Below are 115074 nucleotides of genomic sequence, written 5' to 3' on the forward strand. Positions count from 1 at the left end.
AGTTTTGCTAACTTCTCAGTATTTTCTTGTGACGATGCAGAAGAGCACAAGTTGCAATGGTTTTATTCAATCTACAAGCAAACACAAGATATCAACTCTTCTGTAATTCTTTGCTCTTATGCTCTAAGAATATGCAGACACAGTAACTACTACTATTTATCCTTAAATAACAGTTATGTTGTGGGAAACCTTCCATCAGTGGCCTGTCTGCATGGGAAAAGATAATAGAATATGTTCTAAATATCAACTAAAATAGTGCACGGAGTTAAAAACGCCAAGAATACATTCAAATGGGTGTTACAGATTGCACGTGGAGACTTGTTCAGGTTCCAGCAAACACAGCTTAGATCCCGCAGCCGGCATCATGCGGGACGTCAGACCGTAGGTAAAATTGAACCAAGCAGGGTGATGTCCAGTTTCCGCTTTTTTTAAGATTTTCAGCTTTTTTAAGATTGTAAAAGCAAGGTCAGTATCTAACCACAGAAGACGTAGTTCCGTATTTCGTTGTGTTTGGCTCAGGCTTACTGATGTTCTTTCTCATTCAGGAGTGAAGAAGGGGAGCAGTACTGTGCCTTAATGTGCTCACAGATTCAACAACCGAGTTGTGAAAAACTAAGTCTTAAGAAATTAACAACTTGGCTGAGACATCTGAACGATGACAGGTGATTGACAAGGGATGGGGATGTCAAACCAAGTCTGTCCTTATGTACACTGTATCTAAAAGCAGCGGTAGGTGCACGGGTGAGAGCCCGCCTGGGGGGCTGCGCCTCCAGTGCCAGTGGTCCGTAGCTGTGGCTGAAGGTAATGCACTTGGCTGCTGTTTTTAATGCTTCGAAGTTGCCTCTTCACATTTCACCTTGCTGGAGATCTAGAGAACATCTTGTGAAGTCTGAAAGTTTGGCAAGTTTGGGCAGCTATCAATTGATTCGATCCTCTCAGGGAAATGCTTTCCTGGCCCCTTAAAAGGCTGGTGGCCAGTACCTCCGTAGAGTCTCTCTAATTTATTGTTCTGTTTGCGAGTCGCTCTCTGCTGGATGAAAGCAGCTAGACCCCAGATGCTTATAAGCACCGTTTTCCCTGTGGAACATGCTTTCTGCTTGACCAGTGACTCACTTCTGACTGCTCCAGCTTAATCCTGGGCCTCTTGAAAGTCCCTATCTTATGCCGAAAGCCACAACATTCTCTTAGGAAAGAAATAAGCAGCTGTGACCCTGAAGTAGTACCCCATGCTCAATTTTTGTGTTCCTAACAACAGGGACCTCAAAGCTCAGTTCTAACACTGAACTTGACAGCCCATTCAAAACCCATTTTTTCAAGGTGTCTCATCATCTTAATACTGGAACTTTCAAGACCGAAGTTTTACAGCTTTTAGCCCTTTGCTAGTAATGAGTTCTACACCTTAATAAAAGCTCCAGCAAAGTAGGATCCACCTGCAATTTCTTTCAAGTCACCGAAGAGTCACTGATTTCATTCAGGCATTGTCAGCGGTACAAAAGCAGCTTCTCAACACTCTTTTATAAATGAACTGTTACCTTAAGAAACGGCTTCCCATTACTTGTTCTTACATAGTTACTTTTTCTATCCATATCACAGAGTTTGAGTTCAACTGAAATCTTGGTCACTGTGTTATAAAAAGCTTTCAATACCATTTCTATTGCCTAGACAGAAATTAGCAGTGGGGAGGTTTCGCAGAACCTCCCTGAAAATGCATGATCTTTGCAGAATGGACTGCTTGTAGAAAGCCTTCCAAGTCCTCCTGGTGCTCCTACCACAGAGGCCAGGACTCTGAATGACCTGCCAGTAAACAGAAATGACATGTCAGTCACAGTTGCTTTTCTCCACCTTCTTAGAGGGCTATTTCAGCGTTCAGCGCGTCGCTGAACTCTCTGAAAAGCATTCCAGATGATCACTCATTGTGTCAAATAACGCTGCATTATGTAGATAGGTGGCTATTTGCTGGTGTGCGGCTGTAATTTGAGTTACACGTGTGGGTTTATTAGGCGTGACTTCAGATGATGGCAGGAAAAGAGGGAAGTATTCCACACTTTAACAGCCAAAGCGGTATGAAAATAGCGGCTAAGAAGCGCCAGCTGGGGACGGGGCCGCTGGCCGCACTGCCGCGGGGCTGGGGCGGAGAGGACACGGTGCGGTGCTGTCCCGCTGGCAAGGTGCACTGTACGAGATCTTGCCTTCTGCGAGCTACGCTCCTCCAGCGCGTCTGCTGGTTCACGCCGGCGCTGAGCTCTTGCATGACTGATGGGACTAATAGCTTCGCCACCGTGTTTGAGAAAGCAGTGCTGCCAACCGAGAGGTTCGGGAGACTTTAATTCTCATAAGAAGGGAGGGAGAGGTAAGGGTTAAAGCTTAAAATACTTAAGCCTCGTTCAAATGTGTGACTGTAACCACAGCACAACTCCGGGAGACCTCTTTTTATGAAGAAAATGAAACACTGTCATTGCGATATAAAAATGTTCCTTTCAAAAAAGTCAGCGGCCTGTAAATGGAGAGGAAGTCAGCCCCACGAGCAGCAAATCAAACTGCGTGGTTTTTATTCTGCCAACTGTTGATGTCGTGAAATAACAAAGAAAAATGCTCTAAACAGTGTTGTGCTGAAACAGTGTCACCCAATCTAACTTTTAATTGGACTGTCTGGAGGATGAGCCTTTGCAGTGTCTAGAAGTACCCATGAAAACTCAAAAGGGAGAAAAGGAATATAGCAAAGCAGCTAATTTGTAGCATGGTGCCAGTCTGCCCTTTCTGTTCTTATCAACAGAAATCATAACAGGCTAATTCCTCGCTGTCAAATGCTCTTTGTTATTGGTACAGCTGCAGGTAATGGCGTGCTGCACCGAGTGGGAAACGGGGAGAGGGGCTGGTGCTGTCAGAGAAAATCCTCTCATCCCCTTGGAGCAGCACTGAAAGGTGTTCTGCGAAAACGCTCACCCTCACCAAAGGGAGGGGCAGAGCTCTCTGCTGCCACATAGAAAGCAGAGGAATTTGCCTTTTTAATATTTTAAATTACATCGCTTAGAGCTTTAGAAACAAAATTTGGTGAGTAGGAGGAGCTCTAAATTTCAGAATCTCCTGTTATCTTTATCAACCCATGTCCATAGCAAAAATGCCGGAGCTTTATCTGGGGGGACCCCCGGGCGATGGAGTTGGTGCTCGCGCCTGCGGGCTCGCGGCAGTCGCTGCTGCCCGAGGACTGGAGGCCCGGGAGCGCTTCCCCTTGCTCCCGGTCGGGCTGTAGCCTGCGTTGTTGGCTGCGGTGAGAGGTGTTCAGCTACCTGTGTCCTTCAGCCTACGTCCCGCAACCCCGTTGATGAAGGAGGACCGCTGAAGGTGCGGCAGTCGGTGTGTCCTCGGAGGAGCGCTGCTCCTGGCGGGAAGGTGTTTGCGTCGAGGCCATAGGCAGCGGCAGGGGTGCACTAATTACAAGTAAAGGCACCAAGAAGGGATGTTAGGCGGTGTTCTGTTGCTCCTGTGTTGGCTGCTACAAAATTTAGAAGTGTTTCTGGGTTTAAGTTAAGAAAAAGAAGTAACAAAATCTTCCCACAACCAAAATATAACCTGAGCCCCCGGCAGCACACAGCTCTGCTGTCCCCAAATACTGCTGGTCAGGGAGATCTGCAGGAAGTGCCTTTAAGAACCTGCGTAATAGCTTCAGTTTTAATTTATATTCATTACAATTTTTATCTGTGCACAGTTTAGCCTAGGATTGTGGATGTTATTAGCTGCTGGCTTTAATTGTCAGGATTTGTACAAAAATGTTGCTATTTGACTAATTAAAGTCTGGCCAAGTGCACAACATCAGGCCTTGGGCTCTTCTGCTGATCGCACTGAGCTTTTTACCTGTTAATTTATTGGGATAAATATTATCAAAAGGCTTTGATAATTAACAGCTATTCATGAATCGCGCCTATCGCCTGTCACCATCCTCTCAGACGGCGTGTTTCCAGGCCGGGCGGCTAAAGCGTTATCCCCTGTAGCACTGTATGAACGTGCCAAGCAGGGCATCTGGGAGAGGAGGAAATGAAGCTGAAAACTGTGGCTCTCTGGAAGTAAGGCAGAGCCGAGGTGCGGTCAGAGCACCAGGCTGGCACTTGGTGGGAGCGCGTTCAGATCCCAGCTCTCCAACCGCCTCCTTACGTGATCTCCCATAGATCACTTCAGTTCTACGTAGGAAACATGGAGGAAACCTTACTTTCTTTGGTCAGTGGTGCGTAACCCTGGGCTTAAGGGCGGTGTGTTGTTTCTAAGACCTTAGAGCATAGCTCAGAGGGGACAAGAAAGAAAAGCTTAAACCGAGCCCAAGAGGGAGAACAGAGCATGGTGCTGCGGTTGTAATGTATGGTTGAAGACTGCTCTCAACTGTGAGCCCTGTATATTTGTTGTTCTGTGCAATGAGGCTAAAATCTTCTGGAGGCGGCACGGTAACGCAGGTAGCAATCTCATACCGAGCTACCTGCACCCCTCTTCTGCGAGCACGACGTCCTCCTGCGTACGCAGGCGCGTGGTAAGAGATGCGCTTCCAGCAGCGTGGAGATGGACTGAGATTTCCTGGTGCCAGAGTTGCTGCTCCAACTTTTGAAACTGCATTTTTTTCCCCTGTTCCGGAGCTTAGAGCTTCCTCGATTTTCAGCTGCACCAAGGCATTAAAATTGGCTTGGGAGTTAATTTTGAATAGATTAAATTCTTGACTATTAGAATCTTACAGTGCGCATAATCTAGCATAGCAATTTTATTTCGTTTTGCATCCTAAATCCCTTCACATAGATAAGGCAATAGTTTGTGCTTTTGTTTAAGAAAACAAGCTCGGTGATGATGTATGAAGAAACTTTTCTTGCCTGGTTCCCTCTGATGCGTGTGCTTTTTCTTCTTTCCAGCAGCAAGAGCAGACTTCCTTGACTGATGGGTTTATCCGGGACTCCTCGGAGGTAGGTAGGGAAGATAACTATTGACTTAATGGATGATGGTGGTTGATGTGAACCAAAAAGATGAATGCATAGCTAAAAATGACATCCCAGATCTTGAAACATGGAGTTTTCTGGGCTGTAAATAGTCTCTATTTAATACAAAAAGTGAAGCTGAACCTTAGTAATAATTCTTTCTTCAGCAGCAATCGGTCTGTGCTGGGATATTTTTATAATCCTAGCTATTGATCTTGTGAAGAGCTGTTGTGTTTGAAATAATTATTTCGAAGAAAGATTGAAGAAAACAGCAAGATCATCTTTGCACAAGAGGTGTGGGGGTTTTTTTCATCACTTGAATATATTCAGTGTAGAAATATCTCCCTCAGAAGAGGTGAAGATGGTTCCCAGCATCATCCAGGGCTGCTTTTTTCCTGCTCCATCTGCCAGAAGTTTTGCAGCTGGCACAATTCATTGATTCTGTTCCATCTCTGTTTTCTTAAACCAGCAATGAACTTGATAATCAGCATGCTGAGTTTTGAACATACGGTTTTCTTTTTACTTTGAGCTACTAGTTGAGTATTACCATGCGACATAACAGCTTTTTCCAGTGCTTTCTGCGGAGGGGCAGAGCGGAAGCAGCAGCATATGGATGGTGTGGTGGGATCTCCGTCTCCTCGGCAGGAAACCAGTTAGTGCCGGTGGAGCTCGTTGGAATCTGGCACCGCGTTTAGCCCTTATTACTGACACCAGCACAGAATCCCTGCGTTGTTCTCCAAGCTGCAAGCCCACCAGGTAAGGCAGCACGAGCAAGGATGGTCTGTTTTTGCAGAGTCTTGAGTCACGAGAAGCCCGTTAGCACCCAGAAAGCCGACCTCGGGGGGTACTGGCCCTAAGTGGTGATAAAAGGAGATGGTGCTACGCCTGAGACACTTGTCGAGCAATGGATTTGAGAGACTCAGCTCTGTTCCTGGCTGATGGGTTTGGCTTTTACTGATCAAGTAGCCCTAGCGAGGGACCAGTCCTATCGCCTGTCTGAATGGAAAATCCTAGGCTTGCCAAGACAGTCCGGGGCATCAGAGCAGACTGGGAAAGAGATTGAAAGGAGGGAAGAATTTGTAACAGGACAGCTGTGGGGGGTATCCCAAGGAACATGGGCTGGGGTGCAGGGATGAGGAAGGGATACAGGAGCAGTGGGAATGGGCAAGAATAGGGAAAATTGAGAAGTCCAAGGAGAGAAAAGTGCATAATAGGGAGAGGCCTGTGTGAACTTGCATAGGTGCAAGTGTGGATAGATATAAGCAGGGAAATACAGTCATTTATGACCATCTCCGTAACACATTATACCATGGTTTACAACCTTCAGAAGCATACTGCCTACCTCTCCTTATTCTTCCGAAAATTATTGTTTCATGACAAAGCCCCAGTCCTACAAAAGCTCCTGATGCATAATTCATATAAGTACAGGATTCTGTGCCTTTTTATCCCTTGCAGATCTTCTGGAGTTCTCCAGGGAGATCCATTTATCAGGTGCAAAGCAAAGCTTTGTTTTTCCCTCTCCTCCTCAGCAAAAAGCTATCACGAGGTGCGGGTGTTCAGAGCAGCGTTACAGTCTGAACGTGCGCAGGACCCCGTTGTACTGACATATTCCTGTCAGCTTTCCTGTGAGTGACAAACTGCTGCCGCCTTCATCTCTACATGTGTGTAATATTAACAGCCCATTTGTTGACCCTCGCATTTTCTTTAACTGCCTCTCGGTAGAATTGAAGCAATGCACGCAATTTTTCCAGGAGAAATAACAGAGGGGTGACTTAATGGAGAAATCCACCCACTCCTTTGACTGCCCTGTACAAATATTTCTATAGCTGCTGGCGAATTCACGTACGCTAATGAACCGAGAGCAGGTTGCCAGGACGGGAGCCTGATCCTGAAACCTCCGGTAAGCCAGGTCTTCCCACGGGGCAGCGTGTCTGGGTGCGCGATGGGGACTGCAAAGACGGAGATACCGGTGCACGGCCGTGCTTGCTGCCTCTGTGTCATCCTTCCACCCTCCTCTGGCCTGTCCTTGCTTGCCCACAACGCGTGCGCTCCCCAGTGAGGCAGATTTGAGTGCAGTCAAAAGGAGGTGAAATCCTTGCCTCAAATCACTGCAGACGTCTCCGTGATCCTTGCCTTACACAGAAAGCCAAGAGGACTTATCCACGCTGCCCCATGCAACTCTGATCCCGCCTGCGTGCTGTGTCCTCCAGTACTGCAGAAAGAGCTTTAAATGCATTTATTGCATTTGTTTTCCCTGTGTCCTCTTCACATATCCACATTATTTTGTACACAGCACAGAAAAACAGAGAGGTTCCTTTAAATAATTATATTCTTTCCTCTGCTAAGTGTAGATTAGCTTTTTATGATGGTTTTTATTAAAAATCAAACTGAATTAGATGGCAAATGACAGATTTACGAGCATTCATGCGACTCGTACTGTCAATATAGTTAAAAGATGACGGTACGTGTGTTATTTCAGAAGCCAGCCCTACCAAGGTCAGTCTGCAGCCAGTGGGTCCTGTTCTGTTGCCTTCATTGGCATTTCAGCTGCTCTTCAGCCGGTTAAACCCATGTGCTGTTGGTGGTCTTGTTGCTACAGAACCGGGGCGGGGGTGGGTTCAGGAAATCTGAATTCAGTTCTGAGGATCAACCGCAATAAATTTCCTAAGTAACTTGGGGCAAAGCAACCTCTTTGCCCGGTCCCTGTTTGCAAATAGGAACGTAGGCAATAGGGCCTCGTGTCCCGTGGCCTCAGCTCAAAGGACTGCGGTGGGTTGACCTTGGCCGGCAGCTAAGCACCCACCAGCCCCTTTTTTTTCCTTTTTGTGGGTTGGTTTGGGGTTTGGGGGGCTTTGGGGTTTTTTGTTTTGTTTTGTTTTGTTTTAGCATGCACAAAGCTACATTGATCAATTCTTCATTATTTAAATCCTTCTGATCAAGAGGCATTACCAGCGGGGCAGGACTCAGAGCGCATCCTTCTTGTTGCTGGCTGTTGAAAAATGTGTTATGTTTGCACTTTAAAATCCCAGATGATTAGCTAAATGTACCCAAGGAAACCCAAATTTACACAAGGTTACTGAATTGTTACATGCATTTAAAATTGGCTAGATCAGAGCATTTTCTGTTCTCTAGAAATGGTGGGGATCTGGCTGTTTGCTGAAGACAAGGAACTGTGAGACAGGTAAAACATGACCTTTATGCCGCTGGGGCATGTCCTCCCATCTCAACGCACTGGTAATATCTGCACAGGAGGGAAGGGAGCTGGGGATGGAATATGGAAAGTTTTTGATCATATAATTCACTTCATCCTTCCCCCCCTCCCCCTGCGTGCTGAAACACCTGTAAAAGTGTCTTACCTTCTGCTAAAAATAAATAAGGGCAGCAGTCTCTAACACCCAATTATCTCAGACTGGGAGAAACAGTTGTGATTAAGGTTTTAAGGCAGCCTTCAAACAGGCATCTGAAAATATGTCTGTACCGCAAGCGCCGGCAGATGTAGGGTCGAAGGGAATGTGGATAGCAGTCATTGACTTGAGAGGTGCATGGGATAAAGTGCTGTGAGCGAATGGGAGGTAAAACGAGGGATGTGGGAAGAGCAAAGCCTGTGAAGTAGCTGTTGGTGGAAGAGTGGGAAACTGCTTCAATGGAGATGTTTGGGGGAGCGATCCAAGACCACCAGCTTTTGAGCAGGAGAACTGGCATGGCTGGCTGCGGGAGCGGGTTTGCCTTCTCTTGGGGAGGGGGAGAAGGAAACAGAGTGGCTGAAAAGCTGTTTTATGGAGAAAATCCAGAGTTTTCCAAACGTGTTTTTGTTTTCCTCTAGGGCAAAACCAAAACCTTTCTTGCAGCCCCTGTGCCGTGCTATCATAGAGGCGGCCCCGCACGTTGCTGCTCCAGGGCCGGGCTGGGCTCCGTCCTGGGACAGAGGGCTGTGCTCTGCCAGCTGGAGCCCAGTCCCGTGGCAAAGCCCTGGGGCTTCAGCTGCTCCGTGTAATTAATATGCATTTGATCAGGGAAAGGCTGACGATGCCCCGGTGGTAAAGCTGTTCATCTGATGGGCAGTAAACCTACCCTGAGCAGAGCTGGGGGCCTTGAACCTCCACCGCCTCCCTTACTGACATCCCTCCCTGCAGCAACCCCCCATGGACAGTCTGCCAAGGCAGAATGGTTTAATTTTGTCAAAAACATCTCAGGCGACCCTTGCTGTGCTGCAGCAGAAGTGTCTTTGGTGCGTCCACGTGTGTGCTGAGATCCAAACCCAAACCTGGGTCTTTCCTTACCTACTCTGCCTGTTACGCAACTCCAAAGCACGCCCGGAGCTGGAGTGGAGGGGCCGAGATGGCTGTCCCCAGCCTGGGTCTGCCAGGGCTCACCCCTGAGCGTCCCCGAGCCATCCAGCACAGGGACGGTGGCTGCTGGTGCTGCCATTTCCCTGCAGGGATGTGCACCGATCTTGGCCAAAGCCACGGGCTCAGGCCTGGTGAGAAACACCCGCTGCGGACGTAGTCTCAAGAGGTAACAGCGTACCCCTCTCATGGCCACTTTTTAACAGTCCTTTCCACAAAGTGCCCTGAAACCCTGAGTTCTGTCTAATCCAAGAGCTGAGAATGAATTTATTATTCCCCCCACACACACCCCCCAGAAATCCCACTGCTGTCTCAGTGCCAATTTGCACTGGTTTAAGCCTTCTCCAAATGACTCACAGCCTCTCAGAGGCTGAGCAGGTAGAAAGACAAAATCCGTGCCCCTCTCGGTGCTTGTTGTGACCTGACATACCTGATACTTTCCCGGCTGCTGGAGGCAACCAGAGCAGCTCAAGTGCCTTTTTTTATGACACTTGCTTTTCTTGCAAAGGAAATGACATCTGACTCCTCCTCAGTAACAAACCCCCCCCCAGAACTTAAGGGATTAGCTGAAATTGCCAACACGCTTTCGTCAAGCGCCAAAACGCTCCGAGGGTGGAAGCCAGGTAGCGGCGCAGCCGCGGTCGCCGCCGGGCTCGGAGTTGTTGCTCCCTGCTAACATCCATCACGACACACGCGTCAAGCCCCAGAGGCAGCCGCTGAGCAAGGGCAGGGAGGGAGCGAAGATCCCGGCTTGTTTTCTGCAGGTATTTTGCAGCCAGAACAGCAAGGGTTTCTCTTTGTATTATCAGATTCCCGATGTGTAGGAGAGACCTCGGCAAGGAGCGGTGGTGCTTGCAGAGGACTCTGCTGTTTGTGCCAGCGATCGGAGCCGAGTTAAGGGACTTGACGCAGAGAGGGGACGAGGACACCGGGTCGGTGTGCAGTCTAACCCAATATGTCGAAGGCAGAGAGGGGGGCTTTGGTGGTGCTTAATGGACTGTCCTTCAGAAATGCAGTATTTGCCTCTGGGAATGGCGAGGCAGGAGTGTTTGAAGTGAATTAGGCTGTATAATTTCAGGTTGCCTTTGAGTCAGAGAAAGTTTTTGGAGTTCATTCTTTATTTATTAACATGTTTTCTTTTGCTTCAGAGAAAGAAAAGGAAATTTACTGCAAGATGAAAAAAAAAATAAACCACTTTCCATCTTGCCTGTAAAAAGTGCCTGAGGATTTTTATGAATTCCTTGCTACAAATTGCCAGAAAAGTTAATCGGAAGACTGGACAAAAACCCAGATTTTTTTTTATTTATTTATTTTTTTGCTTTACATGAATTCTTGCCTTTGCTTTGCCTAAGTGCACTCAGTGCCTGCGATATTGAATGTGTCCATGTGCAGAATAAAAATGGATTGCTTCTGGAAAGTTTTAAAAAAAAAAAAATAAGGGCAACAACAACAACCAACCCTGAATTGCTGAAAATAATTCTTGCATTTATATCTCCTTGGCTTATGGCTGACAGTACCTCAGAGGTACAAAAAAGGCGAAGCAGCCCTCCTTTCTCTAATAAAGCAAATCGGAGCAATAAGCAAAGACAAGCTTTTGTTGTGCCCTCGGCCCCGGCTGCTGGCTGGGACTGAAAGCGCCCAATGTTTCGTGCTTCCCTTTTGCTAATGAGGGTGGCCATTTCCAGGTGCCGGGGATCTGTCCCGTGCCAGCACCGGGAAGCCCTGGTGCCTTTCAGAGCTTCCCCCGCCTGTTGGTATCAGCATCTCCTCACTGATGTGTGGCAAATTTATTAAACACCTCTGCTGGGAGACCACTGGTTTTTCTTTTGGTCTGGCTCTCACAGTGGTGGAAGAAGCAATGATCCATGCTGAGAACAAACAGGAGGTAACGGGTTTCAACATGCTTTACTGCGCAGGAATTACAATGGCATGGCAGCTATTATCATTCATTTAGGGGCATGGAGGCTGACTCGATGGAAGTAAGCCACTAGGTGAAATCTGCTCCGTTATTTTCAATAAGAGACGTGCAGGGCATAAGCAGGTCGGTATCTTCAACGCGATCAGCAAAAAAAGCGCTGGATTAACTACTGCGTAATGCCCTGCCTTATTTACAACGGCTCTGGATGTGCACTCGTAAAACACACGTCCCCACGTTCAACAAGCGTCCCCGCCTGCGGCGAGGCTGGCGGCCCCGGGCTGCTCACGCCGCGGCTCGAGGGCTGCAGGTAGGGCAGTAAATCGGCGTCATTCCTCGGGCTTCTTTCTTGGCTCAGCCCAAGGTTTGTGCAATTTATGTCATCCTTTTGGCAAACAGCTTCCACAGTAATAAACCAGAGTAAAAATAATTCCTGTCTCCTTCCTGCAGCCTCATTAAGGTTTTTGGGGTCAGGATTCTCTCTTAGTACCTCTGTCCTGTACCGGCTACGCTACGGCCAGGTCTCAGTCAAGCCCTTTCAGGGCTGTTCTCGTACTGATTAATACAACCATATGCGGGTTGGCTTGGGGCTGGATGGTACCATTATATCCCAGTTGTATTCCTGAATGGCAGCCAAGGTTCCCTGCCTGGTAAAGAAAATATATAGCGACAAGTTTTATGACTTCCTGAGAGTACGGCAAAGGATGCAAGGTGGAAAGTCTTTCTTAGGGCACGTTCGTTTTCACGTGAGTGCACTGCATTTTAAAATAAAGAGGTTATCCATTTTCCTTATGTGCTGGAAAGCGTATAGGGTGTGTTTTCTAGCACGAGGGACTCTCTCTCATCTGCTGCTACGAACTTCACTGCCTGGGCTGACAGCTCACTGACTTGGATCTGCAGCTCAGCAATCAGCCCCTGCTAATGCGCCCAGCTCGCCCCGAGGCGCTCCTCGCTCGCCTCCGCAGCAGTGATGCCGGTGGCAGGTCCCAGATGGGACCACCCCCGTGGAGAAATGAATTCGGAGCGAGAGGGAAAAGAGCAGGAGGAGGCATGGGGGTGGCAGGGGGAGGCGGAGGGCTGGGTACCACAGTCCAGCGGCTGCAGGATTAATGCTCAGCTGGTTTTTGTCTTGCATGAAATACCCAAGGGATGAGGAGTTAAAGGAACCGAGCGGTGGCTGTACAAGTACGTAGTACTGGCGTAGCGAAGTCAATTGTGTCAGTGGTTTTTGACTGAGCGGGACCGGAGCCGTCAGCCAGGCGCCGGCGAAGGGGGAAGAAATGTGGGTCTGGTTCTGCCCCTCGAGGTGCTGCCCTGAGCCCTGCGCCGACGTCTGTGGGGAGAGGGAGCGGAGCATTGGCACCGCCGCAGGACCCGCTGGGACTGGCGCAGCCCGCCGGCACGGGCGGCTCCAGAGAGCGCGGGCACACGACTGCCCGATGGCTGAAAACCTCGTGGCAGGGAGCGAAGCAACCCGGCTCCTGCGCGGTCTCGGGGAGAGCAGATACCACCCGCCTTTGCCCGCCTCGGGGCTGCGGATCTGAGTGGAGCGGGGCTGCTGGGCACCATCACCCTCTCCCCCCACTCTTTATTATTTGGTTAAACAAAACCGTGTAGTACAATCTTCCATCTTTAAAAATTCGCTGCCTTCCGCTGCTCTTTGGCATGGTGGGGAAGGAGAAATAGCAACACCCAACTTCTCCCCTCTGCCATCCACTAGATTGGGCAGCTCTGTTGCAGCTCCTGCTGCAGCTCCCGCTGCACGCGCGCGCTGGAAGGGAAATGGTCCATCTTCTCTCATCGCACACAGCGTTGATGTGTCTCGTTATGGATCTGCTCCTTTACCTCTGGGCTCATGTTTCTGAGACAGCTTGGCCTGAACTGGACACACCACGTTAGCCAAAAGAGCCGCCTTTGACATTAGCACAGTCGGCTCTTGGTATAACTTCTGCCAGGCCTTTATCATCTGCCTGCTGATTACTGATACTCACCTTCCTTATACCTAGGCGAGGTGCAAGAGCCCTGTAATCCTTTTCTCTCCACACATTAGTGTAAAGCCTCATGAATCTCTATTAAATTTGAGAGAGAACATGAAGATAGTTTGCAGCTGCCTTGTTGATTTTATACTTCCTCTCATTGTAGTGCCTTGCCATGAAGCTGAGAATTAAATGGCTAATAAGGCATCTGCTCCAAGCAGGAGACTCAAGGTTGTGACAAAAACAGCTTACATCAGGGTTTGGGTTATTGGTTTTTCTTGCCATCATATAATCATGTTATTAAAATCTTTAGGGACACCTGATTAGAGGCAGTGACTGTCAAAGCCAGCTTAGCTGGCAGAGCACGCGAGTAGGCAGCGCTTGGGACATTGGAGGTATCTCCACGGCTTGGCTGGGTGCTGCAGCTCTGCCTGCGGGGTGGCTGGGGCCGTGGGACTGGGCAGCACCTGCTGGCGGAGGACGGCAGAGGTGCGGCTACCCGGCTGGCTGTGGCTCTCTGCATCGCTTGTGATCGATAAGCTGAAATCCTGGAAGAAATGGGCACTGAAAGAAACATGAGAGCGCTCCACTTTGGGGTGACAGCTGGAAAAAGCTTTAAAACACCTAGCAGCGGTCCGGAAGAGCAGTGCCCAAAGGGAAAGGAACCGTCTCTGGAAGTAGCAGCGAGGCAATGGCTGGCCCAAGGTCAGGCTTCTTCACCATCAAACGATGAGTTAGCTGTGGGCCTGGGGGTGACGGCGGTCCTCGCGCTCGGGTAGGAGCATCCAGCAAGGACCCCACAGCTCTGCGCACGCGTGAGCCCGTCTGCTCGTGAGGGGAGGAGGGTGGGGGTCAGTGAGCTGAGCTGGGGGCAGAGAGGCTCCTTGGCAAAACGGAGGTGACGGGGTTGTTCTGAGCCCCGAGTGCCTCGGCTGCACGTAGGGGCATCAGCGGGAGCAGGACGGGTCTGTCTCAGTGGGGAAGCTCAACGGGCATCTTGGAGAGCAGAAGATGGACTGTCTCATTTTCACTTGGGTGAAGATAATGGGTACTTTTTTTTTAAATCATTTTTAAAAAAAAACATTTAAAAATACAGTGTCAGACCTGTCATTTTCATGTTAATTTGAACTCCAAGTTGATACTAATTCAGATAATTGAAGCTATAGCTTGATAGAATGGGTCGTAGCCATTGTGACTCTGGCATTCGTTGCAGTGATTAGCAATGCCTTGAAGATAAATTATTTTTTCAGATGCACTAGGCATTGCTTCTGTTGTTTCCAGTTAGAAAGTGTTCCTTATTGCAGGGGTCACTAAGTCACTGTGGCTGCTACAGCGATGTGCCTAGGAAAAAGCAAATATTTTTCTTATTAATGAAATTGCATCCATTTTCATTAAAATAGCTCTGTCCCACTTTGTTAGGGCGTTTTCATAATTTTTTTTTTTCTTAATGGGAATTTGCTGTAGGCCGGTAACACGCGTTTTTAGAGAGGAGGTGTAGGTACTAATGCACCGAACTGCCATTACAGGCAAACCGGAGCTCGGCTCATCGCTTCCAGAAATGAGGCCACTTTGGCTTTCCAAGTTTTAAAAAAATATTGGCAGCAGAGTAACGATCATCCCATGTGTGGAGCAGAGTCTGTTTCCATTCTGCATTGTTGGCGGCTTTGTCCAAAAACCTTGTCCGCTGGGGCCTTCTGAACTTGGGGTTTCCTTGTGGTGTTCGACTGTTTCTTCCTGATGCGCCGGGAGCGGTACCCAGAGCGGAGATGCCGCCGCAGCGCCGTGCTGCCGCAGAGGGCAGGCGAACCAAAGTACTTCATGGTCGTTTTAGTGATTAAGCCTTCATTAAATTTCACCTTTACCATCTTCAGCCCCTAAGTTTTTCAGTACAGTTCTAATTAACTTTTAAATGAAGACTAATCTCTAATAAGCAACCGTGTTTGCTCGGTCTTTGCCTGCACTGAAATCAAATTGAAGCATATGTATATTTTTATTCTTCTCCTTCCCACCTCCTCAGGCTTAGCGGGCAGACTCACCCCAAGTGTAACGTCACCGATTTCAGGGATTAATTAGACCCACATTTTGTAGGATAGTTAAACACCGTCCATAGAACTCTGCAAGAGATTTTCTGCTCTGCCCTAAACCTCTAGCACTGTGTGAATGAGAAAGACACACGTTTGTACCAGCAAAGACAGTTTTGACAGCTCCTGATGGATTGGTGAGATTTGGCACTTCCTTCGGGTTTTTTGTGTTGGTTTTTTTTCCCCCCTGCAGATGAAATTCACTGTTAAAATTGGAATTTGCTGTATTAAAAATCATTCCAATGCATAAGCTTAGCTCCTGCTTTTGAATTTCTCACATAAACACTGAGCAGAGGAGGCTGGTGGGGACCGATTTTGGGGAGGAGACTTGCCTGCTGTCCTGCAGAAGGGGTCACTCCTCTCGGCTCTGTAGCTCCCTACTCCTCCCTCTCCCCTCCAGTAGCTGCCACAGGTGCTTTCAGACTGATTTAAGTGCTGTCAAGCCTTGGGTGGATTACACAGGTACATTTTACTCCTATAAAACTCTCAGGATGGAAAGAACGGTACGCTTGTCCTCTCTGCTAGTCAAACATTCCCATCTCTGCTTGCTGCATGCTAAAACTCTTCCTCTATAGACTTTTCTTTCCCCTCTCCTTGGAAAGGGAGAGCTACTAAAGCTTGTAGGATCGTTCCCAGCCCACTGCAGAGAGTGGGCTCCGGGTGAGTTTGTTTTGCCAAGGACCATCGACACTGGCAGCAGGGTATGATCTGAACGCAGGGCTGGTCCTCCCTCCGTCTTCGCATGAGACAGTCCTGCTACGTGCTGACCCTCGAATGCTGTTTATGCAAAGTATTTGCATAACTAATTGCAGATTATTGCTTATTAAAAATGCATTTTGTCCCCCGACCTTGAAATTACACAAAGGTCTGACTTAGAAGGATGTTAGAGGGTCTCAGTCTCTGTTGTCTTGGCTCACGGTTTTCAAAGGGGCTACAAAATGTTTTCCCGGTGACCCGACAGCAGCGCGCGCTGCAAACGCTGTGCAGCCGGCTTTTGCTGGTTTCTTATTCTGGATCTCCCACAGTTTCATACATGCAAGCACGTATCCATGTTTCTCATGCTGCTTTTAACTCCACAGACCATTGGTTCTTTGTCTTTTCTCAGTGAAGAGTCCTTGTGCCACAGCCATGGTCCCTGAGACAGAGGCAGGTACCGCAAGTCCAGGACGGATAGTCAGTTCACTTCCCTTTTAAACATCCAGTTCTGCCTTCAACAAGATCAGTCTTCACCCCATCACCTTTGCTCCAAACACGTTAGCGTTAACCACCTTCCACATCTTGTCCCTTTTGGTTTTAACATGCTCAGATTAACAATGACTATGTTCAGTGAATGGGAAAGAATGTACGTATTCCACTTGACTTTGCTAGTGCTGTTCAGGTCAATGGGAAGACATTTTTCTGGTGATAAAGGGAAAGGCCATTTAAAAATAAAGCTGTGACAGCCCATGCTGCTGGCACATGAACTGAAAGGGTGAGTTCATCTGGGGAGTGTTGACTCCCCTCCTAAAATACTTCGCTATCTATTTCTAGTCACAGCAGGTACGTGTCTGGCCCCAGCAGCTCTCAAAGAGCAGGGTGATGTTGGTGACCAAAATGAAGAGCGATGGAGAGGCTGAGGGCTAAGTTGGGCTTTAACGCTCAGGAGAACCCAGTTTCCAGCTCTGCTACTGAACCCTGGGCTGATACCTCAGTTTGGGCAAGTCTTTCCCTGTGATAGAGCCAAACCCAGTTCTGATCTTAGTGATGCCCTATTCCAGCAGCAAGAAGAAAATATCACAAAATTAAGTATTTTAAATGGATAGTAAATATAAAATAATGAGCGGATGACCAAACAGACTCGCCTGCGCTAAGTGCAATGTGGACAGTCCCACCTACCTTGGTGGGGGAGTCACAGGCTAGTTAATAGGGCACGGACTGTGAGACGAGAGTCCTGACTTGGAAGGGATCTTGGAGGAAGATTAGAATTTGCAGTGAGTCACAGAATTAAAAATTCAGCCTTGTTGCAATATAAATGAGGCCTATAGAGAAGAAACAGCTGTGGGGCCCCCAGGAGATGCACAAACTCTGGCCAAGGGTTGGTGAGGTCCTAACAGCAGGAGTGCTGGAGAAGAGTAATATGGCTGTGTGAGAGCTCTCAGTGGGGAAAGGTAGTTCTGGAAAGAACTATTAATTTCTGGATGAGAATACAAGCAGGAACAGAGAGAGAAGTCTTGCTTCAAGGAAGGCAGCCATCCTGTGTTGGGGGGTGCAGAGTTAGAGGTCTTCCCCATCTTTCCTTGAAGCCAGAAAATAGGTGATGCTGGTGTGGGTCATGGCCAGGCAGGGAGACTGTAGCATTTGGTGTGTGAGAGTTGTCTCCGACTTGGGCTGGGTGCTGCTGCTCACTTTGACCATGGATTAGACCACCTGGATCACATCATTCCATTGGTCTTCCACCTTCACCTGCCTTCAAGGTCATTAATCCTGTCAGATCAAGCCTCCAGCACTGATTTTGAAGTCATTTAAGGAGCAGGAACAGCTACCTTGTCTCCTAGGAGAAGCCATGGGAGCTGCCCAGAATGCACAATCTAGAGGTACGGCAGTGTTATTCAGGGAACCCAGCTGTGGAGTTAATCTGGGAGGCTGCTGACCTTCATGCAGCTCATGCTGAGGGGATCCATCAAACCTCACTTCCCTTGGTGAGGATCTATCAGCCCTACTTCGCAGGTGGAAAGCCAAGAGGGCAGACCCCCTCGCCTCTTTGCTTTGGCAATGGCCTCTGTCTTTTTGGGGGGCTCCCTAAAGCCAAGCTGATTTTAAAACTCCGCTTACTTACTGCTCTTGTTCAATTTTTCATTACTAAACAGGTTTTTTTACAGCCTGTGAAACACCTGATGGGGCAGGAGTATGCCCAGGATAAGGTTTATGTTTCCTGCAAGGCAGGTAACCTTTCTTCTTAACCCTTGTGGTCTGCAGGCAACAGCCTAGGCTTCCTTGCTGCTCACCTTCCCATACACTTGCAGACATTTCTCCTTCCTCTTCCCCTCCCCACGCTTATGTTATGATTTTATGGCACAATATGTTAAATTATGCAGTAGGAAATCATGAGCTGGCTGGACCAGGGGCAGTGACTCTAGGACAACGCTCCCATGAAGGGCTGAAACTCATGCAACGCTGCCCACCAGCCCGATGAGGACATCCCAATAGTGTCAGATGAGGGGGAAAATGGAGTGGGGCGTGAAATCTATGTCAGGCACAGCCTAGAGCCAGCAATGGGGCTGGCTGGAGATGGGGCAGAATGCTCCGTGACTGTCCACGGAGTAATCAGGAGGCCTCTGCTCAGCACTGGGGAAAACCAGCCACGTAGCCCAGCTGCATCTCTGCGATGTCCAGGTGCACCATCAGGTGTGCTGGGAAAGGGAGGGGAGAAAAAGGCACAATTCAACCCTCCTTCGTAGAGCAGGAACAATTATTAAATGCAAATGTTAGGAGCGCGTCTCTGCACCGCCAGGCTCGGGAGAGCAGTTGAGTGCTGCAGTCTGCTGTCATGCTCGGGTACTGACCGAGTCACTTCTCCCTGCTGAATCGGCAGTTTGTTTGCTCAGGCTCTGCAAGGCGGCGGTTGCTGGAGCTCTGGGGTGTTGCTGCAGCTAGTAAAGGTCAAGGCAAAACCTTTTAGCTCAGTGTCTGGTTTGTTTGTCACGACCTGGGCTGACAGGGCTGTTGTGTAGCGCGGGGGCCACTTTGTCTCTCCCAGGGCGATGTCCTGGCTGTGTGTGGGGGTGGCATTGCCTTTTGGCAATGTGGGCACCAAGACGCTTCTTTAAGAGCCACAAAACACAGCCCTTAAAAAATACACACCCCCTAAATCCCTACAAAGCCCATAGAGCAAGGGATTAGAAGAACCTCCAACACAGCTGACCTGTAGCGTTAAACTCCACTTTGGCCTCGCTACCAGTGCTCAGATTTATCAGTCATAGACTCATAGCACGGTTTGGGTTGGAAGGGACCTTCACAGGCCATCGAGTCCAACCCCCCTGCAGTGAGCAGGGACATCTTCAGCTAGATCAGGTTGCTCAGAGCCCCATCCAGCCTCACCTCAAATGGTTCCAGAGATGGGGCATCGACCACCTCTCTGGGCAACCTGGGCCAGCGTTTCACCTCCCTCATCATAAAAAATTTTTTCCTTATATCCAGTCTAAATCTCCCCTCCGTTAGCTTAAAACCACCACCCCTTGTCCTGTCACAACAGGCCTTGCTGAAGAGCTCGCCCCCATCCTTCCTACAGCCCCCCTTTAAGCACTGGATGGCCACAATAAGGTCTCCCCGCAGCCTTCTCTTCCCCAGGCTGAACAACCCCAACTCTCCCAGCCCGGCCTCGCAGCAGAGGGGCTCCAGCCCCCGGAGCATTTCTGTGGTCATTTCCCCCAGCTCCCCACTGGTTGCTCACAGTGGGGGCAGATGCCATGACACCCAGAGGATGCTCAGGATGACTGAGGATCCAAGAAGATACTTCAGTCTATGGCCAGCTAAGAGTCCTCAAGTGGTCACACAAATAAAAGAGACTTGTACCTTAAGTACCCGAAAGTCTCTTCAAACAGAACCTGTTCATGCAGGATTTGCAATTTATGTTACAGTCTCTGAATTTAGCCCTTAAACTTTTGGGTATCAGACTGATGTGCCCACTCTGAGGATGCCTCAATGACACGTTACATACCAGCTTGTCTCTTGCTGCTTTACAATAGCATTCAACGGGATTTAAATTAGCTTCAGCACTCTAATCGTGTTGCCTTTATAAGAACAGCGAGATAACTCCCAGGCGTTAGTTATGTAGCCTCTGAGGGAAAGAGATTTCAGATGTCTTCAGCAGAAATGCACTGTGTGAGCCATGGTTATAATTTCATTAACAGGATGCTACTCAGCTCCTACTGGGAGTCGGAGGGACACCACGTCACTCTCTGTAGGAGATTAGCATTATAATGGGGATCAAGCGCCTTTCCTTGTGTTCACACCAGCTCTCCAGCCTGCAGGAGGATGAGCTGTTAGAAGACATGATTTTCAGACCTCTAGCCCAGGATTTGACCCATACATGAGGCTTCCCCGAAAAGGCCGAGTGTTGCACAGCCCCTGCATGGGGGATGCAGTGCTGCCCTCAGCCAGGGGTTGGGACGTTCCCTGGCATCCTCTGCAGTGAGACCCACCGGGCTCCGGCACCCTGCGATGCGTAGGGTTGCTCCTGTGCTGACGAGCCTCCGGCAGCGAGGCCAGACCCACAGTGATGGTCAGACTGGGCTCTCTGGGAGCTTTGTTCAGTGGGGCATCAGTGGGACACTGCGTGGGAGGTGAGGAGCCAAATACTGACATGGTGTGCCTGCCACCCCTTGCTGCGGGGGGCACACGAGCTTTCCTGAAACGGGCTGTCCCACGGCAGGAGTTTGCTCTGCAATGCCCGAGGCATGGCCCTTGCGGAACAGGCCCTCGCTGGGCACTCAGACACGCTCCGGCTGGGGTAAGGGCTGTTCATGGAGCCAAGAAGCCTAGATTTAAGGTCCAGGCTCCTCCAGCGTCCCCTCCAGCCACCTCCTCCCCATCCACAAGGACTGGCTGTGGTGTCTGGCTCTTGGGGCTGGCAGGTGGGGGAAAAGGGAAGCAGGGTGGGAATCCATGTGGTGAAAGCCCTGGATGCTTGCCAGCGGAGACTCACCAGTATTGACATTTAACTCCCTGCCTGCTCTGCGGATGGGGAAATGCTGCCCCAGCACTCTGGAGCCGCACAAGGCTGACATTTCCAAGAGCTCTGGACAACTCTTGCTCAAATTATTCTGTTGTCCCTGGCCATGGACTGCATGCTGAGCACTCGCAGCGTGCATCCTGTGGGAAACCCTAAACTTTGCATTAGCATCACTGACTATGCATATGGGAAAGATGCGCAGAGCTCGTGCTCAGCAGGCAGGAGAGGTGGTTCGGCCCAGCCGCGGCGGCCCCTTCCCACAGCCACCGGACCAGCAGCTTCCCGCAGCCCTGCCACCAGCCTGGGGGTGCTGAGGACAGCAGTGGGAAGAACAGGCGTTGATGTGTTTTCCAGCAGAACTGCACCAAAACTGGCACACACCCATCAAGTGGCACCCACGTGTGTGCTTAACCTACGCGTCACACAAGCGACGGGCACCAACCGCGCCGCTGCAGTGCAGGTGGGAGGCAGGAGATTTCCTGTGACTTTGAGCAAAAACTGAGCAGTTTTCGAGGCGATCGCAGCAGCCTGGTCCTGGCACAGGCTGTGCACACGTTTGCATACACATAATCCCCGTGGGAGCGGCAGGACCCCGGGAGGGGAGGGGGACACACACGGGCGGCAGCAGGCCCTGGGCACAAAGCTTTCTGTATCAATTTTCCCATTGCTCTTTCAAGTACTCCAAGTTTAAACAAAGTTTCTCTGGGTTTTCTCCTGGAACTCCACCATTTCTCCATCACCACAGCACCATTTCGAGTCCTTTCATGTGCAGGAGGCACAAGGCAGTTGGTTTTACTAAGCAGATTTCTCACCTTATCGTTTACTCCCATGATTCATTTTCTCCAGCTCATTTTATGCATTTCAGCTCAAAAGACAAGATTTAACTAAACCTGTCAGTGCCAGGCTCTGACCCAGCAGGTTCACCCCAGCCCAGGACTCTCACTGGGGACCGTTTCCCTGGGAAGAAGCCAGTCCCGGCCCTGCCCAGGCTGCAAAACCAGGGCTGTCCCTGGGGGCACTTCCTATCTTCCAGCGGTGCTGGGCATGACGTGGTGGATGAAATGGTCTTTGCCTTTGGGATATCTGACTTGTTTTCACAACTGCCTCTGCCACCAGCTGCTCTGCACCTGATGGATGGGACCGCATCAAGGCTGGATGCCCCAGCTACTGACCTCCCCAGCTTTCCCTGGCTTTGGAGGCATTTCTTTCCTCTCCCAGTATGAAAATGTTTGGAAACCCAAACCGTTGAAGGAGAGCTATAGAGTTTGACTCAACCCTCTTATTTCTGCAGAAAAAATAATATCTTGAAATATGAACGTGCCCAACCTCTCAGAGTTTGCTTGCACTTGCCCTACCTGTGCCCATGGAGCTGCTGCTGCCCGGAGCGTGCTGTAGCTCCCAGGCAGCACCGGCCCCAGCTCCAGCAGGACCTTCCCCTGTGGGAGCCTGTGGGCGTGCTGGGATTTCGCTCTCCAGCCCTGGTCCCACCAGGTTGCCCAACGTGGCTGAATTTCTCCATCCATAAACCACAGCAACCATCCCTGATCCTCCCATCCACTGCAGAGTCCTGATCTCTGTGCAGGGAGGGCACATCCCAGAAAGGATCGAGTTTTAGCCCCACGTGTGCAAGGTTAGCTACTGAACAAGCAGGAGCCTTGCTCATATTTTTAAGCAATAAAGACACATATTTTGGGGGGAAAACTCCAACTAGTTTAAAACATTTTTTTTTTTTACCTCTATATAAAGTCTTCAGCAATTTTGCTTGAGTACAGCATCAGTCTCCTAACACTCTGCAGGTGGGGGCCTCTGCCCCACAGTAAGGTTTTTCTTAAGCCACATCTGCTGGTTTGCATAGCTGGGGGATGCAGATGTGTAAGGTCTGGCACATCTGATTGCTTAATGCAGAGGAGCTGGGAGGCAGCTCAGGGTGAGTGATGGGGCCCAGCTGCTCGGGGGCAGAGGGAGAGGCCCCTGAGAGTTTGCAGTAAATGGTTCACAGCAGGGTGGGTGGTTGGTGCTCTTGCACCACCTCGCCTGGACTGGCCGGGTCCTGCGGAGCAGAGGAGGGGCAGCACGGAGCAAGGCATGGCTCGGAGATGCGGGAGAGCGTGTCTGAGGGGAAATGGCACAGGTAAAGCTAAACATGTGTATTGTATAATTTCTGTAGGTATATAAGTGTGGGGGTAGGGGTGAGAAGGAGATAGGAAAGGGGAAAAGTGATCTGGAGTGCAGTTAGTAAGGCAGCAGAAAGTGGAGTGGTTCTGCTTTTTCAGGATGAAATATTTTTTTTCTAGAAGAGTGGGGTCTTCCTTTAAAGAAAATGATGACTGTTTTAAAATAAACCTATATCTGTTTGCAAAAGAGGTTCCTCAAGCATGTAACTCTTTCAGATAAGAGAAAACCTTTAATAACTGGTTTCTTAGTGCTTCAGGTATTTGTTTTCTGTAAACTCCATGCTGTGTTTCAGTGATTTTTCTTGTATTTATTGCTGCTCAGTTCTTGCTGGGGTTCAGTCACTGGCTGCTGTCACGGTGAGAGATCTGACCGCTGCTCCATCTGTTGAGTGCTCCAGAGCAGTAGAGCTTTTTCCAGCTCCTGGTGCTTCAAACCAGATGGATTTTGATTGCAACCAGGGTATAAACATGCCCTGGGCCGGGGCCATGAGGCTCTGGCCCTGCCCAAGAAAAAGGGGTGCCTGTGTGCAAAGAAGCTGTAGAAATACACAGGTTTTACTGCCACCTCCTTGTTCAGTTCAGGTAAACTAGAAAAACCTTAACAGGGCAGCTTTTCTTCTGGTTCGCTCTGCCGCTGGGTGCCCGGGGCACGGCTGCCGTGGGGCGACCCTGGGTTGTGCTGCACGTTTCCTCCCTTAAACCGCTCCGGAGCAGCGAGTGCCGTGTCCCATTTACCAGCCTGGAGTAATTGCTACTTCTTTTGCCTTAGGGTAGCAAAGCTCTCTGACTGCTGAGAAATGCCACGGAGGGCAAGTCTGGGGCTGGGCTGAGTGCTGTGGGCTCCGGGAGAGCCCGCCTGGAAGCTGAGGAGCAGAGCGGGAAGGCTCTTTGGGCTGCTCCCTGTGTGGAGAGCAAGGGTTGAGTGAGGCTTCTGATGTGTTTGTGTGCAATTTGTGTACATAAATCTATAAAGCTTTGGGTCTGTTTCCCTTCTCTCTGTTATTGGTGTCAATAAAAGGTGATTTCTCTCTGCTGCTTTTGAAAGAATTTCCAGCTCTTACAAGATGGCAGAATTTTTCTGCCCCCTTGATTGCAGCCGTAAAGGTGATGGGCTGTAAGGAAAAGCTTGGTGGGGGGATGAAAACAGAGGGAAAAAACCCAGCAATAGTAGCAGTGAAAAGTGCAAAGCAGGACCTTGGCAGGGATGGGGGATGCTCCCGTGCCCCTGGCTAGGCAGCTCCAGCCACGGTGGGGGTGAGGAGGCTGATGGGGGGTGCTGCCCTGATGCATCCCGAAGTGGCTTTCTGGGTGGGGTGGTGGAAGGTGGTCTAAGTCTGCAGCACTATAAATCTGTGAGTAAGGAGCTGCTGTTTGGCTCCTGGCTCTCATAAAGTGCACGTGGCTGACTTGGAGCATCACTTACTGAGTTTAAACGCTGCCAGGCTCGCAAGGGGCACTGCGGCAAGCTAGTTCGGAGAGTCTCTCCTCTTTATGGCTTGCATGAGAGCTGGGGCTGTCTCTCCTGCTCTGGTCGCTGCCTGGGAAGAGGCTCTGGTTTTCCTCTGGCTCCATCTCCCCTGCGTGAACAGCCCCTCTCATGGGCGTCCCCACAGCTATGAACAAAAACCCTCCGTGTGCTCAGTCTTTCCTACCTCTCCAGCAATGCCTGCCTGTGCTGCCGCTTGCTCCTCTGGGACACTGCCACCTCCACATCCTGCCTCCATCCCTCCTTCCCACCTGCACGGGTTTCTTGGGGCCCGAGTACCCAGTGACAGGGATGACCTGGATTTGAGAGAGTTCAGGGGAGAAACCTGAGTTCCAGAAACTGCTGAGCATCTGACAAAGCCTGGCACCAATGAAATGTACTTTTCACTTGGGCTAAGCTTGGGGAGAGCTGGTGTGTGGCCATGTCAAACATGGGGGCATCTGCCTGCCTCTGAAATGGTTTATTAATGCTGCAAATATAATCAACTGGTCTTTTTATTTGGATTTCTTTTGGGGGCATAAATCTGTTATGTGAAGCCCCAGAACTGCTCTCACCACCTTATTCTTTAGTCCACACAGCGTGTCTTCCTCCCTGGAAGTAACTGGGAAGAGCAGCAGCCCCTCTCTGGCAGGGTGGTGGGCACCCATGGCGTTGTGTTTTCTGCCTTATGCTGCCAAAGAAGCCCACCCAGCTGGGTCTGTTGTGTGTGCCTCTCTCTCCTTGGTGCAATGGTTTCAGAAGAGGCAAATTCTTGTGCTCGATGGGCACTTGGTGTCGGGTCTAACACCAGGAGCCCAGGCTGCCTCCAAGCGGATCGGAGGTGTGCAGGGAGTTGTTCCCCATCCCCGCAGCACTGGAGCCACGGGGTGGTCGCAGGTGCATCATCTGACGAACTTCAGCCCCGTGGTGTTTTGGAAGGTGCAAAACCTCTCCTCAAAGCGCCTGTGAGTGCCTGGCTGTAACCCAACCCCACTTCCATCGCCAAGCCCAGCCGCTGGGACAGGCTGTCCCTTTCCTTTCCTCCTCAGTGCCCACCCATCCTGCCTCCTCGTCGTCCCTTTGGTGTGCGGTGGCTAATGGCACAATACTAATGCTAGGGTGCGACAATGCCTCTGCTCGTGGCTACTTGATGTAGGCTCTTTCCAAGTGTTTTACCTGCTGTCCAGCTGGGAACAAGGCTGCTGAGACTAAGCCAGGTCCCTGGGAGATCATGGGCTTAGGTGGGCACCAGTAACCTGCAAATCAGCTGGTCTGGTGCATCCAGTCACCCCATGTTTGCCACTGAGTGATTTAAGGACCGGGGAAATGACTGTCAATAGCTAATAGATGGGCAAACTGCAGGGTTTTTGGTGTCAGAGATCTCAATTTACCAACACAGCACTACCTAAGGAGGCCAACGCTCGCGCTGGTGTTCAGCTCTGGGACAGGGCTAATCGCTTTGACTGTGGTGGTTGATAATTGCATTGCTCCCTGTATAAAACAGCACTTCGTGTCAGATGCTCCACTAAAGCATCCTCGGGGCTCCAGCAAGCCTCCTGACTGTTATTTTGATACACAATGGAAATATCCTTGCTTTTTACTTGGCTGCAGTTAGTCATTCGAGTTTATGGCCCATTCAGGAAGGTGAATGTCTTCTCCCAGCTCTCCTCTTTAACCTTTCTTCAGCCTCTCTGCTGATGGCACACTCAGCAGCTCTCTTCCCGCTGCCCACAGGCAACTGCTGCTAAAATTATATATCTTTTACTACAACCTTTTGAAATAAATGGTTCTATTTTAACTCTTAGATCTTCATGGCGGTCCTTTAAGCATCAGAATGAAGAAGTGCTTTGTTTTGGCGAGATTAGTTTAAAGGGGGGATAACAGGAAATTCTCTTAATTTCTCTGGTTATCATGAACGGTGAGTTGTTTGGGGATTTATTGCTAGTTTCTACAAATAAAACACTTTATCTGTCAAACTCCCTATTGATACAGTGCAGTGCCTTTCTCCCTTTACGGGACTGCTTGCCTCTCTTGGCACCAAAGGGGTCTTTTCTACCTTTAAAGTCTTTGCAGCATCCCCTGTGATGCTTTTTTTTCTTGAAGCAAATATCAGAGCAAAACAGGCAGGCAGGACATGTCTTAGTTTGAAAATAGTTTTATATGTTCTGAAGTATCTGTCCTTAGGCATGTCTCTGGAGCAGGAGGTGTGATGGTGTGATGAATTTCAAATCAGACCTCTGCAGGTCTTTTATTTTCCAAATATGTCGTCTCTTTTAATGTTATAATTTATTTTTTTTTTGTAGGGAAAAACTTGACAGAGGGATACAATAGCTTTCCCACATCTAGTATGTGTGCAGAGCAAAGGATGTGAAAGATAGATGTCAGGAGATCTACTTATTTAGTCAAGAACTCTTATCCTCCCACAGTACCTAAGATGTTCCTGATCCCACAAGAAATATATAAAGATCAGTGAAACAACACAGGCACCAGCAAATACTGATTTGCTTTAATCGTATTCTAATTCCTGCTTCTTGGGTGTTTTCCCTCCTCCTTTCCATAACTTAAGTACAGCATCGTCTAGGCTTGGCTGGTGGTCTCAGTGAAGCATGTGCCCTTTTGGGGTCACTGCAGTCCCGTGGGCCAGCAAACCTCATGGGAAGGGGGCCCTTGGCTGATTGCCACGGTGTGGTATATGTCAGGCTTTCTTCAGCAGTTTTGTTGGGGGTTTGTGGGTTGGGTGGTTTTTTTTTTTCCCCTTCCTTGTACTTTTTTCCTGTTTCTGTTGCCACCCACCTCTACTTGCCCCTTACCTCCAGCTGTCCTCGGTACAAGAGGGCTCCTGGCTGGGACCTCCGCCGCCATGTGGGGTCATGGCAGGGTTGGCTCATCCCAAATGTCCTGCCCCGTTGCCCTGAGTGGGTCCCCCCCAAGGGCATGGCTGGGCGTGTCGTGCCCCAGTCCCACCAGTCGTGCACCTTTCGCCCTCTGAGCATCGCTCCAGGAGGGACGAGACAAAGCCCTATGGCAGCCGTTGTCTGAGCGACTACCAAGTGCCGCTAATTGAAGGAGCCACAAATGCATGCAAACTCCTGTGCTGAACTAGCATTCTCGCACAAATTAAATTACAAGTAGGAATAAGCCTAATGGTACCAGACAGCAATTAGTATGGCTTTACCGTCAGGAGACAGCTGCCTTGTGCTGGGCAGGGGAAAGTTGCTTCTGTCCCCTGGGAGGGGACTTGTGTGCCCTGAGAGCTGCTGGGGGATGGCTCTGGCAGGATTGGGTGGGGGTGTTCGGGACTGTGTGCGTCGCTCTGAGGCAGGAGGTGGGTATTTAAGGTGCTCTGATGCAGTACGCCCATCACAGAGCCTCCACGCCCCTGCCCGTGCACACTTCTGACTGCTCCCACACGCGGTGCAGCAGAGAAGGCCATGATCAGCCACTGGGGTTGGTCAGGACCAGGCTATTTCTTGGAGGCTGGTGGATCTGGGACCCCAGACCACTGTTGCAGCAGCCTAATTTCCTTCCACGGGCACATTACCACATGAAATGAACATCTCGTGCTCTGTCCTGTATCTTCAGAAAGCCTCTGAGAAACATGATGCTGCTGGCAGATTCAGGTGACTGGGGGCTGCTGGTTGTGCCCAGTCCCATGCGGCATCTCCAGGCCAAAGCATCACCTGCTTGCCTGCCTTCTCCGTCCTGCTCCCAAGCAATGTAGCTGCCCGTTCTCAGGACAAAACAGGGACAATAATAAGGGAGAGGGACAGTATTGAGCTGCCTGTCCACTGACAGGCGCCTTCTGACGGTTCAGATACAATGAGTTCAGGTCTGAATCACTCAGCACTGAGGCTTTAGAAACCCCAAACTCAATTGACTGAGGATTTGCAAGAGCTAGACCCTAGCCTCCTTGCTCAAGCTTTAATAACGTAGGGAATTAGTGGTAAAGTATTGGGCGACTTAAAAATAATAAAACATTTCTCTAGTGAAGCTTAAAAAAAAAAAAGGCGTTTGATTGTACTTTGATTAAGCACAGAGAGAGGCTGTATATAAAGCATACCTTTGGACATCTTGCTGCTATAACCACCATAATAAAAGTTTGGTTTATGTAACAGCTTGCAATCTATGTAATGCACTTTAGTCTGCAGTGTGGACATAGAGCTGAGCTGTGCTGTGATTGCCAGGAGCTGTGGTAATCTGTTATTCTGAGGACACAAGGGGTAAATAAGAGCTTTTCTGTAAAGCAGGGAGACTTTTCAGTAAGACCTTTAATAGAGCAGTGAGGTTTTTTGCCATATATACCTGGGCATCATTGCAAACAGGAAGATTTACTGGTAGCTTCAAGCCAGAGGGTTCATGAGCAATTTATTTCCAAAGCACTGTGCTACTGCATGTGTTTGTTCTTGGTGAAGGAAAACTATTCAGGGGATTTTTTTTCCCCCCCCGCCCCAGGTCTGGTGGTGTTCTGTCTGCTGCAGCTTCAGCTTCTAATGCAACATGACATAACTAGCTGCTTAGGATCCAGGGAGTAGAAAGGAGTCATTAAATTTGAATCCTGAGAAATAATTAAGTTCCCCAAGTTGCTCCACAAATTACACTACTGTTAATTTAACATGCCTCTGACATACAGAGGTATAATCCTTCCAGCCTGAATGGGGCTTTTGTTCTTCACCCTTCTTCAGTACGGGGGAGAGTGGAGTAAGAGAAGGATTTTCCTCCTGGGTCGGTGCCTTGTGTTTCCAGCAGCAAAGCCTTCCTCTTCCAACAGAGGCCACTTAATTTGACCTTAGCAGAAACTCTTCCACAGGCAAGAATAGCCCAAAGACTCAAAAAAATGAGTTTTGCCACCATCAGGTTTCATAGTAAGCATTTTCCTTATTTAACTGCCACAGTCCCTTCAGGCTTCAAGCAGGGAGGACTGATCGAGCAGGTTAAACTTCCCTTTGGTCATGGTTTTGCTGAGAAGGTCTAGAGGAGGCTGTGGAGAAAGAAGCCTTGCAAGCATTGATTTGTCTGGATCTGATGCACTGGAATAGCTTTGCTTGAGGGTTGCAGGGTTTTCCCGTTAGGGCATTAACAGGGAAGCTGAGCAGCACTGGCAGCTCAGCTTAGGTTGTGCTTAGCTCTGCTAAGGGCCATGTTAGCTCTGTGGGCAATGTATTTCCAAGATGAATTGGTTATAGCAAGAAAAAGCCCTGCATTTGCAACACTGGCTCCAAAATACCCTTGGGTTTTGCTGACACTTCAAAACAGGTTCCACAATTGCCACCTGGGCTTTGTAACCAGCTGGGCCAGGGAAAAATCTGGATGTGCAGTTTGGTAGGTGTCCAGCTCTGAAGCCAAACATGTGGCTCAAACGCATCTTAAATGTTCTTTGCTTAATGAAGAAAAAGTTATATTTGAATATTCAGGCTCCTAAATACCATTATAAAGGGTAAGCAGCTGGGACTGCATCTGTATGAATGCAACGATGGCCTTAGGCTAATGGTTGATTTTCCTTGGCTCTTGAAGCTCGCAAAGTTCTTAAAGGAAAGAAGACCCAGGTCAGATGAGGAGCAGAAGAAATAAAATATAGAACAAGATTAGGAAGACCATCAGGAGACTGTTGTCCATCCTTCTGCACCAAGGTGTCCAGCCATGCCCGAGTTGATCTCGAGAGCCTCTTGGTCTGATGGTGGGGATCCCACAGCCTTTGCAGGCAATGGGGTTAGATACTTCACTATTCTTACAGCTTTCCATAACCTCTATCTTGCACCTTCTGTTTTAATCTCCTTTCTGCTTGTCCCATCCTCATGAACGGTTTCTTTCCTGCCTCTTCTTTTCTGGTAACATTTTCCCTTGGAAAAGATGGGTATGGTCGGTCTTTAGACCTTTCCGAGAAAACTTCTGAATGCTTTTTGTTGCCTTCTGTTGAACACCAAGTAATCCCCGTGTCTCTAGAAGTGACCTTCCTGGAACTAGAAGGTGAAGGACAGCAGAATTTATCCAGAGTTCAAACCCAGGACTCTCAGCACCTTGAATAACTGCTGCCCTCCAAGAGAAGCAGCCGGGCAGAGAGGAGAAGAGCAGGCTCTATGGGGAGCGCTGCGGTCAAACCCCATTTATTAGGGACTTCAGAGGAGGGAAGGGGAAGGAAGCGGCAGGATGTATTAGGGCTGGGCAGAGGAAGAATTCTGGGGTAAACTGGGAATAGGACCTGAAATCGGGGCGAGCATCCTGGATGCAGCACGTGCTGTTCGCGGGCGGGGGTACCGCCGCATGCGGCTGAGGGCTGTCAACGCGTCACCCGTGACGCCATGGTGGAGAGCATTGCTTTAGAAGCTTTGCTGACCTTGCCAGAAAAATCCCCCAGATGTCTGAGCCAGGTCTCTAGAAAGGTTGTCAATCAACATGTCGTATGTTGAAAGAAGATATATGGCAAAACTTAATTGATGAGATGTTCTGCCATTACTAAAGAGCCTATCTGCCTCTGTAGGGCACAGGGTATGTGTGCATATAATGGATTGCTGGCTTCTGATGTATGCCACATAATTTGCTGTCTTTCTGACTGACAGAAAGCACAAACAGTTATTAAAGCATTATAAAAGCAGGTCAAAAGTTTCATGATTTTTCCTAAGCCAAAGGGAAGTCTGTTGTGTTTAAATAATGTTAAAATTAGTACTTTTTTCCACTGGAAAACTCCATCAAATGCTCATTTGTAGCTTTTAATGTGTTTTTTTCTTGTAGTTTTTTGTTGGGGTTTTTTTGAGTAAAGTGACTGTGTTCTCATTAATTAACCTCTAGACTTCTCTTCATTGGTTAAACAAGACAGTGCGTGAAAGGATGTTGATATTATTAAAGAGCAATGGGAACAAGGATGGGAATGCTGCTAGTGAAGACACAATTACACTTCAGTTTGCTTTAACGTGGCAATCTGGCCTGTCCTTCTGCCTGGCTCATCGTTACAAGGTCTTGATAGAGGCTTTGCTGTATTGGGGGTGTTTTCAGCAAAGATAAGCCTGGAAAACATGTGCCTCTTTTGTACCGTTTTATAATTAATGCCTTAACCACTATTCTGTGAGAAGTATTCAATGCAGGAGGGAGGCAGAAGTGGCCGGCGTTGTGTGATACGGTGTGTGCTTGCATCTGCTTGGTGGCAACGTGGCTGGGAGCTGAGTAATTGGATGTTGCAGCCGTCACTGATGTCACCACTGTGCCAAGGGACTCCAGCAGTAGATTAAGACGACCTCGCATTAGGTGCCTCACAAACTTGGAAAAGAGAGCTCTCTTGCCCAGGAGAAGACGCAAACCAAGCCATGAGTGCAAGCAAGGGAAATGAAGGAAACTACAGAATAATATTTATCAACGTCTTGGAGCATAGTTGTATTGGAAATAACACACCAAGGAGGATCCTAATGTTATAGAGCATGTTCATAGGCAAAGGGAGGCTAGCACAGCTGACTTGGGTTTGCTTAGAAGGAAAAACCCCCATGCAGAAGGTGCAGCATTGAAGAAACTGTGAGTGTGACTGAGAGCCTAGCAAAGGAAGAGAAGCTGGTTTCACGGCCAGCTGGAGGAGGAAGCTGGTTTCTTGGTGCTAAATGAGTAATAAAAGACAAAGCGGGGTTGTCTGTGAAAGCCTTTGAAATAGAGACAAGCAGTTTATGTTTGATCTGATATAGAGAATTCAGCAGAGAGGAGCGCAGGGAGATGGTCAAAGTGATAGGCTTGGGAAAAGACCTCTGAAACAGCATTTGATACAGGTACCTGCAGGAGCGTGATTGGCGGGGGGGGCGGATAAAAGGGCTTTACAGCACAGGGGAAGTAAGCTGGGGTGAGCTGCAGCTGGTGGGAAGCCAGGGAAGGCTGCATTTCTTCAGGTGTTATGTGGGAGAAATCTGCAAGGTTTAGACCTTAGGGTGAGGTAGGTCTAAGCAGCGTTGTTAGTGGGCTTAAGTGGGACGAGCTCCGAGGGGAGATGGTTAGTGCTGTCTTGGCCTGTTGAGCTGGCAGACGACATCCATGAGATGCTGGAGGTCCTTTGTGCCACCGTGTGATTACGCAGAGAATAAGATTCCTGTGGCCAAGAGCACTGAGAGCGTTTCTGCAGCACCCCTCTGCTCCAGAGCCCTGGCCTGCAGGAAAATACAGGTTTCCCCACTCCTTCTAACTTTAACTTCCCTATTTTCACATAAGGTATTGAAGAAATGTCAACAGGTTGGTTTTTCAATCGGAAAACAAGGAAGGAAAAAGGAAAAAAGCTGTATACTCTCAAGCTATGTGTAAATGCCCTGTTCTGTTTCATTTTTACTTGTGGAAAAGAAAGATTTCAAAACTTCCCATGAGTAGTACTCAATATATGTGAAACTATATGTCTACTACTGGTCTCAGAAAAATCACTGGGGTTTTATATTTTCACTGGTCAGCCGTTAGTCCTGAAAGTAGGCAAGCAAGTAAGTAACTTCTGGGTGATATTAATTACAAGCAAGCAAATTAGATTTCAGTAACTGAATTTTCCCATGGCTACCAAAGCTTCTAGGAGAACAGCAGGATAATATCACAAATGTCCTCATTCTCACACTTCACAGCATAAACTGATTCACCACTTGGGCTCAGCAAGAAGCCCGTGCTACGTGGCTGCCCCGCGGGAACGCCGCGTGCGCCGTCGGAGCGGCCGCTCCCGCGGAGGGGGCACCGCGTCAGCCCGGGCGCCCGCTCCGCTGCGGCGCGGCAAGTCCTGCCTCCCTGCTTGGGAGGCCAGAAAACTATCATTTCTCAACTTGCCAGAACAGGAGCATCTGCAGCGATATAACAGGGCAGGAGGAGTTGTAGAGCATCTACTGATAAGAACTGCTGCATAATGAATGCAAAGGGTATTTTCAGTATAGCTGCGTAATTGGGAAATTAAATCGTCTGAATGTTGTCATACATGCTAACTATTCTAAAGACACCGAGAGGAAAATCTTCATCTTGCACGTAGCATGTGTAGTTAGAAGATAATGACATTTTAAACTCATATTTTAAGTATGTGCATTTTGGTTGGAATGTGTGTGGAAAGAGCCCAAATATAGTGTACTTGTTTACAGGTTTTTTTTCCAGATGCTGACAGCACCAGGCAGACCAGGGAAATGCAAACTTGCAAATCAGCTGTTTATTCTGATACCCGTAGTCTTTTTTAGCACAACACTTCTACGCAGACCAAGAAATGCCAGTAAAGCGATCTGCTGTGTTTGTCAATTTGCTTGCTCTTACTTACAGATGATTGCGGTTATCTGTATTTTGTTGTGCAAAGCAAATATTTTGGCTAAAATATGTTGAAATGCTCTTTTAACTGAGTCATTCATTTGCAACAAATGAAGCATAAAGAATGCACTCTGGAAGCTACACTTAACAGGATTAAAATCATCGTGCTGTTCTTTCCTTAAATAAATTCTATCCAGCAACTCACCTGTGTAACAAGTGGCATGAAAACTCTGTCCCGTATTGTTCTTACGACACGAGCGTGGAGTTAAACCTGTGCCATCGAGGTGTGGGGTTTTTATTGACTGAAGAGGAAAGAGAGAAAAATAATATTCGCAGTTCAGTTTGTTCTAACTAGGTTCTGCATGTTGCCTGACTCTGCTCTCTGTAGCTGCAAGGAGCTGATGGCATCCATACGATCTGCCTCGTTATATTGTGCACGGCTTCCCCCTTCCCAGGAAGAGACGTACTTTTATTACATTCATTTGGTTAGAGTGATGTCAGCGTGATTACTCATACGCTTAAAGTTAAGTATATATCCTACAGCAGTCTGAGGGTTTAGATCTTCTCTGAGAAATCTCTTGGCCTTGATGATCAAGTAGTGTTCTGTGGGAGGAGGAAGTCTCATGCAATAAAATTAATCTATTAAAGAATCTCTCCCTACTCTTTGTACATGATATAGTTGGAGACTTTTTCAGTATCGTAACTCATGACATAGCTTTTGATTAACGTGTAGAATCTGCCATCTTGTCTTTTATAGGTGCTTGCTAAAGGTGTTTATAAATACATTGAGAATTACTTTGAATAGCTTTAGGGTACTGATAAAATATCTGCTCGTCCAGCATATATAATTATTCACGTTGCAGGTTCTTGTGGTGCAAGACTGGCTCTGAGGTGCTGTCACAACCCAGGTGCTAATAGCTAATACCCGGGCAGATGAGGAAACGGAGCCGGTATCGGCAGCTGCAGAAGTCAGGGGCTGGAAAATTCAGTGGGACTTGGCCACCTAGAATCTCTGAGGATTTTGTGGGGCTGGTTTTTTTTTTCCTTTGAAAATCTCAGCCAGATCTGCAAAACTGTTCAACTCCTACCCCGCATGTGGCTCTGCTCCAGTCCCAGTCAGGGGAGAGCACGTGGATCACAGCCCTGGACCCGAGCCCACACCAAAGCGGTTGGGATGTGAGCGCAGATCCTGAGCCATGACCTGAAGTGCTTCACTGAGCAGGACCAAGGATGCTGCCCATCCCACCTCGCTGCCGCCAGCTGAAACTTTGATCCCCTGAAGCTCATTGCTCAAGGCCCTGTATTACCGGGGGAGAGCAATGGGTGCTCTCCTTTTGCTGCACGTACAGGGGGCCAAGGCAGCACTTGGGCATTCAGAGTTACAGACAAAACTGCCCTGACTACCCAGGAATTGAAAATTCCCCAGTGCAGGCGAGCAAACCTGCATTCAAGAAAGCAGGGAGTCCACCAAGCCCTCGCTAACAGCGCTCAGCATTAAAAGCCCATCCCCTGGAGTCCTGTTCCCATCTGCCACAGAGCAACTGGTGCTAAAGGAGATTCAAAATCTCAGTTTGGGTAGTGCTGTTTGTGAGTCCTGCGAGTATAATATCTGCAGCTACCTTAATGTTACAGTCTTCCCCAACAAGGGTGGTTACCAGGAATAGATACAAGACATTAATTTTTTGTTTTTAGGACGTTGCTTGGGGCCATCTGACCATCTGCTCCACCGAAAACCGATCCATCCCAGTCAGGGTGCACTGGGGGCAGGAGGTTGTGCAAAGGAGAGCTGGTGGGAAGCTGGGCTTCTGTTCAGTGCTCCTCGGTGGGAGGGTGGAGCTGGCAGCCTGGGTTAAGTGTGCTGCAGCGGAACATTCTGCAAGCAACCAGAACTCTGCAATTCCAGCCTGTGTCTGTACGTAATACGTGTATGTGAGAAACAACGGTGGGAAAAGTATTCCCTTGCAATAGCCAAGTTTTAATATATTCTAGGTTTGGTAGAAAGAGGTATGCTCTTACATTTAGCGTCACAGGAAAGAATCTGAAAGGATTAAACCATATTTGACGTGGAGCAGCATCTTCCATTCACCCTGCTGTCAATCTGCTTAAAATACCTGGTCTGATGGAAACCATGAAGGTTTTGCCCCTAATGTGCTGCTCTAAGAAAAGATGACCTGGGAGGTGAAGATTAAAATGGTAGCGTGCGCCCTGAAACCTTGACCCCTTGAAGTTAAGAGCAAAACTCTTCCAGCTGGCGTGGGCTCAGCCTTTATCTTTGGTCCAACAGCTCCCAGGCTGCCCACGATGAACCTTTATCCTTTGTTGCCCTCATGTGCAAAACGGGATTAAAAGTTGTGCTGGACTGTGCAGCATCTTCCAGAGAATGAGGAGGGGCACTGAGGTAGCCTTGCTGCTATGGGATGATGCAGCCAGGGCAGGAGAGGCGGCACCATGGATATGGCATAGGATCGAGCCCTAGAGCTGCAGCTGCCCAACTTGGGGGCCAGCCTAGCATGCAAATCATGCCATGTAGAGGGACAGAGTTTGTGCTGAGCAGTTGTAAGAGCCCAGAGCCCCTAGAAGGTACTGCTGGTGTCTTTGTCAGTCATAACCCCAAACCTAGCTTGTACCTTTACTGAGGTCAGTGGACTTGTGCTGGCAGTTTCTGCCCTGAGGAGTCCATCACAGCAGGAGCCGCTCACCCTGAGGTCTGCGGGCTTGTCCTGAACACCGGGATTTTGAGTCACTGCTGCGCGTTCCTCCCAGCCCCGCGTGGCTGTGCTGCCTCTGCCTTCCTCCCAAGGACCACTTTGATCTGCCCACAGTCATGTCAACTGCCAAGAGAAATGACCCCTAGTAAGAAGAGATTCTGGAGCTGCTTAGCAGGAAATTACTACGTGTGATGTTGCTAAGCAATGTCAGGCTGGCCTGACTGCCCGGGATAAGGCTTCTCTGCTGGAAAACCCCGAAGACATCGAGGGGTGTTGGGTCGCTGCTGCTTTCTGCTCAGAGTAGAGGATTCTGGAATAGAGCAAATAATAATCCTCGTCTCATCAGGGCTGGTGTGACAATTTTTGGAGGTGAGAAAGAGATCTCTGAGAGCAGCAGCAGCTGCGGGATGGACAGGACGAGGTTGGGGCAGCAGGAGATGTGCAAAGGAGAAGGGAATCCTGCGAAGGGGAGAGGGATGTATGGAGAGGGGGCAGCACTCCCGGGGGGATGAGCTTTGTGGGAAGATGACTGTGGGCATCTTTCCAAAGTGCAATTAAATGGTGAGTGGGACCTGCCAACCCCATTGCCCGGCACTGGGATGTGGGGGGCTCCTGCCCTTTGGATCCCCCCCACCTCGCACCTGTGGAACCAGAAGATGGGCTTTGCTGGTCTTTTTAAGAAGCTGAACTTTGCTTTAGTGAGGAGCAAAGCTCTCGAGGTAACAGCTCTTGAGCTACAACAGGTAGCTCTAGTTGGTGAGGCTCTGAGCCCTGTAATCTGGGGATTTTCCTCCGAAGTCTCCGGCGCTGGAGCAGTAGTTTCAGCCCGGCTCACGGGGACGCAGGGTAGTGTGAGCTCGCCCATGGGAAGCGAGGTCTCCCTGTCAATTCTCCTTAACTAGTTTCTTCTGGACAAAGATATCTTCTTTCCTCCTCTGCTGCTTTGCTCTAGTCCTGTCTGATATTAAATATCTCCAGAAGCAGCTACGGTTCATTGCTGAATTAATCTATTTGTGCAGAAGGTCTCATATCAATGTCCATTACAATTTTGCCCCAGCAGCACCTAGAAGCAATTTTTCCTCCGCCAATTCTTCATTATTTCCATTTCCTATTTATCTTTTTTTTTTTTAAAGAGTATTTTTACAGTTTCCATTTTAAAACAGCTTTAAAGATAATTTCCAACGCTGTTGAGTGTATTAATGTGCTAATAGGAAGTGGGGAATGCAGATGCTAAGTATGAAGTACATTTTCATCCTGAACTGACAGGAGCTGGAGATGTCAGGGTGTCCCCTACCATCTGGTCTGTCGGAGCATGTGGCAGATTCACCGCTCTCAGGGGAGGGCACGCTGCAGAGGCCATAGGATCCCATTATGCTGTTTATGGGGACGAGCCAGACGTTTGTCTCGCTGAGACTGGATCTCAGTCGGAGATGCACCCACCACCCAGTCCTTTCCACAGCATCTTTAAGAAAAAACTCGGAGGATGGGGCTAGTGCTTAAAGAAATTTTGCTGCTTAGGGAGAGGGGTGGGGGAAACCCGAGGCGTTTCGGCCAGACGCAGAAGGGGAGCCGAGAGGGGACAGAAGCCGCCGTCAGGGGCTGAGCTCCCCCTCCCCGAGCTGCCGGTGCTCGGCGCTGCGCAGCGCCGCGGCCGGACCGCGCTGAGCCGCCCCCTCCCCGCCGGAGCCCTGGCACCGCCTCCCTCATTAGCATCCCTTCCTCCTCCTCCTCCTCCTCCTCCCCCCCCCGCCGCTGGCCGGGGCGCTCGGCCGGCCGGGCGCAGAGGGGTGCATGGCCGGGGCGGCGGCAGCCGGAGCAGCCGGAGCAGGGGTGGCCGAGCCGCGCTCCGCTCCGCGGCAGCCCCCCGAGCAACTTTCCGGCGCGGCGCGGTGCGGGAGCGGGGCGATGTGACCCTCCCCGGCAGCAGCTCGGAGCGGAGCCCCCCGCCGCCGCCTCCATCCTCCCTCTCTCCCTCCCCGGCGGGGCCCGCAGCCCGGGGCGGGAGCGCGGATGCGGCGCGGAGCCCCGCGGAGCCCAGCGCGGGGCCGGGGCCGGGCCCTGGCGGGGCGGGCGGCGGGAGGAGGCGCGGGGGGATGCTGAGCCCCGCAGCCCGGCACCGCGCCCGCCGCCGGGAGATGCTCCTCGTGGTCGCCCTGTGGCTGGCGTGGCAAGAAGCACCCGCGGCGCCGACCCCCGCGGCGGACGACATCACCCGGGGAGTTGTGAGTTACCCGCGACCCCCCAGCCTCCCCCCCCCCCCCCCCCAATCCCACTTGTCTCGGCTCCCACCCGACACCCGTCTTCCTGGGTCCCCCCACCTCCGGGCATCGCCGGCCCCCGCGGCGCTGGAAATGCTCCCCGGAGCGTCCCGCTGCCCCTTTACACCCGCTGTTCCCTCCCCAGCACCCTCTGTGTGCTGCCTCCCATTGTGCCTGGTGCCACCCCCCCCCACTGGAGGTCCAGCTCTCCCCCTGCACCCAGTGCCCCCCACCCCATACCCGCTGCAGGGAGCTGTTTTGAAGCCAGTGTCGTCCCCCCCCTCCTTGCACCCGGTGTCCGGTGCACCCCTTGCAAGCATTGCACGCCCCCATGCACCCAGTGCGTGGTGCCTCCCCCGCACTCTGTGCCCCCCACCCTGCACCCCGGCACGGTGGCCCAACTTCCCCCCAGCCCAGCGTCTGCGGGGTGATGGGGTGACGGCCCCACCAGCGTTCACACACGGATGGTGCATTTCTCAGGCGCTGAGAAAGGGCTGGCCTCTCTCAAGGGCTCTCCGCCTGCAGCGGAGCCACCCAAACTCCTGCCAGCAAGCGGGATAAAATGGCACATTTGGAGTCGGAGCGATCCCTGGGGATTTGGGACACGGTCGGGGATCTGTGGCGGGCGGAGGGTTGACTTGATGGCGGTGGTCTGCACAGCGTGGGCATCCTTGTGGTCCTGCTTCCCCGCTCACAGGTGGCTGCTCGGTTTGCAGGGAGATGACAGGTTTTAACAGGCAGCGAGGGCTTAGGTCGCGTCCCTGCCAGGTCATGGTGCCAGCAGGTCCGTACAGCTCCACACCGCCTCCTCGGAGAGGGGAGAGATGGAGGAGGCTTTTCTCCTGGATCACGAAAAGTTTCTTGTATCTGATACCAGCTGTAGCTCGGAGAGGAGAAGCCCCACGACTACACCAAACCCGGGTGTCGGAAAGCTGCCTGTGGCTCGGCATGGACGAGCAGTTCTGGGGCTGGACCCGCCAGTTTGGAGAAATTCCCTGAAATTTCAGCGAATTTCAAAACGCCCCCTGTGCGCTGCTGTGGAGGAGGAAGGGAGGATTTGCAGCACGGCAGGGTTATCTAACGAGCGGGGCTCACACGGAGCGGTGCGCCAGGACGCTGCCGCCACCAAGGCTTGGCCACCGAGCGCCTGCTCCGGCTCTGCTCAAACACCTGCCGGGAAGGACAGAGCGTGTCGTTCCCCGTCGGTTCCTAGTAGAATAGAAAATGTGGGGAAAATAAGGCACATCTGCATTATTACGGTGCTTTTGCTTCCCTCTATAACCAAATGCTAAAGCTGGAATTAATATTTCATACAAACAGCACACGAATCGGTGTATTCTGCCCCAATCAATTTGACTCAAACTTCGTCGTTTGACCTGCTTTTGCCCTTGCTACCATACGCGGTGCGCTCAGCTTTTACAGGTTAAATGTTAATAATCAAGGGGGCTTATTAGTTACAGCTGACAGCTTTCAGGCATTAAGGTACCTGTTTTTTTTTGTCCTGGACTGGATTTGAGCAGTAGCTCAAAACCGTGCTGATGAGCTGTGGCAGTCTTGCAAAGCAAAAGGTGCTGGGATGGTGATAACTGTGCCGAAGTGAACTGCAGGAGAAGGGGATTACAGAGCCCTACGTTAAAAGGCTGGGGAGGGCAGAGTAGGTGATGTCAGATGGGTGTCTTGGTGATTTCTTGCTGTGGCAAATGCATCTCTGGCTGGAGACGGTGCTGGTGGGATTAGTAAGGGGTTGATTGTGAAGCAGGTTTGTGCTTATGCCCTCTAATGAGCAGCAGGGAGCAGAAAATGCCAGGTATTTTCAGAGGTGTTTGTCAGGAAAATACCACTGTGTGGGAAGTGAGAGCTTTAAGAAGAATTATTTGACATCCACTTTATGAAGCAACTAAGAAATTAAAGATCTGTGATGCATTTCAACCAAATATTTGAAAACTAGGAAGCATGAAACCATGGCAATAGAAAGCTCCGCTAACCTTTGAAAATTATATCCAGCAATTCTCTGCAGTAAATAGAGCACAATGTCAACAGAGCTTTTACATCCCAAATATGCCCCCCCCCTGCAGCCGAGAGGCTTTCAGTGCCGAGCAGGACTGCGCCTCCGAGCTGCGTCCTCCGCTCCAGTCCTGCCATGGGTTTGTTTTAAATGAAACAGAGATGCTGGGCCAAATTAAAGTTCAGCAAAACGAGAGAGGGCTGTAATTCAAAGGCAGCTCTTGTTAGAGTGCTGCCCAAAGCAATATAATATTGAATGATTCTCCAGATTTCATTACTAGTGGAATATCCTGCCCAGTTTATAAATCTAGCTTGATTATTAATGTTTTTATTGTTCTCCATTAGCTGCTCTAACAAAGAGAGCATAAAATAGCAGATGGAACGGGGCGCGACTTGAGTGTTTTCCTTGAATTTTAGTACGTTGCTTTTGAGATTTACTACTTTGCATTTTGCGCTGCCGCCTTTACAGTAAGCCCCCCAACCCCTCCTCACCGCAGTGCCCAGCGTTCGCAAATCGCATCTTTTTATGGCTGTTTGGGCTTGACAGTCTCAGGGGTGTGAGCAGGAAAAAACTTTATATACGTTAGTAGTAACCAAGTAATAACAGCTCTCGCTTTGCTGGGCTCTGAACCAGGTCTAAAGGGAGGTCTACCTTCAAGTTTTATTTTTCAGAAGAGCCGGTGCAGTGGGGTCTGTACAGTGAAGGTGCTGATCTGGAGACCTGCGGGTTTGTAAAGGAGCTGGCTGTTGGACGGGGGCTCCTGCTCGCTGCGGGTACGGCGGCTGCGCGGTGGGACGCTGGGCGCCGGGCAGGAGCTGTGGCTTGGGCAGTGACCGATGGCCAAAGCTGAGCAAGCTTGGCCCCGAGGGAGGTGCTTTGCCCCAGGGAGGCGCTTGGCCCCGGCGCTGGGATTGCAGGGTGGGAACTGGCGGTGGGGTGGTGGCGTTGGCATTGCCAACGTCGTCCCTCGTGGACACGAGGTCTGGAGTCAGCGGCCAAGGGCTGCAGGAGTGCCAGGAAAGTTCTAGTTTGGTTGCAAGAGCGTGGGTGCAAAAAAAAAGACTGTGAGCTGCTTTTTCTTGACTGTGTGGTCAGGGGTGACGGGGAAGGTCTGTGTGTGCCCCCCAGGCGTTTCTCCAGCTGGGGTTTGCAGGGCATTCTTGGGGGCTTGCGTATGAACGATGCCTCCCGCTCACAAAGCCCGTCTGTGTTGTTCCCAAAGAAGTTGCTCCCAGGGGATGGAGGCATTTGCATTCATCGGTGGAGGCTGGGACCCGCACCCCCCTCTGCCGCCATCCCAAGCGGCTCTTTGTTCGGGGCAGGGTCCTCGCCTTTGTGGCAGCTTCTCATTTGAATGACAAGGATGCGCTTGTGGGGAGAGCGGGGTGGCCCAGAGCCTTGTGATGCTGTGTCACACACACACCCACCCCCCTCGGCTGGCTGTGGTGGGCCGGGGGCACAGACAGAGGTTCCTCTGTGTCCCTACATCAGGGAGCGGAGGGGCAGGAGGAGCAGCAGTTTCCTACAAGTCTGTGCCCTGTGTCTCCCAGGTGCCAAATTTCAAAGCAGAAGCCGGCCCACGCCTGGGGACCTGGCTCCTGCTTGCTGTTTCTGGGGTGATTTTCCTGCTTGCAGGAGGGCACGAGCATCCTGCTGCTGTCACTGCCAGATGCCCACGTGCCGCTGCGCATCCCGGTCCAGCCGACCTCCCGCTCCCACCTGCCCCAGGATCAGCCAGGACCTCTCCTAAATTGCTGCATGTGAGCACCTGGGGTTGGGCAGGGTGTCCCTGAGACATGGCTTGCCTCCCGGTTCAAGGCTTGGGATAATTAGCCCTCTTAAAGTAAAATCCTTTTATGGAAATAGGCTGTTCCCTTTATCAGGAGAAACTACCAGACTCGTAACCTTCTGTTTCTGCTAATGGGGAAATTAAAAATTGATAATCCCAGTTGGACCTTCATTCAGCCTTCTAAAATGGCAAGTCTTTCAGGAGAAAATGCTCAATAGATTCCCTAAACAATAATGCATTCAGGCCAACAGCATTGGAGAGAGGAGCTTTGCTTGCCCCCTCTGCCATTAAAGCACTTCATCCCTTCCAGTACGGAGCAGTGGCCATCCCATATCTATGAATTCCCTCCAAGAAAGTTAAACTAACATGTTAAAAAAAAAAAAAGAAGTGCTGCTGGTTACATTTTAAGGTACCTTTTGAAGCTAAAGTACAATGCAAACTAAATTGGCTTGACAAAAGGCTGGCTGGAAGCCTTCAAATAGACAGGCTCCTGTGAAAGCATTTAATCTGGTATTAAAGCCCTGGCTGGTTTGAATCGCTACTTCCCTTTCAGATTTGAGCACCCCAGACATCCAGATACAGCAATACAATTTCCTCCTGTGCTTGGCTGCTATTTCTCGCCCAGCCGGGTGAATTACCCAGGGTAGTTAAGCTAAATTACCTGCTTTAATGAGACTCTGCCTTCAGGGAGGGTTCAGAGCAGGTGGGTGAAACCCTGCTGTCCCTGGGGACATCCCCATGGTCGGCGCTGGGGATGGAGCGGGTGAGCTCCCACCTTGGCCTCGCTTTTCGCCCTTGGGCGCTGCAGCGAAGCGTTGTGGGGTGGAAGAAGCTCCTGGCTGGGGGGGTCCCACTCCCTGGTGGCAGCGTGCGGTGGAGCTGTGCCTCTGTACCCTCCTTTTGTCCCTAAAAACTCCTGGGACTCTCACAAGGGAGGTCGCTGCCTGCCTGCGCCTACCTAACTCAACCCGTGATGTTTCGTTATTCTCCCTCGTTAAATTAAACTTGCAAAGAGGCAATGCGAAAGGCAGCGCGTTCCCATCCCTGCCTGGCACCGGATGGGGCTCCCCCGGTTGGGGGTGCGGGTGTGACTCACCGGCAGGACCACGCGCGTCAGCCCCACCAAGAACACGGCGACGACACGGGTGTGACACAGGTGACGTCGTCACTGAACCAGGGGGCTTGGATGTCTCCGACAGCCTGCCTTGTCCCCGCAGGTTCATTAGTGCCAGCGGCGGCTCGCTCTGACTCATCGCTGGGGCCGCACACTAATTCCTCATTATTTACTCATTGGCAAAACTGCTGCAGGAATGGGCTGTGCGGCTCCGGGAAAGGTCACGCTGCGGCTGAGGGAACCTTTATTTCTGGGTGCTGTGGGACCAGGCGTGCACCCTGCGTGGGGCTCGGGGCCCAGCCGGCCTCGTGAAGGTGACGGCGTGGGAGGGAAAAGCCCTCGCGTCTCAGGCGCAAATCGCCGGCTGACGGCAAACCTGGGCCGCTGCGTCGTCGCTCTTTAAAGTGTCTCGTTCAGAGTAGAGCTGCACTTGAAAGCCAAGGATTTGCTTTCAAAATAACCTGAGATCTGACATCAACAGTTCTCAAAATGTTTTCTTTAATCAAAATCGCTTTAAATGGGTAGATTTGGGAGTTTCGGAAGCTCTTGCTGCTGCGCACGTGCAGCTGCGTGTGTCGTCTTTGTCCCAGATTTTTATGAGGATTGTCTCTGATTTCTGGGTCAGAGAATTAAGAGATTTGATGTTATATTAAAAAAACCCACACCAAACCACATATGCAAAGTTAAATCCAGTGCAAAACAAAGCAGATGTGCGGGGGCGAGGGGAAGAAACTGCTGAAGGACCGGAGAGTTTTAGATAAGTGTAATGAGAAACTGCCTTTGACAACAGGTTTGTTCAGAGGAAAGTCCTGCCGTGACTGACATGGAGCAAATGCCGACGCCCACCGAGGATTGTGGTCTTCAGATGGGACTCTGGCAGTTTGATTAGCCTTGATGATTTAATAGAAAAGAGCCCAATTAAATCTGAGGAATTTCCTGAATCAGAATAAACTATGTGCACAGAAAATTGTTCTTCCAAGAAATCTGGAGAAGATCTTGCTCCTGGCGAGAAGGGTCCGCATACGGTGATTTGGAAAGTGGCAGTATATTCAGGATTTTTTTAATATTATTTTTTCAAGAGGGAGTTTCTGCCTGTTGACTGTCGGTGGTCAGGCAGAGTTCTTCACACTGGCTGACATATTATTTCATCCTGACAATATTGATCTTTTGGGTGAACAAAAGCAATTTTACTTGTGTCACAGGGTCCTTGCTTGAAGGTGATGGACATGTTTGGATTATATCATCTTGTCATTTAACAAACCTCAACTGGCATCTCCTGTGGTTCAGCTCCTGGCTGCTGAAGATCGCCCGACAGCCTGAGCGCTGCCGTGACGTCCTGGGTTTGCTCTGCAATTCGACTGTCCTACGTACCCACTACACATGTCCTTCTTTAAGGATGCGGGACAAAAGGTCCTGTCATCTACTGTGCACGTAGGAGATAAGAGGTCTAGGCTGCTTCATCCACAGGTCTGTCTTGATTTGCGGATGTTGCCTGTCCTCCACCATGGCAGAGGCATTTAATCCCCAGGGCCTCCATCCCAAACCACCCGGCTCTGGATTTTTCTGCTTCCCACCAAATGCCAGTAGCTGGAGATGGCAGATACCAAAAGATCAAAAGGAAATGTCACGGGCTGTTGCCAGACTTTGGGGATCTCGCTGTCCAAGGCTTTTTTGACGTTGAGAAGGCAGATCTGAGTTGGGACCAAGACAGCAGCTGAACCCTGGAGAGGTCCTGAATGGGATAAAAGGATAGAAGAGACTGGTGCATGAGGAAGGGGTTCCCATGAGATCCCTTTTGAGAGGGGAGCCTGCTCATCTGAGGAAGCGTGTGCTTGATTGGAAGCTGCAGACTTTCAAAAATACTGCGAGTTACGGCCACACTGCTTGTTCCCAGGCTTTGACTGTCTACGTACCAATCAACCCTTCATGAAGATTTGCTTTTCTCAGTGAGGTGTTGTCACATGCAGAAGCATTACTGCTGGTGTTGTGGCTGAATCCATCTCAGGAGATGGATTGTCATGTTTCCCTCGAAGTCGAAGCTGTGACTCCGGGTGCCCTGAGCGGCTGGGTGGCTCTGCTGGGCTCCTCCGCAGCCGCCCTGGGCACGGTGCCTTCTCAAAGGCCTGTAATCACCAAAAACCATGGAGGCCTGCTTGGGTAAAGGGTGTAACGCACGCAAATGCTCCTTTTGTCCTGCTGTAGCTCCTGAGAAGTTTGTCTATAGGATCCCAAAAAGATACCATAACTGCTAGAGCCAATCCCACCACGACTCCAGATTTAATTACATGTAAGCTCTGGAGTTGATGAATTCAGCCTTTGGGAAAGGGTGTCAGGTCTCATTTATCACTGAGCAAGAGAGAAACAAAGCAGTCTCTCCTGTTTTTCTTGAGCCGACCATGTGGGATCTCCTTCGGAGATATTGCATCCACTCAGCATTAGTTATGTCTTAGCTGGTGCTCGGCCGAGGCTGCGCCTTTGACAAGGCACCTGGTGGGGAGCGTGGGGAGCTCCCGCCAGCCCGTAGGCTTGTTCCCACCTTGGTACTTGTGTTTTCTTTGTCGTTGCCGTTCCTTCTTCATGCTCATAGCGTCCCTCCAACACGTCCGCCAACAGAAGGGCAGTCAGTGATGCTGCTCAAGAAGCATCTTTGCTCCTTTGATAAATTCTCTGCATTAAATTGGCTTTTATTTTTCTTCTTTGTTCTCCATTTTTTGCTGCACAGCGAGTTGCCCGTTGCTGTGTACCAAGCCGTGCTGTCTCTACCTTTGCATCCTTCATGTCAGAGACTTATTTTTGCTCAAAAGCAAGGGGAAATTGGGTTCACAAAAGGGAAATCCCTCATAGACGCGCCTGTGAAATGGCAACGTGTTTTATATAAAGGCGCAGCTAAAGAGAGGTAGGTGGTTTGGGCCTTTTGCCACATTTTGTTTATGCTGCAGAAATGTATCCTCCAGGTCTGATCAATGAGACTCTGAAATGAGGAATAATCTTGCATGGCCTCAGCCGGCACTAAAGTGTACAGCAATCCAGTTCTTCCTCCCGGGCTGGATGCATGTCATATTTCATGACAGAATGACAGCCCCGCCAGACAATCTGTTGCTGTTTTGGCATTTCTAATACACCTCGTGCTTTGGTACACACTCACTCAGTGTCCAGCGAGATCAAGATAATCTAGAGGAAATCAGCTGTCGTGCTCCGGGGTCCCATATGGGCGGTGAACGGGGCAACAGTGATTTGAGTAGTCTTCTACAAGTTTGCCTGGGTTAAAAAACTTCCCCAAGGAGATACTAAAATTCTCTTCTCCTGCCTGAAACCCAGAGCACCAAGTGCCTGATCTGTCAGGCTCTGAGGCACAAGACGTAGCTGTTTACCAAGTAAATGCATCGCACGCTGGAAGGTAACCTGAGCTCTGGGCACCGTGTCTCTAATAGTCAAAGGCTTCCCTTTGTGAAGAGTATCCAGTCTGCTCTGGTGTTGGGTGGCTTTCGTGGGGTCTCCTCCTTCAGCCATCGCTGCAGCTCCCTGGGGTTCAGCTCAGGGGGCTCCACGTGAGAGGCGGCTGCTGGGTCAGCGCTTGGCAGCGTTACGTATTTTGGCTCTTAAGAGCTGCTTTGTTCCCCATCAAACCGTGGCAGCGCAGGGGGTTGCGTAGTGGAGGAAGGAGGACTTGATGTATTTGCTCAGAGCTGCGGCGTGAATGCGAATGTTGCTGCGTAGGCTCCGGTGACGGTGCGTGGCTGGGCTGCACCTCGGCAGGGTCCCGGCGGCGCCGAGTCCTGTCGCTGCTGGGAGCCAGAGGCATTAAAGAAGTGGAGTATTTCTGGGAGCTGGGCGTGCTCTGGCTGCAGCTGCGGGATGCAGCTCTCCAGGTGATGCCCTGGAGTGACTTCTCCTTCCCGGACACTTTAAAGCCTGCTGGCTGACCCCTGGCTTGGGATGGGTGTGTGGCCCGGGGATCTGCTCTGCAAAGCCCATCTGCTGAGCTGGGCCAGCAATTTTCATCTATGCTTCTGTAACTGGGGGGTTTACTTTCACTGGTCTATCTCTTTCCAGCTAGGTCTTTCCTTGCATCAGGGTTTGCCAGGAGCCCAGCAGTGCCCTGCAGATGAAGCTGTTTCCCCAGAGGGAACCCTCTTTCCCCTGAGGGTTCGTGGGCCCTGCCTGGGCTGTGCATGTGATGCAGAGGTTGGAGGAGATGGGTGATGGTGGGTGCCCCTCCGCACTCAGCAGGGAAGGCCCGTTCCCTTCCCTGCAGCCCCTCGGTGTTAGCAGAGCTATTCCAGAAAATCACCTTTTTCAGCAAAAGGGGTTTCTTTCTGCGATAACAAATACCTTGGTGAGCCAGGGCTCCAGAACTGAGATCTGCCCGCTCCCAGCCTTTGCAGGCAGCTCTCAGGGGAGATGTACATCAAATGTTTTTATTCTGCAGACAAATCCCCAGGGCAAGATCCCGTCCCTGAGCCTCTGGCGCGTCCTGGCTGCTGCTGCTGTAGGGCGGTGGGTGCTGGGAAGGGCCCGGCTCAGCCCCGGGCGGGTGGGCGCTGCTCAGGGACACCCATGGCGTCCCCGTTGGTGTCGTGCCGCTGCCCTCTTGTGGAAGCTGGGAAAATATCCGAGAAAATATGTTGGTGGGCTGGGTATGGAGCTTGGAAACGCACCCGTGGGAGCACGGCGGAGTGCTGGGTTCTCCCCCCAGGTCTGCACTGTGCCCAGCCCTCCAGACTGCTGCCTGAGTGCCTTTTTTTATTGCTGTTATTAATAGAGGGTGAGGGAAATGGTATTAACTTAGCCTGGGAGGAAGGGGCTCCCAGCATTCAAATCCTGCCCCTTGGTGCAGAACTTCGGTCACTAAATCACTGCGTGGCAATAGTAGTCCGTGCTTTACATCGATGAAGTTTGCAAAGTGCCTTCCGCGCCTCCTTGCTCTTATTCTGCAGTGATTTCCCTCTACCTCGTAGCAAATACCTTTATCAACAGCTGCACAAACTTTGACTTTCTTCTTGACACAGCGTACCGTGGCGCGGAGCCCGCCGGGTATCTCCCGTAGCCGCAGAGCAGGCACAGACCCACCGCCGCCCATCGGTGGCAGCTCTGCCGCTCTCCTCGGGAAGGCGTTACGCCACGTCGGCCACCTCCTGGGAACGTCAGCGGGTGGGCGCACCCACGGGACTGCAGTGCCAACGTGCTGGCTCTCGCCTTCGCAGCCCAGCACCATCTCTCCATCGGACTCGGGCAGCTCCAGCCGCGAAGGGCAATGATGAGTAGCTGCCCTGGAGGAAACCTGCTGGTGCCAAGCATCTTCTGACCCCGCCAACCGCCTCGTTTGCAGGCCTCTGTAATAGCTGGCAGAAATCGTGCTTTACTGTGTAGGAAATGGCAGCCCAGCACCATCAGTTCGTTTTCCAACCTCTGTTCTGGTTTCCCAGCCCTGTGGGACCCTGGTGAGCCTGGTGCCCATCTCCCACCTCCACCCGAGGAACAGCTCGGGCAGTGGATCTAGCCTTGCTCCTTGGGTAGCCCCAGTCCCACAGCTTCCCTGAATTAAAGTTCTCATCTTCTTCATATTTCCCTCCTATTTAATTTATTAATAGCCTCTTCCTGAAAAAAACAGCTTCCGTGTTAAATTTCTAACGAATTTTAACTATTAAAACCAACCTGTCTCCTCCTGCGTTTCCCAGGCGCTTGGCAGCCGCTCTTCCTTCCCTGTTTTCCTGGAAAGCAGCGTCGACAAAAGCCCAGCCGCGTTGGCAGAGGTCGTCGGTGCCAGCCCGAGGCAGGGGCTGTGTGTTGTTGGACGCGAAAGGGAGCCGGAGTTGTGGCAGCTTTGTGTCCAATTCATCCGGAGTCCTTGGGGTGCCTACTCGCTGTACCTCCTGCGTTGTGCCTGTCTGTATAATCATAGATACTTGGTTTTGCTTGTCTATTTAGAGGAATCTGTTCTCTGGGCAAGGATACCTGCTTTTTTTTTTTTTGTAGCTTTGGGATCATCTCTCAGCCTCTAGGTTATCTAGACCAATACTGTGTCTGAACCCTGGCAGTCCTGAATTCATTTTCTTCTGATGAGGGACAATATTGTCTTTTTGATGCTGTGTACAGGGAATTCAGTCTTGGGAGCCAGACTCGTTCAGAGCCAGGTCTGAACAGGGATGAGGAGCTGAGCCCTTCCTCATATGCTCAGAGACTCGGGTCTTATTCAGAGCCAAGAGATACAACTGCAGAAATTTAATTAACATTGCAAGACCCTTTAAAGCAGAGTTTCTAGCAAAATTGCCAGCTCTGCTGCGCAAGCGGGTGGGACGCCTGAGCAGCCTCCACAGGGAACTGTCGCAAAATAACAAATGAGTCTATGTCCGGGCGGTTGCAAGGACAGCGGAGGAAATCGATATGGCACGCTCTCCTCCACTGGGGTAGCCTTGAACCCTAAAGAGAAAACTAACTGGCAGGCAGCTCCCAACACATCACCTTGGGATGCTCCAGAGAGCTGAAGTTGCTGGGCAGCAGCTGGGAGCGGGGCGATGTGCCGGCTTGGACCACCTGGGGACGGGCGCAGGGTCTGGCCATCGTCCGCGCATGATGGACCGGCGCTGGTGTGGAGCCCTGCGCAGGGGCTCTTGCAGAGGAGGTCACCTCCGTTTGCAAATTAGACTTGTTTATGGCCAAAAAAAAAAGTGACCACCTGTAGCCATGACTGAGCCTGGAGAAATAATAATAAAGGCAGTGGCAGGCAGAGTAAAATATACACCCAGCTGGTTTCTGCATGAGGATGAGAGAGGCAGAGGGAACTGCTCTGTTGAGATAATCCCGATACCTCCATTTTTCAAGGACTTACAGGTCTCCAACCACATCGTCCTGAAGGAGGAGCTTGTTCTTGTGGGGACCCACAAGCCGTGGGACCAACATTGCTTTCTGCTGTAATCGTATCATCAAAGTTCGGACAGGACGTGCTCGAGGCATTCGAAAAGGAGGCGACCAAGGGCCAGAACTGCCCTTCTTTGGGGCTGTGCAGAAATAGGGGCGTTAGGCTGAGGGATCACTGCTGGTTCCCCGCTGGCCTTACCTTCAAGGGGAATAAGGGCCTGCTAGCCAGAAAAAGGGGAGACTCTGCTCCTCATTAAGACGCATAAACAAAATTAGTTGTTTCCACAGCATCAAAACAGCTGAAGGAAGCCAGTGGACTCCAGTCCCCCCGGGCCTGACTTGTTGGCACGCGGTGGGGCGGGAGGTAACCTCAGCAAGAGCAGTGACCGAAGCAGCTGCAAACAAATCCTTTAAGGACTCTCCTGACATAAATAAACATGGAAAATAAATGATGTCCCTGGCACTCTGCCCTCAACTGATGGGAAACAAGCTGCATTAACATAGCAGTTCAATAACCTGAAAGAGCTTCAAAAGAGACCTGCTCGCCAGCCCCAGGAGAAGGGGGAGCACTGCCTGCGAGCGTGCAAAACAAGGTTATGAAACGTGGCAGAGCATGAAACAGTGGGGTGAGAAAGTACTCAAACATTGGATTGTGAGTGATGATGGTTTTCTTAGGAGGAAGAGCAGAAAGGAGAGGAGGTGTCTGTAGCCGGTGGTGGATGTGCAAGGTGAGGGCGAGGGTGCCAGTGTTGTGCCCTGAACTGTGGAGTTGTGACCGGGGAAAGTTGCCGGGGTTTTCTGTCCGTCACACGAGTAGTAATCTTACTTTCTGCAGGGAATATGCTGAGAGTTAAGATGAGGGTGCCTAAAGTCTCCCGGGGGACTTAGTGATGTAAATCCTACACACAAAGGTGCAGAGTAGGTGCCTGGGCAGAGGGGGCTGCCGGGGTGGCTGCTCCCACCATCGTGGGCGGCTTCCCTGGCTCTTTGTGGCACAGAAAACCTTGAACTTCACCCCCAGCCCAGCCTGCTTCTTCCTATTTCCCACCACTTCAGCCCATCTCCTGCTTCATCCTTTAATTAGACAGGACGGGGCGTTACCCCACTATTCAGCACTCCCTGAAAGCTTCTCTCTTAGGGCAGCCTGTGGATGGATTGGAGGGGTTACTGCTTCTTTTATTCAGACTGTTGCATTTCTCTGGCTTCTCTAGAAAATTCTCTTTGTTCATTAAACGACCTGTCTGTTAGGGCCCAGATGGCTGCTTTTCTCTCGGCTTTAGAAATCGCCTGCTTAATTTCCCTGGTGCCCTGCCAGCCCTGCGTCGGGAGGCTGCTGGGGAGGGGGAAGGAGAGCGCACCGACGTGCACCGACGTGCTGCAGCTCAGAGGCTTTTGCAGGGTTTTCCCAGCACCGTCTCTGCCCGCAGGGATAGCTCTGAGCAGGGCAGGGGGGACTGAAAACGGCCACGGTGTGGTGGAGCGATGGCTGGAGGACTCTTCCCACCCGCTCAGGGTCTCCTGGTGATCCTGTTTCTCCCCCCTGCCCTACCAAAACAGCTCCCAGGTGTGCTTGGTCCCAGTGCTCACCTCTCTAACAGCCTTCTCCTATTTCTAGCCTTGTGCTAGTGCTGTTTCCTTGTGTTTTCAATTTACCTCTTAACATTAACTCTTGATTTCTGTGCGCTGTGCTTGTGATGCCAGTGACCCATGCCTGTGGTTGGCATCGTGTGCCAAGGCATCCCTGGACATTGCTGCCTGCATGCTCCGGTGAAGGGCTGGGCACCCCAAAAACCCCACACCATCAGAGTCCAGGACAAGAAAACCAGACACAGCTGAAAGCAGCGCAAGCGTTTTCGGTGGGGGGTGCGTGGTGTGACCCTGGCTGGGTTTGGTGGGGTGGGGGGAAGGCTCTGCAGGAACCTGCCCTGCTCTGCTGTGGATTCAAGAGCAAGAACGCCAGGCTGAGAATTTCCTCGGCACTTGAGGGAAGGCGTGTTACAATCAGGCAAGGCCTAAATAATTTGATATACTGACTTTTAACATGCAGCTCCATTCTAGAGAAAACGTTGCTTGGGAGGAGGGCTGCTGTGCAAAAGCAGCACTCCATCAAGAGCTGACAGCAGTGCCCTGCCGCGGAGGCAACGCTCGCCCGTTTTGCAGCCCTTTCTACTCTCCTCCTAAAGCTGCTTTTGCAGGAGAGGTTCCTCCAGGAAGGCAAGCCTGCAAAAGTTGCTTTGGTGACTCAACTGACATGCGCCTGTGTTGATGTCTTAACTGCAGAAGGAGGCTCAGGACCCACTAAAAGAAATCGCATCTTCACTTCATTGCAATTCTTTATTCCTTCGCTGCAGGTAGCATCACAGATAAGTGGCCTCTTTGCTGAGGGGGTGGTGGTGGCTTACATGGAATCGACCTCTTGCTCATTTTCACCGCCTCATTTCACAGGCTCCCAGCACTGTGATTTTTGAGCTTCCAAGTGTTATGTTGCTGCTTTATGTAGGAAGCTGAGTTTGGGCCTGAGGTGGGAGAGGGATTCACATACTGTAAATGCAGCCAGGGGTCCGATGTGCTGCTGAGGTGCTGGACACCATCTCCCACCGGAGGAGGAGGTTCAGGAGGGGCCTGATGCTGCTGAACCCCTCCAGTTTCCCCCTGCCGTGGCTGCCCTTCTTGAGGGTACCACCTCCCCTTCGCGTGTCCCATGTAATGCAGAAAATGCATCTTTTTTGAACGTGTTTTCATGCAGTCATGCTAAATTTAAAGCTCACCTTGGCAGGGCAGGCCAATGAATGAGTTTGCTTGCTGATGTTGTGTCTTAGCATCCCTTGGTCACACCTCAGTTTGATTAACCTCCATCTTGCTTTACCCTTTTTGGCTGATCCAGATATCTGTGCCATTTTTCCTAAGAGAGGAGAGGAGAGGAGGCCTCACTGACTTCCCCAAAAGGACCCTTGGCAGTAACGTTTCACGGCCAAGTGATGGGTGCACTTAATTGAATTCCTTCCCCCTTATTCTAAGGCAATTGCAGAGCAAAAGCCTCTCCTGGGAGTGCTTGGCCGCAGCATGGGCCAGGCTCCGGCACGCCGCTGGGCCATCTCCTTGCTTCTGAAACTGCTAATTCGGGAGCTCAGGGGGCTGCTGGTCTCATGGCAGCACTGGAAATTAATTGCTACCATGGTTGAGTTACGGTGGGATGTTATTTGCAATGCATTAAATTATGTTAAGTGCCTGAGTATATGCACTTATTTAATTATTTGTATAAATCCATCTGCGTGCCCTGGTGTTAGCTCTCATCTATCTCAATCCCACCTCCGTGCTCACGAAGGGAGAAGCGTGGCTTTCACCTGATGCTTCCCAGTTTTTGTTTCCTTGCTGAGCACTCCTTCACCCTCCTACACCCAAACAGCCGTGGGCTGGCCCAGCAGCGCCCGCGTGGCGAGGCAGCCGGCTGCCGCGTCTCGGGAGCTGGGCGGGTTTGCTGGTAGGCAAAATTCAACCGCTGCACAAACTAAATCTGCTTTCTTTCCTTCAAACATAAGGCTGGTGACTGGTGGCTTGCTCCTGCTATGCTACGTGTAGGAGGCAAGCAGCTTTCCCCAGAGGATGCTGCTGCTCAATACAGATCAGCACAACGCTCCTTAAAGCTGTCCAAAAGGATGGGTCATAGGGTTTGATGAGGTTTGCGTCGACCTTTCATGGATTTTAAGGAAGTCCTTTACCTGCTCAGGTCTTTGGCTTCCCACCTATTTTGATAGGCTTGCAGTAGTCTGCCACCTTTAGCAAGCGCTTTTGAAATCTTCTGATTTTATAGAAAAATGAGCACTGGGGGACACTTCGAAAGAGATGCCAGAAGCCAGGCAGGTTTTCCTGGCACGGCTTGGTTTGCTGTGCCCGTCAGCAAGGCAGGGGCAGAGCTGGGGGTGCCCAGACCAGTGGCCAAGCCTGTGCTGGGCCAACCTGGCTGTTGCCACTCAAAGCAGGGAGCTGACCTCAGCTCTGGCAGCAAAAGCGCTGTCAGGTCTGCATTAACCACCCGTCACCAGTGATGTGACATTCCTGATAGGTGAGCAGCAAAACAGCTAATGACTTCTGCCATTTGACAAATGTTTCCTGACACAGCTGGGGAGGTCATCGTATTTCCCCTGGAGCCATTTGTCTTCTCTTCCCCGGTGTGTTTGCATTTAAACCGCCTCCTGCCTTCCCTGGCTTTGCACAGCAGCTGGCGCCTGGGAGATGCTGCCTCTCCTGGGGTGCCGGGGGCGAGGGAGGACTGAATTCAGCTCCGTGCATGCCATGTTTGGCGCTGCCGAAAACCCCCTCTGAGTGCAGGCAGCTGAGAGGAGGTGTCTGTGGGAGCGACGCCGCTGCCTGCACCCTCAAAAACAACCCGCTGTGTTGGAGAAGAGCCGTGGGGATGGTGGGGCACGAGAGGAAACCCCTCATGGTGCGTGCTCGGCTCCCCTTGCTGCCCTCCTGCCATCGCTGGAATCCTCCATCCTATTTTCTGTGTTGCTCTATGGGTCCAACATCACGGGTGATGCATCTGGCAGCTCCCATAGGTGATGCAGCCGTTGTTCAAACCCCCTCTGTGCTGTCGGGGGCCGCGCTCCTGCTCCTGCCTGCGCTTCCTCAACCCACGGCAGCTGCTGCCACGCTGAAAAATTCACAAAACAGCTGCCTGGCTTTGAGGAGCTGCTGCTGCCCGCTGCACCCGCGCCGGCTGGTAGGGGTCCTGCAGGACGGGGCACATGCTGGGAAGGTTTGCCCGCTGCTGATGGTCGGGCAGGAGGACAGGCAGCAAGCCAGCAGCCCAGGTAGGTCAGCACCGGGAAATCAAAGTCACCCTGTGCCTCGGGGACAAGCCAGGGCTGGGACCTGCTGCTGCTCCCGGGAGCAGCTGAACTGCCGAGGTGGGAGCCGGCACCGCTGGGGTTTTGCTGGCACGAGCCCGGGGCTCGGCTGCCTGGCATGGGTCCCCTGTCCTGAGCGAAAACTCAGCTAGGGGTAAAGCATCCAGAGCACGGTGGCACACAGGAGAATTAGCTCTCCGAGCACTCGTGGTGACCATCACCAACGCGCCGCTGCCCACCTGCCCATCCATGGGGCCTGACGGAGGGTGGCAGCTGAAGAAATTTGCACAGATGCAAAAATCCAGATCCAGTGAGCAACGGCCTCGCTACCACCAGCACAACAGGGCTTTGCTCTGCTGCTGTCCCCCGGCCTGAGCCAGCGACCTGCACTGGCAGGAGCATTCGGTGAGCGATGCCATGTCCGCCAGTCCCTGCTCAGGGCACCGTGCTTTGCGTTGGACGTGTCTTTAGCTAAAGATGGAAACCGCAGCCAGCTCCAGGCAGTTTTGCCTGGGAATCGATATTTTTGGCCTTGTTCTCAGTTAAAACACTAACTTCAACCATTTAAAACAAAAGGAAAACAAGGCAATAAACAAAAGTCTCCAAGCAACTGAATAGCAAGCCCTCGCAAACAAGATCAAGTGAGACAGAAGAGCCTGGAATTTTAATGTTGGAGGAAATGCCTTTTCCTGGATTTATTTTCCCTTGAAAGGGTGAAGCTGCTTCCAGCCAGCGCGGGGGCTCCTTTCCTAGGGAGGGGACGCTGTGGTGCCAGTACCCGTGCAGAGGGCACCAGGGAAGGGCAGGAGGTAGCCAAAGCATCTGGGAAGACAAGAGGAAGGGCTGGATCTGGATCCAGCCCCGCTGCAGAAGAGGCAGCGCTGGGTGGGTGCAGAGCCCGAAGACATCGCTCCCGGTTTCCCTGGGCTTCGCCGCCAAAGGAGCAGAGCGTGGCGATGCCAAAAAGGCGAGTCGAGGTGTCGCAAGACAGAGACGCTGTGCTAGGGAAAGCATCATCGCTTGGGAAGCCGGTGCGTGTTGGAAACCGGTCCCTTTGTTATTTTTTTTCTCTCCTCACTGTGCTGTGAGATGGTCAGGCTTTTTCCCAATCGTCCCCATGCGGGTGGAGAGCTGGGGAGGCTGTTTCACATTTCATAATCCGTGTGACTTGATTAATTCAGCTGTATGTTAAAACCTCATGAAATTGGCCAATTTTGCTGAAGTTTAAAATAGATTATATCCATCTCCTAACGTCAGTTTTGCAAATAACCACTTGGCGGCTTCTTAAAATGTTAAAGATAGGGGATAGGCTCCGCACTGCCAAGCGGAAGGCATATTTAGAAGAGATAATATGTCTTCTGTGTGAGCTCAAATGATGAAATAGATGTTTGTGAAGCACTTTAAAGCATGGTTATGTCAAGAGCAAGAAGATCACATTTGTTTTTCATTTGTATGCAAGGTGAAGAAAGGACAGGCAATTTTTTTTCTCCTCCTCTGAACTCTTACAATCTTCCACCATAGAAATTGGTGATAATTGCTGCAAAATGACCCACTGGGTTAAGGTGTAAGCTTGAACCTTGAGTATCTTTCACTTGGCAAGAAATTCAAATGATTTGACTTTGACACCTTGGCAACCCATCGCTGGAACAAATAGAGAGATGGAGAGTGGATGCCAGCCGCAGAGCAGCATCAGTCGGGCTGTGCGCGGCTCTGGGGAAGGCCAGCGCTGCCTTTCCTGACACCCAAGAGCCTTTTCTATTGATTCGCCTCTGTTTTGTGTAATTGGCTTTTGCACATCAGACTGGGAAGGGCTTTAGAAGCTACTGGTTTGTTGTTTTTTTTTTTTACTTTTCCCTTCTTTCTGGAAGTTTTTCTTAGTTTTGAACAAAGAAAGGATAAGTTTTGAGTTGTGGGGTGCGGGTCCTCTGGGTGTGTTTGTGTGCGGGAGCGGGATGTGCTTCAGCAGCCTGGTGACCCTGCTGCTGGATCCGGCTGCAGCCCTGGGGTTGGCGCAGCATGCCGTGGAGCAGGGCGAGTTTTCACCTTCTGCACGTGTAGTCCCTCATGGAGGACATAACCTCGTGTCCCCGCTCACAAATACTGCTCTGCCAACTGCCTCCTGGGACAGAGGAAACTCCTGTTTAATTACTGTGGCTGTGATTTTGACAGCACGAATTTCCCTTGCTGCCTTCTGAACCTTCAAGGTTTCCTGCAAGCAAAGATAAAGCCCCTTTGCAAAGGCTGTTTGCTCCATGGAGGGTCCCGGTGCCCCCGTACCGGATGAAAGTGTGGGGAGGAGCAGAGGGTGACGTGTGCCAGGGCTGTGGGACCTTCATCTGATGATCTCAGAGGGCTTCAAAAATGGGTGTTAATCCAGCCTGCAGCAACACCTCGTAGTCGTGCATCAGGCTGAAGGGACAGGGGCCGTGATTTGGGCCATGCTTGGCGAGCGTCCGACCCTTTGGTTTTTTGGGGATGGAGGTGGGAAGGAGCCAGCAGGCGGGGGCAGAGCCCGCCCAGCCCTGCCTGCAGCAGCTGGAAACGCAAGCCGCGGGCACGAGCCCGCCTGCACGAGGTTGGACGGGGCGCTTTGCGCAGCGGGCTGATGCAGGCAGCGCCGGGGGCGATCCAGAGCCTCCCCTTTACCGACTCTAGCAAACTGGGTTTGTCTGCGGGAGGGATTTGGGGGAAGCTCATCATCCAGGTGATCATTCAGATGAAGTGTTGCCTGCACTTCGTTTGACACCATCAGCTGCAAATGTTTTGCCGCTGTGTCATCACTCCAGTTTAGACTGTTGTCAGCACCCGAAATCACAATCAGTTTAATGCCAGCTGTGGTTTCATTAGCATTACTGGCAAAATCTGATGTTACCTCGGAGTATGTCTTAATTTCCCCTCTTGCTGTAGAGCAGAAGGCTTGTACAGTGCCCACGCTGCCTTCCACATAGCACACGCGGAACTGGAAGACCCAGAGCACCATCCCACACCCCACGGATGCGCTCGCCTCCCCGTTGCAGCGCAAGAGTTGTCTCCTTAGCAGCTACTCTTACATCTCCCACTTACTTGAGCTGAAGACATAACGCAGGTGCCCCGTGGGAAGAGTTGGTGGATGTGGGGGCTCGGAGGAGCTCCCTGCAGCTCTGCCCTTCACTGTGTAATGAAAAAATAATCTGGTTAAGGAGGTCTTGCCTCAGTCGTGGGGAAGCAAAAGGATATTCTGTGATGGCAATCAGGCTGATCCAGTTTGATAGCTTAAAAGCATGGATTCAGCAATCAGTAAAATATGCACATGTGTAGTCTCTTCAAGAACAATTATTCACATGCCTAAAACTTAAGCGCCTGCTTATTTCCCTTTGACCTCATTGGGTCTTAGACACAAATGCTTACTGTAGCAGGACCAAAAGAAAGAGAGAGAGAGAATGTGGTTCCATTTCCAGGTATCTATTGTTTTAACCTCTACATTTTTAATACAGCTTCACTTGGGGAATAAAAGCAATGAAGAAATGTAAGGTAAAAGCCTGGCCATGCGGATGCCTGTGGTGAAAGTCGTCTTAGTTCCGTTGGGGTAGAGATTGCGTGGGTGGATTTGTCTTTAATTTCATTTTATTGGAAGGGAAAAGGGAGGCAGGTACATGAAAAATTAAGGTGTTGTGCTGCATAACTTGTGAAATTAGAAAAGCTGACAAACGTAATTAGAAAAATCTATTTATTAAGCAAACACTGATTGTGGACTAGGAAAACTAGCAGCGTTTCCTCCTGGTACAGCTGGGAGGTGAGGGTCTCACTTTGGATCTCCTGGGTTTATTTTGCAGGGATGCTGGTGCTCAGCAGCTGCTACCAGTGCTTAATACCTTCTTCGTTGCTCCATGTGGTTTGGCGTGCTGTAATGACTCTTCTCCGTCATAAATGTGGTGTCGCGATGCCAAAAGACGTGGGTAGGGGAATGTTCTCGCCCAGCCCAATCTGTGTCGCTGGCTGTGGGTCTCCAGGGTAGAGAGGACCACACAGCTGAAGGTTTCTTTTCTGTCTGTCTGTGCCGCTCTCGTGCTGGTGTTGCGAACTCACTGGCAGGCTCTCCTGCCTTGCTGCATGCCAAAGACCTCTCTTGTATATTGATGATCACCAAGAGATGCTCTTCTCACATGAGCTTCTCAGCTACAGCTTCTAAATGAGCATGTGTAGCTTGGAGGAGCCATATATTGCTGCCTTCTGGGTCCTCTAGCATGACATTAAAGTGTCAGATGCTGAGGTTCCAGTACTCTCATTGCAGGATTGCAGTTTTTGGAGGAATTGGTGCCTCGTTGTATATTAAATTATTTACAAGTCGTTTTGTTGGTGGCTGGATTTGAGAATTTAAATGTATATGTGAAGTAAAGGTTTTCAATAATGAAATAAGGTAACAAAAAGATAAAGCCATTATATGCATAATTAAAATGATGCATAGCTATATGTTCTTTATGTAGCTGCTTCAGCATCTCAAATAGCTTATTAGGCTGAGCAATCAGCCCCTGAAGCGTCTCCCAGGCCAGGTTTGCCTCCTGCTCTTGCTAGAAATTCTGCAGACCCACCTGGAGCGGGACCCCGGCCAGTCCCTCGGGGACAGTGGTCCTGCCTCCCCCCTTCTCCCCTAATTTCTGGGCTTGGAGAGTGGGACAACATATGTCAAGGCAGAAAGGCAGTCTTAAAACAGCTTAATGATATTTTTTATTGTATCCCTTCAGTCATCGTATTCCTATTTTCAAGGTGCTCGCAGCCTTCTGAGGGTGTGCCGGGGGGCGGGTTCCGAACATCCCCTTATGAGAAGCAGTAAATATTTCCTCCTGTCTATTAACTAATCTATTTCTTGGCATGGTTTAGAGATCAGACACAGTACTGCAGTGTGCCAGAGAGGGAATGCTTCCCTTAGGATAAGCAGCTCTCCCTGCAGGCACGTAGCATAGGGAGTGCTGATGGGCAGGGATGGAGGTGGCTGTTGAGTAAAGCTGAACCAAAACCTCCTTAAACATTGTCCTGCAGAATCCTGTATCAGTAACGGGAAAGACAACATCCAGCTACCGTGGGGCAGGTTGCCTGCGAGGGGTGCTGGCTGTGGGCTCACAGCCCCACAGGCATCTTGCTTGGGTAGAGAGCCCCAGGGAGCATCTGGCCGTGTTGGACCTGCTTGGTCCCTCCAACCAAGGGGATGGGGCAGGGCAGCGTCTGAAGATGCTCCTTTGGTTTTCCCAGGGGTGTCCTGGAGAATCCCAGTCAAAAAAATTCCCAAAATGAGCTTGAATAATGGCATGCTCAACCAGCTCTTTAATTAAAATATAAGAGATTTTCACCACTTCTTTAGCTGGTCCCAGCTGCAGCCCGTGCTGTGGTAAGCGCGCAAATGAAAGGAAATACAGTGTCCTGCAAACTTTTTGTTTTCCCCTAAAGCCTGAAGCCCCGCCAGCAGCCAGACCCTGCGCAGGGCTGTGCTTCCAGTTCCCAGGACTTTAAGCAACATGAAGGACGTCACTTCTGAGCCTCCGAGTTCAGAGAGAATAATTTAAGCTTTAACCTTTCCTTACAAGATCTGTTTCAAAAGGAGCCTTGCTGTAAAGTCTACCCTTACGTAACATTAAAATGCACTTACGCACTTGAGCTCCGGGGGAAGCTCCTGTCCCCGGCTGCTCCCCATTTACCCACTGCCTCTTGTTGCCCCCGGCATCGTCTGCCCAAGCAGCAGGGGATTTTGGCTTTGGCTCTGCTGTCCTCACGTCCCCAGCGTTGGGATGGCTAGAAGCTGCTGGGGCTGTGCGTGCGGAGCCGGTGGAGTCCCCAGCAGCAAAGAGGTGGGAGCAGCAGGCTGAGATGGCTTTTCTTGCTGTCCAGGTCAAGTACATCTTGAGTTTACCCTGCTCATAGTTGTTCAGCTAAAGTTTTCTTACTCAAAGAGCTTGCTTGCTTTCTCCTAATAGTTTTGGTTTGCTGTGTGTTGGTGGATTTATTGGTGGAAACGCTTCAGTGTCAAGCTGCTCAAGACGGCAGGGCCCACCTCCGATGCTTCGGGTGCAGGCAGGAGGATGGGTGCGGTGGGTGCGAAGGCAGCGGGGCCGGGAACCTCTTCGTTAGTACCTAACCCCCAAGGGGGGAATCGCCGTGGGTTTGTGTGCAGCGTCACTCTGGACCGCCTGGCAAGGTGGGGGGGATGCTGCAGTTGGGGCATCGGCGGAGGGGGGGAATAACCATGCAGACGTGCCGTGGGGAACCACCCGTCTCTTGCAATGCACCCGCTGCCTGCCGAAGGCTTTGGGGGGCTGCGGGCAGCAGGAGGTGGTGGGCTGTGCGGACTCAGCCTTGGCAGCATCTGTGGAGGGTCAGACTTCTCCCAACACCAGTTCCTTCATGAACCCGCCTTTGCTTTAGAAATCCCTGTAAAGCAGCTCACTGCTGGAATTTTCTGTTTAGCCGGATCTTCATTAGGGTCTGTCTTATTTCTGCTCTTGGTTGACACTTGCCTGCTTTTACCAAGCAGTCTGTGATGTTCTTTATCAGGGTGTGCAATGCTTTCTTCTTGCCCTCTCCTCGCATTCCTAACCCGCCTCGCATGCTGCTTTTTCATATCCCAAGCTTTGCGGGGGTGACCCGGTGGAGCCTGCCCGCCCCAGCACCCCACTGAGCCAGGTCCCCAAGCCGTCTTATCTGTCACTTGTGCCCTGAGAGCCAGGAAGCTGCTTTAACGCTCTTTGTAGTACAACACAACGGCGTACAATATACTCAAACACAGAGCGAATAACGAGTCCATTAAAACGGGCCCTGCTGAGCTGGTGGGCTGGGGTTACTACGGGCGTCCGCCTGCTGCTGTCTTTGCGGTTGCGGCTTTTAGTCAGATTAAATTGTGTCAGAGCAATCTGAATCTATTTTCTTCTGTTCCTCCCTCTTCATCCATCCATCAGAGGATGCCTTTTGCTGGCATGTTTATACTCCCACCTGGTGCAAACTGTGGCCGTGGTTGAGGCTGGGTCTCGCCGGGGCGATGGGTAATGGAGGAGGAAAGTGACGTCTCAGACCTCCTCGCCTGCGTGATCAGATGTGGGGGAGAAATCCTGGCTCCTTCGGAGCTGTGGGAATCTTGCCTGGTTTCAGAGAAGCTGAGATTTCACCCTTCCTTTGCTGCCATGTTCCTCCCGAAACCTGCCGGCCCAGGAAGTGGCGAACTGGGAGCAAAATGAGCTAAGATTTTTGCAGTAGTTGAAGTGGCGGATGGCACTCGGTGCTGGTCCTCCAGAGAAAGGCTCGCTATAGCCATGGAATTGAGAGAAAAATACAACCTTTTAACTTTTGCTGTCCTTGTCCCGACAAGGACTTGGTTTTCAGCCGCCCCTCCGCAGGGACGGGTGGGGAGGAGCGCCCAGCGTGGGGCCGGCTGCTGCCCACCACATGCTCCTTCCCGCCTGTCCAGCAAGCTCAATTAATCTGATATATTTGGGCTCCTGTTTGATTCTTTAGCCTCTCCACTCTATTAATTAGCAATAGTCTTTTTTTCCCTCAAGCCGGTCACAGAGAAACTGTCTCTCGTGTGCTTTCATGGCATGTTTTCTCCATGCTTTCCTCTGGAGCTCCAGCATAAGCTCGGTGCCAGTGGCTTTCCCTCTTTATTTGGGTGGTTGAGGGAGAGAAACATGTCTTTCCATCCAGCACGTGGCCGGGCTCGCGCACCCAATATATCAGCCCAGAGGTCAAGGGAGGGTTGGCTTGATGGTGAAGGACGCTGGGTCAGGCCGAGCAGGGACCCAATCGCTGGTGGGAGCACAGGTCTCGCCGCTCCATCTCCGGTCCCGTCCCGTGAAGGGCAAACGTGCCCTCAGCTCCTGCCAGCCCTGTCTCTAACAGCGTATGAAATGCTGCTTCTGAAAGGGAAAATTCCTTCCTGACTGTTGTCAGTCTGTAATTAAGGCCTGATATATATGAACTGATTTGATTTCTTCCCCCCTCCCCGCCATTATTTGGCTTTGTATAGCTTGAAATATTCCTGATGGTCATAAAATTATCTTGGCCTTTTTAAAAGTCAATACTTGCTACTTAGTAAAACCGTGAGCCTATGGGCTGGAAAAGATTCAAGTCTTGCTAGCTTAGCTAAAAGGCATTAATTCACAGAATAGATATATAACAATGCTGTCCTGACTTGTGGCAAGTCCTAACTGCAAGATTTCTTCCCTTGTCTACAAGATGGACTTTGGACATCTTCTTTTATTGCTTTGAAAGCTCAGCCTGATGGATAGGTTGACCAAAGCCAGGCGAGGTCTTTGTATTAAAGCAAGGAAAAGGACAGATCAAAATTAAGTGTCAGGATGACTGAGACAGTACGGACTGGGTGAAGTTGCCCCTCTCCAGGTTGTCTGTCTAAGAGCAGCGGCCGAGGAAGGAGCTCTGGTATCTGGTTTTGTCTGTCATGGAAGAACTTGACTCTTAGAGCAGGCCAGTAGTTTCTTCTCTTGTGCTTGTTTTGTTCCTGCTGTACCTCAGTAGTGGAGGAGCCCCATGCTGCCCGTGGCGGGGCTAATCCAGGGGAGGAAGGAGAAGCCGAAGATAGGGCAGATGCCCTTCTCGTGTCTAATTGTGTGTGCAAGGCAAGGGGAGACACGCACCGCCTGAATTTCTTCACAACAGCAAGTAATACTCATCCTGCAGAGCACCTACTGCTTCTAAGCACCTTGCTACCCCTCTGCGGTAACTGCAGCGTGGCTGATGACGATAGATGCATTTTTACCCCATGGCACAGTTGTGTGGACCTTCCCTCATGTTCCCTTGGTGGGTTGGGCGCTCCCCCGTTGGACCAGGAACGTTTCTGAGGCATTCCTGGCTCCAGCTTGGGGCTCACCCAAGGCACACTGGCTGCTCACCCACACCGACCCCAGCCCAGCAGCCGGGCGGCGAAGGTTTCCGCTGACTTTGTTCCCCTCCTCGTCAGGCTGGGCTGGCATTTTTGCCTCTTTGCTCTCTGTGAGGTCCCCACGCCAACCCACTGGGCAACACAGTCCTCGGCGGCAAAATCCAGTCGACTTTCCCCACCCTGGAGTCTCCCTGCGGCGGGAGCACCAATGCTTTTATTTGGGGATCCTCAGGGAGCCCCGCGTGCCTCGGCTTCCCTGCTTGAGGCACCCACCAGGCCAGGCCGCAGCTGCTGAGCCACGCCGATGACTTGTTTGCAAAAAGCAGAAAGGAGAGGGGGGAAAGTGACAAAAGGCATTCATTTAAGGAAAAAAAAATAAAGGAAAAAGAAAGGTTCTTGCAAATTCCTTGCTCGTCCCACACAGCCAGCTCTGACATAACCTCATTAAACATAGGGGTGCTCAGCTGCACCCCTGTTCGCAGAAACCTGGCTTCTTGCTAAAAATTCAGGGGACGCTCAAACGCAAACCCATCGCTTTTCCCAAGGGCCTTATAAATGGTGGCATTAAATACAGAAAAGGGAGCAAAGCAAAGGCTACGTGGGGTTCGTTAACCATTATGGCCTGATGTGTACTGGTGGGGAGGCAGCTGACAGCATCGCTGCCGCGCTGCCTCCCCAGCAACGCTCCGTTGGCTGCAAATACTTCCCAAAAGATAAAAATTTTTTAAATATATATTTATTTTTTTTTTTAAAAAAGCCAGTTTTTCAACAGAAACATTGTTCTATTTTTAACCTGAGGCTTTAACCAGGAAAAAAGGCTAGACAATAATGCATAATGTAAAGCACTGCTATGAATAATTGCTGAGAGGCGTTGAGGTTCGGTGGCCGGGGCATCTGCCTGGGACGTGGGGCACACGTTGTGCTCCCCGCAGCGTGACCTCCAGCCCACGCCTCCTCCTCCCTGTTTTCCTTTTGCCATTTCTCTTGCCGCCGTGGAGCGACGTCTCTGGGGGAAGGACGGGCTCTGCCTGTCTGCCTCCTTCCACCCCTGCAGGACAGCAGCCTTGGAGCCGGCGATGCTGCTGCTCACTGAAAGGCACTGAGGATTATTAGTTGTACTGTTCCTAGAAGAATGTTAATTTTGGCGCTGCTAGATTAAGCAATGAAATAAATATGTGATGGGCAATCAATGTGAAAGCTTAAATTGGCATTAACTTAGGGGTTTACCATTTTGATTTCTTTGGTTATTTTACCAGGATCAAGATTAACTTGGTTTAATCGCTTGATTGCTGAAATTGGCCTAATTATGCTTTGAAAGTCTCATCCCTTTGAGGAAGGGGCTGTGTCCTACCTCCGTGGCTGCTGCTGTGGTTTTGCTCAGGGAGAGCAGTCTGCTAAAGCGGGTTAATTGCACGGCAGATCTGCTTGCACGGAGATGTCTGCGTCCTTGCTAGGGAAGAAAATAAAGGATAATGTCTACACTTGTGGCTGTGGCATGTAGGGAGAACAAAACAAAACAAAACCTGAACGAAACAAAGCTAGTTTATTACAGCAGCTAGGCAGGTCTCAGCATTGAACCTGCTCTTAAAGCTGTTTGAGAGCTGTCTGTGCTACCCCTGTGAGCTAGATGTACCCCGAAACATCTTCTAAACGGCAGGGCTAGAGCTGTAAAAAGCTGCAGATGTCTGGAAAGGTCAAATTGTCTCCTTCCCTGTGTTAAAGAGGGAAAAACACTTATTTACGGATATTTTTATAGCTCTCCTGCGCTCGCTGCAGTTTGACCGTGGCAGCGTTCGTCCTTTTCCAAGCAAAGCAGGAAGAATTGACATGTTGATAAGGAGGAGCAAGGATTCACCCCGCTTTTACGGAAAAGAAACTTGTCACCTGCATTTCTGAGCAAGCTCGTTGCATGGTCAAGGCAAAATCCTACGCACCGCAGTCAGCAGAACCCGGTGCTTTGCCTTAGTCCCTGCAAGGACATACATCTCCTATCTTCGTCAGCCTCTCCGGTAGGTTTTGTTGGCCTTCGCTGGCCATCACCACTCTGCATCCTTGAGCACCGGGGTGCTGCAGATGTGGCTGTGCACGGCTTCTTCTCCCCGTGGGAGGGTGTTTGGCTCCTTCTGGGGTATTGCCCAGCTTTGCGAGCTTTGGAAATAGATGCGAATTGGAGGCAGTTTGTCTAGTCCAACTGGCAGTACCTATATATACTCTGCAGTTGCGGGATGATGCCAATTATGTTTTTGCACGAGGTTCAAGCAGGAGATGAGATCGTTCTTGTGGTATTTAGGGCAGGAGACAGCAGGCCTGGATGGTTGGCTTCCATATAGTTAATAAATGGTACTTGATATATACGGCCGATGAGATTGGCAGCCCGCTCAGCATGCCGGGGCATGTCTCTGCTCCTGATGAAGAGCCGTCCTGGTGTTGCAAGGAGAGCGGCTCTGCTCGTGACGTGATACAGATGGTCACTCTGACATTTTCAATCAAATGCATTGACGGAGCTTGTGTTGTGAAGCTGAAGGAATCAAAATGTATGGGCCTTTAAAAAAAAAAAGGCAAAACAAACCTGGGGTGATTAAATGTATCCAATTTACCAGATGGATTTGCTGCTCTGCTGTGCTGGATGGTCTGTTCCAGGAGTTTCTCTGCATTTCATATTCTGTTTATGTAGGAATGCGAGACCTCTCCGTTTAATGAGTTTGATTGGTATCAAAAGTTAGCCTGCGTTGTTCCTGCTGTAATAGGTTTCGGGAAGGGGCCAGGGGATGAAGTTCTGCATAAATCTGGTGAGCACAGAGCAGCGGTTGCCCGTAACAGGAGCCACCTGTCTCGTCCTGCCATCGCCACCAGCACCCACAGCCCTCACAGAGGGGAAACATGCTTTTAGCAAAGATTCAACAAGTTAGAACCATCAATTTTTCCTTTTTTGCCCATGCTATAGGGGTTATGGTGCAAGAGGCAAACCGAGGCTCAAGGGCAGGGAAGCGTGGCTGAGGGTTAAGGAGACCGAGGTAGCTGGGCTGTTAGATGGGAACCTTTTACCTGGGTCTCTGCATGGGGTACGTGGCTGGGAAGCTGAAACCCCTTAATCTCAATATCTGTCTGCACTGCAAATAGATCTAATAGGTATATAAAGTCTGGCTGTTTACATGTAGAAAGGTGAAGGATACCTCCAGCTGTGTCAGGCTGGATCAACACCATAGAGAGACCACAGAAGATTGGGGATATTTTCCCATTAGAGCTTTTTCAAATACGTAAGTTTTATAATCTTTTTATTTCATCATTTGCCGCCCAGTGGGGGAGAGATGATCTCTGTGCATAAATGTGCCTATTGCCAGCAGTGCTGGGAAGGGGATGTGCAGAGATGCAGGCTGGAGGGCGGCGGGGAGAGCGGGCTCCTTTATTGCAAGCCCAGAGTAGCTTTTGATGTGTAAAATCGCAGGCACTGGCTTTAATTTGCACATCCCACGTTGGTGCGATCAGGACTGCAGCGAGCGACAGCGATGCTGTTGTAATTAAGATCGGGCTTGGACCCGAGGCGCCGCGTGCGGCTGCGGTCACGCAGACGGCCATCGCGTCGGGAAAAGGCTCGTCCCTGCCGAAGGGCTTCAGGGTGCCACCGCCCCCCACCCGTCCAAGCCCGCAGGAAAAATAATATAGGTTTTTGATGTCTGCAGGCTGGTGAGGAGAAGACAGCAGCAGCGGGGTGAGCCTGTGGCTGTGGGCATGGTGGCCGTGGGGTTGGGATGCCTGGCAGGTGCCCCGGGGATGCTGGTGTCTCCGGGGGACCGGCTTCCTGAAGGGGTTATTTGAAGCTGCATGGGGGGTACATCAGGACAGTCGGTCCTTCGGCGCATGGCTCCCCAGTCCCCTGTCCCTTCAAATAGACATGAGTCACAACAACAATGCTTTGTGCCCGTGTTCTTCAAGGGAACGTTAAAAGCCACCCAAATATTATTTATTATCTGCAGCCTGCGCATAAAGCGTCACCTCTGACTGAGTGACTGCCGCGCTGCCGGTGCCATCAGTCACTGCAGGCACCTCTGAGGCTCCCTGCTGCTCCCAGTCAGAGCTGGGAACGAGGACTCCTAATTAGCGACGTGGTCGTTCACAGGCGATGCTCAGCCCAGACTGGTCCACCCCTGCCAAGCCTCGGTTTTGGGGGACACTGTGCCCAATGAGGACCCCCTTCCCCTGGTGCTTCCCTGAAGCCCCCTGGCTTCAGTTCCACTTGCGGGAGCCTGGAGATGATCCCGAGCGCCCAAAATGCCTGTGCTTAATGAAGCACCCTCGCTGCAGCCTGCCAGGTCGCTGTGCAGCCCACACCTTTCTTCTCCCTCTGGTACCTGGTCCTGAGCTGCCCTGAGCACAGCGGGGCCTGGAAATCTGGAAGGTTTGGGCAAAATGGAAGGTTTTTCAAATAGGCAAATTGTTGGTAATATCTCAGCCAGGCCTGAGGACGCTTCCAGGCTTCATTTGGTTTGGATCCCACTAGCCAACCCCTTGTGAAATACTCCAAAGCCGGTGGGACCTACTGGCGATGCTTCCAAAGCCCCTCTGTGCTTGGGAGACAGACGTTTTCACTACTGCAGGTGGGATGTGGGGTTTGGAACTTATTTTGCTCTGAACTACCTGGGTAGGACCTAAACAGCAGTCCTCTCGTCCTTCCACCCGCGGGGTGCCCACATCCCAGGGACGGGTGGTACGGGAACAGCAGCCAAATGCCCCTCACGCCGCTGCCTGCCAAGCACGGTTATGTACTGCTGCCAGTGACCCAGCACTCGCCTTCCTCTGCTGCCCCTGCCTCAGTTTCCCCATTGGTAAAACCAGACCCGTGTGAGGTTGCTGTGCAATGAAAACGCTCCCGGTAGCAGCTGTGGAGCAAAAGGGGTGCGTCTCCTGGATGCGTGAGTTTTCCCCTGTGTCGTGCCACGTGAGCGAGAGCAGTTGTGTGCCGACTGCCGGCTCCTGATGTCTTGCACAGCCCCGGCAGCGCGCGGGGTCGGAAGGGGACGCTGATTATCTCCCCTGTGGAGCTGCGGTCCTGGTGGGGCAGGAAAGGCAACTCTCCCTGCCAGCAGCAGGAAAGTGTTACAAACAGCAGCCTACCTCCTAGCAAGGAGGAAAAAAAGCCCTGCTTTTCCAATATCCCATCAGCTTGCACTTGACTGGGATGAAGCTGTGCACGACCAGCCCAGGGCAAAGCCAGGAAGCGGCTGGGGGGGGTTGAGCAAGGGCAAACAAAACTGGTAGTACATACACAACCCGTAGCCGGTGCCCACATTTCAGTAGGCGAAAACATGGCGAAAACTCTGCTCTCAGGCCGCACTCAGTGTGGCAGAGCCGCAGCTGCGAGCAGTGGCCGGGGGACTGGGTGCTGGTGGGTGCAGGGCTGGAGGGATGCACGCGTCCTTGGTGAGAGGAGGGGTCGGCACCCGCATCCTCGCATCCTTGCCTCTCTCCTGCGGGAGCTAGTTATTGCGGTTTGTCCAGCCGCGGTGGTCTGGTACGTAAACAAGAGGTGCTGCATAATTTGATACAGCTTATGATGCCTGAAGAGGTAACAGAGTGTACAGACACGCAGATTTATTATTATTTAAACTAGCATTTGGGACGGGGGGAGTGCTGGTAGAAGCAAGTTCTGCGTTGCATGGTTCAGCCCGTTTGCCGAAGTCAGGTGCTGTACAGTTTGAATCCCCCTGGGGAGGAGTATAACCTGTGGGTTGGTTTGGTTTCTGCTTTGTTCTGGTTGTTTTCTGCAAAACCGCTTCGGTGCCAGGTCATGCTCAACGCCAGTTCTCACTGAAAGCAGAGTCATCCTGGTAGCCACAGGAAAATGCCCTGGACTAGTCAGGGCAGGTTAAATTATTCATTTCAATTAGTTTGTTTTAATAATTAAAGAATTTTTGTCATGTTTTGCAAATTGTCCAACACTTTGTGGTGATGCAGGGCGCTTTTTTTCCCTTTCTTTCTTTCTTTTTTTTTTTTTTTTTAAATCTGCCGCTGTTCAGTGCGTGATTTCTTCCAGCTTGTACAGCCTGTGGGGTGCTCCTGAAGTACTTCTGCAGAGTTCCTGGTGTTTGCACTTGAGGGCTGGTCACCTGAGAACTCCACTATTATTGCTTCCTTTGATCTAACAGTCTTGCTCATGAACAGAAGGCTCGTTTTTTCTTTTCTTTTTTCCTGTCCGCCAGTTGCCCACAGCATCAATAATTGTTCAAGACACTTGTACAGCTAATAGAAGCAGCCTGTCAACAAGAAAAGCTCATTGTAATACCACTGTTTTAAATAGATTGGGGGAAGCAGCAAAGCCAAGCAGGTAGCAAACGTGTTGTTCCTGTAGTCACGTAGACCCAGGGGCAGAAGACATAAGTGGGGCTTAATTCTCTCCCAAATGGATGCTCTGTTTCACACCCCAGCACAGCTTCTGATCTATAGATTTCTTAATATCACAATGTATTCATTGCTAAAAACTAAATGGGAAGATGCAGCTAAGACCCAGTCTAAAATCTGCTGAGGTAAACACAGGGACTGCGGCGGTTGTTAGCAGCCCCTGGACCAGTCCTAGCACAGAGCACAGTGCATTTGAATTCCCAGTTTGCAGAGGACTAGAGAATTTCTGCAATCTCTTGAAAGGGCTGTCGAGCCATGCTGTGAGCATATTTAAACAGGCAGTCTGTGTCCTGAGGTTATCTTGAAAACCAAGCCTACCTAGCTGGAGGGAAGGATGATGCTGCAAGGGGGAGGAAGGAAGCCACTCATCTCCGGGCTAATGAGTAGAGGAGAGATGTGCAGCTGAGCTGATTTATCAGGGTAAAATGTTGTTGGCTGCTGTAAATGGGGAAACAGTTAAGCTGTGCTGGAGGTTCAACTCTGAAGCCTGGGATGGAAGGTGAGAGCTGTGAGTGGGGACGTGGATGGGCCAAACCAAACTCTGGTGTTACTGGTCATGCTGCAGAGAGAAAGTCAGGTCTGGAGTCTGTCCTGGAGAAGGCACTGTCCTAATAGAAGATCCAATAAATGGCATTAGTGAGAGATCTGTTTTGATGTATAGCAGTCTGTTCAGTTAGCTACCAGACGTGGTTTATTTAATGACTGAAACTGAAAGAGTAGGAGCTCATCTCAGTGGGACCGGGAGAGAATATAGATTAATGCCATTGTGTTCTCAATGCGTCATTGACTTTCCCTACGTTCTGTGAGCAAACGTGCCGTTCGGGTCCAATGAGATGGACAGGCTCATTAAGGAAAACCAGGACCTCTAAAGTCACCCCCTAAGAGAGCCTTGCTCTGTATTCTCACTTTGGTAAAGAGCAATTTGTACTTCTTTTAAAAGAATTCATCATTTTCTTGCTCATCTTGGTCCCAGTCCAGCTGGAAGAGAGGAGTGTTTGGGAGTTCTCTGCACAGTCTGCTTGGGTGATGTCAACAGCCCCATCTCGGATACTCGGGAAGCTCAGAGGTTTTCATTAAATGTCCAAATGTTTGTGTGCCGAGATGAACCAAACCCCCAAAGAGCCCGCCTTGCAAAGCCTCCCCCTGCGTACGGGGCAGGCGTCCCGGCTCCCGTGGTGGAGAGGGCTCGGGGAGCCTCCTGACGCAGGATTCCCCTTGGACAAGGGGCACAGCCGCTGCCCTCCCGGCCCACCCTCCTGCGGTGTGGGTGAGACAAGGTGGAGGGGCGCGGGGAGAGGAGGGTCAAGGCACGCTCTGTTCCCTCCATCCATCTCCAGCAGATGTTTCCTGAGGAGCACTGTCCAGCTGGCTCTGCTCGCAGCAGCCCCCCGGTGGCTTTGGACTCCGATGAGCCTTGTGCAAAATCATCCAGGAAACCGTGGACGTTCCCGTGTCCTGTGCCCAGAAAACCCTGAATTCGCAAAGTCTTGGCTTTGATTTTTTTTTCCTTCATACAGAGAGGATGTGATTTCAGGGATGAGGCAACCTCTCACCGTGATTTATTGCACTGTGTTGAGCAGGGAAACCTCTTCCCTGGTTACGTGTGGACGGCGGCCAGGTGTGCGGGGATGAGACTTCTCCTGGGCTTACAAATGCTGTAAGAACTGTATCTGGTGACATTTAATTTAACCCTGTCACACCAGATCCGAGGTTAGATTTGATCCAGTCGTACCTGCGGGCGTGCTCGGAGCACAGCAGCGGGCGATGCTGGTGGGAAGGAGGCGTGCTGGGGGACGTGCTCCCTGGCTCTGGGCGCTCGCCGGCTGCCGGGCTCCAGCACAGAGGGGAGCTGGCATCCAGGAGAAACGCCTGCCTGGGGTTCTGTGTGAGCTTTGAATGCTGCAGATCATCCAAGTGCAGCTGCTTCAAGAGCAGTGGGTGGCAGGTCTCATGGTTTCCAGTTGCTCCATCTCTCACCTGGAGTTGGGCTTTCTCCTCCACCCTGCCTGGTCACTGTCTCTCCTAGCTGGACTCATCGGTCGAGGCCGCACTCTGGTTCATCCTCCGTAAATGGAGCCAGAGAGAGCCCGTGAATTAACCCAAGCTCCATCACACAGATGAAGCCAGGCACAGCCTGGGTACCGGCAGCACAGATGCTCCAAAGTGGATTTTAAAGCACATCCAAACCCTGCTGCCAGTATTTATGTGCCATATGTTGCAGTGGTAACTACGTACTGTGCTTCTCAATGGAATAGAGTATTGGGGTTGTTTAGATCCCCCTGGCGAGGTTATTGGCCTCTGGGCCCACCAGAGAACTAAACTGGTCGCGTTTTTATTTTTAATGCAAACATTGGCGCTTTCCATTTTAGTGAGCAAGGCTGGGGGTATTCAGGGAGAGCCAGAGTCCCAGGTTTGCCGTTCAGCACAGGATACGGCCGGTGGCATCCGTCACCAGGGCACGGTGCTGCCGGGGGAGAGCCTCCTGCGCCCGCCGCAGCGGCCTCTGACTGCACCCGCACGAAAGCAGCAGGGTTATTTTCATAAACCATGTTAAGTAACGAGTTACATGGTTTAGAGCTACTTTTGCAGCAAGATAAAAGAATGCTAAATCAGTCATTTACCTAACTTCCCATCATAGTTCCAACAGACTATTATACGCCAGGTCTTTCTTCTTTTCCTTCCTAAATAACTCATTGATGAAAATGGATGCTGCGACAGGCAGCATTATGCAAAACTGGGGCTGATTTAATAACAAAAACCTATTCCCGTTGAAACTCCTTTTTGATGGTCATGTGGAGTTTCAATTACACACACATTTTTTGCATCGTCTTTGCCTTCAAGTGGAAAATTTCAGGATGTGCTGAAAATCTCCACCAAGAAAAATACACGTTTATGTTGAAAATACAGAATAAACTGTACCTTGTTCATATATTTTGTCACCTTTTCTTACTCTGAAAAGAAACCTAAGCTAGCTGTAGTAAACACTGTTCTGCGCTGCGCTGTTCTGCCGGCTTTCTATGGGTGGGAATTGGTTCTTTGATCTTCAGTTCAAAGAGGTTGAGAAGGCTGTTTCTGTGGTCTGCAGAGAATTTCCTTCTGCTCCTACGTCTCTTGATTAACTTAGTGTTTCTGGGAAGGCTCTTGGTATCCATCCAACCAAAGAGATGCTCACACCTTGTGTAACGTCTACCGAGGAGTGGATGAAGTTTGCTTCTAAATCAGAACAGACTTCCTCCGTGCCCGCCTTGCCCCGTGGAGGATGTCATCCCCCGGCACCCAGGAGAGCCGTAACACGAGCAGAGCCCTGCAAACAAGCCTTTGAGGCTACAGGCAAGACCTGATCACGTCTGACGGGACCCGTAGGCAGCCAAGTTGGCATCCAGTTGCTGGCTGGGAAGCGAGCCGCGCCGGAGCAGAGGCGCTCTCTCCGCTGGATCTTTAATGACCTGGATTTCCCAGGTCCAATGTCATCGAGTGGTGTGATCTGTCCCTTGCCAAGGGACCTGCCGTCTTCAGGGCTTCTAGGTTGTGGCCTTTTGCAATGCCGCTGTTGTTAACATAATTGAATATTTAAAGCAAGGGGGAGGGAGAGGAAATCATTAGCAGCTGCATTAACTTCTACCCTGGATTCTGTGCACAGCGTTCGCTCAAATTAAATAGCTGTTTGGATTCAAGCGACTCCTCTGGCGTGAGCTAATGAAACCGGTCCCACAGTTCAGCAGTGGTAGCAACCAAAATCCTGGTTCTAATCCAAACTGCAGTTTTGTCTCCTAATGAATTAATCAGCTGATTACGTGCGTGCGATAGCTCGTTAGAGAGGTGCGTGGCAACCTTTGGAAGGAAATTATTGGCTTTGCGTGGCCCGGAGCCCGTTACATTGCAGGAGCGTGCTCCTCGGAGTATTGCAGCACCATATGTGTTGCTCTAATTAATGGGCGTTGTTCCTGGGGTCGTTTGATCTCAGGAAAATGACTGTAAAAATTTGAATACTGTAAACCTCTGGAAACTTGGAAGAAAAACTCAAACAGCCAAAAGCAATTTCCCTTTAATCTAACTTGTGGTGGCGGTGACTTTTCTTTTTTTTTTTTAATTATTTTTACTTTAAAAGCTTCCACCCTATTTAATAGTAGCTGCAGAGATAAAGTGAAGTGTAATTTGGAAATTAGTTCCGGATGTTTGGGTTGTAGCTTTATTTTAGTAATCTGGGTCATTAATTTTGTTGAATAGTGTGTTTGGATTTTCTTCCCCTGCATGTGTGAAGCGTGACTGCACCCAGGGTATAAAGGAACCTCCAGCAGGAAAGGAAGCTTTCAAATTCCTCTCCCCGCTGGGTGACCCTGCAACAAAGCCCATTTCTCTGTGGTTATCTGGTGTGGACGGCAGGAGACGACTGCTGGGGTGTTTTGTGCCCCTGCTGCAGCCGGGGATGGTGGGGATGGTGGGGAGGGACCTCAGCGGGGCTGCCTCCACCAGAAAGCCAAGGGCCAGGTTCAGGTCAGGGCAAGGGTTTAGGCTCTCAGCCATGACAATAAGCTTTTTAAATGAATAAAAGCAACTGGTAGCTTGATTAACGAGCAAAGGTGCAGTTTGGTAAAGCTTTTAAAGGAATATTAATGAAAAGGATCTTTTGAGTGAAAAAAACGTGCTTCTGCTCAAGCCTTGGAGTGCTCTGAAAATTTGGAAGTTGGGATATACCAGCATGCTCTCCGTGCGTGTTGCACAACCAGAGAGTCTCTGGACGTGTGTTGCAAGTCACTGCGAGGGCAGCCCCTTGCTGCAAAGAGGTGTCTCTGCGGCGGTGGCCGCGGCGTGGACCAGGGGGAGGTGCCCACGGTGTCCCAGCTCACCACCCTTAGAGCGCTGTGGGTGCTGCCTGCACGCCTGTCAACGCGGGCGTGAATTTAAACCCAGTTCCCTCCTCCAGCATTGACGAGATGGGGACGGAGCCTGCAGAGGAGCCAGGTAGTTCTCTGCTCTTCTCTCCGCTTTGCGATGTGTTGGGTAAAACGACATCCTTGAGCAAAGGGATTAAGGCTGGTTTTTTTCCCCTGTATGTTTACGCAACACCAAGAAAAAAAAAGAAAAACAACAAAAAAACCCCACCCTGAAGTTTTGGGGCTAAGCTTTAGACACACGGTCACATTATAATAATACAAGAGCAGGCAGAAGCACAGAACTGGCTTGGGTAGAGTTTTTCTGCTTGTCCTGATTTCTGTTTTGCTGTTTATCCTGTTTATCCTCTCCTTGTTACCCTGAATGAGTTTATCTTCTTGTAAACGCCAATCCACGACCCTTAAAAAGAAATAATCAGGAAGAAAAGTTGCTGACTGAGACTTTTTTTTGCCTGTGGCAGTTGAATAAGCCCATCAGCTTATATAATATTAATATTTGTAAAAGCAAACCTACAGAGCTCATAAATCTTCCATAAAAGAGGGACAATATCTACATCTATTTTAAAATGAAGCAAGTAAGTAGGTTCTAGGACAAAAGGGTATTGATACAAAGGAAGTACATAGATGAAAGAAATGAAATTGCCATTTTAATCTGAAAATTGGCTCCGTATAAGTGATACCAGAGACTTCACTGCTGCTGGAGCCAGCGTTTTGCTCTGGGCCATCACCTGGCCCTGGAGAGCCACCGTCCCTGGCTGCTGCCGCAGCAGCATCGCTCCCCGCTATTCCATTCAAATGGGTTAAGCAGTAAAAAAAAGTCCGTAATTGAAGCAGGGTTTGTTTGCAGGGGAGAAGTTTTTCCTAACTTTGTGCCTTCTCCAAAAGAAAAAAAAATTATGTGTAAAAAAAGTTCTGCAGGTTTAGGTTCTGTTTACCATTTTTTAAGGCAAGAAGCAGGCTTTTCCCCATTACGCTATGCCACAGCAGTACGGGAACCAAGGCGAGAAAAAATCATAGAGCTTATGTTTAGCCAACCAAATGAGCAATCTGTCTCCGAACACGCGCACAGAGCAGCTCCGTGGAGGAACGATGCTGCTGCGTCACCCTTAACATGGTCCCTTTTCAAAGGAAAACTCTGCTTTGAAGCAGTTCCTTTAAGACATCTTCTATTGGGTACCTCCTGTGGTGGGATGGGAGGGGTAAAATCAAACTTTTTAAAGATTGTAGGGGTACAAGGGAGGGAAAACCTCTTTTTTGGGGTGGTTTGCTTTTTTTTTTTTTTTAGTATTTTTTCTTCTCCTCCTTTCCCCCCCTGCAGTTTTTCCTCATTCCTGGAGTTGTGCTGTCTGTCGGTGGCTGGTCCCATGAAAGCGCAGGGGACGGGGCATGGGCCGCACCCCGAGAGCCTCCGTTCCTGGTGCCTTGGTCCCAAGAGATGAACGTGTTGCGATGGCTTTTCCCCGCTGCCTGGGACACGGCGTGGGTCCCGCCGTCCCATGTGGGGCAGGGTGGGATCTCCAGCCCCACGCAGGGACGGTGTTTTGTCAATAAACACCCCGACTGTGGTTTTTAAGGGGTTTGTATGTGCTCAGCGCTGAGCGGCGTGAGGGCTCTTGCTGGCAGCTGTGTTTATCCATGCAGTGGAGGGGAGGTGCAGATGGATGGATGTCTTTGGACATTTTTGCCAGGCATGCAGTTCTTCCTTTTTTCTTTTTTCTTTTTTTCTTTTTTTCTTTTGTTTTTATTTTTTCCTGGCCCGGAGCACAATAGGAAGCCTTTCATTCTGTATTGCTCAATGGCAGAGCTGGGTCAGAAGATCCACGGTGGACTTGGCTCGCTCCCTCCAGCTTTCCCCAGCCCCATCTTTGCTAACTCCCAGCACCGGAGGAGAAGCCCATCATGTGGGTCTACTTGCAGCGATGGCAGTGTTGGCCGGGTCTGGCCCGGCAGCCCCCCGTGGTTGGGGTAAAGCAGAGCAGGGGATGGGCCACCCCAAAGAGTTCCCAGTGTCAGCAGGCAGGACCAGTAGACGGGACACCAGGAAATACCATTACAAATATTTTATAGATCAGGAATTGGGGGCCAGAGACACAGTGAGGTGGGACCCTGTGAGTCCCAGACCGAGGTACGTGCCCCGGGCCATGGCATGAGCTATGTAGTGAAGCCATGCTCGTTCCCAGCTCGTCTCGGAGCTGGGAGATGGTCAGGCATTGGCTCAATCTGAAGTTTTTGGTGAAGCAATTTTTTTCATCTTAAAATAGGGAGTTGCTGAAGCTGAATCTTCTCATGGGATTAGGTCAATTCATTTAATGCAGCACATTTTTAAGGAAAAGTTTTTATTGTGCCAACTCAGGCAAGAAATATGTTCAAAGAATTTTAGCATTCAGCTCAAATGAGTATTTCATTTAAACATTTTAAGCTAATGAGAGTTGGGAAAAGAAAGCTTTTTTTATTAAAAAAAAGTGGAAATAAGAAGGGAACAGGTTGAAGTTATCTCAGTGGAAAATGTTTTCATATTTTTCGTTTGTGGAAGTTTGTAAGTTTAGCTTTCGTCCTAATTAAGGACAAGAAAGTATCTGAAAAGCTTTCACAGGGCACACAGATAATTAGCCAGACAATTCCTGCTGGTCTTTCTCATCTCCAAGTCCAGCTGCATTTTCCCTAATGAAATTTTCTGCCACAGCAAAGGTGGAATGTGAAAGTTCAATATTATGGATCAGCTTTGCTTACAAGGAGAGAGGAAACCGGCCAGAACCTGTACACTGGAAAAGAGATGAATGAGAGCGATGTCACAGAGGTCTATAAAATTATGGAGAACCTGAGTAAGGCATGATAAACATTATGGTCTAGATGAAAAATCGCATGTAGGAAAATCAGTGCTTGCAAGGTAGATCAGGTGAAGGGCTTGTCATATCTGCCTGTTCTTTCCATCTTCTCTTTAGGGAGGCCCCCATTTGCTCTGGGGCATCCTCTTGTGCTTTTGCTGTCCCTTTGGGTCAAGAAGGAGAGAAAATCAGCAGGACCTTGGCTGGGCCTTACCACGCCTTTGCTTTCCCCAGCCTTTTGCTGCCACCTCCTTCTCCAGGAGGGCCTGAGCAGGGCCGAGCTGCGTACGTCTCCGGTGTAGCAGCGGCTCCGCTGTCATTAGAGGATAAATGACACTGTCTCCACAGCCAGGGAAGAAACCAAATTAAACCCCACCACGCTCAGCAATTGATGGGCCGTCTGCGGAGCTCCGTGTCACAGCCGATTTCTCATGAACAATCAGGGGCAAATTGTATCTCTAATTTCTGTCACAAATGTTTTTGCTATGCAAAGGGACAAATAGGAGCAGGGAGAAGGGGAGAGCGCGCTTGGCCTGGCCTTCAGCCTGATGGTGAGGGAAGGCTGCGATGATGCTAACGTGCTCCGAGCAGGGTGGCGGCTAATGGAGTTGCATTAAGTAACAAGGAATGGCCAGATAAGCTGCTTTCGCTGGCTATAACAACACACCACCCCACCGAAATAAGGCGGCTGTGAAGGAGGGTGAGGAGGGAAATGAATTGCCGGTGAGAAAGCCGGCACCCGAGACGGTGCTCCCCAGTGGAGAGCCGCACCGTGCACGGGGAGATCTGTCGTAAAGCTCTGGAAGTGGGAGATTGTTTAATTGGGCTTGCCAGAGCGGGGCTGGGGACGCCGTGGCGTTCGGGGTGGCCGCTGCAGATGACGCTAAGCTGAGACGCTCAGACTGTAGCGATAAGCAGGCACTGACTTTTGGCACTAATCTCACTACAATAAATCTGTGGCGTATTGACTGCAGTGGAAGTCTAGATCGATATCAGTCTTCAAGAGGCTCAATAGCTCAATGTTTCTTTGATACAGATAAGGAAAATAGAGGGTAGGTGTTTATGGCATCCCCTGCATGCAGTATTATTATTCTTTGCGGATCCTTCTGCCGAGGTAGGGGAGGGGAGCAAGAAGGAAGGTAAGAAAGGATTTAGAAAGATAATTCACGAGACATTTTAAAAAGCAGTTGTAAGAATGAGATTTATGGCATTTTTTTTTCATCAGTTTTAGGCTGAAAAGAGGAAGAGAAAGATCTTCATTAAAATGTATTGTCCTCTGAAAGACAAATTCCTATCAAATAATGGCCTTGGGTTTAATGAGGCACCCGTGGCAGGGGGATTGCTGGCACGTGCTGTGCTTGCTTAGGCTCTGGCAAAGAGGGGCCCACGGGTGTTCCACAGGTCCCTGCTGCTTTCTGGTGGTAGAGGTTCCCAGGCCTGGCTCTAAATGCTTTAAGGCAACTGGCGGGGAGATGGTTAAACCAGGGCACGTGGAAATGCTGGAGAGGAGGGCACAGAGAGAAGCGCCATTTATTTCTCTGCTTAAATAAATCAGTCAGTCCTGTCAGGGGCTGCGGGTGACTGAGGTTTTCAGCTTCACCGTCAAGCCAGTCCTGGCATCTCTGGTGCTGCTGGGGTGAGCATGACTCTGCTTATTTATCCCCTTGAACAAATAATCTGAAGTTAAGAAACCTGATATTCTTACAGTGGTTTGGGTTTTTTAAAATCCATTTATGTATATTTTTTTAAATGGCAGGGACCATCAGTCACCAGAGGTGACTTTTTGACATTGCCAAATTTTAGGGGAAGGCTGTTGCAGGGTTTTCCTCTCCCCTGTCCCCGTACCCCTCCCCGCTGTGGAAGGAGGATGATGGCACTGCTGGGAAACTGCCAGGTCTCACTGGGGCGGCGTTTTGGTTCCTGGAAGCCAAGACTTTGCGGCGCTGATGGTACCTGGGAACTGGTGGGAAGGGACCAAGCCGAGGTCCCGCGGTGGCCTGAGGAAGCATCTTGGCATGTTACATCTCCATGATGTTTTTCTCCGGAGGGCTCAGGTTTTTGTCAGCCTGAGGTCATCCACCCCAGGTCTCAGATGACTGCGCGGCTCGGAGCAGGGGTCAGAGTCTTCATGGTTGGGTTTGTTTCCAATCAAAATCCTGAAGTTGTGGAGGTCAAGATAAAACAAGCCACCTTCAAGCCATCAGGGTGCATTGAGGGGACTTGGACTGCAGGGTTGTCCTCATCCCCATGTCCCAGCTAGTCTCCACCAGGTGAAGGGAGCCTCTGCCAAGCTGTTTGCATCCTTAATGCATTGTTGTCCCGAAGCTGGGCCACCATGGCCGTGCCTGGACTGGAAAGCAGCAGGACGTCACAGCGGGTTGATTAATGTCAGAGCACTTTGATGGCATTGCAGCAGGTTGGCTGAGGGGACCCGGGAGAGCAGGCACAGCCCGCTTGTGCCAGCGTGTGGGGACTTGCAAAGGGTGCTTGGCCGCAGAGCTGTTCCTCGCACCCCTCAGGGGACGCTGTGACCTTATTGTGGCACCCACGGGGGACAGCAGAAGTTTAAAGCACAGCACCTATGGTCGGAGAGGTCAGACCGAGACAAAGTTGGGCAAAACCCAGCTGCTCTGCCGCCTCGGCCGGAGGCCAGCGAGGTTCCTCCATCAGACCCCGGGACCCTCCCCAAGAACCCCATGGGCTCCCACTGGAAGTGAGGTCCTGATGGAGGGCCATTGCCTGGCCCTCTTGACAGGCAGTTTTTTCCCCTCTCCTCGCTCTCAGCTCTGCCAACAAGTTTCCCCTAAGAGCTGCCAGCGTCCGAAGGGAGAATCAAAGGCGTCTGTGTGACCCTCGGGGTGGGGCTGTGCTGCCGCCGCTATCAGAGATGGTCTGCAGCCGGGTGGGAAGATTAGATGTCACCCTTGGAATGCGTGAAGGTCGCCGGATCCCATTACTGAAGTGATGTGTACAGATCCATCCTGACACGTCCATTTGTTACCAGAGACCACGCAGTTCGATGGGGAAGCCGGGTATAAACATGTAAATGGGAAAAGTATTTCCAAGCGGAACGGACGGGACCTTCGGACCATCTTTCCTTGCATCTATATTTCTTTCCTTTCCTTTTCTCATCCCCGCTTCTCCTTGTTTCGCAGGACTGGCTGACGAAATTTGGGTATCTGCCTCCTCCAGATCCCGTCACAGGACAACTGCAGACGCAGGAGGAGCTCACCAAGGCCATCACTGCCATGCAGCGCTTTGGGGGGCTCGAGGCAACGGGGGTCCTAGGTCAGTGGCTCATGATCCCTCCTCTCTCCGGTGCAGAGGATTGCAGAGATGGCTCCTGGCAGAGCCTGGGAGGAGAGGGGACTTGGCGCTGGGTTGTGGAGTAGCATCATCTCCAGGAAAAGCTCATGCGGGTGTAACATACAGCCCAGTTTGCAGCTGTACGAGTAATTACATGGCTCAGGTGCTTTGTTGCCTTGCGCTTTCAAGGACCTGAGGCAAGCAATTATTTCACCAGACCCACACACCCTTGGGTTTCCCATCGTGCTTAAAATGGCTTAAAATAGCTCTTGGTGTGCTCAAAACAAAAAACAAAAAAGGAAAAGAAAAGAAAAGAAGACAGAGAAACTAAGGCTGATAGGCTGTCCTGTTCAAAGCTTTAATTGCAGCATCACGTTGAGTTGAACAAAAATCTGATTAAGCCTCCCAGTTTGCCTATGCAGATATTCTGGGGCACAGCGCAGGGGAGGGAGGAAGATGGAGGAGGAGCTCCTGCCCGTGGCACATACAGCCACGAGGTGCCTGTGGAGCTGGTGAGGCTCTCCTTGGGCACCCGCCAGCTGCCCCCAGCCAGCTGCGAGCCCGTCGCCCTCGCCGGTGGCCCCGGCAGCCCGCAGCACAGGGCGATGGGTGGCTTCTGCCTGACGTGGCGGCCACATCTGGCTGGGAGGGAGCAGTCCGAGGGCCGGCTGAAGCGACCCAAGTTCCCCAGCGCGGCCAGGGTCATTCCTCTCAATATCCTCATTGAGGGAAGGAGAAAGCCAGCATTATCCCGGCCCTTGGAAGGGTGCCTGTCTGCCCTCCTCCCCTCCCTCCCTGACATGCAGCCGCGACCTCCCGCCACGTGGCCAGCTGGCTTCCTCTGCTCGGGACAGCATTAATGAGAAGCTGCTAACGAGCAGGCCGGTCTCTGTCCACGCCGGCACCCCGGCTGCCCTCCGTCGGTCCCCGGAGCAGCTGCCGCCTGAGCAGCCGCTGGCCACGTCCCATTGCTGGGACTTTCCCTCTCTGCTCTTAATTGATCACATGCAATTATTTCTCTTCCACCTTATCACAAGCTGCAGGAGGCCCAGGAGCAAGGGTGGCCTTTCGAGTGCATCTGCGTTTTCATTTTTGGAAGGGGTGTTTGAAACCGGCCTGGGGGAGCTGCCGGGGGCAGGTCACGGGTGTGGGTTTGCACCTGAAAACAAAGCATTAAGTGAAGAAGGCAGAATGGCAAATGGGTGAACAACTTGTGTGCCTTTCAGCAGATGAGAATAGGGGCTTTAAGCTTTCATTCAGTTTTAAAAATAAATAAGAAGGAGTATGAATATTTTCCAAATGAGCTGCTAGCTGAACAGAGATACAGTTTACTTACACGTGAACGTGTCTCTGCTTTGCCAGGGGAATAATGGGAAATTGAGCAAGAAGGAATAAAACAGAATAATTAAAAATTTATGTTTTAGAATATAAGCAAATCTGGCCACAGGTGGTTTTCCACACAAGTTTTTGAGGTCTGTAAAGTGTCACATAAGAGGTCACCTGCTGCATTTTCTCCTGAAATCAATAAAACTGTCCACTGATGGTCACAGCAGAGCTTAGCGCCTAACCCCCGAGCCGTGGGGTGTCATCTCCCCTGCCCTCCTGGCAGCCCCAGCTGGTGGCTCCTTTGAAGAAATGGGCTTTCAGCAGGAATTGCTGCTGTCACTGGATGCAGCCGTGGCACGGGGGGGGCTCAGCACCCCCTGGGTGTCACCATGGGTGATGCTGGGGCTGGTGCCATGCTCCAGCGGGCACTTGGGCATTGCCTTTTGCTCTGCTGCTGCATCCCCAGCCCTTCCCACCTCCCTGTCCCACCTGGCATTTCTTAGCCCACCATTCCCATGATTTCTATTATTTCTTTTCTAACCCTAGATGAAGCTACGCTGGAGCTGATGAAGACCCCTCGTTGCTCTCTGCCCGACCTTGCCACCACGGAGGCCAGGAGGAAGCGATTCGCGCAGGCTGTTACCAAGTGGAGCAAAAGGAACTTGTCTTGGAGGTAGGAATTCATCCTCTCCTATTGAAATGTTGTGGCAAAGGGCTGATCCCACGCAGACCTGGGCTAAATAGGGCTTTGTGATGAGTTTCAGGGCGACGTGCTAAAACACGTTCCCCATGCGCCAGACTACTTATTTAAACTCTTCTCCTGCCAACCCCAGCCTTGCCTTTCTGGTCCCACTCGGTCGTGGGCTGGGAATGGGGTGGATTTGGCCAGTGGATTAGCTGGGAGCTTTTTGCTGCAGTGCAGTGGTTGGAGCATCATTTCTCTTGAGTTCCTTGGGACTTTGCGCTCTCTCAAGCAGCTGCCGCAGACTTGGCTCAGCACAGATCAGGCTGCTTCTCTTGCCCCACCTGAGCCCAAGGGTCGGGAGCATTTTCTGGGTAATAGAGTGACTTTTTTTCTCCTAGCCCTTGCCACAGGACAGTATTTTTCCCTTGATGTCAGGGAGCAACGTGTGTGGGTTGCTCTGAACCTGCAGCACGCAGAAGTTCGGGTCCAACTTCGAGAGCCCCCTGCCGTCATCCTGCAGGTGAGGCTTGGCAAACCAGCTGATCCCTGTCCCACCAAGACTTGTGCTCTTTGGGACTCATTTTTCCTCCCTCGAGACCGTGTGCTGCAGCAATTGTTCCTCCAAGAACCGCTGAAGAAAGGCGAGCCCCACGAGATGCTTGTACTATCCTGAAAACGCATGTGGATGCTTTGGAGAGAGCTCCCTCTCTAATTAGAAGCTTCTCTTTGATCCTGACGTAGTCCCTAGAGCGAGTCCACCTCCCACTGCAGTAACAAATCTCGACTTGGCTGTCGCTGTTGGCATGTGTTGAAACCGTGGCCTTACCAGGGATTTGGTCCGTGTTCCAGCATGTCCCCCTGCGACCTTATTTTCAGAAAAGATAAACATAATTCAGCTTCAGTAAGAAACAATTTTGGCTAATGGACAACTTCTTGTAGAGAAGTGACCCACGTTATAAAAGCTCAGCCTGTCCCCCTGTCAACCAGCCCCATCTTGAAGGGGAAGAGGAATAAACTTCGTATTTCAGAGAGGAAAAAATCCCTTTGGGTGAAACAATAACACCTGCCCTGATGTCCTGTGAGCTTCCAGCGCCAGTGCGGGGGGGTGGCTCGCGCACAGCCCTGACCTCGGCAGCTCCTCTGAGCAAAGCTGGGCTGCACAACCCCGAGCTATGTGCCGCGGTGGGGCCGGCGCGGTGGGGCCGGCGCGGTGGGGAGCCCGGTGCTGCAGGTGCCGCCAGGACTCTGGCCGTGCAGGCACAGTGTCCGCAGTGCCCGGCTGCAGCGAGGCGTGGAGCGGGCTGTTCTGGTGGGTGCAGCCCCAGGATACCTCCCACCCCTTTGGAAACTGTGGTGCTGCAGCAAAGGTTGCCATAAAAAGTGGTTTAGGTCTGAGACTATTTTATATGTGTGACATTAAAAAATCCATCTCCTGACAAACTCATTTCTGCTTTTTATTCTTTGATCCTTTCCAAGATCTTGGCTTTTGTTCAAGAAAGGGCTGTATTTTATAACTGGAGGTTGTATAAGCCAACAGAAGGCTATAGCATTATAGAAACTCCAACATCGTATTTACATCCAACACTTGAGATTAAAATAGCTTTTCTGAAACTGCCATGAAAATCTGCCAATAGAGACATAAAGTTTTATACACTTACCTTTTCCACATTGGTTGAAGATTTTAAGGAAAGAAAACAAAACCAAGTTCTAGTATGCGGTGCATTTAAACATTGAAGAAACACCTGAACGCTTGCAGGGCTGGAATAAACGGCTAAGCAAAGCTTTATGAAAGGACGATCTTGGAATAGGCCCCTGTGCTGATGGAGGGGGCACTGTTTGGAAAAGAAAATTCGATAGGCATGTAGGTTGCTCGGGTTTCTTCTTTTTACTCTGGAGTACAGCCAGCCCCTGACACTGGAGGGCTCAGGGAGCAAAACGGTGCAGGCTGCGTCCTGCGCAGCCCGCGGTACAGCCTCAGAGCATCCCGGCACACCGTCAGACACGTGTGGTGGTCTGCGCCTCATCTCCTTGGGACATTTCCAGGATACTACAGCATATAAATCTTCTTTTCATGGCATTTTTTTTCTTATTATTTTTTTTTTTCTGCATTGGACATCGGTACCAGGCACTTGGTAAGCTGGTGAGGTGGCAGTGGGACAGATTTGGGATGCGGCTGGAGCGGGAGCGGCATGCTGCGGATGCCCTCTGCTGGCGTCAGCGCCGGGACCTGCTCACAGCGACTCCCCCGCACGTTTGTAGCCTGTTTTTTCCTTTTGCTAATTTTGCTTTATTGCTTCTGCTTATGCCCCGCAGAAGGGGAGTTCACAGCCAGCATCTCCGTTTCTTCCCAGGTGCTCGCTGTCTCCTTGCAGTCAAGGGAAATGCAGCGTTAGGGCCGTGCCCCCTCTCTAAATGCTTTGAATTCCTTGGGGAAGGGGGAAGCCGCCAAAGCTCAGCTGTCTAAATTTTCCAGGTTTTCTCTTGCTGAAATCTCAGCCTGGTGCTGAACTGAGCTGACTTTCATCCATCTTTAGTTAAGGACAAGTCCCTGGTGCCACTTCATCAAAGCTGCAGTCTTTGACACTGAGATGCTCAGGACGTGGGGTGCTGGAGCAAACGCAGGTGGTGGGGGAGCCCACCTGTGGCAGGGGTACGCCACCATCGGAGCTGAGATGTGAGTTTACTGAGGCAGGAGGGGTGGCTGCTGGGCAGGTACTGCTGGGTAAAGGTGCCCTGGTGAGGCCACATCTGGGGGGCTGCATCCAGTTCTGGGCCCCCCAGGTCAAGAAGGGCAGGGAACTGCTGGAGCAAGGCCAGCGCAGAGCTGCCAAGGGGATCAGGGGCTGGAGCATCTCCCTTGGGAGGAAAGGCTGAGAGACCTGGGCTTGTTCAGCCTGGGGAAGAGAAGGCTGAGGGGGGATCTCATCAATGCTTATAAATACCTGAAGGGTGGGTGTCAGGGGGATGGGGCCGGGCTCTTTTCAGTGGTGCCCAACGCCAGGCCAAGGGGCCACGGGCACAAGCTGGAACACGGGAAGTTCCCCCTGAACATGAGGACAAACCCCTTCCCTGTGCGGGTGCCAGAGCAGGGGCACAGGCTGCCCAGAGAGGCTGTGGGGTCCCTTCCCTGGAGACATTCACCCCCCGCCTGGACGCGGCCCTGTGCCCCCGCTCTGGGGGTGCCTGCTCACGCAGGGGTGGGACGGGGTGAGCTCCAGAGGGCCCTTCCAGCCCCCACCAGTCTGTGGTTCTGTGCACAAGCTGGGTAACCCCAGTACCACGCTCCAGCCCCACAATGGACCTGATCCTCCCGCTTTCCTCCTCTAGTAGGTGACACCCACCCTGGGGACCTCCTAGCCCAAGCCCAGCTGGTCGCAGTCAGCTGTGCCCCCCTTGCCTGGGTGCCTGAGGGCAGCAGGAGTGTCTCTCCATGGTGTGGAGCTGCTTGAGGGATGTCATAACGCGTCCATCACAGGCATGTGGGACCCTCGTAGGAAGAGCCCCGAGCGGCTGGAGCGGAGGGCAGGCAAGCTGCCACATTGGCATCTGCCGCCAGCGCGGGGGCACGATGGCTAGGGTGGGCAGTGAAGCGTGGTGGCCCTGCTCTGGCAGCCCTTTCCAGAGCTGCTGCTCCTCTTGCAGCCTGAGATCTGATTTCATCCACCTCTTCTCCCTGGGATGGATTATTCCTGTGCCAGTGCTCATTGCCAGGCTTCAGGGAGCTGCCTGGCGTTATGTGCGTGTTAAAGGGCAGGAGAAGGATTCTCACCCAAAAATGTTTGGTAGTTTATGCAAAGTGCTGGGAGAGGTGCAGTGGGGGGTGCAGACAGCCCCACTGCGTTCCTCTTCTGCCTTTGGGGTGTTGTAGCATCAGGGTAGCACCGGATCGGGGCTGCCGTGCCACGGCTTGTGCTGCGGGTGGCTCTGGGTGGCTGGGAAAGCGCCTTTGCCACGGCAGCAAGCATCCACCCTTTCAACCGTCCACTCCTTCCCCTCCAGAAAAATCAATTTGGGTTTATCAGGCAATCCTTCGCCTGCTGTGTTTGGTAGTTATCAGCATTTATTTTATTTCTCTGTGGTTTCAGGGCTGCAGAAGGTGAAGGAGTGCTTTCATTAACCAGCAATTGATTTCTCATACATCACTAATACTCTTCCTCTTTTGTCTTTTGGAGGACAAAACCCAAAAAGGAACCCAGAAATCAAAATAACCGTTGGTGCGGGTGCCCCTCATAGCGAACAGAGGCAGATCAGCCCACTCTGGCCTCCACTTGCTAACCAGCTTGGACGCAAGGTCTCTTTTGGATGGGGCAAGCGAAGAAGGGGACTCGGGGGGGGCGTGTGAAGAACCGGCAGCAGCCGGGTGAAAGTCAGCTTTTGTTTGTTGCGGTGCTGCCGCCTGGGTCAGCCCTTAAAGCTGAGCGGAGACGTTCTCCTCGGCATCCGCCTGTGCCGCTGACACCCCCGTAGCCGCCGTTCCAAGCGGCGTGGCTGATGCTGCCCCCTCCGCCGTGGGGACGGGTGCTCCTCGGGGTGTCCCAGCGCGTGGCTTCGCGGGGGCTTAGGGCTGCGTTGGTGGGTGGCCGGAGGGGGACTGCGCAGCCTGGTCCTCATCACCTTCCCCGTGGCTTGGCAGCGGCCGCCGGGAGGAGAGAGGTTTCTCTCCAATTACTCACATCAGGCTTTTGCCCGCGCTTGGAGCTCTGTAAGGGGAGTCTCAGGAGGGATTAGCATCCAGGAAGGAGCACGGCTCTCTGCTGGGTACCTAAGCACCATTTGCTACAAATAATAATAATAATCAAGGTGGGAGGAAGCTTATTTAGTCCTGTGTGCATCAGCATGGTGTTAGAAATGTGCCTCCTTTTCAGTGGAACTGGGTAACGTGATGCCGATGAACATCCTATCAGCATAATAGGCTTCTCCTAATCTCATTGAAAACAATTAGCAGAGCTCCGGCAATCAAATCAGGTGCTGAATTGAAAAACCCTGATGGGATTCTCTTGAAAAATAACAATGGTAATGAATAAAGGATGGAGGATTTTTCACTTACACCTGCAGCATGCTAATAAAATGTGGGTCAGCTCAGAGGTGCGGGACCTTTTCTAAGAAGCAAAATAAGTATTGATACTGTTTCTGCCTTAACCTAATGTTTCTGGAGCCAGGGGTTGCGATGAATGTTAATAGTGTTTGTCTCTTTAGACAGGGCTTTTCATCCACTGTCTTTTTACAAGGGAGATCAGATTTATTATCCTCATTCTAGAGCTGGAAAGGGAGGGAAAGAAAAGGAAAGCAGCTCAGGCAGTTGCGTGGGGCTTGAGGAGGGAAAAGCGGATGATGTCCCCAAATCTGAGTCCGTGCCCTAGGCGCCAAGTCCTTGGAGATAGGTCTTTATTCCTGGACTAAACATGGTGTGTTTTACACATATAATGACTTGTTCCGTAGAGATTGAAGCGGCAAAGGGTTTACGTAAGTCCAGAGGAGTGTTGTGGAAGGTGAAGACACCAAGTTAAAGAATATTTGGAAAGAAGGTGGCCTTTTCTTTGTACTGTAGAGGTTTACATCCAGCCACAGTCTCTTCTGTAAATTAGAAGTTGCTTGAAAATTGTCTTTTCTAATCCTGTGCACATACTGTTTGTACCTCTATGCTGTCTTCTTTACAGGTGTTTTGTCTGAATTCCTACAATTATCTGACACTGCACGTATGCGAACTCATTTGGTTTAGTAGTTACGGTCTTTCCTTGCCCGGAATACTTTAGCGATAGCAAAGGCGTGGATATGAGTGGTATTTGCTCATCTGGCTGCGACGTATTTTGCCTAATCAAGCCATCTCATTCCCACTGTCTCTGGCATGTCGTTCCCTGCTCTTCAGAGAAACTGTTAGTGAGATTTCTGCTTGCTTTCATGAGTCCCTTTTTGTTCTGCCCTGGATTTAACCCTCACTAGTTTTGCCCAGCTCAGGGGGTGGTACCCACCTTGCACTGCATGTCTCTGAGGGCATAAGATACGTGCAAATATTTGGGAAAGCAAGAGCATCCAACCTCAGTCAGCGAGTTGTTCCTGCTCCCCTTCGCTGATGCATGCTGCCTCCCAGCACCCAAGTCGCTACTCGTAGGAAGAGCTTGAGCGACGTGACACCCCTTTCTGACGCCTGTAATTACCTCTAGAGGTTTAGTCAGGCCATCGCTTCACGTCGGTGCTGCGGAGCGGTGTAATACTGAGCGATGCTCTCCAAGCTATATCATGCAGGAGGGCAAGTGAGGTGATGATAATTGTTGCTTCAGCCTCTAAAAATCTGTCAAGCCATGAATATTTCATGAACACTTTGGTTGGTGTACTGGTACACAAGAAATAGCCATTATTACCGGGATAGAGCTGGCCAGAAATTTTCCAGCAGAATTGGTTTTTGTCAATAATTACTCAGTCAACAGTACATTTTCCTGGAGCATGTTTATTTTTGTCAAAATTGTCAATGAAAGATTATCTAAACACACTCTTTTAGAAGCCAGGGTGCCTTGTTGCGCCTTTGTCTTTTCGCCTCCCCTTTTAAATCAACAATATTAGGAATTCTTTTTCAAGGTTTGGTTTTACAGGAAACATTGACTTTTTTTTCGTTCCAGCTCAGACCATAAAGGGAGGTTTGAATCACGCAGCTGCAGGGCAAATGCCGGCACACGGCTTGTCCCACCTGGCTTCTCTTGCAGGGCAAGGCAGACCTGGGGACCAAGGGATGCTCTGCTGACACAGAGAGGCCACGACAGCCCTTTGATGTGCGAAGAACTGTCGTAAGCCCCCGCTCATCAATGCTTTTTCTACCAAGAAGCAAGGCAGGAGCTTCTCAACTACAGTGCTCCATCAGATAGCCCGTCTCCTGCAGGCAATAGGCTGGAGGCATTTTGAATGTGATTTACATAAAATGCATCTTTTCCTCTTCCTCCTTGTTATGGACTGCAGTCTCGGAGACTGCTGGCAGCGTACTGGTTTCAGAGTATATTTTATACCTCCAGCAGACATGTTGGGAAATATATGGAGGCAGCAAATCCGTACTGGATTTCCGTGTGCGTGTAATACGAATGAGGAATGACCTGCTGTTTGTTGCAGGAAGACTTATGGTCCTGCGTGTGGTGCAAAGGCTTCAGAAGTCAATAATCTTTGCATGTTTGGTTTGCACTTGAAATGAATAAGTGGTGAGGAAATAATTGTTGATATATCTGAAAGGGAGCTTGAAAAAAGAAATGGGTGAGCTCTGGAAAGGGACTCATGGCATTGGCATTTCCAAGGCTGGGCAAGGGTGGTAGACCTGGGCATTAACAGCAGTTTGTGCATGAAGTGTGGCTCTGAGGCTGACTGTCACCTGGTACAGCAGGATCAGGAGGTACCAGGGCTCAAATCCTGGTTGTGTTTCACACCCATGGGGTGTTTCACGCTCTGGTGGGGCAAGACTGGCCCAGTATTTCCAGAGGACCCAAACTCAGTCACTGAAATCCTCATAGCTCTGGAACTGGTGTGACTCGGAGACTTAAATACACATCTAAAAGCATGTGGGTGCACTTTGGAGGTGCGCTAAGAGCTCTGGAGGCCTCACTGAGGCTCTGTGATGCACCAGGCACCTGCAGAGCCCATCCTGGTGGTCCTCAGAGAAGATCTTTTGTTCTGTTGTCCTATCGTCTTTTTGCCCTCTTTATTTCAGAGTTCGCACCTTCCCGAAAGAGTCCCACCTGGGCCATGACACAGTCCGAGCCCTGATGTACTACGCCCTGAAGGTCTGGAGCGACATCACACCGCTAAATTTCCACGAAGTGGCAGGTAACAACGCCGACATCCAGATAGACTTCTCCAAGGCAGATCACAACGATGGCTATCCCTTTGATGGACCTGGTGGGACAGTGGCGCATGCTTTCTTCCCTGGAGACCATCACACGGCAGGAGACACCCATTTTGACGATGATGAGTATTGGACCTTCCGATCATCAGGTATGTTGGGGTGGGAGAGCTGCAGCTGAATGCATGTGCTCCCAGCTTCCCTCTTCTTTGCTGGTGGCTGGAGTGGTTTAGCCTCTGCTACACCTTCACCCCAGGCTTGCAGGTCCCAACACCTTCTTGGGTTCTCCATTCAGCCTTGCTAGTGAAATGACAGCAGCCAGCATCGAGGACCTTCTATGTTCCTGGAGGCCTCAATGATATCTCCTTGTTTCTCCCCATCATATCAGCAATTGCAGAGCTCCCCATCAGCCACCCCCAGTCCCCGTCTCTTCTGGGAGCTGGAAGGTTGGGTGTGTGGCTGTTGGAGCTCTCGGATGGGGACTGTGTTCTCTGACTTCACCATCTTTTGCATGTCTTCATTGCCACGTGCCCTTGTTTCCTATTTTTAAAGCATAGTTATTAGCTGACCTGCCTGGGAAGGGCTCTGTGGTCTGCAGGGAAAAAGCTCCCTGTGAACGCTAGGTTTTTCTGCCATCTCGTGTCTATTACCTGATATCAGTACGGTTACAAGTTACAGGGTTTTTCTTTTTTACTTCATCTCGTCTGGCTAGAGCAGAGTTTTAATAAGCTGAGGGACTTTTAGAAGCAAGCATTCCTCAGCTGTGCAAGCCATCTGCGGGGATCAGGTCCCCAACCTTCGTGTCGGGCACGTTTCGACAGAAGCGTCTCCTCTGCAGTCGCCAGCTGCTAATTTACTTGTCACACCACCTCCTCCGCCAGCCTCCCAGCAGGCTCCTGCTGCCTCAGCTTAATGATTTCGTTTAGACCTAATCATCTTCTCTGAAACCAGCTAATACCTTCTTTCTCCCCACTCCTCTCCTCCCTTCCCATGAGTTGACCTCCATCCATCCCCGCTGAGTGTTCATGGGCAGGAGGGTTCACCAGACGTGCTGGATGAGGTCAGGGATTAAGGCTAAAGGTCTGGACGGGCTGATTCTGCAGGATTCAACCTGCTCCTTGGTTCATGATGCTGTGCAACCCCACCTGACGTCTTACAGGGAAGGAAAAAAAAAAGTAGCAGCTCTGCTTTGCAGACATACAGGGCAGAAGCAAGCGCTGAGGTCTGGTAGCTTGCCGTAGCAGACGTGTTATGTGATGAAGCAAGGAGTGGTGCTCGTTTTAGAGCTGGTGGTTGGGAACGCGCGTCGTGAAACAGCCTCGTGTGGAGGAGCGGGCTCAGGGCTGGCGGCCCTGCAGGGAGGATCCCTCCAAGCATCGCCGAGGGACGAGGGGATGAGCCTGATGGTGAGAAACCTGCCCTCTATTTTGAAGGTCTTGGAGCTATCCGAGCTTCATCTTTTATTTATTTGTTCTCCCAAGTGATTCAAAAATAACAACTTGGTAGGTGATATAAAAATATCCCCAAGGTTGTCAGTTTGGCATTAAAATGTCAGAAAGCATATGTCTTGTTCTCTTCTAGTGCCGGGGAAAAAGGCGCATGTTATAAAAATCCTGGCTGTTTACAGACACTGTAAATAACAGTCATCAAGGAAAAAGCAGAATTCAGTAAATATATCCCCCCCAACACCCTGAGCCCTGTAGGGAGCGCAAAGGACTGTGCAGGATCAGCCACGGCTGCTTCTGCACGACGTCTCCTTTGGCCCCGCGCGTGTCTCGGGGAACGTGGGGCTCCCCTGAGCTCCGTGCAGACCTCAGCTTTCCAACCTCACTGCCTTTTCATTACAATGCTTGCAGTCATGATCTTTGTAAGAACCCTGCTTAAAATCATTGCCACGCTCTGGTATTGCTCGGCAGGGCATTGCTGTGCAGCGAGGGGCAGCAATTGCACGGGTGCTTTGCCCAGCCGGTCTGGAGCTGGGTCATGGGAATGCGCTGAGCAGGATCAGTCCCATAGGGCTCCTGAGGGGAGCTCTTCCTTTGCTTTGGCAGCAGTGGTGGAGGTCTGGAAGCAGATATTAACCCCTGTTGAGATCTGACCCGAGTGCCTGAGGCGCAGGAGAAGACCCTTCGTTAGAAGGATGGGTCTGTGTGTGGGTGTGATGTGAGGCACTGGGGGTTGGACTGTAAATAAGGACATTTTGGGAATGAGAATAGAGTAGAGAGAGCCCAACTGGGGACAAATTTCATCAGAGGAGGTAGCAATGTTCTTAAAGTCTCCCTGATGCCCAGTGTGGTGTGTGAGGATCAAAGTTTCTAAAGGAGCAGACCCCAGAGCTGCAGATCCTCCAGCAGAAGGTGTGGAACGGGAGAAGACAGGCAAGTCCTCTGGAAACGAGCTGGACGTGGTCACTTGCCCCTTCTGCCGTTCCCTGTCAGCGCAGCAGTTAGATGAGCAGGGTCGGTGGCTGATGAGCAGGTCAGCAGCTCTGCATTTGTATGCGTGCAGGAAGGTGTTCGCCGTGGATTTGGCCGGGGCGGCAGCGCGCAATGCCAGCGTTGTGCGGGCGGGGAGAGCCCAGCCGAGCACCGCGGGCAGGCGAGCGCTGTGGGCACTCACTGGTTCCTTGGCGCGTGGCTTTGCTCATTATCGCAGCTGTTGACGAGCTGCTGGCTAGTGGCTGCGGAAATTTGGTATTCCAGGCATCGCAAAGACTGTGTCCGCAGCTGCCGCAGGGCAGACGTGAGATACGGGAGGCGACTGCAGCTCCTGCACCGCCAGTCAGCGGGGGTGACGGGTGGTTGGGCCGAGGTCACTGGCTCGGCTGTTTTTCCAGCTCTTTCTCAGGTGCCATCAGTGGGTCTGGGAATAAGCGGGATGATCCCCAAGCCTGTGTGGGGCTGAGGACTCACACTGTGGCCTGATGTCCGGCTTTCTTTCCATTTTCATATGACGTGCTTCAGTCTCCTTTTTCCAAATGGAGAAAATTTCGTTTTCAAACTTCACCTATTCCAAAGCTTTTTTCCCAGTTTATCCAACATACACCTATACCTTCTCTTGCAGCCCTTACAGCCCACCCAGACCCCCAAAATACAATCAGCCTGTAGTGACTTCTATTTCAATTTTGTCCTTATTTCCAGACACTCATGGGATGGACCTATTTGCTGTAGCTGTCCATGAGTTTGGCCATGCCATTGGCTTGACCCACATCTCTGCCATAGAGTCTATCATGAGACCCTACTACCAAGGTCCGGTGGGGGATCCTCTGAAGTATGACCTGCCTTATGAGGACAAAGTGCGAATCTGGCAGCTCTACGGTAAGTTTGTGTCCACCACCCGGCTATGGCCCGTTTCTGCCTCAGCCCACGCTGGAATAGCTGTTCTCCAGGGTGAGTGGAGCTGGTGGGGAGGATGGTGTACCCCTCTACTGCTTCTTTGTCTTTATGCATAGGAGTCAGGGAATCTGTGTCCCCCACAGCCAAACCTGAAGTAAGCAAAACTGATGACCATCCTATCCTGCCGGAGCTGCCAGAGAACCGCTCCACCGTCCCGTAAGTCAAGCTCATTTCTTTTCAGCTGTCACCGATGTTCCTGCAAAGGGCATGTAGTAATGAAGCTCCCCTTAAGCATCAGTACCTTTCCTGCCCACTCTGGCTTTGGTTTTTCCCTCTGGACCTCTCGTCTTCTGGAAAACACGCACACACGCGTGCACACGCAGAGTGCTCTTTCTTCCTCACCTCCCCTGATCATCTCCTGCAGATGCTGTTGCTTTTTTCAAGCAGTGTGTGTGGCGACTGGCCAGCCAGCCCACAACTGCAGTGGTTAAGAGCCGGGACAAGTGATAGTTGCTATCTATCCCTTAGCTAATTTTTATCATTCAAGGCATGCCCAGAAATTCTGTATCATCTCGGAATGCTTTGCAACTCCCTAAGACTCAAAATTTTCTCGTGTTAATGGAAATTTGTCCCCATCACCCTCAGGTGAACTCATCCTTGCTGAAATTTTAATCAAGCTTCCTCTGCAGTATCCTGAATTGTGCAAGCATAACTTACCTAAACCTTTCCACGGTGAGCAACTCCCTAATGTACCTGTGGGGGGGAATATTGGAACAAGTGGAGCGATACCCTGACTCCAACGCAGGTTTGCGCTGGCAAAGGACTGCTTACGCTGAGTGTCATCAAGCAACCAGCGTGCCCTTATTAAGGGAAGTTCTGGATCTAGCTCATTAATTAACGTCGGAGTTACCAGATTGTTGTACTACCAGGGCAGCAGGGCACTTAAGAAGGGACACTGAACAAAAAGGCAGGAGTTCGTGGTCACGCACATTTTTGCCAGGTACCATGAGCACCCCAAGCGAGAGCGGCAGAGGTGGAGCCGGCCACCTTCACCTCCTCGTCTGCCCCTATCTGGAGTGTGACCTTGAGGAAGTCACTTCACCTCTCTGTGCCTCAGTGCCGCATCTACTAAGAGGGGGTAACAGGACTGAAGCATGAACAGACGGATTATTCCTACAGTAATGCGACCAAGAAGAATCTATTCTTGAAAAAATATCCCTATGCTGCAGTAACTTTTCCCATCCCAGCACCTTCTTCACCCCGCTTCGCCCTGCTTGGTGTGATGCCCACAGTACAGGGGTGCAGAGCACCGGCTCCTGGCGGAGGTGTCCCCGCTGCCAGGGGTTGCAGAAAGCCTATGAGGGTCCTAAGGGACCCTTTTCCTTGAACAAGTTGAATGCCATTAGTCATCTTTCTTCCTGTGTAGCTTCTAACCGAGTTTGTCCACAAGGCTCTGTATGGCCGTGCTGTGACCTAGAAACGTGAGAGCGTTTCTCCCTGCGGCTGTAGGAGACCATCGTCTCGCACCGGCAGCAGGAGGAGCAGGACGCTTGTTCGTGCCAACCCCTTCTTCCCACCCTGTGTGTGACTGGGAGGGTGGACGGGGGGCTCACCTCCACATCTGTCGGTTTGTGCCCGAAGAGGGCTGTGAAGCTGGTGCTGGCATCCCAGCACAGCTCTTCTATCAGCAAATTAGATTTATGCTTCTCTGGCACCCACAGCAGCTTTTCTGTGCGTGTTCCCAGCAGCCCCTCCTTGTCCTTCATCAATCATCATTTCTCACATGGGCTTTGTAGCGCTTTCAGCCGTTCATACTCTGTGCCTTTCCCACCCCCCGTATTAAAAGCAGCTCAGTATCTCAGCTGCAACTTGCCTGCTGGCTTTCACCACATATCATATGGCATCGTCTCACAGGTGGCATCATCTCCCTCTGTTCGTTCTCCTCTGCTTTCTGCTTTGCAGCTCCATCACCTCTCACTGGCATTTTGGAGCTCAGCCTCAGAGCAGCGATGTCCCCAGCTGCTGGGGCGAGATGCTGCTTGGCTTTTATCCGCCACGTGTCCGGGGGCAGCCGGCCAAGCTGCTCTGTGCCACCAGGGAGCGGGAAGCCAGCTCTGCTCTCACCAGTTACGCTGGCTGGTAGATGTAGAGCGTGTCCTCGCTTGACTCCCAGCGATGGTCTCCGGTGGCCCAGGGAGCGTGTCTGCTGCAAAGCTGTCCTCAGGCTGAGGCTTGCCCAGGCTCGCCTTGGAAATCTCCGTGCACGTGGCTGGGTTTGAGCACGAGGAACGACAGATGGGCGCGGCCTGTGGTGTTCTGCTGGGGGCTCTGGGGGCAGGGGAGGTGGGGGACACTGGGGAGGACACGGCCCCTCGCTGCCCACCTGGGCCGTGCTCACCTGGGCATCTCTCCGCAGGCTCAGGCGGGATGTGCCCAACAGATGCAACACTCACTTTGATGCAGTGGCCCAGATCCGGGGAGAGGCTTTCTTCTTCAAAGGTAAGCAGCCCGCTGCCAGCGGTCTTTGCGTGTGTCACCCTGCAGTGACATTGGTGTGACAGTGCAGCGCTGCAGCAGCGGTGTCCGACAGGCCGGGGCAGGCGATGAGGATAAGCTGGCTCGGGGTTTGCAGGCTGCGGGGCCCGCAGCCCCAGGCAGGCGCCTCGCATGCCACTGACTCCTTTGGGCTCAAATCAAAGGGCTTAGACCTTTAATCAGCCCACTGAGACTGAGGAATAAGGAAATCTTAATGTCAATGTGAATCCTGCCTCCGGTTCAGAAGGAAACTGCCCGGCTCGTGCCCGGTCCCGTTCCGTGCAGCGGAGGAGGTGCCCACGCGGGCGATGGCAGGCGGGGGGTCTGGTGTGTGGTTAGGAAGGAGAGACCAGTGGAGAAAACACACCTGCCCACATCACTGCCGAGCCTGGCTGGTGTGGTGCCCACGAGGGACATGTGTCCGCATGGCTGCCCAGGAGCAGCTACTCTGCCCCGGTGAGGCCACATCTGGGGGGCTGCGTCCAGTTCTGGGCCCCCCAGTTCAAGAAGGGCAGGGAGCTGCTGGAGCAAGGCCAGCGCAGAGCTGCCAAGGGGATCAGGGGCTGGAGCATCTCCCCTGTGAGGAAAGGCTGAGAGACCTGGGCTTGTTCAGCCTGGAGAAGAGGAGGCTGAGGGGGGATCTCATCAGTGCTTATAAATACCTGAAGGGTGGGTGTCAGGGGGATGGGGCCGGGCTCTTTTCAGCGGTGCCCAACGCCAGGCCAAGGGGCCACGGGCACAAGCTGGAACATGGGAAGTTCCCCCTGAACGTGAGGACAAACCCCTTCCCTGTGCGGGTGCCAGAGCAGGGGCACAGGCTGCCCAGAGAGGCTGTGGGGTCCCTTCCCTGGAGACATTCACCCCCCGCCTGGACGCGGCCCTGTGCCCCTGCTCTGGGGGTGCCTGCTCCAGCAGGGGTGGGACGGGGTGAGCTCCAGAGGGCCCTTCCAACCCCACCAGTCTGGGATTCTGGGATTCTGTGAGCCAGGGTTTAATGTTTCCCTCTGAAGCAGCCGGGCTGGTGATGATCTAGCATGGCGCTTTGTACCGTGCTCTGATCTGTTGCACCACACTGCCCAAGCGGACAACTAAAATGTGATATTTGCACTATCAAAGTAGAAATCTGGGTCAAACCAGCAAAGCAACATCAGCTCTCCACTTTTTTTTCCTGGATGCCTCCAACTTACCTTTCCTCCCACGTTTCGCCTTCCCTAATGCCACTTGCTGTGCATCGCTCAAAGACAACGTGCGCGCGATTGCAGAGCCATCTGGATCTGTGTCAGCAAACACTTGCTGGCAGTGTGTCCCCGGGGTGCCCGGCTGTCGATGAGGATCCCATCGGTGCTTTCTCAGCTGTACAGAGCCCCTCTAGGCTGGACTCCACAGGCTTTCTTTTCCATCTTGGAAAGGTTGAAAAATGCCCACTGGGCGCTTCTTTCCATCCCTGGCCACCATTTGGCCGCCCCAAAGCCATCCAGCAGGGAAGCAGAAACATCTCCCCCGGGGATCAGGAGCAGTGTCCGGGTGTGTACAACCCAACTGGGTGTCACAGTGTGAGTCTCGGGTCATGGGCAAGAACAGCAAAAGGGCTCCAGAGAATTTGATGTTGTCTGTGCCCTCGGGGGAGCACAATACAGAGGCTGTTCCCCTGCGGTATTTGTTCAGATGCTGGCTCCAAAAAGCCACAGTGAAGAAGGGAAAATAAGAGACGAGAACTGGCGTCCAGGATAAATGGCTGTCTGTCTTTCAGAGGGGGAAAAAAAAGATGAAATCTAAAGGGAAATCCAACTCAGTGTCTATTTTTGGATATATTTATTGTGGGCCAAAATGCAAACGTAAAGAGCACAGTATCAGTGGGTGCCAGCTGCGTGGCTGCCTTTGGAGCCCGGGACCTCCCTAGGAGCCCCCATCGCTGCCACCAAATCATCCCGGGCACCAAGGAATCAGGATGTCACCTCTTACAAGGATCAGGATGACCTCCAGTGATGAGCTCCCTCCATTGATGCACATTTTGTCTGAGCTGATCCGGCGGATTCCTCCCCTAGCTGGAGAGCAGCCTCTCCCACCGCAAAGACACCGGATCAAGCTCCCCAGGGCTCCCAGGCTTGTCGTATTGAAGGCAACAGCGGGTTCTCCGCGCTTTGGGAACGCCGCTCGCTTTGATTTATGTGCCTCGCTACAGACTCCTCAAGTTTAAAACAACTTTGGCCAGTGTGTGTGTTTGCGTGGTGCGCGCAGCAATCTGGCCAGAGGCAGCCGAAGTACGGAGAACGCGGCACACAGCTGGGATCAAAATCACCTGGTATTAAAGAAAGCAATTGCCTCAACCCATGATCCATATAAAACGAGACGCTCGGGACAGCAGGACTTTACACTTAGCTTTCATCCTGCTCAGTTTGCCAGCTCAGTGTGTGGTTTTAAATCAAGCTTTTTAAACAAACATGGGGTTGGGATTTTTTTTTATTTTTTATTTTATTATATTTCTGCATGCTACTGGCAGCAATTCCCCCACGGATCTGGCTTTGGCTGATGATCATCCACGCGACCACAGCACTCTGGCGAGCAGGCTTGGCCGTGACAAAACACAAGCACGGGCAGACTGGGGCTGTCGCGTTAGCCATTCCTTGCTACTTAATTGCTATTTTTTCCTTGCTTTTTCCTGATGGCTTATCAAAAAACCATCCAAACTAACCAACAGCCCAGGCTGTGCCTGACTTTGAGGGTAGATTTAAAGCTTGCTGGCTGCAGGTGCACACCCACTGAGCCCATCGCTTGCAAATGGTTCAAATGTCAAAAGCACTGGGGCTTCCCTCCGTGTCGCAAATGAGCCCAGGGTACTCCAGAGTTCAGAGAATCTGCTAAAGAATGAATTATGTCAAGCTGTATTTCTTGTTAAAAAAGCGAAAATCTGGCTTTGTCTAGCGTCTCGCTAATTAGAGATGCAGAGATCATCTTTATTTAATTACATGTGTTTCCATCGATGTACAACGGCCACCAAATTTGAATCCTTTTTTTTTTTTTTCTAACGTTCTTAAAAAGAATCTGTAATTATGGCAATTCCTACCACATTTGAATGTATTATTCATTTGTGGGTTTCGGTCAGATAGAGCAAATACGCAAACTGGAGCAGAAGAACAAGAATATCATATAAATCCTTATAATTAGAATAAAAACCCCTCTCTGCAGATGTTTAAGTGTTAGAGTTTTGCCTCCTGCATTATTAGGCTAAGATCCAATTTCCATAAAATTTTAAAAGACAGTGTCACAATCTGCTGGATCTGGGTGTCTTGAATACAAATCTGAAGACGCGTCTTTGGTTTCTGTCGCTTATCCCCCCCTTGGGAATCCGTGCAAGAGCAGACGTAAATAACTTGCAATAATTTCTAACAGGTAATAACAAATACGAGACGCAGTTAGGAGCTGGCTCTTAGGCGCCTTGCTCCGGCTCAGATCTCACTGTGTGGAGCTCCCTCCGGGGAGAACGCAGCACGAAGCACGCTGCAGAAACTCAGGCTGAGAATCCCTGAGATGGTGCAGAGCGTCGGGTTTTGATTTGCCCCTAAGATCATTAAGCAATTCCCCATAAGGCTCCTTCGGCAGGAAAAAGTTTGGCATCCTTCCCACAGAGGACAAACCTGTTTCCTTTTCCAAAATATTCCAGAAATACCCCGAGCCAAACTCTTTTTTCTAGCTGGGGCAGCATCGCTGCAGATGCTGAAAGTGTGTCTGCTTACACCACCAGTACACTTGGCCCCGAGGAGCGCCGCAGGACCGAGGTCCCCTGCTTATCCTGTGCCTCAAGATGGTACCAAACTCCTTAATTATGCCTCCTCCCCTCCTCAACCCCCTTCAGTTTTATTAATACAGTTTCCTCCTCCTCTATTTTCTTAATCTCTTCATTAAAAAAAACCCTTTGATATTTCCACGTTTTGTCATACCATCGTACACATTCCTAACCACGCAAGCAGCTGGGCACCCTGTGCACAGGACGCTGCGGGTGCTGCAGGAGAGGAGAAACAGGCATGGTTCTTCGGAGGCTCTCGCTGAAGGCTGCTGGTACCTGGTGTAGCTTCAGCCGCCAGCTCCCAGGAGGTGCCGCGCAGAGCAGTGAGGGAGGAGCGGGAAAGGCTCCTCTCGCCTGCTCCGGCTCAGCGGCGCACCTTCACACCGCGGCCAGGAGCGTAACGGCTCCAGTGCAAAGTCCAGAGGATTATTTTGATCCTGAAAAGAGGATTTCTATCTAATGGCTGCCAGGAATAGAAAGCACCAGCAGCTGCAGCTGCTGCTGGAAAGCGGGACACCTGTAACTCAGAGCTCCCATCTCACGCGCTTTGCTTTCTGCTGCCGCCGCGTGCCCGGTGCTCATCTCCCCGGCGAAGGTGGGTTGCAGTGTGGTTCAGTAATGTCCAGTCTGTTCCTCCAGGCAAGTACTTCTGGAGACTGACTCGCAATAAGCACTTGGTCTCCCTCCAGCCGGCTCAGATCCACCGCTTCTGGCGGGGCTTGCCGCTCAACCTGGACAGCCTGGATGCGGTCTACGAGAGAACCAGCGACCACAAGATCGTCTTCTTCAAAGGTAAGAGCGAACGTAGTGCTGGAGGCAGCACGTGTGTCTCCGCGGCGTAGATCCTAGTGCCAAGGTACCTTGGCAGAGTTCTGACCTCTCCTGCAGGCAGGAGACGTCGGCGTTAGCCGATGAGCATCTCCCAGGGCAGGTCCCAGGTCTGTCATCCATGAGCGAGGCCAGGAGAAACCAGCTTGTGGGGAGGGCAGGTGAAACATAGCAGTCGTGTTCCCCAGAAAATGAGGGAGATGTCACTGAAGAAAAACTGCAGCCAAACCTAACTGAAAGCTTTGCTTTTCAAGAATGAAATAAAAGCAGGAACCACCCACGCACACAGTTTACAGGTTTTGCGTTCCTTCTTCAGCCTTTTTTTAGTATTTGTTGCTGAGAAGTGAAGAAGCTGCAGGGAGGACAAAAATGAAAACATACATGTGTTTATTAGATTATATATAGTGCATAATATAACATTCACGTATATATGCAATGCGATATGGTGTATATATGTGTAGCATAGCTACAGATGACACGTACAAATTACATTTCTGTTACTATTTTTTTCTTAAAGTGAGTGTTACAATCCTCTCTTTTTTAAAAAACATCTCACAAGTTCTTTTCAGAAGAACTGGGGGAAAGAGATTAGCTCGTGGTTCCTACAGAAATGTCCAAGCCTCCTGCGAACTGTCCATCCGCGCTGGTTAGATGCTTCCCATGTGCTGAATGTCACCCAAGCCTCCGGCAGGCCCCAGCTCTTTCTGAAAGGTCGTGCGCTTGAAGAGCTAAATCCATCCCAGCCCTCCGTGCTCCCTGGCTCTTTGTCTCCCGACCGCTCTGCTCCGAGCGTGGTGCAATTACGGGTTTCAGAAGTGCTGAACCAAGCGCTTCTGAAAGCAATAATTTGGTTTCAGTTCCTCTAGCAAGGCTGGACAAATGGCTGACACCCTGCACAAGCCTCTGCGCTTGCAGAAGCGTTTCCAAGCGCAGCCGAAGCCCGTCCAGGCTGCCCATGCGCTGAGCGCCGTCGAGCTCTGCCACGCTCTGCGTCCCCCCAGGGACCAACGTGCAAAAGGCTGCCGCGGGCGGGCAGCCCGCCCTGCTCTGCTTTTCTGCTAATCTGGAGGGAACGGGGCCAGCTGGAGCACGGCAGCCCTTACGCCTGGCACCAGACCCTCCCCGTCAGGTCTGCAGACCACAGCGGCACTTTGCTCCCTTCCTTCCCTTCTCTCCCTGCTGGGGACGGACAGACCTCCGGCAGCTCAAGGCCAGGGGCTCCCCCTGCCTGCTGGCTCAGTTTGGCTTGCAAGGCCAAAATTACAGCTCTGGCAGTCTTTCCCCTGCAAGGCAGAGCGCTCCATGCCCACACATGATGTGTGTGTTAGTCCTGCCTGGCTCCTAAGATTAAACTTGAGATTTTCTTTCCAGCTATAAAATACCATCTCATTCTTTCCCCCCGGTGCTGTTTCATTGATCCCTGGACAGAAACCAAAGCGCACAAATTACCCTGGCCTCTAAGGTCCTGCTGCTGATACATGGGCAGCCGTTTAAGTGCCTCTTCAGATTTTTCTAGAAAACCGAGGCAGAAAAAAGGCTCATCTTTAAAATAAGTTGGGTGATGCCCAGAAGGACGGTGCAGGTTCACAGAGAGACACTGCACAAACAGAAAAGCTGCCTTGGTTAGAGTGGTTAGAGTGGTTAGAGTATCATGTAGGAATTGGGAGAGCTGGGTTGGAAAATTCCTGTTCTGAGTCCTCGTGTGACTGTGGGCCAGACATGTTGTGCTTCGTTTTCATCTGAAAAAAAAAAAAACAACAAAAACAACCCATATTGAGATTTCTGTCCTGCCCGGGGTATGGCCAGAGCAGGGGGGTGGGGGTGGCTATGTAGAGTACACCTGAAGAGCAGTAGGCTGCTCACATGGGGTTTGTCCAGCCCCTGTGCACCCTCCTTACATCCCTCAGAATTCACAGGTCCTGCAGCCCAGCTGGCTCTGAAAAGTGCGGCGATTTCTCTTCCAAAGTGGGACTACACTTTGGTTCTCAGCAGCCGAATCGCAGGCGGATGGTCCTCAATTTGCCCACAACGGCTGCATGTAACTTCCTATTTCTTGCAGAGGGATATCAGGCAGAAAACAAAGAGGCAGAAAAACAAATGCCACCACCAAATACATAAAAGCAACAACTGTACGAATGCTGTCGGTGTATTCCTGTCCCCAGACTGTCACGCCTGCAGCAGTTCAGGAGGGAAGCACGGCTACGATCCACGGAGAGCCTGACACAAAAAAAAAAAGCAACTATGCAAAGATCAAGGTTCCCCACTGGGCTGCTGCCTTCCCATCCACATCCTTCACCGGCAAGCGCTCGGTCCTGAGAATTGTCACGGCAACAGATAATGAAACAGCAGCTCGTCTGCGGGGGAAGGCTGGTTTCGGCTGTGAAACAAATGTGATTTTGCTTTGTGCTTCTCTCCTTTCCGCAGGAGACAGGTACTGGGTCTTCAAAGACAATAACGTGGAGGAAGGATACCCACGGCCCATCTCGGACTTTGGTCTGCCACCGGGAGGAATCGACGCCGCTTTCTCCTGGGCCCACAATGACAAGACTTATTTCTTTAAGGACAATCTGTACTGGCGCTACGATGACCACGAGCGGAGGATGGATCCCGGGTACCCTTCAGAGACCATCCTGTGGAAGGGAATACCAAGCCCTTTAGATGATGCCATGAGGTGGTCAGATGGTGAGTCCATATGCTGGTTCAAAAAAAACCGCAAGAAAAAAACCCAGCGCTTCATTCGCCCTTGAGCTATAGCCCCTTCTACCGTGCCTGCTGACATAAACTGCTCAGCCCCAGACGGGATGATGCTTTCTGGTGTCTGAAAGCTGAAGAGGGAGGTAGGCTTCCAGCCAGAGCTCCCCACGCTGATCCCTGCAAGACGTTGTGTTTTCAAGCAGGCAACAAAAATATCCTGGGGGCCTAATAATTTGATTTTATTAAAAGAACACATTTGATGTTGTTTTGCTGTGATTTTTATCCTAATACGTGCTGGTTTTCTCTTCACTGCATTTGTTGTCGTGGGATTTTTAGCTAGATATATGAGGATGTGGACAGAAAATATATTAAAGGAGGTGTTTTTGCCAGAGTTATGGCTTATTTTCCGGGGATGAGATTCCTCAGTGGTTTCTTGTCCCTGAAAAGACCACAAAAAATTCTGTCACAGGAGATGTTTAAAACGAGCCATTCGCTCACAGCAAAGTGGCACTTCCAGGTTTTATTTACCGACAATCTAACAGTGCAATAACAAATAAAGCAGGCAGAGAGGAGGGACATTTCCAGAGGCTGTTCAAGCTGAATGCCTGAAGCTGTTGAGAGTGACCGGCCATCCATGTGCGCAGAAGTCCTCCACACACATCAGACCTGCTTAGAGAACTCACAGCCTCCCAGTTCAGAGTGGAAAAAATGCACCCAAGAGCAGCAGGGTCCCAGGGCCCTGCCAGGCTCAGGTTATTTATCTGAGCCCAGGGATAGCAGCACGCACCCCAGGTCATTAACAGGTAGGTGAGGTCTTCTCCAGCCTTACCGTGCCCTGCTACAAGACCGGCCGCTGACGGCCGCTGAGAGGTGTGTACCGTGTGTCCAGCTGTGCGGCCCTCGCCCCGCATGCCCTTGGTACCGGGGGGTGCCTCTGCTCTAGGACCCGCTATAGACGAGACCACATCTCACCACCCGCCTCCCATCTGCCTGGTGGCTCCTGCCTGTTGTGAGAGAGATCCCGGCTGGGCGTAGCCTCATCTCTTGGAGCAGCAGCCGCTGTGCTGCTGCAGCGAGAGAGGGTATTGGCACCAAGCAGTGGTAGCGCATCCTCTGCTCCCCTGGGCTCAGCTGGGGTGGGAGTGCTCCTCCGCTGCTCCAAGTGCTCCTGTGCCCTTTCCACTGGGAAGGGCGCCCGTCGCCGCTCATCTTGCCTTTGGGTTTTGGTCTCTCCACAGGTGCAAGCTACTTCTTCAGGGGCAAGGAGTACTGGAAAGTGCTGGACAGTGACCTGGAGGCCCAGCCTGGTTATCCCCAGTCCATCGCTAGAGACTGGCTGGTGTGCAGCGACATGCAGTCCGACTCCCCAGAAGCAGCCGGGAGCAGCAGGACTGGGGCACGCTCCAAACCAGGGCAGCATGACGAGAGCCGCTCGGAAAATGGCTACGAGGTCTGCTCCTGCACTTCGGCCTCCCCGTCCCTCCGGGCTTGCCCTGTGCTCAGACTGTCAGCCGGCCTCGTGCTGACGAGCGTGTGGACAGCAGCACTGATGTGTGCAGCCCTATGACACCCCATCCCACAGGCGAGGCAACGCCACGGTGCTCCAGGGAGGGGAGGTGGATACGATCTCGTGATGCTAACTGTCGCAAGCAGAAACACATTCCTAGGAACATGCCAGTGAAGGGTTTGAATTCTCCATGAGAAATGAACAGTGGCTTTTGGGTTTTTTTTCTTTTTAATTTTAGTTTAAAGGTCTAATAACAGATTTTGAGTTCTGCACCTCCTTATTCCCCCATCCGGTTAAAGATGAGAGCAGCCTAACGTTGAATTTAGAAATGTTCCATAGAGATGTGTTGCTTTGGATGTTTAAATGCAGCAAACGAGGGAGGGGAGAGCTACTGCGGTTGAACGGGAACAGGAGAGATGCTGCTGAGACAGATGGCAACATCCCGGAGGAAAGGCAGCAAGGCCATAGGCGAGAGGCGGTAGCTGTACGCTGGCACAATGTACACATCCTATTGGATGTACTAGGTAGAAAGAAACTTTGACTCCGCTAAGATTAACTGCAAGGTGATCATTTTACTGTCAAACCTGCTGTGGTCACTGATGTCTCGGTAACCTGTATCAGTTTCTACGGGTCAGAAACACCTTTGCCTTTCAGAAGGCAGTGCAGCTTATCTTTGTATCCGAGTCATTTGAATTTAACAAATTCTCTAATAAACCTTGGCTGCCTACACAGAGATCTCCCAGTCCTCTGCCAGACCAAGCCTGCCACCTGCAGTAAGGTGCTGACTACTGAGGCTCGGGAGCAGCCTCACCTCTATGCAAGGAGCAACCTTGCTGCGTGCAGCCAAATGAGATGCAATTACACCCACCTCCCCAGCCTAGTCCCCTCTTGGAATTCCTCTTCCAGGTTACTTTACATTTTGGGAGGGATCAAGATGTATCGCATTCGTTTGAGACCGTCATATACCTGGCTGTGCTGTGGAGGATGGGCCAGAGTGGGGAGGGATGCTGCACAGTCAGCCTCAAACTCTTCTTGGTGCCTCTGCCAGGAGTTTGGAGTGACAGAAGCAAGGTCAAGTGCTGCGTTAGGATGTTCCTGTTTTGTTTTTTTTTCTCACTGCTAATCCTTTTCTGCAGTATAATTTGGGCATCTGAGAGTCCTTCAGAGTGGTGAGTGAGAACCTGTGCTAGGAACTGCAACAGAGATGTCAGGAAGGCCAGGGTCTTTCAGTCGGCTGTTGTCACGGGATGGTAGAGAAATGAGCAGCAGCCACTGGGACACGCTGTTCTGCTCTGCCCTGCTTCTGTAAAGCTCCTACAGCAATGCCTCTTGCTGCCTCCGCCAGGCCCAGCAGCAGGCAGAAAGCCGCAGGCAGTGTCACTGTGTCATCGTGGGACCCACGGCTGCCTCCCCTGGCCCAGGTGCCTGCCAGGGCATTTGCCACGGGGCCAGGCATAAGGCAAAGACCTCCATGGCACAGCAGGAAAGGAAGGAGAAGTGCACAGTTGCCTCCTCATAGGAAAAAAAAAAGGTCACCTTGAGTTTCCCTCTCTGCTGTTTGTATTTTTAAATAATCCCAATCATTCACGGGGTGCAGCTGTTAGGACGATGTGCTAGTGTGATTTTACAGGGCACGATTCAATGGAAACCTCCCATTAAAACCATTAAATATCCTTTTAAAATACAAACCAAAAAAAAAAACCTCACAGGTAGCAGCTCCTTTGGCTGAGTAAATCCGCCTCTGGTGTTCCCACTGCATCAATCTGGATCTGCTCAAAGCAGCTCCCCCGTCCCACCGCTGCCGGCCAGGCCGAGCGGGGGCTGCAGGGGCAGGGCGTTGTGAGTTGCCATCACGGGAGATGGGACTTTCCTTCGGGTCGCATCTCTTTTCTTCCTCTCCTCTCTCGAGTAGAGAAGATGTGGCTTTTAGCGCTTGCTGGTGTGACACTGCATGAAGGTCAGCATGTTAAAGGTTCCTCTTGGAGATGAGGCCAGGTAGGAGCACAGCATCTCGGGGAAAACACCCCCTCTCTTTTTCTTCCTCTTTTTTTTCTTTTTTTTTTTTTTTGGGTCTTCCTCCACAAAAGAAATACCCAGAAGCTGCACCTGAAGGATCAGAGGAGGCAGGGACGTGACTAGCGCTGCTTCCATGGCTTCTCCGGCCCAACCAAGGAGCCTGTTGTGGTGACAAGGACCGGGGACCCTGCAGCCATGCTGATGTGGTCACCGTGGTGCTGGGACCCACGCTAATGGGATGTCGCGTTAAATTAAGTTTATTTAACATGGGGGGACTGTGATTTATAAATAAAGCCTGTGGAAAGGCTTTCAATACACCCTTCTCTACTTCAAATTATGGATTTTGCTGATGAGAAATGGAGCAGGAATCAGGGCTCCACTGCTGCCAGATAACCCTTGGGGAGGATGGAGAAACACTGCTGTCTCCTGGTGTGTGGCTTGCTTGACCGATCCCCCAGCTGCTGGCAAAGCCACCCTGCCGTTGCCATCAGCTCCGGATGCGGCTGCAGGAGCCTCAAGCTCCCCCCGGGATAAAAACAGGAGCTGGAACATTTCCCTGTCAAGGTCACCGGTTTGGCACGGGGCTGGCTGGGCTGGGCTGGGGCGTGGGGAGCAGATGTCTGCGCACAAAGACACTGTCATAGCGAGTGTGCTGGTGCTCAGGGTGCTGCATCGTTCTCCCGTGAGGACACGGCAGTTCCGCGCGGGTGAAGCAGCGTGGATCCATCCGTGAAAGGGTTTCGTTCTTTACAGAGCCAAAGCGGAGAGCCCTGTGCCCAGCAGGGTGGGAGGCTCCGCAGCACCCGGGGGGCCTGCGAAGGCCAGGAGGCTCCCCCACGGTGCCTCTGCAGCCTCCCCTCCGAGCACGGTGCGTTCAGAAATCCCCGGCCAGTTCCAACCGCGTTTGCAGATCGCTCGTAGGGCAGAGGCAAGAGGTGCAAATCACAGCACGGACCTGGTACTTGGGGAACTTACTCTCTTGGTTTTTCCTCTAAAGCCAGGCTCACCGTGTGTTTTCCTGGGTCTGGGGAGGATGGGTGCTGTCTCTGAGGTGGCTGAGCGGGTACACGGCCAACTAACAGCAAATGTGTGCGTGGGCTGGGGGATGTAGCCCCGCTGGGGGGCTGGAGACCCCTCTCCCAGGGGCACCGAGGAGGTCGGAGGCAGCAGGCCAGGTCTGGGCGAGCGGCAGCACAGGCGTCCCCAGCGCGGCCGCAGGAGGACAGCAGAGACGGCCACTGGCACCGCTCCCCAGCCCCGGAGAGCTCTGCCTGCAGGGGCAGAATCATGCTTCCTAGCGGCTTAAAAATAAGAATGTAACATAAATGCAGGCTCTGTACTCCAAAACGTTGCTGATGCTTTGCTGCTGGGCTCCCTGGCATCGTCCCTGTGTCTGGATTCCTCCGGTCCTACCCAGCGTCCCTGGGCTGGCTCTCCTCCACAACATCCTTAGTCTTAGCTGGAAAAGCCCCCTCCACCCTCTGAAAAAATAACCTGAGCATCATATTGCTTTTGCATATTGCCCAGTCTGGATATTTTCCGACTATTAATATTCTCAGAGGATTTTGTGACGTCATTTCAGAGTTGAAATACTTCTCCTATGTAATAGGAGGAACGGGAATTTAAAGGGGGCGGGGGGGAGGGGAACGGGGACAACACACTGGCCATCTGAACCCATCAGTATTTAAAGCTGAAAAACCTGAGTTTATGGCAGCTATGCTTGCTGGGGCTGGCTCCAGGGCCCCAGTCAAGGTTTTTCCTGGCTCTCGCTCCCACCCATCCCCAGGTTCAGCCAGGCCTCAAGGCCTTTTCTGTTTTGCTACCATAAAGAAAAGTAGAAAGAAAGGGAAAAAAAAAAAAAAAAAAGAGTAAGGTGGGCACAAGCAGTTTTCAAATGACAAAGCCATGGCAAAGCCTGGATTTTAAAAAATTAATAAGTCATCTCAGACGACCTGGGATTTAACAGCTTGAGAAACAATAAAGTTAGTGAGAAGAGACTCATCTTTACTCACTGATTCAAATCATAAAGCAGGGATGTGTGTTATAAAAGGTTCCTGCCTCCTATAGCTCCCTATTAGCCGAGGGAAAGACTCTCAGCCCTTACAGCAAAAGGACTTTCTCTCTCCTCAACCCCCAATTTAATCAGAAAATGCCCTTGCACAGCTGTGGGCCAGGAGAGCAGGTGGTGGGATCATCCCCATAGCTCAGGTGGGGCTGCTCTGGATGACACTCTCTATCAGCAGGTGGGTCCTAAACCTTGCTGCAGCTTCTGTGGAGAGAGCTGGTATTTGCTTCTCAGATGGCAGTTTGGGAGAGGACAAATACCAGAGCTGCCTCCAGTCCTGCCACCTTGCTTTTTCCATCCCCTCTGCCAGGTGAGTGTGGTGTACAAGCTGGGGCTGAGCCTGATGCTGCTGTAATCAGAAGTAAGCCTGGGGATGTTTTGTCCAGGAGAAGGGGGCTTGTCCTGGTTCTTTGTGTCCCAGAAGTTCCTGGTAAGCTGTTCCTGGTAAGCTCAGTGTTGTGGATCACTTACTTGCTTTTCCCTGAAATTTTTAGACAGGGGGAGCTGGCTGGCCTTGTGGGGTTGGAACAGGCCAGCGGAGGGATATAGGACAGCCAAAACCAGGGAGTAATAGTCTATAAGAAGACCAGCTTGGTCTAAAAATAGGTATTAAAGCTGGATGGTATGTGGAGGACTTCTGTAGGCATGTGCTAGGGCTGTAAATGGGGAAGCAGAGGGGCGGTCTCCGAACATTCTGCAGTACAAGCGATAACTGACCTCATGGCTCTAACAAAATTACTGCAAGTGCTGCCAGAGCAGTTCCCTGTCCTCCTCCCAAATTTCTGGTCCTTGGGTTAAAAAACCAAAAAATCCCAAACCGCTGGGATTTATGATCCTGTCAGCAGTGAAACCCTAACTCACACTAGGCTCCCACCTCCAGTGGGCTTATTTCTCAATGGTATGGAAGGACCTGGGTTTCCTTTTTTTTTTTTTTTTTTTTAAAGGGCTTTGAGCTTGACTGCACACCCAAACCAGACAAATCAAATGAGACCCAGGCCTGGCTTTTGCTGGGACAGTGATATCTCTGCTCTGAGCAGCTTTCAGCAGGCACAGCTTGGTGGGGAGGAGCTGCACCAACAACAGGGCCGCTTTGTTGCGGTGAGGACAAGACTTCACAAGCTTCCCAAGGGACTGCGTCAAGATTTATGGGCTGTGCCGCTTGGGTTGCAGCAACTCGTCTTTGGGCTTCGTGTGAGGAAACACACATCCTGGGGAGAGGCCATCCCACCCAACATCTGACAAGCTGAGCCAATGTGTTGTGCAGCTGGAAACATCGGGAGCAAGAGGGTGTCTTGCTCTGGATCAGGCATTTGGTCTGTTCCTCTCTTGAAACAAGAGGAGGATTTTTTGGGGGGAGCACAGGTGATGATTGCAGAAGCCTGTTTGTATGCAGCTTCCCCACCCCCAACTGAATTTGAAAGGGTGGAAATGCCCTATGCCAGTGCTTCCCACCCAAGCTGTACTGCAGAACTAGCCAAGCCAGGATGGCCCCTGGCATGTTCTCCCTGTGGAGTAGAGCAGGGAGCTTGGTGATTACAGGGCAACTCAGTGACAATGTCTCCTTCTTCCCAGCCTGAGAAATCAATGGTTGTTCTGGATCTGAAGCTGGTTTTGTCCAGGGCATAGAAAATTATGGCGTTGGGTTTTCTTCATGTGGAGATTGTCCATTGTCAGCTCTTTCAAAGCACCACAGCCATCCCCTATCCTGCAACTCCTCCAGTCCTGGGGACTCACCCTGCTACTCCATGTTTGCTTGGACGGCAGTTACACACTGCACGCACCAGCTCCTCCACGTCAGTAAGGAGGCACCGCCATGGGATGGGTTTGCTTGTTTCTGAAGTTGACAGGTACTGGAGTAACTGTGGCCAATGGGGGCTTGTTGTGACGAAGCCAAAGCCGTGCTCCTGCCTCTCAGCAGAGCTCACAGGGTGGTAACTCTTAGCCCCACATATTTGCATTGCTGTGCTTGAACTTATCTGAAATTTCATCATTAAAGCTCAACCTGGGCTCTTAACTGCTTTAATTTTCTGAGCATGCAGAAGCAAAGGGTTCAGTGTTTTACAGCAATTATCTGCCTTAACTCTCCCTCTTCCCACTGCTGTGTTCATCCTCCCTTTTTCCTCATCTGTTGCCATGAAGTTCTGTCTCCCCATCACAAAAATGCACGGATCAGGCTGGAGATGATGGTCTCCTAGGAAAGAAGATCCTGGAGCTCTGCAGGTACCTGTGGTTAGAGAGCTCTTTGTACATCTGCATGATGGATGACCACCAGCCCTTAGAGGATAGCAGGTCATGAGGATCATAAATCCCACGTTGTATTTGGTGAATCTCTGGCAGTCTGACCTAGGAATACAAGGCTGGGGGAGAGCAGGACTGGACTGACCTAATTCTGGATGCTCAACTGGCTCTTTCCCCTGAGGTACCCCCTCCACATGGGTGAATTCCTGCTTTTCCCAGCCCTGTGCATCAGAAGAGTGCAGATATTTGACTTTCCAGGGACAAGAGAGCATTTCTAGTGCCCAGCAAGAGGTTGCACAGTGCTCCCATGCCCAGTCTCCCTCATATCTTCCCTTCTGTCATGGGGGATGCGAGAGGGGGACTCTGAGCAGTGCCCTTGTCATGTGAGCCCAGCTTGCAGTAGGTCTTGTCCAGAAACAGAACGTGGGTCCTATTCTAGTCTCATAGGAAACCCAATGCCTTGTTTAGGCTGCAGACTCCTCCCCTGAAAGAGAGGGGACTGACTCTGGAGGGAGCAGCTCATCAGGAATGTACTTCCTTCATCTCTGTTGGCTCTGGAAGGCTTTTGTGATCATGTACAACCAGGATAAACAAGTGAGATCAGAAACCCCCTAAGCAAAAGCCACGCTCAGGCGAGTAGAGCTTTGCAAGGCCCACGATAATCCTATTCTGCAGAGCACATGCCAAACACTTGGCACCTCTTGCACTTACAGGAATGAAGTCATGGCCCTGTTGGCCTCCACCTCCTTCGGGGGTACTGATGGGCCCTACCTCTCAAAGCTGTTCTCCCTGCAAGCCTGCCAGGGCAGCAAGCTCACGGCTGCCCCTGGAAGTCTGTCTCTAAATAGTTTCATTCTGGCAGCGTAAGGCAGTGCAGCCTGGTTGTTATTCTTAACCTTGGGTCAAGTGAGGTAGCGGTGACGTAATGGAAGAGCTTTGCTCCCCACGCTCTGTCATGGTAGCTCTGAAGTAAGGCTCATCCACCAACTGCTCTGTTGTGATCTGTGTTGAAACTTGTGGTGTTCTGTTTGCTGCTGCAAAGGGGGATGGCCCCAGGGCTTCTCTTCCACTGGCATGAGCCATCGCTCACTAGCGAAGTGAAACGCTCCTCCCTACGCCGCCAAAGGCGATCTGTTTATTTACTGTTGTCTGCCCTGCTGGAAGCCAGCGCAGACTTCCTTGCCTCCCACGTTCCTGTAGGTGCAGGTCTTCGTGCTTTGCCCTCTTCTACCAGTCCCTTTGGCGTGGGCAGGATGAGGTGACTGTAGCTGTGTAAGCTGGCACCTCTACAGGTCCCCCGCAAAGCCATTCAGGGGTAGCGTGTCTCCTTCCATGAGCATCTGAAGACTGATACAGGCTGACTCGGCAAGTGCTTGCCAGGAGATGTTGATCCCTTAGTAATCCCTGTCTCCTTGAGTCCCAACAGGAGGCTGCCAAGAGAAATGGGTTTAACAAATATCTGAAGGGGCTGCTTTACCAGTTCCTAAGCAGTATCCCTCTCTGGCATGCTCCCAAACACTAACCTGAGCCTTGCAAACACAATTAAGGTGTCGAGTTTTAATTCAACTCTGCTTCCTCCTTGCTTGTCCGTGTCACTAAGGGTGAGCAAACGAGTACTTACCAACAGGCTCCACCAAAAGGCAGAGCTGTGTGACTGCCTGCCTGTCCTTGTAACGCCACGTGTTTATGTACACGCTATCTCCAGCTTTGGGCTGGGCTGGTCTGGGCAGCTGTGCCCAGCGGAGCTCCTGGGGGCATAATCACATTGCAGATAGCAGAGAGAAAGTGCAGCATTGTTCTCTGCCTGCTGTCAGGGCTCTCGCCTCATTTGAACCCAGCTTCTGAAGCACGTTGGCATAAACGGATGTGAAGAGCTCTGATAAATGGTAAGAAATAATTCAAATGCGTATCAGTGACTATCCATCATTCATCCAAACTTCTGAAAGCTGATATTTTGGGCTGCTGTTTCCAGCGCTGCAGAAGAAGCTGACCTGCAGTAGAAGATGGGTTTGTGCAGCTGCTGTGTCTGGTTGAGCCCATTTTTATGGGCAGAGCAGCAGTTGCTATTGGACTTTTTTCACCTTCACTTACTTCCTCTTGGAGCCATGAGTGCAGAGCAGATCTTTTTTTCATGGCAGACCAAAAGCCTAAATGCAGTAGTTAGCGAACCATGATGAATTAGGGTGGGGTGGGCAGTAGAAAAAAAATATTAGAAGTTAACTCTAATCTTGTCTTTCATAGTGATTGCGTGTCACTAAGGGTTCATATTCTCCCCTCCAGCCTAGCAGCCCTTTGTGATCTCTTTAAATTGCATCAGTGCTATTGGTGAAGGCAAGTGTGCTCCTGGCCTCTTGGTTTGCAGGTGGTGGAGGCATCTCGTCTCCTGCCTCTGTGCTTTTTGAGGGTGGAGGAACATCTTGCATGAGTTTCCAGAGCACCAGACACGAGGCCACCACACTGTAACTACCTGTAAAGACAAACTACCCCTACAACAGCAGTGCTGTGTATGTGGGCTTGTAACAGATGTAAAAATGGGGTGGGGGGAG

General features: G+C 51.2%; 1 protein-coding gene across 2 annotated transcripts; it reads left to right on the forward strand.

Moving 5' to 3' along the window:
- Positions 1–38294: 38294 nt before the first annotated feature.
- Positions 38295–108638, forward strand: MMP17 (matrix metallopeptidase 17). Of its 2 annotated transcripts, none has more exons than XM_064466457.1 (10): positions 38295–38768; positions 81549–81681; positions 83572–83698; positions 91395–91678; positions 94667–94843; positions 94978–95077; positions 97278–97360; positions 101820–101972; positions 104433–104690; positions 105941–108638. In XM_064466457.1, exons 1-10 carry the CDS (start codon positions 38640–38642, stop codon positions 106267–106269), a joined length of 1773 nt encoding a protein of 590 aa, XP_064322527.1. In that variant the 5' UTR covers positions 38295–38639; the 3' UTR covers positions 106270–108638. The 2 variants fall into 2 exon arrangements, with proteins under 2 accessions (XP_064322527.1, XP_064322528.1); XM_064466458.1 differs by having other exon boundaries at positions 95005–95077.
- Positions 108639–115074: the final 6436 nt, after the last annotated feature.

Source organism: Phalacrocorax carbo, chromosome 15 (genome assembly GCF_963921805.1).
Source record: "Phalacrocorax carbo chromosome 15, bPhaCar2.1, whole genome shotgun sequence".
NCBI lineage: Eukaryota > Metazoa > Chordata > Aves > Suliformes > Phalacrocoracidae > Phalacrocorax > Phalacrocorax carbo.

Bases quoted from the DNA above. Each gene is read 5' to 3' on its own strand.
- MMP17 (XM_064466457.1), top strand. From the start codon at position 38,640: ATGCTGAGCCCCGCAGCCCGGCACCGCGCCCGCCGCCGGGAGATGCTC. The intron at 81,682-83,571 runs GTCAGTGGCTCA...TTCTAACCCTAG, and splicing joins CGAGGCAACGGGGGTCCTAG to ATGAAGCTACGCTGGAGCTG. The intron at 97,361-101,819 runs GTAAGCAGCCCG...CTGTTCCTCCAG, and splicing joins AGAGGCTTTCTTCTTCAAAG to GCAAGTACTTCTGGAGACTG.